At 41.1% G+C, this 104,087-nt stretch overlaps 2 protein-coding genes and 1 non-coding gene across 8 annotated transcripts; all 3 read right to left on the reverse strand.

The window, feature by feature from the left end:
* Positions 1 to 2,309: 2,309 nt before the first annotated feature.
* On the reverse strand, positions 2,310 to 4,819 carry TLR2 (toll like receptor 2). The gene is given in 16 exon segments (XM_033159893.1): positions 2,310 to 2,755; positions 2,757 to 3,503; positions 3,505 to 3,549; positions 3,551 to 3,675; positions 3,678 to 3,722; positions 3,725 to 3,839; positions 3,841 to 3,938; positions 3,941 to 4,082; positions 4,084 to 4,238; positions 4,241 to 4,309; positions 4,312 to 4,404; positions 4,407 to 4,445; positions 4,448 to 4,474; positions 4,477 to 4,566; positions 4,569 to 4,767; positions 4,769 to 4,819. Coding segments are annotated over 16 exon segments (2,298 nt in total). The 3' UTR covers positions 2,310 to 2,497.
* A 13,628-nt stretch (positions 4,820 to 18,447) lies between these two features.
* On the reverse strand, positions 18,448 to 88,398 carry TMEM131L (transmembrane 131 like). 6 transcript variants are annotated; one of them, XM_033161219.1, is made up of 35 exons: positions 88,253 to 88,398; positions 87,321 to 87,391; positions 78,632 to 78,675; positions 56,042 to 56,110; positions 55,062 to 55,185; positions 53,763 to 53,879; positions 50,403 to 50,513; positions 47,110 to 47,187; positions 45,233 to 45,386; positions 45,067 to 45,125; positions 44,547 to 44,655; positions 43,362 to 43,467; positions 41,317 to 41,470; positions 39,979 to 40,149; positions 39,315 to 39,384; positions 38,680 to 38,797; positions 36,852 to 36,990; positions 35,677 to 35,786; positions 34,859 to 34,931; positions 33,637 to 33,779; positions 33,143 to 33,285; positions 32,572 to 32,758; positions 30,462 to 30,647; positions 29,545 to 29,688; positions 28,434 to 29,050; positions 27,457 to 27,611; positions 25,762 to 25,886; positions 25,092 to 25,246; positions 24,192 to 24,377; positions 23,254 to 23,332; positions 22,707 to 22,792; positions 21,730 to 21,850; positions 21,511 to 21,602; positions 20,519 to 20,661; positions 18,448 to 18,868 (listed from the first exon to the last, which is right to left on the reverse strand). In XM_033161219.1, exons 1-35 carry the CDS (start codon positions 88,374 to 88,376, stop codon positions 18,590 to 18,592), a joined length of 4,842 nt encoding a protein of 1,613 aa, XP_033017110.1. In that variant the 5' UTR covers positions 88,377 to 88,398; the 3' UTR covers positions 18,448 to 18,589. The 6 variants fall into 6 exon arrangements, with proteins under 6 accessions (XP_033017110.1, XP_033017108.1, XP_033017107.1 ...); XM_033161217.1 differs by having other exon boundaries at positions 24,192 to 24,374; positions 29,539 to 29,688; XM_033161216.1 differs by having other exon boundaries at positions 22,707 to 22,789; positions 29,539 to 29,688.
* LOC117053539 lies at positions 48,062 to 48,198 on the reverse strand. Its single transcript, XR_004427410.1, has one exon. It is a non-coding gene; the product is annotated as a small nucleolar RNA SNORA66 (small nucleolar RNA).
* Positions 88,399 to 104,087: the final 15,689 nt, after the last annotated feature.

Raw genomic sequence — 104,087 nt, forward strand, 5'->3', positions numbered from 1 at the left:
TGTGTTTTTATTTATTTTAAAGGATATCTAGCCCCTGCTCTTGCTTAAAAAAACAATCATTTAAAAATATATTAAATTATCTCAAAATAACCCCAGTGCATCATACAATTTAAGAAGCGTAATCAAGCACACTATACAAACCAATAACAAGTTACATCACACACACATACACCCTGCAAGTTACATCAGTCCAGAAGCACAGCCTTCCCTATCTCTGCCAATAAACAAATCAATGACCTGGGCAAATGAATGCATTTTTAGCTGGCACCAGAAAACCAGAAGAGGCGACGCCAACTGGACCTGAGAAGTGAGGGCCTTCATAAACTTAGCGTCTCTTAAATGCCTCCCCTTGAAATGAAGGAGGCAGTGATGGCCACCAACCTGGATAACTTTAAAAAGATTAAGCACATTAATCATTTTATTATTATTAATGGAGATAATGACTGCAAGCCATGCTTTTCTGTTGGCTCCGCCCCCTTTTATTCACCTCCAGTGGACCTGAGTGAAGCCTGCTAACTCACTGGTTGCTCGGCTGGCCCACCTCCAACAATGCCACTGATTGGATTATTTGAACCGGGGTTTGGCGGGAACCCCCAACAACTGCAACATCAGGGAGGCGGGCCAGCACAGCCAGCTGGTAAGTCGCACATGGCTCAGGATGCTGCATGCGGTCTCGCAAAGGGCGCCCACAATCGGAGGAGTGAGCATTCATTATGGCTGCAACACTCTTCCTCCATGGTCTGATGCTCCTGTGTGCTTCTGAACAACAGTTGCTAGAAACCACAGGAGGGGAGAGGGCTCTTGGGTTTGAATTATCCAGACCAACTTCCTATAGGTATCTGGTTGGCTGATGAAAGTACAAGACGGACTAGATATATCTTCGGCCTGATCCAACAAGCTGTTACGTTCTTATGAATGGGAATAATTATAAACTTTGGCTGGATCTCTCCCACTTTCTTTCCCACAAGGAGCATGATCGAAAGGATTCATAGTGAAAATCACAATGCTATATGCACAACTCCCACCAACATAAATAGGTTTCAAGCTCCCCCAAGACTACATGGAGACATACGTACATACTATTTTAAAAAGCGTGCAAAGGATTGCAGCCTTCATCAATAAACATATCATAAGCCTCACCCGTCACTCTTGAGTGGAGCTAAATTAGCATCAATCCAAGGACTTTCATTTAACTGGGTTGTGAATCAGCTTCTGTGGGTATCAGTGCAGTTGAATGATTCATGGCCATATAGCCACAATGTGTTTGATAAGAATGTTTTATTGCAACGTTACAAAATGCAGGATTTTGCCATCAAAGACACCAGGTACACAGGAAACTATAATGGCATCAGTCAATGTGTGAAGTAGCAAACAGCAAGCTTGAAAGAGCATTCAGACCACGCAGCAAGTGCTTCCTGCCCTTCCAGTGTATAAATAGCAACCTGTACAAATGTGCTCTTGCAGAAGCTTCAAAGCACTGAGAGCACTGAGCGGGGCAGTCCCTCTTCACTATGCATCTTCAGGCAAGCCCAATGGGAAAGGGTGGTGAGAGAGCTATAAACCACCGCCATCTGGTGGGTCGCAGGTTCACCATCCTTGGCTTAGGACAGGCATAGGCAAACTCGGCCCTCCAGATGTTTTGGGACTACAACTCCCACCATCCCTAGCTAACAGGACCAGTGGTCAGGGATGATGGGAGTTGTAGTCCCAAAACATCTGGAGGGCCGAGTTTGCCTATGCCTGCCTTAGGAGCTTGTGCAGCTTGTTCCCATTGGCTGGTGCCATGCAAATATGAGCAGCTGAGGCACAAAAGGGAAAACTCCGAAAGAGCAACTGCTGCTGTCCAACCTGGAGAGGCATTACACTTTGCTAAATTTTTGGAAGCAGTGTGGAGGCCAAGTTGCATAAGGGGTTTATGCCTTAGGATTCAGCTGTCGTCTTGGGGGTCAGATGCTGGAATCCTGAGGATTAGGCTGGGTCTGGACTGCCAGCAAGGCAGCCAGGTTAAAAAAAAAATAAAGAGACTAGGACTCCTGCACCTTTAGTAGTTTTGAAGAAGAGAGAATTCCATCTTAAATCAGACTATTAAAGGTGCAAGAGTGCTATCCTCTTTTTTTATCTGCTCATCCCAACTACCAACTGCCTACCCTCTTACATGCTTCACATAGGAGTGGAGCACACAGCTCAGACCGAAAGGATCTCATACATCAGGGACAAGGAAGAAATTTGATCCAGTTCACATTTAAAGGCAAACTCATATAATTTGCACTTTCCAAAACACATAAAAATACATATACAATGTGCAAAACAGTTTTGCAGAAATGTGCATATGAAGGAAAAATTAGCTGAATTCTCATAAGGACTTTTTTTTTTTTTAAGTGCAACTGATGTAAAAATGTGGAAAACTTAAGGCTGGCAAAATGAGAAGCTGAGAGAAAAAGGGAACCCACAGATTCTCCCATCCCTACGTACCCTACAATCTCTGCTAGGATTTTACCTAGGATTTTATTGCCGTTTTCAGATTAAACCAAAATATTTGCTCTTGAACTTCATCCCTTGGCCACTCAAGGTAGGTTTTTGTATTCATTAGTTTCCTGAGCTTACAAAACCTTTTGGGGATGGTCTTCTCTGGAATGGGCTCCAGAAGGATCAGAATTGCTGCATCGTTGTTCTCATCAAAAAGCCGGAAGTGAGAGAAATCGAGTTCGTACTTGCACCACTCACTTTGTACAAAGTGCTCCGACAGCACGAACAGAGGTTTTAGAACTCTTCTCAATGGAGTCGATAATGTTGTCCACAATCCATTTGCCAGGCGTAAATCCCTTTTATGGAGGCAGAGTTAAATGGGGATTAGCTTGCTCCAGCTCCTGCACCATGACGTTTTCCACCCATTCAGAGTCCTGCTCACTGTAGGAAACAAAGGCATCATAGCAGGTTTCTTTCTTGTGGTTTCTCTGGGGCTTGCGTTTTGCTTGAAGCCACGCCCAGGTCATTTGCATATACCAGATGGCATGAAGCTTGTGGCAAAGAACAGCCGCCGCCACTACGATCAACAGCATCAGGATGCAGATTAAGGACACCATCAAAGTCAGGTGGCAGTCAGAGGGCCGAAACTGAACAGCTCCCACTTGCTTCCCTCTTACATGCTCCGGAGAGTCACAGATGTAGTTTTCTGGCCATGCAACAAAGACATTAGATGGTCCTTGTTGCGACTGCGTGAAGGATACAATTCACACGAGCAGCGGAAACTGTTTGTAACGTGCATCCAATTTGTCGATTTTTGCAAATTTGACAAGTTGCTGCTCATTGAAGTCAAATATTTGGTTTTGTCTAATATTTATGATTCTAACACTAGGAATTGAGGCAGCATCCGGTAGGGTTGTCAGTCTGTTGTCTTTGATGTAAAGCTCCTGCAGGTCAGGCAGGCTCAGTCTGAAGTCTTTGAGGTTATTATGGCTAACATCCAGTACTTCGAGACTTCGAGGAATGCAGTTTGTGAGCATGTTTTAATTTACAGCCAGATATATTTAAAAATTTCAGACTTCTGGCCAAACACACAGGCTGGCATTTCTTCAAAGTTATTTTGACTTATATCCAAGTTAATAAGATGCCGTCTAAGAGCTACACTTTCTGCTACTACTGAAAACTGCTTCAAAGAATTTCGACTGACATTTAAGTTTGTAATCTAGGCCAGGCATTCACACACAATGATTTTTTCAAATACGATCTAGCAACAAATTCCCACTGAAATCAAGATACACGATGGAATGGAAGTGCCTTGCAAGATCACAGGGCACCAGATAAACAAATGCATTCTCAAGTGTAAGTCTGGTAAAGTTTCCTCACAAGAGACGTCACAGAAGAAAGATCTGAAAAGGAATAAAACTTGGTAATTGTCAAATTTCTGACTGTTATCACTTGCAGGGAAGCTGGAGTACCTGGAACACCATCAAGTGCCCAGTACCTTCAAACTTGCAATCTACTATCTCTATCTCTTGCATTTGTTTCATATGGGCAAATATGGGTGCAATCTGAACGACAGACATATCCGAAAGTTCAACATTTCTAAGGATAACTTTCTGCACAGCTGTAAGCAGCACTGGGCCAGAATAGGAATGGGCGGCATATCAAGGATTTGTATATTCTCAGTTCAGACACACCCACAGAATCTGTAACATCATATATAATTGCAGCTAAAGTGGCATTGGGGGGAATATTCAACATAATGTGATTTATCAACTTAATTGTTTCAGAGTTCCTGCTACATATTGTTTGAGGTTGTGTCCTTCAATTTCCAGTTCTTCAAGAGTGAAATTCCTTCCAAGTCTTGTATCTGTAAAGCAGAGAAGTTGTCATTTCCAAAGTGCAGGTACCTCAGTTTTGACAATTCAGAAAACAGTGGAGCTTCCCGAGAATCTGGTAGCAGTTACCTATTAGGTTCACTTCTGTAAGGAAGAAAGGGGCCTGAACCAGAGGGCGACAAGTGAGACAGTTTGTTCTTTGATAAATCCAAGTATTCCAGCTTTACAAGGGAGCGGAAGGCCTTCCCATCAATTGTCCGAATCGGTTAGATTGGAGCAAAAGAGTTTTCAGACTGACGGAAAACTTCAGATCCTCTTCCCTGATGTGCTCTATACTGTTGGAGGACAAATCCAGTTTCACAATATCATCTGCTAGCCCAGAAGGAACTGCACGTAAAGCCCTTGAAGAATAGTTGCAAAAGAGAGTGGCATCGCAAAACGGGCTGATCTGCTGGGCAGAGAGACCGCACAGCTCCAAGAGCAGAGATGAACCACAGGTGCCAGACTTGCTCAAACATGACTGTCTAAATAGGTTTTGGGGGGGGGGGTGAAAAAGGAAGAAAGAAACAGAAACATAATTGTGTGAATTTGTTTTTAATTCACTATTAAAAGCATTTAATCACACAGTATTTTAACAACTTTTTATACAAAGTGCTATAAGAAGTTCACTGATAGATAGAGGCTTGACAAGAGGACCAATCAGGCAGTTGCCCCTTCCTTCAGCCCCTAATATACAAACACCTTTAGGCACCAAGCAAAAACGTTCCTTTTAACCAGGCCTTTGGTTGATCTGAATTACATCCTATGCCCTTTTAAAATGTATTTTTTGGGGGGTGGGGTGGGCTATTGGTTGTTGCTTTTATTTTTATTAGTTATTTTGTGGTTTATATCTTGATTTTATTTTGTGTACCACTCTGAGATCCCTGGGTATAGGGTGGTATATAAATTCAACAAACAAACAAAATAGCAGCAAGGGTGGCCTTCAACGAAGCTTTACTCATGAGTAGACCCACAGAAATTAGTGACCCTAACTTAATGCGCATCCATTTCAAACTGAGTCAAACATAGTTGAACCACAGGCTGTTTGGAGGGAATTGCTGCTGTGGGTATTTGCCAAAGCTGTTGCCACGGGCACTGCCACCTTGGAAGGCATCCTGCAGACATGTAGTAAAGCCAAGGTGGCCATTCCAGATGTTTGGCAGCATTAGCTGCACTACATGGGCAATAGCTGACCTATGCTACTATCTGATTGTCATTTTGGTGCTCATAAACTAAACTGTAGCACAGGACAGCTACTGTCCATGTAAACAGTGCTTTTAGTCTACATGGGCCAATTCTCACTCTCACAATTGTTGTAAAGCGACACAAGCCATCATTTTACAGACGGGGGAACCAAAGGAATCAACTGAAGGCTGCTCAACAAGTTGAGGGCTGGAGATAAATTTGAGCTCTGGTCTCTTGAAGACCAAACCAAACAGCAGTAATTTCTGAGCCGTTTTGAAGCAGCCAAACTTTCTTCCTGCACTTTCGGTTCAGTTCGCTGTCCTCCCAGCAACTTTTCCTTGGCTGGATCTTGTGCCAACAGAAGGGAAAGTCCCAATACTTCCCCCCTCCCAACACTGCCTGCACTTTCATATTCATGCAAGAAAGGCTGGTGACCTCGATTCATTCCAGATGCTTTTGCTGGGAATGTCCCAGGCACATTTATAACATAAACAACTACACAAACCTGAAAAAGCCTTGTCTTTCTCTCTCTCTCCCTCTCTAGTCTGCTATTGTCAAGTAGCAATTTGGAAACAACAAGCATTAGTTGGCAAAGGGGAACTTACAGGCTGTTACACACTTGCACCCAAGTTAATTGATCTACAGCACAATCCTAAACGTATCTACTCATAAGTAGGTCCTACTGAATTCAGTGGGGTTTGCTCTCAGGTAAATGAGGTTAGGACTACAGCCTTTAAGTAGTGTTTTAACAGATTATGGGCAAACAACCACCACCAAGTATATATGGATATATGTTGCACCCTTGCTTAGCTGATCCTACAAGTGCAAATGAGGTAGCTTCTCAAAAAAACTGGGTTCTGAAACACAGGATGGGCTCTCTCTGACACACTCAAGAGGATATAATGCATCCTGGGGGTGACTGAGAAATGAGGGGATCACCTACAGCAGTTTATATGCAAGGTGGTGCCGACCTTAGTGAACAAAGCAGAATGGAATTCATCTGACAAAAGAATGAAGAACAAGGGCAGAAGGGCACAGGAAACCTCCCCACACCAGGCCACACTATTTGTCCATCTGTGCCAACCTTCCAGTTGTTTTGGATTTCAATTCCCATTAGTCCCAGCCAGCATGCTGGCTGGAGGTGATCAGCGTTGTAGTTCACATACACACATGTAAATAAAGTGGGAGAGAAAGCATGCTGGCTGGGGCTGATGGGGCTTCTACTAGTCCAAAACACAGCTGGATAGCAACCAGGTTGGAGAAGGCTGTTTTCCTCTGGCCAGCAGTAGCTGCCAGGCAGAAACTTTCCTCACCACCTTTTAACTGGGGATGCCAAAAGCTGAAGCAGGGACTCCATGGAAGGAGAAGACAGAGGGCAGATGGGGTGTGTGTGCGCCAGCAAACCCTCCTTCTGCATGTTGTGCCCTAGCCCTGCTTTCCACATGATCATTTGTCACCACTGCATACAGTTTACTCACAACCAGTGTACATAACAAAAGGATGTAGTGTGACTCACATGCCGCTAACAGTAAGGGGCTGTGCCATAGCTTGTCCATCAGTTGCCAGTGACATTTCACATCCACTGGGTTTATTTCATCAGGGAGGCTAACTAGGACTAAAGGTAAAGGTAAAGGGACCCCTGACCATTAGGTCCAGTCGTGTCCGACTCTGGGGTTGCGGCGCTCATCTCGCTCTATAGGCCAAGGGAGCCGGCGTTTGTCCACAGACAGCTTCCGGGTCATGTGGCCAGCATGACTAAGCCGCTTTCTGGCGAACCAGAGCAGCGCACGGAAACGCCGTTTACCTTCCCGCCGGAGCGGTCCCTATTTATCTACTTGCACTTTGATGTGCTTTCGAACTGCTAGGTGGGAGGAGCTGGGACCGAACAACAGGAGCTCACTCCGTTGCAGGGATTCGAACCGCTGACCTTCTGATCAGCAAGCCCTCTGTGGTTTAACCCAGAGCACCACCTGGGTCCCTAACTAGGACTGGTACGCCCCTATATTTAGCATTCTGTTAGGTGTAGAATAAAATAGAAACTAAAATCACAGGTGCAGTACCAGCACTGAAAAATTAAACTTATGCTCCTTCATAATCCTTGCGGAAGAAAACGTATCAATGAAAATGCATCCATGACCAATGAAGGAGAGGGAAAGAAGTCCTATGGATTTTCTGTGCTGACAAGGGTTAGATATGTGAGAAGCAAAGAAATCTGTTTTCTAATCTCCAATACATAAACACCAGGAGGATGGGCTGTGCAGGCATCTTCTAAATAGCAAGGCAGAATAGCGTACTGAGCAAGAAACATACTTGAGTGGCCATGTCAAATCTTCTCTTGAGTATCCAGCACAATGAACTTCAAAAGCCATTCAAGAACCATGCTTTTGATCCATACTATTGCAAGTGTCCAACTAAGGGTTCAAGGCAGAATGACTCCGCCCAGAACGTAAGCTATGGAGCAAAACTAAACCACACTAGTTACTATTTCTTTTTGTAAGAGATTACTACACCCACAGGCGGGTTAAGTGGTTCAAACCAAATGGTGCTTCCACAGTGGGGCTGCTGGGGGGCAGGGTTGTCAGGGGCATCCTTTGAGGCAACTGCAGGCTGAATGAGCACTGGCAGCGGATTGCACAGGAGAAGGTGCATTGGAGGATACCCAATGGCAAGATCCCCATAAAAAGGGGGAGGGGGGAAGGATGCTTACTTCATGCATATCCAACTATGTATAAAACTTAGGAAGTTCTTAGGACCATTTTTACACACAGGCCTCTGAAAATACCTGTGAATCGTTTCACTTTCAGACCTATTTGTAAACGTGTGTTTAAAGTGGGAGAGAGAGCAGGAAAGGGCTCTCGAATGAGCATCGCCATCCAATGCATGTCAAAGTCAATGCAGCTGCTGTTGCATCCCCATGGCAGAGGGAAGCAAAGTGGAAAAACAAAAATTAAGCAGCGCGGCATGTTTCCTCAGAATCAAGCCCCGTGAACTTTTTTTTTCTGCGTAAACATGGAACTGCCCTGTCCGCAGCAGCACAACCATCGGCTTAAGATGCAATCTTATACCTACGAGTAAATGCCATGGAACCCAGCGGGACGGACTTGTGAGTGCGCGGGTGTGGGCTTGCTTCGAAAGAGTCGAGCCGCAGCAACAAGAAAACACATAAAAACACTAGAAAAATAAAATACCCACCGGCAGCGCATGCAGAGTCTCTTTCAAGGGGTTGGGGCTCCTCAGGCGCGCAAAGTCCGCGTCGTCCTGCAAGAGTTGAAGACGCCTCCGCCCCGCGCTCCCGGCTCCCTCCGCCGCCTCTCCGCGACTGGATTTCCCGGAGGGGAAGTGCCTGGCGGGCCTCCGAGGGTTTGCCTCGCCGACGCGGGCGAGGACGGAGCCACAAGGGGAGGAGCGCGGCGGGCGGGCAGCCGGCTACTCGCCGGGCGGGGGTGGGGGCGACCCGGCGCAGACGTTGCCGCCAGGCTTCAGGTGCCGGAGTTGCCGGGAGGGGGGGGGGCCGAACAGACGCCCCCGGGCCCTGAAGCGCGAGGACTCCCGCTGGGCGGAGGGGCCATCCGGCCTTGCCCCGCTGCCGAGTTAGCCGGAGACCACCGCGCGGGCCGCTCGCCTCCGGGGTAGCTTGTGGCGGGCTTCTTACCCCGGGGCAGTAAGCCCGTTGCTCCCGCAGCACAGTGAGTGGCAGCATCGAGAGCAAATAGTACAGAAGGGAAGCTTTATCCCACAGGTTAGGTTTCTGGGCCTGAGGGGCGACGAAGTTGGGATAAGGGCTGCTCTCACGTTAACGCACCATATTAAACGAACTTTTTTTTTGAAGGCATCCTTAGGTTGCAGCAGCAGCACCATAATTTTAAAGCACCTGGCTTACCCAAAGAATCCTGGGAAATGTAGAATCATAGAATCTTAGCCCTGGAAGGAGCTCAAGGACTATTCCAGTCCAATCCCCTGCAATGCAGGAATCTCAAGTGTTAGAGAGTGCTCTGGGGAGGCTGAACTACAGTTCCCAGGATTCTTTGTGGAGAGCTGGGTGCTTTACATGCATGATATAGTTATGGTTTTCTAGGTCTTGATGGAGGAAGTGCTGCCCCAAACACTTTGCTGCCTGAAGTGGAGCCCTTCTTGTGCATCCCTCCCCCACCCAGCACATTAAAAAGAGTTAGGATCCCTCCAAACTGGAGCAGAGTTCTTGGTGGGGTGGGGTGGGGGTGCGGATATATTTTGTGATATGTTATTGACACAACAATAATGCATTAGTGGAGGGTTTGTACAAGGCCACTGACATCAATCAGCTTGATCAGTTCTGCAATTTTCCCCAATGTTGCTGCATATCACCATCTACAAGGGAACACTTGTGCTATAGCACAATCAAAGCAGAACATACCGGTAAACAGCAACACAACATTTGTGGTATGAAAAGTTAACAGGAATTCAGCAGGAAGTTACAGGGCAAGCGATGATAGGAAACAAAGCACCCTGGCTTTGAGGATGGAGTCCTGTTGCCTGTGCTGATGTCAGATTAGACTGTCAGTGTGGTATGTAGAACAAGGAGAGGTGTCATCTTGTCCTTTGCCTCAGGCAGCAAAATGTCTTGGACCAGTCCTGGACAGCAACCCTGGAAGGTGAAGAGCTGCTCAGGACATGTTGAATCTTTGCCTACTTTTCCAGTGATTTTTTTACACCTTTTTAAAAAAATGGTGAACATTTTAAGTTGATCTCATCAGTGACTTTTAGCTATGATTACTAGGTTCCTCCTCCACTGTTCACTTCAACTGCACTTGACATGTTCAGCAAAGGAGAACATCCAGTCCTTCAGTTGGAAGAAAATATTGGACATTTTCCAGCCAATTCAAGGAAGGCTTTTACCACTGGAACAGGCACATTGTCCGTTGCCTGGAGTTGGTTGACCAGGGAGTTCTTTTTAAGAGCCTAAAAGTCCCCTTCTCTTAAATCGGTGCAACAGCAGCAAATTGTGTTAAATAGTTCTCACCTACAGGTGACCCTCTGCTAGCTGTTGTTTTTATGTTATTTTCAGCAAAGCCAGTACACAGAGAAGCAAGCCACTCCGTGTGTTATCCTGCAATACTGAAGTCATCTAAAGAACTTTGCAGTGTCAGCAAACCTATACAACAGGTCCAGTAGAACAACACATGAATCCTAGTAAATGACCCCCCCAAGAGATCAGCAGAGATTTCACTTCATGCTCAGTACCTGTTTGCACTGGCTCAGCCTCTTCTAGACTGAACACCTCTCCTTAAACATGCTCACATGTTTAAGGAGAAGAGGCATTCACCTTTTCTGAATGCCAGGACACGTGCACACCATCTGTTCTGAACAAGAGTGATAGTGCAAAGCTCTTCTCTGAACAAGCATGGTGGTGGCTGATGCAAGTGTGCGTTTCCCACACTGATGAGGTGCATGACCACATCATTTTGTGGTCCCCCTCTCTTTCTGTTCTTTCAGATATGGGAGCCATTTTGTGACTGCTGCCTGTGGCATATCTCACAATTGAAAGGTGCCTACAAAAAGGCTGGCAACCTCTGATTCAGAAATTATGCAACAGCTTTTAAAAAATCCTTTGTTTTTCTTCCTCGTAGACGATGTTCTTCAGGCTCTTCCATCATGTTCATGTCTGTGGTTTCCTGTTAATGTCATCAGTGGCTAAGTTAAATATATCCGTCTCATCAGCAGATTATCGGTCCCACGCAAGCCCTGATCTTCTGCCAAGGGCTTCTTCTTTTCCCCGCACTGTATGATGCAAGGGGTATTGGCTGGACAGTGCACCTCTTGCAGCTCAATACCTGTCAAGCAGAACCCACGCTAAGCTTTCAACCACAAGTCCCCAAAAAGGAAGGGCAAGCAAAAGTGGTAGCAGAAGCAACTGCTCTCATTGGAAGACAATAAGCAGCAGAAATAACACCAGCACCACACTGCCCATCATAATAAAACATCAAACATTAAAAAACCTCCTGATACAGGGCTGCCTTCAGATGTCTTCTAAAAGTTGTATAGTTATTTATCCATGACAGCTGATGGGAGGGCGTCACCACTGAGAAGTCTCTCTGTCTAGTTCCCTGTAACCTCACTCTCACAGTGAAGAAACTGACAGGAGGCCCTTGGAGCTGGACCTTAGTGTCCAGGCTGAACGATGGGGGTGGAGACGCTCCCTTCAGGTTATTGTTATTATAGTATTTATTTATTTCCCACTTTTCCTCCTGAAAGGGACACAAGGCAGCTTACATATAAAATAAGAACAGCTAAAAAGATTTTTTAAATCAGACACTGATAGAATTAAAACTATATTTATCTACTGTATATATCTTTATTGATTGAGGCATGCAGTGGAGCCTGCGTGGACCAGAATTTTCCTTCTCCTAGATGGGCTACCTTCCCAGGTTGATGAGTCCCATCGGCACACACACACCCTCCACTACAGCATTTGCAGAAACCGCCATCTTGACTGTTGGACTCACCATTCGTCTTGTCCGCTCAATCCGCCAGAGCACGCAGGGGATCCTGCAGGCTATGGCTAGTCTACCAGGATTACATCTAAAGCTTTTTTGTGTGTTTTGTTAGCACTTCTCAAACCCAAACCCAACATGTTTAAAACTAGTCTTGTTAAAGGCCATTCTTCAATTGTGAAGCAATTTGTGCCATTTCTGAATATGCAAATGCAGATCCCAATTTACTCTTATTCTCATACATACCCAGAGCCCATCAGTCCACCCATTTCCCCCTCCATTCTATGGAAAGAATTGTATTTTTCTTCTAGCTAGTAAGCTGCTCAGCTGCTAAATGCCTTTAAGTTTTTCTCCACCAAATTCTTCCTTGGAATTTCCAAGTGGAATGCCAGTGTGAAACAATTGTGCTTGTGAAGGTGTCAGGTGTTTAGATTGGAAGAAGGATCTCCTTCATCCACCCACACCGTTTCAGCTCTCAAGGAAAGTCCCAGGGTTTTATAAGTGCTAGTGAAATAGTTTTCATTGTATTTATGTGTATCCAGGGCCGGATTTAGGTTTGATGAGGCCCTAAGCTACTTAGGTCCTTTATATGTCCAGCTGTCCTTTGTCAACAACAAATTGTCTGTTTTTTGTGTTTAATATATGGCAATTTATGGACCTGATAGGTATCTAAAGCCATTTGCACATAACAAATAGGAGCCTACACAACACAAAACACTGTTGCTGTATGTAGGTGTTATTTTTTTATCTTATATTTTGGAAATGTACATCCAGTTTTTTTTCCTTTTATTTTTCTGAGGGCCCCCCAAGAGTGGGGCCCTAAGCTATAGCTTGTTTTGCTTATACGTAAATCCGGCACTGTGTGTATCCTCTTTAATGTTTGCTAAAGAAAACACTTGTTAAATGCTATGTAAACTTGTTTAGAAAACCACTTCTATGAGATATTGTGTAGGCAAAATAAAAATCATCATTTCAAAATATACTTTTGTCTAAAACAGGTAAGGAAACAGCAATGGGCATAGCCATAGATAGAGGATTGATGGCATTGGACTCCCAGTTCTCACCATTCCTGACCATTGATCATGCTGGCTGGGGCTGATGGGGAGTCCACAAATATTTGAAAGGCTACAGGTTTCGCTTTCCTAAGCAAGAAATATTGTCTCCTGGAATAGTTCCCACAGTAGCTGGCAGGGAAAATTATTGATATGCCACAAATTAATACTCTGATCAAAGTTCCCGTTTCCTGTTTATGCTCTGAAAAGCAAGGGGTCTTTAGGATAGAGCAAATAGCTGAAAGTGTTTTGAATTGACACGTACTTTGCAGTTACTTCCTCTGAAGTGCACAAAATAGACATTTACTCATTCAGCTATGGCAATTTCTTCTTAAAATAGGATAGCTCATGTTAACTCTATAAAACACAGAGATTGCAACAACAAGCTATTAAATGAATTATTGCTGTGGAATGTAGAATGACAATGAAGAGATGTCACCAGTTTCGTTCATTCTCATGATCTGGTGGGAGCCAGAGTGCAGTTTTGTGTTTTTGCATTTTTATGCCAGCTTACTGTTTTATAATCTTAACAAGTTTCCACATGCGTAAAATACAGTAAAATTAACCAAGCAAGAACAGATTATTTTGCACATTTTGATTCTGTGGAAATGGCAAAACTTTTGTCAGAGAGACGTTTCCAGGTAAGGTATTTTCTACAAATATGATTTATGTTTTAATCTATTACTCAGTTCTAAAAAGCTATGGTTTAACTTCCTGCAATTGGCAGTAGCAATTCCACACACACACCCCAAATATACTTTTGCTCACAACTGAGATTCTTCCTAGGACTGTAAACAGAAGTACTTCTGTAATCAATTAATATCCTGTACGTTTGTTCTGGGCATGAATGATGACTGAATCTAATTCCCCTCCTTTGTAAATACAGTTGTGAGAAACATGGTGTGGCACACTATTTCACCATTTTAACCCATTCCTCCTCAAGGAGCTCAAAGTGAAATGGAACACCCCATTCCATGCTCACGTGGGATAAAGGTTAGGCTGTGAGACTGTGTCTGTGCCCAACGTCGCCCAGTGAGCTTCGTGGCTGATTGGGGTCTGGAGCAGGTCTCCTTGGTGCAAGTTGGACACTAAGCATTGTACCACTCCAGCTCATTTCTGTATATGAAGGAGGCCATAAAGCCTCTGTTAACTCAGAACAAATGGTTTTTCTTAACCTATCACTTACAATAGGCCATAGTTCACAAGTAACAAGGTGGGGGAGATCATATTCATGGCTAAAGAGCTTTGCTTACCATTTTTTTGTGTCTATAGGTTGTAGCCAATGTGTCATATGTTCAATATGGTGGAACAGAACTTCAGTTTCCTATCCTTCCCCGCACCCTTAATATGCTCCAGGATGTATGGAAGGCTGGAGAGGACAGGAGAGAAAAAGGAAGTTTTGCTGCAAAGTCCATTGTTCCACATCCCTAAGCTTATCTCCACCTTGTTGAACAGACTAGCTGCATCACTTGGTGCAAACTGATGTGCATTCTCTCCCACAGCTCTGAGTCACTATGCATGACAACCAACAGTAGACTGGCCAATAGAGGAACAGAAACTTTGAAATCTACTGAAGCATACCCATCCATCTGCCTTGATGATCACTTTTTTAAAACTGCTCTTTTACTTCCTTGTTAGACCCGTCTTAAGGAGCTTTAAAACCATCTGATTCATTGAGAGTTACTAAGAGTGGTCAACTATATGGAAATAATACTTTAACTATAGAGAGTCTGTGGTTGTGGGTTTTTGTTTTGCTTTATAGAAGGTCTAGAAGAGGAGTGAGAAACCTCTGCGAAGGCCAGAAGCCACGACACTAAAGACCCAGTTCTTACATTGTGTGGAATTGACCTTCTCTGCAGAGCCCAGCAATCATGTGGATATGTAAGAGGTGAGATAATATTCAGGTAGGTACGCAACAGTGTTTTCCTCTAATGCAGTTCCCAAATGCAGTTCAGGCAAGTAGGACATATGTAGAACCAGGCCTGTAAATAAATGTATTCAACCTCCCATTAGCATTGCTTGCAAACTTTAGTTACTGTATAACAACATTGTTTCTAGAAAAGAAAGCTAAAGTTTGGAGTTTGGGGAGGGGTTGTGTTTTGGGAAATGATAGCAGGCTTCCTGTTTCCATAGAGGCAAGTGCGGATGTGTTAAGAAGCCACTTCTGCTTCAGCTACAAATTTCAATGACAAAGCAGAACCAGTGCTTTGCCAGTCAATGTTTGTGGTTCCACATAATCTCAAATATCTAAATAACCGTTGTTATATAAAAAAGTTATCACTTAAATAATAAAAAGCAGAAATTAATATTCAGGAAAATCTGGGATACAAGTGTAGTTATATAGATTTTGAAAGCAAAAAGGGAGAACTAGTGTTTCAAATATACGACTGCAACATCAGTACTATTTACCTAAAACTAGGATACTAGTGAGCAGCTTCCTCTAATTTCCATTACTTGGGACAACTTGACTTGCATTATTTCTTTACCCCATGTGTGCCTACTCAATCCTTTTTAAAGCCGTGTATCTTGTTAATGAAAGTTAATCATAAGTACTCAGTTTTTGAAACCACGTTTTGCTAGTAACAGATCAGACATAAAAATGTAGCCCTTCTTGAGCTACACATTTTTTAAACGATGAAACATTACATTAAAGGACCTAATTCCCTACAATGCACACACTTTATTGTTTGGCTTTTCTGTGTATTTCATCTATTCTTTCAGGTCAGCGAATTATTCAAGGAAGCAAAGCCATATGCCATAAGGGACTTAAAATTAATGAAATGGGTAACAGGAAACGTTCACTTCCAGATTCTTAAAATAAGAGTCACTCAAGAGGTTGTGTTCTCTTTTGGAACCTACACACACAACCATCGTGTCTGCTGCTTGGATGTTTGAAGCAGAAAATGGGAAAGGCTGGGTATGGTTTTAATTCAACTTAGCCTGCAAAGTTTCAGTTTCTGTTCCTCTATATTGGCCAGTCTACTGTTGGTTGTCATGCATAGTGACTCAGAGCTGCGGGAGAGAATGCACATCAGTTTGCACCAAGTGATGCAGCTAGTCTGTTCAACAAGGTGGAGATTCATTCTGTACTCACTCACTTGGAAAGTCCAATGAACTTTATTGAAGGAAATGTTATTTATTTATATAGACCAATCCTCCACATTACCCATAAGTAAACCCTGCTTTCTTCATCAAGACTTATGCCTGAGTAAGTGTGCATAGGACTGCAGCCTTGATAACAATGCAATCCTATATATGCCTGTGTAAGGTCCCACTGGAAATCCAGTGAATTCAGTAGCACTAGGATTGCAGTCTGTTAAAAAAAAGTAAAGCTGTGTTTGTGTGTGTACTCTCTAGTGTGAATCAGTTTGGGTTGCAAAATGGGATTTATTGCATAAAAAGTAGTTTTGAGGCTAACATATATTTTAAATGTATTTTAGAAGCAAACTTTGGAAGGACTAATTTAAAATCACTTACAATCTAGTAGCTGAACTCGAATCTATTTTGGTACCATTTTCTGGGCTACCAATTCTTGTCTCTGATATTAACAGCTGTGTCCACAATGGCCAATGGCCACATCCATAAAGTTCACACACAGAACCTGTGACAGCTAATGAGCAAAAGTTAAAACATATAAACTGCCTCATACAGAACTCGATAATTAGCTATGCACTGGCTGACCCTCAGGCAGCCTTTTGTAGGACTGCTGAGATCATCATTCCAACTGAAGGTGCCAGAAAAATGGACTAAATTTTGAGCCTACTGCATGCACGGCATGCTTTTTGCTGCTGAGCTACTTGCTCTCTTTTTCTGTTGTTACCGTTCTGGGTTTCTGGCAGTCTATCATTAGTATTTCAGAGTTGGAAAGGAAGAGGTCTAAGAAGTCTCTGTTCCATGTAGGATCTACACAAGATGCAGCTACAGCATCTCTTGACACACAAGTGCCCAGCCTTTGCTTAAGTATCTCTAGTGAATAAGAGTCCACCACCAAGGGAGACGGTTCTGTTGTTCAACAACTCTTACCATTACCATGATCTTCTCCTGTGTTCACCCATCAGTTCTGAACTTGCACTTCTGGAGCAATGGAACAAGTATGCAGCACCATCTTCTGTGTGACCGCCATTTAGAAATTTGAAGACTTCGATTTAGGATGACAATACCAAGACAGTTCTATAACAACAACAGAGTAATATGACTAACGGTGGTTGCAAAACTAGTTTCTCGACATACCGCTTTCAGAAAGAGTTCCTTATAAACAGAAAGAATGCAGAGCTCCAAAAACATTAGCAAATTTGCTACTTCCTTCTAGTAAACACTGCGTAGTTAATAATTACAAAATGTATGACAGTTCCTGATCTAGTGGTTGGGGGGGGGGAGAGAACCTGCACAATGATTCCTTTGAACAGGGTCACTCATACAGTCGGGAAGTTCTTCTGCAAGGTTTAGATGAAATTCCATTTCTTGTCATTTGGTTGATCTGTGCTCTACTCTGCTATAACATAATTTCTTATCAATGCTAAATATTTCCAGCTTCTTTTACCTTTCCTCAAAGGACTTGGTGGGCTATTCAATGAATGTTGCACATATGTGCAAGGACGTCTGCTTGTACAATGGGACTTCCCCCTCTTTCCTCTTCCCACATGTACCTGCACCGTCCCCAAATCTGCTCCAGAGGGTTGAGGAAATCCCTAGATTATGGGGGTACACAGGGGAACGAGAGGATGACTGTTGCCCAAGCAGAAATCCTTGCACTGATGAAACATTCACTTAGCACAACTTTTAAACCTACAACAGGCAAATGGAGAGTGGATTTAAGGGAAAAGAAAACAACATATGCTGAGGCAACCTTCTCATCATGGAAGTAAGGAGCTCTTCAGGGACTTTGTAGGGCCATGTCATCCATCTTAATGCAGGAAAAACTGGAGCATCTGCCAACAGGCAACTGTTCATACTCGGCCTGAAGTCTTCCAGCAGGGAGAACCCACCACATTTTTCCATTGTCAAACTGTTCTGTCAAGCATATCTTAAGATTCAACTCAAATCTGCCTTCTTGTAACTTCATTCTATTAGATCCTAGTCCTGCGCCTTGGGGAAAGAGGAGGACTAGGCGTCCTTTGGTGTCCCTTCCAACTCCAATTTCTATGATTCAAGGCTGCCAGGTTGCTCTTTTATTTAGTTTGGCTTTATTATTTAAGAGTTATCAGTGGTTGTGTTTTTTTGGGGGGGTTGTTGTTCATTTCTTAAAATATTTTTAGAGATTTATCTGTTTTGTTTTATGCTTGTTTTAATGAATATGCTGTTTGTTATTGTCGTAAGTTGCTTTGAGTTACTTTCATAAAAAGTGCTATTAGTAAGTATAATGAAAAACAACAATGAAAAGGAAGCGGAAAATCCAGAAACCTCAGTAAAAAAAAGTTTTAATTTTCCATACAAAAGTGCCAAAATATCCACCAACATTGAAGTCTAGTTCAACAACCAGCTTATTCTAGTAATCAAAACTGAAAGCATCTTTTATTTCACATTTTAAAAATAAAATTCCTTTTCACATGTTTCCACAGTAACCCGACTCCCTAGAAAGAGGGAAATTTGCATTCCGGTTGGTTGCTGAAGTCCATATGTCCAAGTTCATATAGGCACGGAATGGGTTAAATCTCGGGTAGCATTCCTGCTTGCAAAGAACTGCCTGGTTTTCCACCTGGGCTGAATGCTGAGCGGTGGCACTGATGGGCAACAGCTTTCTAGATGTCACTCTGAGGGGCCCAAAATGGAACCAAAGAGTCCAGACATGGGTGGACAAACTCCTGGTGCTTGAGAGGTAGGACTGGAAGAGAAAAAAAAACAGGCAACACAAAACATCGCTCATACATTACCACTAACCTTTATTAAATTTGTATACTGCCCTTCACCCAAAATCACAGGGTGACTCACAAAACACATAAAGCAAAAGCAAAGCAAACCATTAACCCTTTCCTAAAGACACATTTAAAAGGCCATAGAACGTTCATCATCCAAAAGCTTTGTTGAAGAGAAAAGTTTTCATGAACTGGGGTGTGCCATAAAACATACACATTTAGAAACGACTCAACAGATAACATTTGGAAAGAAGCTTAGGAGACAAAGAGACTCAACACCCCTGCAAAACTCCTTATTTAATTAGCTTAAGAGCAAATATTTAACAACATGAACTCTTAAAATCGTTTCCTGCGTGGCACTTACTTAAATGGCTTAAATGTGTTCGTTTGTGTGGACAAACAACAGTAGGCCAGACACGGGAATGGTGGGGCCTTAGAAAGCAAGAAAACAGTGTGATATGCCTGTTTTCTCACCCACTCCTTCAGTCAGTGGAAAAACACACCATCTAAGGCGATTACTGACGGAGCCAAGTCTTCTGCACCACAAGCAATGAAAGCGGAAGCAGCAGGGCCAGGAACAAGTCTGAGACAGGTGGCCTCCTCCTGTCAAAACTAGAGAACTTTAAGATCTGCTTTGAATCGTCTCACCAGCACCATTCACTTTATCAGAGTTTTTTAAAAACTTCTAAATAAGAGCACTACCCAAACAAAAAAACCTGAAGCACAGAATGCTCTGTGTCACTCCGGAAATAAAAGAGCAACAATTCAGTGTCCCTTTTTGGCTCTCCTTCACTTATTCAGATCCAGCATAACTCTGGAAAAACATAGCATTAAACTGATCGGCCTACAACAGGAACAAAAGCATATTCCAAAACAAACAAAAAATTCATCCTGGCAATTTCCTGACTATAATTCTGTTTCCTCTGCTATTTCACTAGGTCCCGTCCTACCCACCCACCCCCGCCCTGCTTTTTATATTTAAAGAATCCCATACTGATGTGCCTAGCAAGTTGAATACTATTAATATTTAAACTGCCGGCTTGCATTGTTGAAATCCGAACTATGTTTTCCATTCTTATGCTCAGGATAAAGTAAGTTTTCATGCGTTTTCCCACATGTTCTCAATGATTCCTGTAGAACAGTGTTTTTCACCACTGTTCCGTGGCACACTAGTGTGCCGCGAGATGTTGCCTGGTGTGCCGTGGGAAAAATTTGTTTATTTGATTCCTATTCAAGAGAATTACTTTATATATAGTCAATATAGGCACAGAGTTAATTTTTTAAACATTTTCTAATGGTAGTGTGCCTCGTGATTTTTTTTCATGAAACAAGTGTGCCTTTGCCCAAAAAGGTTGAAAACAACTGCTGTAGAAAATGTATTTTGGTACAAACTGAATGCATACTGCTAAAAAGAATTTTTTTATCAATTGCACCAAATTAGAATCAAATCTGGAGTAGAAAAAAAAGAATTGAAATCATCTGGGCTAAATCTTGAATAAGTATTTTTTTAAAGAGCTCACTAAAAGAAACAATCAACAAGAGGATGTAAGGGACAGTCACATATAACTAGATGGCCACTATGTTACTATATCATAGTATATAACACCCATTATACTCACTGTTGAATTGACATAATTGCTTGGCTCCCAAGTTGGAGGGATATTAGGTGGGCTGCTCCAAGTAGATTGGCAGCTGTGATCAATGAAGGCTGTACTCTGAACTTCCGCAGTGCATGGGAAGCCATTATGATAGTTCATATTTTCTATAGTTTGGGAGAAAGGGCAGATTTGTCAACCAACAATTAACTTAATACTGTAGGGTGGTTTTACATTTTTCTTAATTATTGAACAGTTGGATCCTATTAGCCTGCGTGTGTGTGTGTGTGTGTGTGTGTGTGTGTGTGTGTGTAGATCACTGGGAGGTAGGGTGTGGGAAGAGGAAGATACAGGCTGTGTTGAGGAAGAATATAGATAGGGTTAAAAGGTAAAGGTAAAGGTAAAGGTAAAGGGACCCCTGACCATTAGGTCAGTTGTAGATGACTCTGGGGTTGTGGCGCTCATCTTGCTTTACTGGCCAAGGGAGCCGGCATTCAGCTTCCGGGTCATGTGGCCAGCCTGACTAAGCCGCTTCTGGCGAACCAGAGCAGCAAACGGAAATGCTGTTTACCTTCCCGCCGGAGCAGTACCTATTTATCTACTTGTACTTTGACGTGCTTTCGAACTGCTAGGTTGGCAGGAGCAGAGACCGAGCAATGGGAGCTCACCCCATCCATCGCGGGGATTCAAACCGCCAACCTTCTGATCGGCAAGCCCTAGGCTCAGTGGTGTAACCCACAGCGCCACCCGCATCCCTATAGATAGGCCTACTGGACCACAAATCATCTCCCAACAGATGTCCAAGATGGACTTGAGCACCATAGTAACACAAGTCAGTGCAATGAGCTGGGAGTCAGATGGGGCACTGGGGAGACTGCAAGGTGTTCACAAGAGCTAAGATGAGACAGGGAAGCTGTCCTTTGATACCTGGGAACTGTTCACCAGAACCCTGAGCACCTGATGGGAAAGGACAAGTGCCTGTTCCTAAACCACTCATGGTTTGGTAGGAGACTTACCTTCTGGAAAAGCATTGTATTCATTCACTTCCACTGGGCAGTACACGCTGGTAAACTGACCATCACAGGAGGCATTCCAATCAATGAAGCTGCTAAAAGACGAAGCAAAACTTAGCATTACAGGAACAAAAGCAAAATACCCATGTATTAGCAGTTTACAAAATGATTATCATTGTTTTAGTAAATGTGTAACAGGAGGGGGGAGGGGAAGAAACCTGCCCATTGTGTAGTGAAGGGTTTTCCTGGATCATGCATGGGATGTTGTTCTCAAGGTTGTAGTTCACGCTATTTGGCAGGCACACGGGTTGAGGTGGCCACAGATCCCCCGTTGGATAAAGACCTAGGAGGACAAGTAAAATTGAAAGCATGATCTCTGAATTAAAGAACTGCCAAGCATCAGCGCCACCAAGCAATTCAATTCTGCCTTTTCCAGCTGCATCTGCACAATCTGCACAAGCAAGAGTGAAATACAGTGAGCCTTGCACGTGCACTTTCTCTTCCCCTCTCCCTTTACCTCCTCCCATATAGCCAGGAGGAAGGACTCAAAATCTTTTGGTTTAAGTATGGTTTGTCATGTTGTACAGACTGATAAAGTGTGGTTTTCACATTAACTATGGTTAAGTTTCAGAACAAGCCAACTTCAAAGCATAATTACTTAAACTGGCTTAGTTCAAACTAACTATGGTTTTTAATAATAATAATAATAATAATAATAATAATAATAATAATAATGGTAATAATAATTTTATTATTTATACCCCGGCCATCTGGCTGGGTTTCCCCAGCCACTCTGGGCGGCTTCCAACAGAATGTAAAATACAATAATCTATTAAACATTAAAAGCTTCCCTAAACAGGGCTGCTTTCAGATGTCTCCTAAAAGTCTAGTAGTTGGTTTTCTCTTTGACATCTGGTGGGAGGCTGTTCCACAGGGCGGGTGCCACTACCGAGAAGGGCCTCTGCCTGGTTCCCTGTAACTTGGCTAATCACGTTTCCAGGTCCAAAGAACACAACAAATTGCAATATTCTAATAATACTTAGCATTTTTGTGCACCTCTGTGTGTTTTAAAACATTTCATGCCTTAGTTTTGATTTTATTTCTATTGTGTATAATGCAATATTTACATACCATCCAGTAAACAAGGGTTTGTACCCAATGAAGTTGACCATTATCTAGTTTCATTTGGATGAACTAACCTTTATTTTTGTCTGGATCTACACTTATGTCAGGGAAGTTGGGGCATAGGTTTTCTGGATAGTGAGGGACGCCATTCACATCTCTGCTGAAGACAAGTGAAAACAAATTATTTTATATTTAGAAAAATCAACTATCCTTGTCTTAATACAAGGAAGCTATGTATGTCAAACAGATTTCCTGCATGCATGGGGTGGGTGGGAAATCTGTATGCATTTCAATTAACAAACCCAATTTATCGACACACAGAAAGACACACACTAAACAGATTCATACAAAAATAAATACATGTATAGACGTCTGTGTGTGCTGCACACATCATTTGCATGGTAGTGGTGGGCTAGTCATTTAATACCATTAGCAACAGTTACCAGCTATTAGAAGTTACCAGCTATTAGAAATAAAATATATTAGAGCATATCTGTTTTGCATAAAATAAGATATAATGCAAAAACACTACTGAGCATTAAAAATTTAGTTTAGTAGTATCCCCCCCTGCCCCAGTTCATTTGCTAATCACATTTGAATGTGATTATTAAAAGTATTTACCTGGTGTTGCAGATGTTGTGAGATGGGTTTAAAGAGATGGGTGTTTCAGCTGGAAAATCGCTGCATGAAATACTTTCCCCTATGCAAATGATGGAATAAAGCTGAACATGACATTTTGGTAAAATAATACAATACAGTTTTTTACATACTAGGACCGCATAGATAATCAAGTACAAACTTGTAACTAGCCAGAAGCTATGAACAAAATATTTATCAAGCATTCTTCTTCTAGAGATTTCTTTTTTTGTGTGGGGTAGAAAGTTTTAGTTTAGTTTCACAACAAAAAGTCCTGAACTGATATATAACAGCAGCAGCAGCAAAAGTAATAAAAAAATACATAAACATAAGTAAAAATGTAAGCATGGTTAAAAAATATCCCATCATGGCCCAAATGCCCAGAAAAAGTATTTGCCTGGTGCTGAAATGAGGAATACGTTGATGCCAAGCAGATTATTGGAGGAAGAGATTTCTGTTGATAATAGACAGGGCTGCAGAAAAGCTGTAGATTTATGCTGGTCTGCTTTATTTGCCTTACAAACCCCATACCAACTGCCAATGCTGAATGCAGTTTTAGATTTCTATAGCATAAACCACGGTAGAAGCAATTTGTAAAGTGATATGGCTTTTCTCTCTTTGGCTGTGTGTATTTGAATATATAATCTATACATTTATATTCACTTAATCCCACATTCAGTAATTCTACAATGGTTTTAAGGGAGATGGAGAATTAAATATACCGCTTTGATATATTTCTGTGATATGGCAGCATATAAATATTTTTCTAAATGAATTTAATGTTGCCCAGTTAAGGCTTTAAAAGACACTCTACTGAAAATATTCGGTAATAATTGAGTTATTGCAGCTTCTTCTTCTTTTGCAATTTTCAGACTCTGATGCCTCAAGAAATGCAGAATGCACACACTCTTAACAGCACTTACTAGAAGGAAGGAAGTGCCTGCTAGGAATAATTGGCTTCTTGTCGCCATCGGAACTGCTAGTGCTGCTCCAGCTCCCCCAGCTGCCTCGACTGGCACGAACACTCCCTGAAGAACTTCCGCAGTCTGAGCTTGAATCCGAGCAAAACCTTTCCAGGCACTTCTTCTTCGGCCACTGATAGAAACCTTCTAGGCAATTTGGAAAATTCGTAACAAAACAGAAGTTTATGACTCGCGAACTTATTCCAGCTAGCTGGCAAATATATGCAGTTGACAAGACACTGAACGTTCTTATCCATTCTATATTTTGTTAACTAGGAAAACTACTGAACAGGTTTCCTTGTTCCAAGTGGGTAAATGGATAGAATATGATGGGACCCATTTATAAATGTATTCTATGCCTGAGCTTCAGAAGCCTTCACAGATACATACTGATACTACAAAATGTCAAGAGGAACACTTTCCCCCATTTGTGGTGGCTCAGCTTCAGACCTTCCTATGCCGAGACCTTCCTGTGTTCCTGCCTTATCCACATTCCCAATCATGAAGAGGCTTCTAAGCACATTCACCCAAATGCCCTTAGGAAACCAAACCTTCCTACTCAACAATGAGGCTGGAACTTGCATTCTGGCATCTTTCTCTATAAGCCCCCACACCCAAAAAAATTAGGAACTGAAGGTTTTGTCAAGTGTATGTATTGCTGGCTTGAATTCCCCAATTCTTTCTCCTTGGCTGAGAATGTTCATACACAAAAGGGGATAAAGAACCAGAAGATTCATCACACCGTAGCACTGCTCTATCTTAAAGACAAAGTGCAATAGAAAAATAGGAGTGGAAACAAAAGCAAACTACTAAAAGTAGTTATGCACAGCATTTGGTTTTGAGTCACTTTGCATTACGTACCTGCTTCTCTCTGTGTGGGTAAGCCACCTCTCTCTTCTCCTTTACAAGTTTCTCCATTGCTCTGACCACACCAGTTTCTTATATTAACGTTAGTTCTAAGTTCAGGTCTTTCAAAACCATTACACACATGCTTCAACTCAGTCTGTTCAGGAACCCTATGAGCAACAACAACAAAAGAGGGGGGGGTTATCTTACATGTGTTACATCTGTTAATTAGTTAACTATGTGAACAATCTGTCTGCATGCTACTAAAGCAGAACAGTCCTGACACGGGTTCTCACATACAGTTTAGAACAGCCTTTTGCAACCCGGTGCCACCCAGATGTTTTTGGCAACAACTCCAATCAGCCTCAGTCAGTTGTAGCCAATGGTTAGGGATGATGAACATTGTGGTCCGAAACACCTGAGGAGCACCAGGTTAGGGAAGGATGGCCTAGAGGCTTGTTCAGTGGCTCTAATGCAATTCTTGATTGTTTGGCAGAAGGGTAGGATGAAAATTAAGAATAGCAAGGAGAAACTAAAAATTAACAAAAGTAAAAATTAACCAACCCCCCCCCCCGTTTTGTCAACAAAAATTAACAAGAAAAACAACAAGAAAAAGTAAGTGGTGGAATTACTGCTTGCATTCCTAAATTTAGAAATCTGAACATAAAGAAGCAGCCATACATACCGTACAGATAAATTAGCATGCTTCTTCTTATTCTTTCTGTTTGTCCTATTTCTGTTCCAGTTTGTATTTGGTACATGCCCTTCTCTTTTCTCTGGAGACCCATTTTTTCGGTGAGTATCTTCCTGCTGAAAGGTTAAAAAAAAGGACTTATTAAGACATATTACTTAGGATCACGAGTTTGTATCAATGGCTTCAAAATCTGGCAGACTACAATTGCACAGCATTTTAATCAAAAAATAATTATCATGCAAAATTGTCATTAATATTAATGCTAAAAAACTATAGTTTTGTGAAATGTGTTAGCATGCAATTTTCTTCTCCTCCACATTCCTTGATTCTTTCCTCAGCTAAATACCACAGCCATAAAGGGCTGAAACAATGGCCTATACAATTTTGCCTCGATTAAAACCAGAACCACCTGTCAGATTTATGACTAGCTCAGTTTTAAGCTTACCCTCCATAAATTCTTCCTTTCTTCACTTTTTTTTTACCTCATCTGTTCTGATTACATGAATTGCTATTTTATTAAGGGACAAACTTGCCTGAAAAGTTATTTCAAGCTTAGATTACACAGCTACAACTATCCCAAAGGAATGGGAACAGGGAATGCAAATTTCAACTGTAAGATTGTTTCTTCAAGAACACATATGTACTACAAATCTATATTGTTCAAATCAATGGGTATAAGGGGCCTCTCATAAGCTATACTGCAGCAAAAGTTAGCATGTACTCGGCCTCTAGATTTCTAAAACAGGTCTTGGAATTCTCTATTTATAGTACGATATAAATGAAGGCAGGCTAAGTTTACACCCCTATTTTTGAGGCTGAAGAAATGCCAGATTATATCCAATTATGTTGTCCCATTAGCTGCCTATACAATGGACCTTTGTCTACCTTTCCTTTCTCCATGCCCCCCACAATCTCTTCTGGGCTGAACATGGTGGAAGGTTTTTAGAAAGCAACACTCCCATTGCACAGGTGGAAGTCCTTGAACTAATGTGACATCTTTGTGGGACACAACCCAATATGTAGCCTATGCCAGGCATAGGCAAACTCACCCCTCCAGATGTTTTGAGACTACAACTCCCATCATCCCTAGCTAACAAGACCAGTGGTCAGGGATGATGGGAGTTGTAGTCCCAAAAACATACGGAGGGCCGAGTTTGCCTATGCCTAGCCTATGATATGTAAAAATGGCATAGCCATTCTTTCATCACATTTTTACTTGCAAAGTGATCACCAAGGTCATTGAATGAGCTAGAAACCCATGAAACAACAAGCTTGCATAGAAACTTCCTTCAATTTCTACATATGGAAATGCTTGGGTATACTTCCCACTATAAACATATTCTAATTTCATCATCAGTTCATTACAGTCAACAACCAGAAATGGAAACATACAAATTTTATTGTATTTTGCATTTTGGCATACTGTAACAGCATAGCAACAGCAAGTCAGATATATACAAAGCCAAAGAATAACCTCAGGTAAATGCCTGGAAATAATCCTTCAAGCTTCACATAATTAATTGGCTCCTTATTCTCACTGCCTGCGATAGAAATTTGGCCACTATCAATGACACTCATGGGACCTTATGTCCCAGAAATCCCAATTTTTATTTTTAGGTGTTTTTCTGAGATTGCATTTAAAATCCCAATTCCAAAATGTTTAAAGCAGCATGTAACAATTCAAACCTCAGCAGAAGAAACTTCCCGTTTTCCACAGCACTGCGATTCATCTTTAGGCCCTTTATTTACCGCCTTCTCTGCTGAGGGCTTTGTGTTCACCTGCTTTTTCGAAGAGTCACAGCTTTCTATTTCATTCCTGAGAGACACTTGCTGGCTATTCCCTTCAAAATAAAAACAAAAACGATACAGTATTTACCTCACCTTGTAAGAACATTTCAAGTGAAATTCACCTGTGTCAGGGAAGTGCTTACTCACACAATAACAACTGCACAAGGAACAGTATGTTGCCTAGTCACCATCCCAGTGTGCTATTTCCCTCCTTGTTTTCAGCCCTCCATGACTTGAGAGGACAAAGTTATGAATGGGCAGAGATCTTCTACTCATGTAGAGTCTCTGCAGAGGTGCTGGAGGGATTGGACCTTGGCATTCTCCTTCACAAAGTAGCAATTGTGTGAGTAAGATGAATGACTGAAGAGGGCTATAGGTGGGCTATGTATGTTTGCTTTTGTGTAATATTGGTAATCCACATACTGCTCAAAAAGAACTTTCCCTTTTTCTTTGCTATGGATGTTGGCGGTTTTTATTTTCTTCACCATTTCTCCCCAACTGGCAAAACCCACGATGTACTTCAGTTTGCAACTCTATTTGCAACACTGGGTCTTAATTAGAATTTAAATAAAACTAAAGCATTTAAACTTCTGCAAACGTATAAACTGACTACAGTACATGTGCTTAAAAGTAATGAAGTCTGTAAGTTTGATAAGAAATTACTGTATTCTTCCAGACGTATTTTTTTTCCTTTCGATGCCATTTCAAAAATGCCCCCCTCTAGTTCAGTAGTAGGCTATCTATCAGAAACTTGCCTGTGTGTTTCAAGTGTAAAGTCTGTCTTTCCCTGACCCCTGTTGTATGAATTGCCCCTCACATCTCTCAGTTCAGACTACTCAAAACCACCTTATTTCTGCATTAAAAAAAAATGTTACCGTTGTTTTTCCTAGAAACTTCTTGAAATTCTGGTTGTTGCTGAGGTGAATGTCTTGGGAAGCGACTTTCAGACAGCTTCTTTGATGACTTCAAAGGACACAGCTCAGGTTCTTTGAGCTCGGCTACATTTTCTGAAGTCTTAAGGTTCGTTTCCTTAGGAAACATACTTGTTCGAAGACCCTCCTTCAAATTGCACTCTGAAGAAGTATTTTTTATAGGCGTTGCATTTTTCAATGCACTCTCTTCTTTATCTAGAAAGTTCCCTGGGTGCGTCAAGTTCTTTTGCATGTTTACATTTATGCTATTGGCATATTTCAGGCTCAGCCAAGTCTCACTAACAGTGCAAATGTCCTCCTTTGCTGCTGGAGTTTGATTTTCAACAACTGGGTTCTGTTTCTCATCGGCTGTTAGAATAGTGGTGCTAGTTGCTGTGCTTGATTTTGGTTTACCATAGTATACAGAGCACTTGTGCTTCTTCTGAGAATGACTGTATGTTGCTGGACTCCGTTTGGCAGCATTCTGACTCCGGCTAGTCGCTGTGCCCACAGAAAGGGAGCCTTTTCCTTTCCCTTTATCAGAAGAACCGTAAGTATCCGTAAAGGTTTTGCAACTGCTCCTAGGTCAGAAATAAAGTGATTACATTTATTTATAGCACTGTTCATAAATCATTTTATCAAGACAAAATAAGGCATAATATTGAATACTACTTTTTTCCTGGAAGCCATCTTGATACCATTTTTATCCTGCTTTGCGAAAAGTATATTTCATTATTTTAGCAAGTGCACTGAAAATTAGCTTCAGATTAGTATCAAGAAGCACAATTGTCCCACGTTTCCTGCCCATCACCATCTCCATCATATATTGAAGGCAGGTTACATATTTCTCCCTTCCCACACAGAGGACACAACTTCTGTGATGTGTAATGAGCCGGTTTTTTATCAGCATCTGAACAGCAAGATCAATTGCCGCGAAGCAGCCACCTTTCTTGAGGAACTAGCTTTTCCAACTGCCACCTATCTATTCTCAGAATCAAACAGCAACACCATCATCACTTTAAAGAGATTTTCACATCAAGGCACCTAATAGAAAGTTAATATTTATTACTTGTACGTTTCAGAGCTGATGATGTCCACAGAACTGTTGTTTGGCAGTGCAGAAGGACTGGGATTCTGCCTCTGTCTTGACTTCAAGAATTCCGATAGGATGTACTGCGCTTGCTGGAAAGCTATCAGAATCACACCCAGAAGAGACAAACTGCAAAACAGACAGAAAGGGAATGATAAATGTTTTCAGCAAAACGTGTGTGTAGAAATAAAGCAAGATTTACATTCAGGAGGTTGGAACTAACATCAAATTGAATGGGTTAATTGTGTTCAGTGTTGAAGCTGTTACAGCCAGCATTTGTAAAGGTGGGATCAATGAGACTGGAAATATTTCCCTCTACATGGAACTTGGTAGTCTTCAGATAGTTTACCGAGCATGTTATATCTCCAGCTAAAGGGAGGGATTCCTTCTTCCCAATAGCACTGTATCGCCTGGAGCATCTCTTCTTCAGGTATAATACTTCTTAATCCTAACCTGTCTGGAATTGGCCACTGCTGCTCCCATCTTCTGTTTAACAGCCTGTCCTGTCTATGACATTCTGCCTGCTACATCATACTTCCTGGGTATGTTTTCAAGGCATATAAAAGGTATCCAACTTGTTCCCTAGATGCTGTAGCACTCCAACTCCCACCAGCCCCACCCACAACAAACAGCAAGGAATGCTGGGAGTTGTAGTCCAGTAACCTCTTGGTGCTCCATCTCTGTATTAGAGGGGCTTGCATTTAGGGGGGGAAATGTGCTTCCTGCTCAAGGAAAAACCAGACCTAATAAGACAGTGAGGAGGTGGCAAAGTTGCCTTTTCTTGATATCATCTTGCTGCTGCTTTAAAATCTAAGGTTTAGGTGTCTGAGACTGAAAATTTCCAGGCTTTATGCCACGAAGCAGTCTATAAATTTGTTAAGATGTACAAATAAATGCTTTACCTGACAAAGAGCACTGTAAGCCTCCAGAAGGACTCTTCCCAGCTGGGTCCTGGTACCACATCTGCACACAGTGGTAAAAGATGGTGAGGAAGAGTCACATTGAGAGTGAAGTGGAACTCGACACCACCAGCAGTCACCAGAGTCAGCTCACGGATAACCCATGAAGAAGTAAAATCTGGAGTAAACCTGCACACCAAAAAATTAAAAAGCCAGTGACATTTTGACGGGTTCTTTAGCTTTTATTGTTGCAGTCCTTTCTTTTGAGAATCAGGTCCCATGTAAGTCCTGTATTTTCATTCAACCTCAAACCCCCTGCTTCCTCCTACCACTCTCTGTGATTCACTGGTACCCCCTTTGATCACACAGAGGAGAATCCTTTAACACAGCACCTAATACACATGGCTGAAGCCTGCACATACCCATTACATACAATAACCTTTATTCTCATCTGTCTGAAAAGAATTCAAGTAGAAGTCCTAGATGTTATTGAAACTCCTTGAGCAAGAGGTGCCTTCAGCAGGACACACAACTGCACTGCATGTTCCTCTGTATGCTTTCAATCAACCACTGTGGTCAGCATCATGACTCTTCCTCTCAACAAGATTTATGGCCCAAAGCACTTTGCTTTAGTCGGGGTGGGTGAGGAACTTTTTTGGCCACCCACCTGATGGGGAAATGACATTACGCCTGTCAAAAGTTGACCCATGTGGGTACGGGGGGAAGAGCCTCCTTGAGCAATATTGAATTCACCACACATCATTCAGTTCTGCTTTCAAAATGGTTCAGGCACATCAGCAAGAGCAGGAACTTGCTGGTATATCCAAACCAAGGGATGCACAGCAAGTTCAGTCCTGCTTTCTGCAGTCACATCTCTACCTGCCCCACAACAGATGTCACATAGGACATCAGATGTGGGGCATGTGGTTTGGTTTGGGGGAACTGGCCTCACAGGCCAAATGCAAAGGCTTAGTGGGTCAAGTATGGTCCACAGGTCAGAGGTTGCCAACCCTAGCTCTGTATTCTTTCAACACCCTTCTGTCCGTGCTAGGCTCCCTGTGACTTGTATCGCAAACATCCCAGAGGTGTAACTTTTCTGTAGAAAAATCCTGTTCAGTGAAGCAACTCTTAATTAAATCTTGAGTAAAAGATGTTATAACAGTATGTGATGAAAGTATTTCCATCTCGTATAAGGGCTTAGAATCACCACCTTTATGGCACTGTATGGAGACCAAGTTAGAAATCCTGAATATTGCTAGATCATTGATTCCAACTGAGTAAGATGAAAAGTAACACATCAGCTGTCTAGTACCCAATCACATACCTTACCTAAAAGTCAGTCAGCTAGTTTGGCTTTGTTTGTAAATACACTGGGACAGACAGTCATCTAATGGACACATGCTGTCCCTGAAGAACTCCCAACCTCTGTTCTCAGGAGACTACAGCGGGGAAAGGCAGATTGGCAAAACCACCCCACCAGTATCAGCGAGAGCATCCCATTAGCAAGACTTCAAGTAAAGGCTGGATCCACAAAATTTAAGGTACAAATGGATCCTTCCTCTTTTGGGTTAATTAAGAAGAATTAATTATGATTCGTGTTGAATAATGTTCATTATAATGGAGGTAGACTTCTTGATATTAAATCAAGTTCCCACTGCAGCCTTTAACTGTGCTGCTCTGCCCTGCCCCATAACATGTTCCACAGTAGGATAAGTTATTTTTCCTTCAGCTCTGAAATTGCCCTCTCAAAGTTACAATGTTGTGGGGCATGACCCTAACTGGAAAATAAAGTGCTTGACACACACAACAGACTGTAAGCTCTGCAATCCTTATGGCAAAGTTAACACTTTAAAGAATGATGCTATAGAGTGCTTCCAAACAGTCATAGAAACAAGGATAGCCTCTTCTTGGAATTATTATTTTTTAAATATTAACTTTGTATGACACCTTGAGCTCCTTTGATGAAAGGTAGGATATAAGTGTAATAAAGAAATATGTAATAATAACAACAACAAAATGAAAACAGAGAAACATTTCAGGGAACTAGTGTGGTTGCTTTTAAACTCAATTCTAAAATAAGCCAGTTTGTCAATGGAAAGCGGCAAATGCTTACACAATGCTAATCTCCCGCGAAGAGTTCTGTGCCAGAAAAAAATCTTGGCAATTGAGTACTTCAAATCCATAACCCTGGCAGCTGTACCCATTAATCTTCATAGATGTTATAGTGATGGGAAGATGACCAACATTTTCAACCTTAAAGTTCTTTGTGATGGATAAAATTTGCTTGCCATCTTTCAGTTCTAAAGGAAACAAAACGCAAGTTACTTCAAGGTAATCATTGAAAGCCATGTAGAGGGCACTGCTAAGTGGCAGAAACTGTACTTTCCTACAACTATGTTACAATACATTCAAGTCTTCATCCTTATTGTGAAAGGGAGAGGGGAGTTGGAATGGTGACATGTAACTTTTCCTAAATCAGGGCACACCATCAATGTGATTATCGCACGTGTATGTTACCTTAAGTATGCACAGCAGCAACCATGGTTATGTATGTGAAAATAGGTGTTTATGTTATTCACACACAGCTGTGCCCATGGGACTGGCCACTTTATCCTCCAAACCATGCACATCTGTTTGGTTAGACTAATCTCACTTAGTCCTTTCCTTCTCAGATCGTCACTCACGTCTCCTGCAGTCCATAAGGGTTGATTCTGGAACCTTAAATCGAAGGGATCCTCCAGCCCCTGGCAACCTTCCCCCTACTTTCAACAGCTCTCTGGCTCCAATGCCTTCGACATAAACCACATCCAAAACAGTCAAATTATTCCTGCAATAAAGCAAGGATGCCTTTATAAATAAATCAAATTTTTTAAGAGAGAGAAAGAGAGAAAGAGACAGAGAGAGAGGAAAAAGAAAAGCAGTCTTCCCACCATCTTACAGGATGTGGGCATCTTTTGGAAAAATTCACTGCTATGCTTTGCCAAGACCAAATACAATTCCTGTGGATGCGAAATATTTCTATGATTTGCATATACAGTAAATCCAAGCTTTAGGGGGAAAGTACCAAAGACCAAATTTGGATGTAGCCCTGGGGCCTCCACTCACTGATGGAAATATGAAACAAACCTTTCTAAAACAGTGCCTCATCCGCCCCACAGAATCTCGAGAAGAGACGTACCTGACCAGTATAAGGGAGTTTACCCTTTTGTAATCAATAGGGGTGAAGACAACACCAACTCTCTTAGTTTCTAAAGGCTGCAATTTTAAATACAGCAGCTCCGAACTAGATCCAATGTAATCATGGTCTTCCTGTAGTTCATCCTGCAAAACAACATAAGCAAACCATTACTACAACATCCATGCTGCCGAGGAAAATCAGGAAGAGAGGGAAAGACTACAGTTCCACTTGCACTGCATACTTACGCCTGTCCTGCCTGACTGTCCCATTCCACTAATGAAGCGACAGAGTATTTATTTGCCCCATCTGCCCCAGTCATACCTCATCTTAATATTGGGGAAAGGGAAGGATGAGCATACCAGGAAACAGCAATTAACCGGGGGGGGGGGGGAGAGAGAGAAAATGTTTACAGCAATGTGTGTGAGGGGTGGGGATACAGACAATACAGGTGCCACCCACCCATGTCTACTGAGGTTTTCAGTGCTGCGGGTAGGAATAATAAAGCCCCATTTAACAGAGTTATTGAACCCTTTCTGGATTACAAGCGCTCTTGTTATCTGGCGTTTCCATTGAGGAGTGCAAAGTTAAGTTTTAAATGTTAGGTGTGTTTTGAAGATTTTTTTAAAAATCAGCAATAAATGCTGTTAACTCCAAATGTTTCAAAATGGTTTTCCATTTAATGGCTACACTAATGGTTCCCAACACTCCGCCTCCAATCACTTGAAAATTCTGATAGCCTTGGTGGATTACTTAATACTTTTTCTGCCTGTTACAGCAATTGGAATCCACCGAGTTAGATGCTGCATGTTTTTTAATTGTATTTTGTTGCATCTCTTATGTCTTGTATGTTTTGTATTGCAACTTGCATTCCCTAGTATTCAAAAAGGAATATACAATGTAAGAAACAATAGAAGCAATAAAAATACAATGACAATCAATTATGGCTATGCAATGCGTAGATGCTGCAGACTACCTGTATGAAGCTCGCAGACCACTGTTGGTCCACGGACCACAGTTTGGGAATTCCTGACCTAAGCAATCCAAAAATTAAATGCAGGTTAAGGTTATTTAAAAAATGGCCAACCCCTTACATGTTTCTGCATAAACCACAAACTCTCAGCTGCATGGTGGCTGTTTCTTTCTAATTCAATGCAAAGAGCACCTTAAGTTCCATTTCCGAGAGTGAAAAATATATATGAGAGTAACATGAGACACTGCTTACCCTGGGAGCACAATCTTCTGTCAATCTAAATTCAGTGGTTGTATAGTTAATAGACTGTACATTTGCACCAAACCTATATAAACCAAGAAAAGAATATACATGTATAAACCTTTAAAAAAAATTATAGAAAGTAAAGAACCATGAAAAGGCATTTTCAGATAGTTCTCCGTTATGAATGGAGGAAAAAGTAAGACAACTCCTCATGACCCTTCTATTAATTTGGGATATCTCAGTTGGTAGAGCATGTGAGTCTTAATCTGAGGGTCAGCCCCATGTTGGGCAAAAGATTCTTGCATTGCAGGGGGCTGGAGGAGATGGTCCCTTCCAATGCTGCAGGTCTATGGTTCTAACCCTTGATCTCCACATGTTAGTGGCTGGTACAGTGGAACCTCGGTTCCCAAACGCCTCCGTTGCCGTACATTTCGGTTCTCGAATGCCGAAAACCCAGAAGTTAATGCTTCCGTTTTCGAACGTTTTTCAGAACCTGAACGTGCGGCGCAGCTTCTACTGAGTGCAAGCAGCTCTTGCGACCAAAGGGAAGCCAGCCGCGCCTCTGTTTTCGAAGCCAAATGGGCTTCTGGAGCAGATTTCGTTCGAGAACCAAGGTACCACTTTATTGTGAAATAAGCCTAAATACAAGTGGGATCTTCCATGGCATTAGAAACTTTGTGCCTATACCATGAAGACCCTTTGCATGCACAGAACATTGACTGGTAGATGCAAGCTCGTTCCCCACCCACCCAAATACGTGGAGGGAAAGGAACTATTTTCACATTATACTATTTCTTAAATTACCACAAGAAACTATTTCTCATTACCATTTGCTGAGTAGAGTCAATGGAGCGCGAGGATCAGGATAAAAAGAAAGAGGCAGGAGTTGCAACATAACTGGGAAAGATGAAGGGTTTCTTAGTGTAAAATATTTTACCTAAAAAAATTGGGGGGAAACAACAATATTAATACTTAACGTTTTAGAATTCAAGCCTCTTCCCTACTCCCCAATTCTACTATTTTTGGTACAAAACGTGTTTTTTTTAAAATCTGGAGTGTTTTCTGAAATATTTACAAACGTACAGAAATATTGACACATCTTATTCATGTTGATAAAAATTGTGAAATCAGGGCTAGAAACAATTATGTCTATCCTTTTATTTTTTGTTTTCAAAATAAGAGTGGGTCTTGAAAAAGAAAGAGATAGATTTAAGGTTTAAAAAAATTCTTTAAAAAGTATTGAATGCATTATATGATGAGTAAAATGACAATATATACTATGGCGTAGTTTGAGTGTGATGCTAAGCCAAAGCATGGCTTAACAAGAATGAGCAAACACACAGCTTCCCAGAGAGAAGATCACAGCTACTTTCCCCCTCTTCTGCTGTTGCTACCACCATGCCTGAGAGGGTAAAGTATGAAAGCATGAGGCTTGGACAGGCTTGTTCCCATCATAAGACACCACACTTTATCTGAATATCTGAACATCTGAACACAGTCGGTGTGAAATTTCACATATCCACAGCTATCAGGTTTTAACAGACCCATAAAGTTTAAAAGAACCTGGTGATTACTGGCTTTAGCCTGCTTTTTCGATTTATATGTAAGACTCCAACAGGCCTGATAATGACATTAAGTACAGTCATACCTCGGAAGTCGAACAGAATCCGTTCCGGAAGTCTGTTCAACTTCCAATACGTTCGGAAACCAAGGCATGGCTTCCAATTGGCTGCAGGAAGCTCCTGCAGCCAACTGAAAGCTTGGTAAGCCACATCGGACATTCAGGTTCCAAAGAACGTTCACAAACCAGAACACTGACTTCCAGGTTTGCAGCATTCAGGAGCCAAAACGTTTGAGTTGCAAGGCATTCATCAACCAAGGTACGACTGTATAAGACAATGAGTATAAATATTTACAACTTTCTGTTTTCAAAACCAAAAATGGAACTAAGACAAGTGAGGAATCACGACAAAAAGTTTAATAAATCTAAAAATGGCATCACCATGCTATTCATTGGTGCAGCTGCACTGAAGTTCAATGTGAGACCAAGCTCTGTAACCAAGTGGGGTAAAGGTAATGCAAAGGATTCTTCTTTATGATCCTTCTGATGAGACGCTTGAACAAGTTCCCCAATATTTCTCCTGTTGAGTTAATAAGAACATAAATAAGAGAGGTTTCAAGACACCCCGTTTCAATTTACTAGCTATGTCAACATTAGTGATAAATCGATCTATCCTCCTCCCTCCCAATTTTAGTTTTGGACAGATATCCTTTGTTTAGTTTAATCTCTTCATTCAGTTGCTTATAACTGTTTTGCAGTGCTGTGAAATGGTTGTTATGCTTATTTCTTGGTGTGAGGTAGTGTATTGTTTTACATTTGGAAAATGTAAGGAAAAGTATCAAAAAAGAACAAGAAACTTTTGGCTTGCCATGTTATGACAGACCATCTCTTTCAGAGACAGAAATCTGCAAGAGCCCTCTAATTATGGCCTTGTGTTTGCAATATTTTAACATCTTCAGTTTAATCCTTTTACTTTTAAATCTCCTACTAGAGATTCTACAACACAATACCAAATCTTTTTTTAAAAAGTGTGAGAGAACTGTAAATTTTTAACAGGCACTTATTGAAAATTTGACAAGGGCCGATGCAAACACAATGCTTCAGATTCCTTCACTGCAGTTAAAGCATTAGAATCACACACATTTGTTCCCTTCTTCAATGCAAAACCCTTGTTGGTTTTAACTATGGTTCAAGCATATGCTTGCTCCAGTTTTAACCATAGTGAATGCTAACCAGGGTCCACTATTGCTAAGGAACTACCTGGTTTATAAACATTTGGTCAAAACCAATGCCGATGGTAAATGCCAAAGTTTTAGCAGCTCAGGTGGGCTGGCCACTGACACCAGTCTTGTGTCCCTCTTTCAGACTTTTCAGTAGTAGCAGAAGAAGAAGAGTTTGAACTTGATATACCGCCTTTCACTCCCCTTAAGAAGTCTCAAAGCAGCTAACTATCTCCTTTTCCTTCCTCCCCCACAACAAACACTCTGTGAGGTGAGTGAGGCTGATAGACTTCAAATAAGTGTGACTAGCCCAAGGTCACCCGGCAGCTGCATGTGGAGGAGCGGGGAATCGAACCCGGTTCACCAGATTACAAGTCCACCGCTCTTAACCAATACACCACACTGGCTCCCAGTACTGGTTTGTTATAGGAGGCAGCAGTAGCAGACCTCTTTGATGTGGTACCTTCCAGCCAAATCATTTCCTTTCCCCACTTGGGGCATTGTAGGGAATGGAGTACTGTGGCTAGAAGCAACTGAACGAGAGATATTTTCTGCTGCTGTCACTAGTGACAGTAGTGAAAATGAAAATTTCAGAAAACGAGAAGCAGTGGAAGGAAGTAATTGAAAGGTTGTGACCCCTGACTTCAGTGGTGGAGGCAAAGCATTTTTAAGAGCTGAAAGGGGGGCAGTTTGGAAAGAGAAAAGGTCCACATAGGAGGGGACACATTGCTAGGCACTATAAGGAGTCTCTCAATCTTGCAGCTATTTCTAGTGCATGTAAAAGTCTGAACCGTGGTTAAAGCTAGCAGGAGGTAGTATGGGGATTTAGGAGGACAGGAGGTACTGGAAGGAAGCAGAAGATTCATGGTCCAAGTCCTGTTCCATTAACCATGCTTAAGGAATCAGGAGTGCTATGTCTGCACCCTCTGTAATGCAGGCTGTGACTATTTAGTATTAGCCCCTATATCATGGATTTTAAGACGTTGACCGTAAGCATACCAAGATTTTACCACTCTAATGCTGAAATTAAGAACATTCTGTATACACACCTGCACATTTCATTGTGCTTAATTTTTTGCCATTTTTCATGGAGCTGATATGCAAGGTCAGAATCCACACTCCATGTAGAACTGTCCAGAGATAGGCTCCTTTCCCAAAGCAGATTTGCTAAAATAATAACATTCCGTTTCATTGATACATAATATTTGTGGATTGCTTTTGTTCCAAAATTTGATTTCAAGAAGTCATAAAAAGAACACATTTAGAAATAGTATGACCAATAGCTCTTAGACACCCCCCATATTTATGCACAAGACCACAAACTTCTATATATATTTTTTAAAATATGCCCCAATATTACAGTATTCTCTCCCTCTTGCACCATTTTCTGCCCCACCTTCCCTTTTAGGCTCTTGCAAAACCAGCACCCCTGCCATGCTCACAAATCTGCACTGCCCCTTTCCCCAGAACAAAAGCAGACTATCTAAAGCAGATTGATTTCACTATAAGATGTTCAACACAGCATGACCAGAAGGCTGCTAAAATCTACCAAGAAGTTAGGCATTCAGAAAGAAATAATGTTTACTTAAAAAAAAAACCACACATCTTATTTACACTGTTGCTAGTCCTTATACTTTATCCATTAGTATCATAGATGGGCACATCTTTCCTTTTCTGCTTTTACCTGTGTCTGACATTCGCAAGGAACAGTACATATCACGATGTGCTATGGCTTCAAAATGAAGATCTCCCTTCTGAAAAACATTGATTAAAGCACTAAATAAGTTGACAAATATTGCAGGGGGTCAGACTAGATGACACTTGGGGTCCCTTCCAACTCATCAATTCTATGACTGTATTTAAGCCAGCATGTAAAGAACAACTATGGTTTTCAATATTTCCCCACACCCAATGTTTTTAAAAATGCAAACAATTAAAGGGGGGAGAGAGAGAATCAAGCCACTTTGCACATTAGATGGAAGCGATGAAAAGTGCTTGCACTTTGAACAATCTCCACTAGCTTTCAGAATCATGTGCACTTTCAATTTCCACCACTTAAAATAATATGCAAAGTGTTCTATAGTATCCTGGTTTGACTTCTACACCCTATTCAATACAATGCAAAATGAATTCAGAAGGAATATTTGATGCTCCTGTGACTGCGTAAATTAAGACTTCATGCAAGCATTTCCCTAACTTGACATTTTCCTAACTTGAAATTTGGAGAAACCTCCCAAAAATCTAATACTCTGAAAAGATAGTATCCCTTCAAAAATTATTACTGTATGAACTATAAAACATGGAAGTCAGAATATGCTACTGTAAACATATGCAATTCAATATACTACCTGGGACAAAGCAGAATAAATTTGCAGCGGTATCTCGAATATCACTCCAATATTTGTGATCACAAAAATATTGGAATATAAACTTGTTACTGATTCTTTGATGTGGAGTTTCAAGGAAAACACATTCCAACATCCTGGAGGTAGAGTCAAAGGATCTGTGAAGTTCAGAACCTAATGGCGAAAAACATCAGATCAAACCAAGTGAATATAAAGTACATCTACATTTAAATCTTGTTCCGTTTGTTATCTTTTGCTTCTAATTATACAACGTAACTAAATGCTAATGCAGCAAGATGACTGTCACAATAAAAATAAAGGCAATAAGGTGGTCCAGTTCTCCACTGTTATCCCATCCCTTTTCTGCTGCCTCGCAACACGAGTATCCTCTCTTCCATGGGAAGCTCTCCTTATATCCTGAGCTGTGGTCACAGGAATGCGGCCCACATGCAATGACATGTACAGGGGAGTGGCAGATCGGGTCCCAGCTAAACAAATTTATCAAATTAATCATGTAGAAGCAGGGCGGCTTGCATTCCTTAACAGTTATGCTGTGCATGTGCGGAATTTGGTAATGGGTGAAAAAATCGGCACCCTGACAGCCTCAAGCCTGCCATGAGGAAAGATTTGAAAAATGTGCAGGCAATGCCTGCCAACATTTCAGAATACAGAAATGGGAAGATAAGCTATTATCTTCATCTGGTCAGCTTGGGACTTTTATGTCCTGAATAAACTCTTCCCAAATTCCACAACTAACAGACTAAAATAAATACAAAATAAGCAGTTTAATATAACTGTTCACAATTTATCAAACAGCAACACAATTTAAACTTTTCTTGGTCCTTCTGACGTGATTTTTTTTTTTTTTAGGGCTGAGTACACATGTGGGTGGCGCTGTGGTCTAAACCACAGAGCCTAGGGCTTGCCGATCAGAAGGTTGGCGGTTCGAATCCCCGCGACGGGGTGAGCTCCCGTTGCTCAGTCCCAGCTCCTGCCCACCTTGCAGTTTGAAAGGATGTCAAAGTGCAAGTAGATAAAGAGGTACTGCTCCGGCGGGAAGGTAAACGGCGTTTCCGTGCGCTGATTCACCAGAAGTGGCTTAGTCATGCTGGCCACATTACCCGGAATCTGTCTGCGGACAAATGCCGGCTCCCTTGGCCTATAGGGCGAGATGAGCGCCGCAACCCCAGAGTCATCCATGACTGGACCTAACAGTCAAGGGTACCTTTACCTTTACCTTTACCCTTTTACACATGCCCAATATATAAATGGAGATTTTAATGAATGGGATGCTGATATACATTGCTAATTGTTTAAGGAAAAGTACCAAGAAAAACTCACCTTTAAAATATCCTTTGTTTCTCTTGAAACATAGACCTCATTTAGCACAATGCTAAAATCAAAATTGTTGGTAAACCATATTAACCAAGATGCAGAAATACTGCGATGTGGTTCTATATAAAATACCGTTGCAAATGGATCGATTCCGACATACCTGTAGACAGAAAACAGTTCACTGCTAAATGTTATTTACTTGCAAAAAAAATCACTTCCTCCTTATGGTCTAACCAAGATCTTTAAAGCGTACCTTTTTATTATTGCTGTTTATCAAATAACAATTGATTATAATATTTCTGTATTGTTGCGTGTGCATGTACATACATTTTTCAGAATTATAAACCACCTGGTGAGAGTAGCATGCCCTGGAAGTTGCATTAGGAATTATTCAAATGGACGAAATCAAAGTAAACATAAGGGTAAGATCACAAATTAGATAGGGCTGCTTCACATCTGCATACATCATTTGCATCACAGGTGAATATGTGAACTGACTTCACTGAAAGCCTATTTGAAGGCAAGGAAGAAACTTCTATCCATGCTATTTGATTTGAACTATGTCTTCCACATGAGCCAGGACATCATGTGATGTTGTACTTACAAAGTGTGACTATGCATACTTCATAAGTAGAACATCTGAGAACATAGCCATGTAGTACACACCTGAGGTTCTTGTGTTTCTTTCCCTAGATCCACTACATTGGAAGTGTACCTCATACATATGTTGGCTTGGTCATGTACACAGAATGGAAGACGGCAGGATCCCCAAAGTGGGCTGCCTTCAGGCACCAGGCCTGCTGCCTGTCTGTGTCATGAGACAAAGGTTATTGAGAGCAGAAGAAGTAAGGCAATGCCTACAAGGCGTATACAATCATTCAAGCCTTCTAGCTGTTTAACTGTTAATAGCAAACTGCAGAGTCACTGTGACTCCTAACTCATCTTGAGTGTCCTACAAAAGTAGCCAGCCTCTCTATGGGCCTCATTCAGCCAGTGCCTGTGTGTCTCAGCAAGTTTGTGTATCTATATTGATTAAGGCAGACAGAGTGGCTCCAGCACTCCACTTAATCAGTAACTAAGACAATGCCTATGTGAAGAGTTAGATAGCTGCTATGAGCACTCTGTGTATGCTCTTTGACTATGCTGTTTATGAACAACTTTATTTTCTCAAGTTACAGGTAGGTAGCCGTGTTGGTCTGCCATAGTCAAAACAAAACAAAATAAAAAATTCCTTCCAGTAGCACCTTAGAGACCAACTAAGTTAGTTGTTGGTATGAGCTTTCGTGTGCATGCACACTTCTTCAGATGAAGAAGTCTGCATGCACACAAAAGCTCATACCAAGAACTAACTTAGTTGGTCTCTAAGGTGCTACTGGAAGGAATTTTTTTATTTTATTTTGTTTTGTTTTCTCAAGTAAAAGTTTTATTCTGTTTATAAAGAAGACTCTGTGAGATTAATTTACCGCTGCGCGACACTCTGTGTTACAAAGATGTCTGCAAATGTGACATGAAGGCTGGCAACATTAACCCTGCCATGTGGAAATCTCTTGCAGACAACCGCAGTGTCTGGAGACAGAAAGACAGGTCATGTATCCACAGCAGTGACCACTGGGAAAAGTGCAGAGAGAAGAAATGCCATGGTATATTACTAACAGTGAAACTGGACACCTTCACCTGCCCCAGCTGCTATGAAACAGGGATCCTCCTTATTAGTCTCTACAATCACCACTCCAACAGTTTGGCTTTACCCCCCAAAGGTGTACTCTTCCATTGTTTCTCGAGACAGACGACACTTCATAGCAATATCTATATGCCCTGAATATATAATGTGGAAGTGGGATTTGTAGAACTCCATGACATTTAAAGAAGCTCTGCGCGTCATTTGTGCTCTGCCACATGAACTAGCCCAGAGCTAGAACACCCATCTGTTTTCACACAAATTACTATGTAGAGCATTAACTTCAAAAAATGTTCTCAACATCTTTGCTTTGGTGTATGTTTAACAATTTAAAATGGCAGCATTAAATAAAAAACAAAAACAAAAACCTCACCCTTCCATTACAGGATGGGAATCACATGCTTTTGGCAAAGCTGTACTGTCTAACAGATTCGTCCTCTCATTAGCAATGTGATTGCTTCCAGGGCCACACAACGTACCTGTGCCAAGGAAAACAAAACATCTTATTGTAGCACACACTTTTAAATATATAGTCCGAGAATATTATTAGTCTAAGGAGACTAAATACAGTACACTTGAATCAGCCTTATCTACATTTTGACCTTTTATTGGGTGTTCAGAGAGTTCCATTTTCCCTGCACAGTTATTTATGCCAGTATCTCAGGATATATTACTGATTGGGGTGGAATGTGATACAAATCAAACAAATGTGGGTTCAGGATGACTAAATCTCTCTAGTTATATGAGATTTATTGCCTGAGCTTTTGCAGGTTAACTCCAGAAGCATGTTCCACTGACTTCAATGGGCCTTACTCACATCAGCCCTATTATATGCAATCATGCCATACTACTGAATTCCTCCTTCTGCTTCTGCATCACAATAATGTGAGACCATAGACTTCCATTTGTTTAGTACAATTTTAAGAGCTTCTTGCTCCAACTGATGAACACCAATGCATTGTTAGGTAATGTGGAGTGTCAGCAGACTGCAGTTTTATACCAAGTGCTGGAGGAGCAGAATTACAGACTGAAATGCAAAGTTGCACAGAGTGACTCAGAAATAAAATGGAATTATTATTTTTAATGATCAGATACAAGTCAAATCTTGAGATCTGTGCACACTCCTAAAGCATTTGTCCTTGTTTATGAATAAAACCAAGTACATAACATTGTGTTGTAGGTACGTTGCACTTAATATATTGACAGCACAGCACTAAGTGCCATCAACCTTTCTGCGAATTACCAGCAGGTAAGTGTGTAAGCTCAAGTTGACAAGAATGCAAGTGTTTCTGACAAGAATGCAATTATTTCATCTCCCCACACACCACTGCACAGAAAAATGTTTATTCCATGGTTTCAAGATGTCCCGAAATTTACATCTCTCTTTTTTGGGTGGCGGGGGGTGGGGGAAAGATGTGCTAGAAGTGGTCATGAAAATGGACACTTAATATATAATCTTCAGGAAGCGTATCTGTTACAGGCCATATCCTCTTTAATACACTTCGTCATATAATAGGGAAGGTATACATCAGACTATGTTGTATTGAATACACTGTACCTTTGCAAACAACAGAAGCAACTCTTGTGAAATTTGTGGTCAGTGATGGCAGCAATATTGGCTCAAACTGCACAGAAAATTTTCCTTCCTGTGACAAGTGTTTTACATCCTACAAAGAAATCACATTACCATTAGTATAATGCTGTAACTGCCTTAGCTGCTGTGAAGTTCATCTTCACGACAGTTTAAACTGCAATTTGTCAGATCAAATCTCAAATCATCTGCATTCACCCAAGGATAGATCTTAAGCTAATTGTAATACTCTTAACAATGGCAGGTTATCAGACGTGGATCCCTTTTGTGAATCTGATAAAAGCTAGACTCATTTCCCAGAAAAACGCACACAAACATATACCGGTACATACAACATTTTACATACAGTTTCATTTACAACACTGAGTGGGATAAATTGCACCCGGTTCAAGGAACCCCTGAAGCCATCCATGGACTCCCATGGGGTCCCTGGACCCAAAATTAAGAACCCCTGTACTAAATTATATATATTTTTTTAAAAGGTTACCTGCACATAAAGAAGGTTGCTCCCTGAATGCAACACATACAAGACTACTGGGGAATCATCTGTTCAAAAAAGAGTAACAGTCAAAAGGTCAAACCATTTTTTTGTCCATTGCTGCAAGAACATACTATATCAATGAAACATACATGCAGGCACATCTTGGACTTACCAGAGGTCTGTGTTTTGTCCATTGCTACATAAACTACAAAAAGGTTTTCCAGTAAGTACTGTCTAAGGTCCACAAATTCATGTTGCATATTTTCCATTTTGACCATTAAGCTTATTTCTAGCAGCATTAGGCCATCAGATGCAAAGCAGCAACTCTAATGTAAAATAGAAAGGGAAATCCAAAAAATTAATCACATCAGAATGTTTCGTTCAGAACTGCAAGACTTAACCTGCTATGGTCCCTTAAAAAAAAAATCCTGGCATGCCAAAAGAGGAGATGTTTTGCTGGGAATCTCAAGAGAAAAATCATACTAATTTAGGAAATAATGTTCTGCTACAAATGCACAGCAATGGGACAGCATGATAAACATTCTGGCTCTTTAGGATAAATACTGTTCCTCTGCACATTCTGTACTGGAAATCCTCTAGTTATACAGAGTTAAGGAAACAAAAATGATGGGTGGATACATAAGTGCAAAGAGACATGTACACACACTTATCTAACATGACCATTATATCTTTCTTCTAAAAGTTAGTTTAGCATCTTCAAAAGAGAATTAAAATCTAGAGTCATATATGGACAGTGGACAAGGCAGAACTGAAGTTCTTAACCCACAAAAATATATTCCACTGAGTCCTTTAAGTTAGGTACCAACTTGAATAAAATATGGAGGGGGGGGCAGGTAAGCCCCACCCCACATAACCGATCACAAGATGCAGTGCATGCATACCATTTGAATGGCAGTGCCCATCAACTTGAGGGTAGCCCTCTCAAATATTTTATTGGGGGGGGGGCGAAAACCATTCAGCCCCTAGGAGTTGGCTCCTATGAATGATAAGATGTGGAAACTGGTGACAAGAAACTTTGAGTTAATCTTTAGGCCACACTGATGACAAGTGAAGGACAGTCTGTCTTATACTGGACTTCTTTAAATATATGATCGATTGTATGTATATATCCATAAGCAAACAGGAAATCCCAGAATTTATCATCTAAAATAGGCAGGGTGATTTTCTAAGTTGTGTATGTTAGAGTTAAAGAGGCAGAATGTAAAGAGGAAGCAGTCATGCTGGAAGAAATTATTGTTACATTGTAACAGATACACTGAATTAAAGTCATTGTGTGCAGACAGAGCCTAGGCCAATACGGTAGTTGGTAATTTCCCATAGAGAAAAGATTTGGGAATAAGAAACATCTTCCTAAGGAAGACGACAATATTCAGGTTGGAACTGCATGGATTCATTGAGCCATTCACCATCTAGATTGGATCTACTTGATGGCATGCAACCATAAAAATGGCACAGCTAAGACATAGTCCTCAGAATGATGTTGTGCCTTTTTGCATGGTCAGCATCAGATTTGGCATAAGACATTCTTAACAGCCAAAGACAGGCTGCAATTCAAAAAGTGGATGATGCCAGCCAGATCCCAAAGAATTCAATGCACTGCATATGCCAGCGTACACAGGATGAAAGGGATCAGTGCTTTGAGGAGGCAATGCTCCAACTACAGAGTAATCTCAGCATACAAATATCACTTAAGCACCTACTTCCCAGTGCAGTGTCACATAGAATCACAGAATGGTAGAGTTGAAAGAGACCTCCGAGAGTCATCTAAGTCCAACCCCTTGCTCTGCAGGAATCTCAACCAAAGCATCCATGCCCTGGGTTAGCTGTTCCATGGAATAGACCTAAAGTTGTCACAGAAGCTAAAATATCCTGAATTAGCCTTAAGGATTCACCCTTGTTCATATACGTTGATGCCCCCAAAACAGTAAGTAAAGGCTACTTCAAGACCACAGCTGAGTCCAGCTCAACTAGGTTAGCTGTGTGTGGCTGGTGTCGTCTCTGATTTAGGAAGAAAAGTATACACTGTACCTTAAAATGCTGATACAATTTGTTAAGTAATCGGCACTCAAGACGAACTTTTAAGTGACTGACATTCCTAGTTTCTGCCTGGAAAAACAAACAAAAAAACCACAGTCTGAAAGAAGGTCAAACCAGTATGGTGTGTGGAAGTGTGCTGGAGTGCTGAGAATGTTAGACTTAGGACCCGGTTTCAGATCCCCACTTGGCCGTGATGCTCACTGGGTAATTTTGAACCAGTGCCTGTCAGTCTGCTAGGGTTATTGTGAGGATGGGAGGGGGGAAAGCAATGTACTCCATCTTGAGCTCCCTAGATAAAAGTGTTATAATAAATGTGATAACAAACTCTATAAATTTTTATTATCAGCATTTAAAAAAACCAACCGTGAAATTTACATAATTCTGACAACTTTTTATAGTTGCCTTCTGTGTTTTACGTGGTTGATTGCATTGCTACATACCTAAAATATTTTAGCAAATGCAACCATACGCCAAAAAATGGGTCTATTTTCAAACAAATATGGCAACTTATGGTACTAAATTTGGTCCTCAAGGATACTTAGAGCTTGTATACCCTATATAAATCAGGTATTTTTAAATTAAATTCACTAATGAACAGTACCATTGCCAAATTCAGCTTTCCATTATACCAATTTATTTTCTGGTTAAGAATCCTTTCCAATACCCATGAGGGGGAGCTATAGCACATCTAATCATACCATTATTTAACTGTTTAATTATTTGATGGGTTTTTTCCCCAGTTTCTTTTCCTAAAACCACCACATTTTGCAGCAATTCAAGGTCAAAAGATGGTAACAATAATTGGTTTTGTCAGTTATAGATACATGAGAACCACCAGAAACCTTCACATACAACATTCACAATGAACAGTCACTTATCCATGCAATAAGAATTGCAGAACATCTTCGGTGCCAACTCTTAAAGAACAGAGTATCTTCTATGTAGCTGTTATGGTACAGAATAAACTGCCTTAGTATTATTAACTCTAAAGCCAGTGCACTTCTGTTGCCACATTTAATATAGCAAACCTGTTCCCCTTGCTTCTGCCACAGCATGCAGAGCCAGTGATCGAGTTTGCAATAATTTTATAAAGCATTTAAAGTAGCTTTAAGGGATAAATAAATACAAATCCATCCCTTCCTCTGTGTGTGTTTTAAATACTTGCAAACAAAACTTTGTTCTGTGGAAAGCAGACACATAAAAAGTGGCTGAAACCAGCAGATTATGATAATCATTGCTGCTGCTGCTGCTGGACAAGCAGCAGAACAATTACACAGATGTTTCCCAACAAGGAAGACCCACAAGGATTGTTACACATTTCACTAACGGTAGGCATGTTTGTATTTGTGCTCATATAGCTTCTCCCTTTATAAACTGCATTTAATGCTTCCTGTCAAGTTTTCAAGTATAAACTCAGCAAGATGACATCTCAGCTGCCATTGGCCTAGCAACCACTTGAGAAAAACTAATCTTTAGTTGTAGGTTTCAAGATTATTTGACTTCAAAGATTCTAACAACAATATTTTAACACCAGATTTATTTATTTTATTTTTTAAAATGGACAAATGAGGAGCTGGGTCACAATATAAAAGAAACCTGCTGTGGCAAAGATTCAGGTAGCTAGCCATGTTGGTCTGACGCAGTCAAAATAAATTAAAAAATTAAAAAATTGTCCAGTGGCACCTTAAGAGACCAACTAAGTTTGTTCTGGGTATAAGCTTTCGTGTGCATGGTATGTGAAGAAGTGTGCATGCACACGAAAGATTATACCCAGAACAAACTTAGCTGGTCTTTCAGGTGCTACTAGACAAATTTATTTGCTGTGGCAAAGTTACGAAGGAGACTCTGAGCAACACTAATTTTGAATGCCAGGTCTTGCCCAGTAATGCTGGAAATAGTACTGGAACCTGGGGTCTCCAGTGTGACAACTCTGGACACAATGACACTGCGCAGGATGTGTCCTGGTGCTTGCAAGTCCTCGAGTTTCTCTCACTCACTCACTCACTCACTCACACTAGTCATGAGGTAGTTGAGGGTGGTTACCTATTCCCCTTGAGAAGTACATAGAACTAGGGGAGGAAACTGGTTTATCCGAGTCCCTTCCCCACTTCCTCTTTCACCTCTAGGTGCTTTTTAAAGCTCAGACTGCCACCCAAGCTGCTGATCTGAGCCTTGAAGAGGAAGTGGAGAGAATGTGTTGCTTTCTCTCTGTCTGTTTCTTTTTTCTTGGGCTAGGATTGATCCAGGGAGAAAACCAAGATGCCATGTAGTGGTGCAATTAAATACTCTATTCTCAAGAAGAGAAGAGTTTGGATTTGATATCCCGCTTTTCACTACCCGAAGGAGTCTCAAAGCGGCTAACATTCTCCTTTCCCTTCCTCCCCCACAACAAACACTCTGTGGGGTGAGTGGGGTTGAGAGACTTCAAAGAAGTGTGACTAGCCCAAGGTCACCCAGCAGCTGCATGTGGAGGAGCAGAGAAGCGAACCCGGTTCCCCAGATTAGGAGTCTACCGCACTTAACCACTACACCACACTGGCTCTCAAGGGTTTATCATAAGACATCGTGTGTGTGGCCATAGATTTGGAATACACAAGGGAGCTTATTCAAATCCTGGCCTCTTCTGATCTGCACAGATTGCCTGTTTGGTCCACATCAGGGTTTACCAACCTTTTGGGACTGGTGGGCCAGATTTGGGAGGTTTAGGTGTGTGTCATGGGCACGAAGAAGGAAGGTAACTTCCATACATATTGCCTGGTGTGTGTGTGTGTGTTGTTATACTTCCATTTGCCTACGAATTTATATATAATCAGCAACGAGAAGAAAGAAATATTGTTATTCCAAAGAGTAGCTACTTCTAGTGTACTGGAGAGCAGCAAAGGGCAACGCAAGAAATGAAACAAGGACAAGTGCGCATAGTACCTGGGGTTTCAGTGGACAGTTGCCAATTGTGCAATTCACAGGAATGATTATTATTCCTCCATTTGTACTGTTGCAGAGCGGGATACTGTCAACAATGCTTATTTAAGAAATATTTATACTATGTATTACCGTTTTATTATATTATTATTGTCAACAATGCTACTATTTCCCTCCCCCCCCCCCTACAGTATTCTCCGAAGAATCAACAATGACCCTTAAAACCCCCATGTTATCATTTCCTTTAACATTAAACAGAAAGCTGAGGTACAGTTCTTTTTGAAAAAACAAAGCAACCTTACATGGTCCCTAAAATATAACTTGTGTGTTGTTGTTTTTTTTTATTATTAAAAAAGTTACTATACCAGTGTCTGTGAGATCTGGATACTGTTGATATGTGGAAGCAGTAAATACGTATTTGCTAGCTGCTTTCTAGAGTCTTCTGAAGTGGTCCTTGAAGTTCCCGTTCCAAAGACCTGGTGTAAAACAGTACATTACATTCACTATTTTCAAACAAAAATAACATGCTTTAGCATGTTACATGCTAAAATAGCAGAATATATTGAAATTATTCAGTAACACAGCTGCACCAAATGTTCATATGCCTCCCCGCACAATGGTTTACAACCTTTCCCCCCTGTTTATTGCTTCTTCAGCAATATTTAAAAAATTGGGGGAAATGTTCTGCTTCACTAGGTGATTCCAGGCAATTGGGGATGACAGTCAATGTGATTATATTAATGCCATGCGGTCATTAATGGCATGTGGTGACATCACAATGTCAATTCAGAGTGAAGGCGATTTCTGTTTGAGCATGAACTAAAAAGAAATGCCCAGACCACAGCTACCATATTGAACCATTTTAGACAATTTTATATGCTATTCCTAAAAGTACAACTTTTCATCTACCTGGGCCAGGTCTGATAAAACATAAAAAGAGTAAGAACAAATCTAGGCATTTTATGCATCAAATAGCAAAAGATGCATTAAAATGTGAATAGGACTTTCACAATGAATAATGTGACAGAAGTCTCCAAATAGGCTGCTGAGGGGAAACTGAAAGACAAGTGTACTAACATTTGTTTCTGCTATTTAGATGGTTATATAGTATTTTACTTGGACAGTGGCTTTCTATATGAGATTTCTAAGGAAGAGTGAAGAAGACGATCTCCTAATAATTCTTGCTGAAGTAAGTGGTTCCGCAGTGCAAGTTATGAAACTGAAGCAAGGAGAGCAAAGACAGAACGGTCTTTTGAACAAATGACTGTAGTTCCATAAATCCACTTTTCTGACAAGTGTTACACAAAAATCCCCCTCTCCTGAGCTCTTATGAACTATATAGGACTTGGAGAAAGCAACAACAACAAAAATGTATATATATTTCTCTCTGCTTCTCTCTGAGACATTAATCCAAACCAAATGGACAATTTCCCCTTCCCTCACAGAAGCTGGACTGTTTGGTTCCTAAGTCAACTGAAGAGAATCAAGAGGAGTGAAGGCACCAGTGGCAGGAAATTTACTAGAGTAAATGAACATTCCAGAGTAGCCACAGTTGCTTAGTCAAGAAGAACCAGAGGCTTCGCCACCTCAGACACAATGCGAGAGAGATTACCATTTCACAAAAATTAACATGGCAAAGATTTTACAACTGTACGAACTCTTGAAGTCTAGAGTTCATTTGCCTTAGTGCATGAAAAAAAGGGAAATGGGCATAGCAGATGCAGTGTGGGTGGGTTGGTGGGTGCAGGAGAGGTGATCACAGGGGAACAGCAGACAAATGTGAAGGAACCTCCTCCAGTATTATTTGCATGACTTTCAGTGCATTTTTATTCAGAAGTGTTGGTGAGGCCGTGGGAAAGTATTTCTAGCACTTATTCATGAGATGGGTGCTATAAACAGACGAAGGGCCAAAAACCAGAAGAATTTATACTATATTTGGGGATGTTGGGTATTGCTGCCTGAACAATTCAAATTAATAACTACACCAGGTGCCACAAGAGCAACTGAGTATCAGCTGCGGTTTTCTAATACTTCAAACATCTGAAGCACTTCATTCAGCACATACAGTGGTACCTCATGTTACGAATGCTGTGTGTTGCGTTTGTCACGGGTTACAAACACTCCAAATCTGGGGTTCGGTGGTTCGCGCATGCGCAGACACACAAAATGATGTCACACGCATGCACAGAAGCGCCGAATTGCGTCGTGCACATGCACAGACGCAGCACTTCAGGATGCGGATCTGTTCGTAACCAGAGGTACCACTGTAGTTTTACATAAGAAAAAGGTGAAGGAAACTTTTGTATCAGATATGTAATTATTTAGAAACTTTTATGATGAAAGCCCAAGTTTTTAAAGCATATATTATATTATATTATATTATATTATATTATATTATATTATATTATATTATATTATATTATATTACACAAGTAAATATTATTTACTTCTTTTTCTTTTTAAAGCCCAGTTAAATGTTGCTGACCTTTCGTTTCTGTTATTTTAAAATTTACATTCACAAATTCTGCAGTAAACTGTTTTGTTTTTTAACTCCTTACAGATACCTTCCATTTATCAATGAATTCTGCTAGTCCCTTTGAAGTGAATGCAACTGAAGGGGGGTGTTTATTGGGTTGGTTTTATTTTTATTATGCATTTCATGTTTTTAAATTGTGATTTTATGTTGCAACCACCCTGAGACCTGCGGGCATAGGGCGGTATACAAATTTAATAAGTAAATAATGAACAAAGATCCCAAATCATCTTATGCACACATGCACGATGCAAACTGGTGTACAACACCACATTTTGCATGCAAAGTTTGAGATCATAGTGAATGCCAAGAGCCCTGCTGGTTCAAACCAAAGGTCCATCTAGTCACATTATGCCCTCTTACATGGCCAATAAAATGTATATGGGGAGTGTGCGAGAATGACACATGTGCAATAGCAGTCTCCTGCTTGTGCTGCTCAGCAACTGCCATTCAAATACAATGCAGCCCTTATTGCACAGGGACCATGAACAAAGGCACAGCCACACCCTGCCTCTCCTTCAACTGAGGAGTCTTTAACTCATCATGCTACGTCCAAGGTCTGGAAGGAGCAGGAAGGCTTTGTGTAGTACACTGCAGTCATCCTGGCTCCAGCAAGCGATATGTGCTGTAAGATCCAGATGTCACTGCATAGACGATGGCAACATAGCCTTAGTTCTCCAACCTACTGAGGTACAGCATAGGAAGACCTTCAGTTATAAAACTGAGGCATAATTCATTGTATAATCTGTATAACAAGGATTTTCTGGATATCTCTACACTTTTTTTCTGTAGGAGCAAATAAATCATGGCCAAGCAGGGCTACATATACTTTTAGAACTACTGTATTTAATTGTTTGTAATGCTTAACATGGAATACAAATCTATTTTTTTTTCTAGGTTAGAAAGGCTTCCTTGGAAATGTACCTACAGGATGGTTGTCTTCAACTACCAGAGGGGAAAGTCGCTCACTTGTATCTTCTTCAACACAAATATAGAAAAAAATTTAAGCCATTTGGGATCAGAGGAACAGACCCCTTAGAGCTTCAGTCCCTTGGAAATCATAATGCTCTCTGCAAGTATTATTTATTCATGACCAAGAACTGCTGGCAATGTTTCCTGGTTTTGCCCACTATTACGTCATTTGAAAAACAAATTACCTTCTAAATCTCAAGCTGATGAACAAAAAGATTACCTGATATGAAAATATTCCATGAGATGAGGTATTTATAAATAATGTACTTTCAAAACTGCCTTCTTCTAATGGAAGAAACAGTACTCTGAAACAATTTTTTCCCATTGCTGGAATCACCTACAGATAAAATAAAAGTATCTGGTGTTCAATAGAATTAATTGCATTAATTTTATTACAGACTTGCAAATTTTAAAAAAGTGGGTCACCACCCAACCCTTGCCCCACTAGTGACAGTGGTCCATAGCCGCCATGCTTCCTTTCACCTTCCTATATGAAGAGAAGTAAGAAACAAGGAGGGGCAGCTATCAAGAGACTGCATGCTAAGGCAGAGGCTGGCTTCAAATGCAGCACTAAAACATGACTTAGCATTATAATCAGCAACAACCAGGAGCCTCAGGCTCATATGCCCCCTCCTCCCTTTTCCTACACACCACAATGAGAAGCTTTCAATCATGGCTAGCAGCAAACCATAGGAGCTTGCCAATGCATCCAAACTTACATAACCACCGCTATTTAACTTAAACCAGGACTGCAAGTCACTTTACTTAACAGAGATCCAGTCTGGACCCAACACTAAATCATGGTTTAGCATGGTATGAATGAGCTTGGGTTTGCATGCTTCCCCTCAGCCCTCTCCTCCTCTGGCTCCAGAGCACAAGGAGGAAATTGGAAACATAAACTTTAAAGGAGCGTATCATTACATCCAAACTGGGAACTCTCATAAGTTTAAACGATTGTTTGTTGAAACAACCAGAGTTTGACCTTGGCTCGTTTCAACAAATCATAGTTTAAACAAGCTACATGTGTTAAAAAAAAATAGCCCACTGTTAGAAAATAAAATAAAAGCTAGTTCATTAAAAACAAGAAGCTTCTCATAGCAGAGGAGAGTAACAAGGAGGAAAGGGTCTTCTGAAGGAGTAAGAATCATTTGGATGGCGGAGAATGGTTGAGCTGGGGGGGAAGAAGAAAACTGACAAGCATGTATTGAGTTTTAAGTGTATTGGAATCCAAATGCAGGTGAAACCACAAGCAACAGGGGCTGAAAAAGCAACGAGCAACAGTGAAAATGAGATGCTTCCGAGGGACACAGAAAGCATTTAAAAAAAAAAAATTGGCACCGAAAAAGTATGAGAAAATGTTCAGCTCGCCCTAGTAGAAATAAATGGGAAGACCAAGAACAAGCTGATGGCTGGGAAAGTAGAAAAGAAAGACTAGTTAGCTAATGCTTTAGGGCCAAGGAAAGCATGAAACTCTGGCACTCTGCCCTAGCATAGTTTCCAAAAGTACATCAGCACTCACCCTGCTATGAACAGGAGACACATGAAAATGCCTAGTAGCTGTAAACATTGAATTCACTATAACATCTTTATCCTTACTAGGATTGTAAGCACATAGCATTTTAGCTTTAGGCAGTCCCAGCAACCTAAGGGAAAGAAGAAAGGCGAGTATTATTGGCAATGGAAAAAATGCAGTCATGTTTTCCACTCCACATACAAACATATAGTGTTAAAAAAACACCAAACCCCTGCAACTTGGGCCCATTGGAATTTAAACCAAAGATAACTTTGGGATACAGACACAATGTGGTTTGGCATGACATGAACAAATCCAAGCCAAAAGCCACCTCCTCCTCATCCAGAGTTCCTTTTTCATGAGAACCAGCAAAACATGGTTATAGCTTGCAGGTACTCCTGGGTCCAACATTGTCACTTGAGGCCCAGGAGGCCTTGATGGCTAGGAGTGCCTATTTCTAATTCCAACTGGTTCACCAGCTATAGCCCCTTTTGGACAGAGATAACTTGGCTATGGTACCCCATGCTCTGGTAATTTCCAGATTGGATTACTGCAACGTGCGCTACATAGGGCTGCCCTTGAAGATAACTCTGAATGCAGTGGTTCAAAATGCAGTGGCCAGATTGCTGATTAGGGCTGCCTTTAGAACTCTTACAACCCTCCCACAGAGATGCGTTTGCCACCTTCATCTTTCAGCAAATGCTGAAGACACCTTGCCCTTTGACACCTGAGATGGTTGTTTTCAGGACCCATCCTACTCCTGTGGCTGTAATTTGTTTTAACTGTTTTTAATTCAGAATTTTATATTGTAGCAACCAGCCCTGGAGCCCGCTGGTGAAGGGGAGGTGGTGCCAAGGAACCGGACACAGAAAAGGAGGGTGGAAACATTGTATGCAATGTCTTCAATGCAAAATGGAAGGGAATTAAAGACTCTTCTGGGGAAAGAATTTCCTGGGATACAGATTAAAAGTATGCAGAATACTCACTGCATTCCAAAATGGAGAATTGAAGGGTGAAAATGAAGGACCCTCCCATCTGACATTTTCGCAGAGAAGCTGAAAAAGAAGAGAACAGTAATTATAAAACCATACCCGTTTTCACAAGATCTCAGATTATATGTAGACTGTACTGGCATCGCTCGATTTTCCTTTAAGAATACAAAGGAAAATCAAGACCGTAACTGCAACGCCACAATTCAAAATTAACTCCGTCAAAAACTGTTACTGATTCACGCAGCTTCACTCTAAAATATTAAGAATACATATGCACAATTAATTATTCCTAGAAACCTGCAAGCACAAACCTGGAATACAGGCCTGACAACAGTCCTATTCAGGCATTCAGCTGAAGGTGTGAGAGCATTAGTACGTACAGGTGCACTGTCCTCAGTCCCAATGTCCCTGCCTGCTTCATCCTGTCCTTCCTACAGATGAAGTGGGCTGAGATGGTGCGTATATCACTTGCCTCTATTCCATTTATGGCATGTCTTTGGCTGAATGTCTGAAGAGGGCTAATATGCTTAGGCAAAAGGCTGTAACAACCAAATCAAATTAACAAGGGACAACATAAGCAACTGGGACAGGGGAAAGGGAGAAATCCAATTATAAGCAATAAAATACCATAAACTTGGTATACTCCTCATAACAGCTTAACATATTGATATGTACAAAATTACATCAGATTCTGAAAGTTGTACTCTCCTCCCGCCGCCATTTAGTATTCAAATTTTTATAAGGGATAGATCCAAAAATGTATTCTGAACAGAAAGCAGCACAACCCCCACCTTCCACAGAGAATAGAAAAAAATAAATAAATGATGTGGAAGAGATCCCACATCGACAGTCCTCAAATGCAACTCCCCTGGTTCATAAATAGCCTCATGACAACTGTGGATAACCATTGTGGGCATTGTTCAAAATCAAGAGGACGCTTATAGACACTCTCGGGTTAACAAGAAATGAACTCTGATAAAGGTGAAGTTCGCACATAACAGTAAGCTTGGCTCACTTAACCCACAGTGTGAAAAAGCATCATGCTAGTACACAATCTATTTGCTTCCATTTTGCTCCTCCCTTGGTGCAATGATGGGGAGAAACCCAGGAAATTAAAGCTCACAAAGCAAAACACGTCAGCAACAAACCAGGATTTTATTCCTGGAAAAATAATTATATATATTTGTTCGATCAGAGGAGAAACCAAAGCATAAAGTTTATCAATTGGCCTGTTAAGACTTAATTTAAAAGCCTTGTAATTAAAATCATCAGTGGAGCTTCAGAGGTTCACATAATTCAATATGCTCTCTTGACTTTCTACCTGGCCAACTTGGCACACCTTCCCAGACCATCTGCAAGTTTGTGTTCCTCCCTCTTTTGTTGCTCAAAGCTTTTATTCCTAATATGAATGATTGCAAAAGAGTTGAAATCTGTGGTCCTATGGAAACTTCCCTGGGGTAAGCCCTACTGTATATATGCATAGGGTTCCACTAGTTTCTAAAATAAGATTCTCACAAATATATGCATGCAGCAATTACATATGTTACCCCTCTACCAAACAATGTTATGGTTTAACAGGTTCTTTGTTTTCTAAAATGTTGATAAATAAAATCTTTTTTAAAAACAACAACAACCACCAAGGGACAATACACATATTTGTTTGCTTATTTTTATCTGCAGTGGGGAAATCTTTCTTGCCAAGTTCTCAGAGGTTTTACATTTCAGTTTTTTTTGTTTTTTTTTAAATGCACTTAAAAAAAGTACAGAGTTTACCCAAAAATTTACACAGGAGCTTGAACCTAGTTTTAATCATCAGAGGCACAATGCCAAAGAAAAGCACATGTTATTGCATGCCTAAGTTTGATTTTCCCAGTTCACTCCCATGAACACAAGGCCATACACACAAGCCTGCAGCTACATTGATTTCAATAGATGCCAAACAGCAATACTGCATGGAAACATGAATTCATTTTTAGTTAGTTAGTGTGTTTGTTAATGCATTTCTACTCCACTTTTTATCCAAGGAGCTCAAGGTGATGCACATGGTTCTCCCTTTCCCTAGCTTTTCCTCACAACAGCCCTGTGAGGTGGGTTAGACTGATTGACAGTGGCTGGCCCAAGGTCACCTAGTGAGCTTCATGGCAGAGTCGATAATCTCTCAAGTCTTAAGCCAGGCTTACTTAAACTCAGCCCTCCAGATGTTTTAAGACTACAATTCCCATCATCCCTGACCACTAGTCCTGCTAGCTAGGGATCATGGGAGTTGTAGGCCAAAACCATCTGGAGGGCAGAGTTTGAGGAAGCCTGTCTTAGGCCATTTGGATCACCCCCAAGAATATGAATTTATACCAGGACAATTATACAAAAATTTGGCTAGAGATTAGGAAAAACCTTGAAACCTGGAGTAAAGTTAACATTTCTGGGTAGGATTTCCATTATAAAGATGAATGTGCTTCCAAAATTAATATTTCTATTTCAAATGATTCCAATACTGGGTGAAGCAGGCTGCCTGAAGTTATGGCAAAGAGAAATTTCCAAATTTTAAAACACATTTCTATATGCACCACTGCTGATGGGCGTAAGTGCACAACTTCACACTCAAAGTGGCCTTGAAGGTCACAATGAACTCTTGCTGCAGCCAACCATCAAATATGCCTTCCTCCACTGGCGGAATAGTCTGCTCCATCTCACAGTCCAGTGACATCTTGCTGGCCAGCATCTCATGCTGTTGCTGCTACTCCCCCATCCCACACCAATATAGGTGCTCATCAGAAAAAGGCGAAACTGTGTTAAGATCAAAATTGAGCTAACAAAACCTCTGTTGTCTTGTCAAGTCATTGTTTGTTAAAAAAAACAAAACACTGAAAATATGGTTTTAGGAGCCATTTGTCCAGATCAAGAAAAATGGAATAGAGAACTAGTTCTTCCTGTGCTTATATTTCATGACATTTAAAGTGACAGGCACAGCTGCTTCCCATGTACCTCCTCTGGTAGTAGACCATTATATTCAGATATGGTAATGAACAAGAACCATTTAGTTTACTGCAAATCATGAAAAAGAACACGTTGCCTCTGCAAAAAACAAAAAAAACAAAAAAAAACACCCCAAAAGCCGACAGAAAGGCACTTTAGCTCCAATCTTCAAAGTAACCTTCACTGTTTTTCCAGGTGCCAAATAGTTCATTAGGGATAAGGCTTACTTATTCCTTTTCATGAGTGAACAGGAGAGCAAATACAGGAGATTTGCATGCATAAGATCTGGCAATTTCAACTGTACTGAGGGAGGGGAGCATCTTGAGTATTGAATAATGGGCAGCTTTTGTGAGTCTGAGGGCACATACCCATTTACTTTTATCTGCATATAGCACCTAATATACTTGACATATTTATGAACATTAGTTGATAATGAAATATAAACAACATATTGGTTAGCATAGCCTCTCGTAGTGCCAACATGTAGTAAGATCAGAATCTAACAAACTCACCCACATTCTGCAACCTCCCAAACAATTTGTGTGGTAGATGTCATGTTTTAACAGACTTACATGTACAGACCCAAGTTCCTGCAGTCTCAATCCATGCAATTTATACTGCCCTGCCCTGCTGTTAGATTTTATAACTAAATCTGTGTTAGCCTCCAATTTGTGCATGCAGACCTCTGTTCCAATATGTACATGTCAGTCGGAAGACATAACTCTGATTAGCCATTGTGCACAGGCACTATGTAGTCTAATATCAAACAGGGTGCTTCTGGGAGGGGATACCAAAGCTTTTGTTAATGCTGTGTATTAAGTGCTATCCCTGTGCTAGCACTTCCTCATCATCTGGAAGGTGGAAATAAGCCATGTGAGGGCTGGAGTCAAGTGAGGGGGACCATCTAAATGGGTGGGGGCACTAAAAGGATGTCAGATGTGGGGGTTGATTTTCTAAGATGCAGCAGGAGAGAAAGAGCTCCCCTGTCATGCAACTGAGCAAAATGGTCAGCGTCTATACAGGGAAGTCCCGTTCCTGTTCTGGACACACATGCCTGCTGAGCTGCCACTCCTACAACAGAACAGCAGCTGCCTAAGTTTCCTCCACGCTCCTGGCTCTAGGTATGCTTTATTGCCATGCCCATCCCTCCTTCTCAGACTCTCTCCCCTTGGCAGCATAAGCTGACAAGCAGGCAGGCAAAAGGAACTTGCAGATGTACTGTTCTGGGAGCAGGCAGCTGAGAGTGCTGCAGGGCTGAGGGGGAAGGGATCAAGCAGCTCTTTTCGCCTTCTCTCACAAGATCTGGGCACCACTTTCTTACTATCTGCAACACTGCTGCTGCTCTGCAGAAGATGCTTAAGAATAAAACCATATTATGCACTTACGCCCATCTGCAGTGGTGCATATAGAAATGTGTTTTAAAAAACAAGGTGGACAGGGCAGGTGAGATGACAGACACTTTTATCAGTTTTACTCATCGAAGAGTAGAGAGAGATGGTGATGAAGACATTGGCACAGAATTGCATTTTAAATGTAATAGTAAAGGTAAAGGGACCCCTGGCCGTTAGGTCCAGTCGCGGACGACTCTGGGGTTGCAGCGCTCATCTCGCTTTACTGGCCAAGGGAGCCAGTGTACAGCTTCCAGGTCATGTGTCCAGCATGACTAAGCCGCTTCTGGTGAACCAGAGCAGCGCATGGAGACACCGTTTACCTTCCCATCAGAGTGGTACCTATTTATCTACTTTGTTCGCCAAAAAACACACCAAGTGACCAAATAATGAATAAAGGGCTAATGTGGAAGCACTCCTTGTTTGTATTTTGAAGCACTATAGGCACAGTGAAAAAGAGCCAAAAAGTAATGTCAATAGGCGCCCATGAAAATATTTCCCTAGTTAATCATACTAGTAGTGAAATGAATACAAAGCCAAGTTACAAAAAACCAGAAGTGAGAATGACGAAAGACAGAAGAGTTAAAAATACATTGTGTTAGCATCACAGCATGCTGTTGGGTTTAGATTAATTAGGGTTTGTATTGACCTTAAGGCTTATTGTGCTTAAATATTTTCAGTAGTCCAAGCCAGGCAGGCCTTTCTGCCAATTCCATGCCAGAACTCTAATATTTCACCTTCTTGTATGTGTGTTTATTACAGCAGTGTGGTTTCTCCCAACAGAAACTGGGATACAGAAAGAAGTGCAATGTAATGGCAAGGGAATAGGAAGTTAACACACTTGATAAAAAGGCTATTACATCCAACCAGAAGTAGTTACCTCATTTCTCAACAGAAACTGGGAGGCTGAAAGGAAATGCTAGGTGGTTTCAAAGTAACAGGAAGTTAACACACTTGTTTAAAATGTCATTACATCCAGCTACCTGTTTTTGTGTGCATGTATCTACTGATGCTGTCCCTTTTTCAATCTTTTCAGAACCAATTTAAACTAGGCCATGAAACATTACATAGCCTAAGATATCTGGAAATGCAAAGTCAGCTAGGTCAGTTTAATTATTAATACCCACATTCTGATAATAACATGTCACTATAAACTCTCCTGTTGGTTGTATTTTGGATCTTTCAGTTTTCTTCATAAGTGAAATAATCCAGATTCAGGAAATAGTAGGATACAGCTATGACCTGATAGACCCTGAAGGATATGCAATGCTTTCCAGCGCGTGTGATATATGCTAGCATGAAGAAGTAAATTGCTTCCCTTCCCCCGATTCCATCCTAAAAAGGGGAAACAGCCAAATGGAAAGCTAAACAAAGCCTGAACAATGTAGAGCCAAGTCTTGTGAACTTGCAAAATTCTCATATGGTTTATACATTTCATTTGACATATCTCAGCTCCATCAGAAAACAGCATGCGACTTTGCATGTTATGCAAGAGTAAAAATTCAGTCACAACTTGATTTGTACAGAATAAAAAGAACAACATAAAATGTTACAGTTACAGGTAGGTAGCCGTGTTGGTCTGCCATAGTCAAAACAAAATAAAAAATTTAAAAAATTCCTTCCAGTAGCACCGTAGAGACCAACTAAGTTTGTTCTTGGTATTAGCTTTTGTGTGCATGCACACTTCTTCAGATTTTCTTCAGTTACGTTCAGGAGCAGTGTAATGATCTCAAAAGTCTTCAGCGTGAATCTTTTTTTTAAAAAAAACAGGAAATAAGAGTGATGCATGCGGTTGAGATTTGTGTGGGGGAGGGGGAATCAATGTTACAGATATCAAGTCAGCCATGAACAGAACATTGGGTGGCTTTAGGCTCTCATTCTCAGGATCCCATCCGGAGTGCAGCCTGGCCCTATTAGAAACCAGACTGAGCCATTCGTATTGGCTTTGAGACCTGGAAGACCTGCTCCCTTGCCTTGCATTTTTCCATCTGGCCTGGGAGGATGGGGGCCTGACTCCCAACTACAAAAGCTGAGGCTACTGAAGAAGCCAGAGATCATCATGGCTGCCTCTTAGTATAGATCCAGGTCACTGAGCCTGAGTTTCCGCAGCTGCCACCTGCCGTGAACCACCCTTGGCAGGATTGGTAGCGGTGGTAGCAGCAGCAGCAGCAGCAGCAGCAGCAGCAGCAATGTCCTATGCTTAAGATAATACTGCATTGTCTTGCTAATTATGCTGTTTTAAATGTGCATTTTACATTTGACTTCCTTTAGTAATGTTTTCTCTTGAAATGTTTAAGATTTTAAAAATGTGTTAACATTACATGTGCAATCTGTAGTTGGGTCTCCTTTCCAATGTTTTATTTTGGAATCTTTTAAGATAAGATTTTAGTTTCCTGTGCATTCTGTTGCTTTGAATGTATACATTATATTTGACTTTCTTCAGTAATGTTTTATTCTGGATTGTTTTATTTGATGTTTTAATGCAGGTTTGTAAATCACTTTGAGGTGCGTTTTTTAAAATTCAAAGTGGTATAGAAACGAAATGAATCATCATCATCAACTTAGTCACAGCAGAAAGAGTACATCACTATGGACTGGCTGGGTGGCTTCCACGCCACTCAAGCCTTTGCCACCAGCTACCTGGTGGGTGCTCCATGGCCAGGCCAGAACCCTACTGACTGGGCCGTGAAACACCTCAGGTGGCTTAATTACTCTTCAGATTGAAGTGGACCTGCTGCCAAACTTAAAAGAGTACAGTCATGACTAAGGTCAGGCAACAGAGGAAAGAAGCCTTATACAGGCCTCCCAGAAGACTCAACTGAACAAGCCTCATGATACTGTGCCACTGGGCTGGATGAAGTCTCGCGAAACTTGACAGTGGCTATAACAAGTGGTGGTGACACGGCCTGCCTCAAAAGCAGCAAAACTGCTTGGGCCAACCCCGTCTGGTATACAGGTACCTTACAGAGTTGTTTTAAGGACTATCAAGACAGCATGTGTGAAGAGCTACACAAATACAAAGGACCTGTTTTTCTTATTGATAACTAAACTGCCATACTACAAAAGTGACTATTTATCTTATTGGGCATATCTTAGCTGTTCATTAAGTCAGGTGACCATGGAACAGATTAAGTGTATTTACACAGCGATTTAGCAGAGCAAATGGCATGCAACACTACCTCTAAGAGAATTGCTTGTCAAATCATTGTTCACCTGATCCAGTGGCATTTTGCAACTCCCTGTATGTGTGTCATATTAATCACTATCTGGGGTGGTGGGGCTTGAGTGTACACAGAGAGCTTCACAATTAATTTCAATGGAGAGACAGTTCTGGGCATATTCTTTGTAAGCTGCTACCCTGAAGCAAAACTCTTCTTCTACAGGAGCTCCCATAGTAACACAAACATCCTAATACAAACACTGTTACAGGTGTTAATTAACCCAAGCAATGCTGAGGTGTTTGAGGTACCATTTCATGCAGTAGTCACAGTGCTAATTTTGCATCTATTTCAGCTTTAACATATTTATCATGTTTATTTTTTTACATTTCATTTCCATGTGTATTATACCTACCAACTGAAAATGACATTTCAGCCATATTATAAAGTAGGCTCTGGTCCACATGTCACAATAAATTTGTTATTTTGGAAGGTGCCACACTTCTCGTTTTTTTTAACACTGTTTTGAGCTGCAGCCTTTGTTCTTGCCACTACGAACTCGTATTTTACCTGCAACTTTACAAATCTATATTGCTACTTTGCATATCCTACCAAATGAAATTCTAATGGTTTCTATGGTGTAGTTGGCTTTTTTCCTTAAGCATAGGGTAGAAAAGGCCAACCATTTTTATGCTACAAAATGGAGATGAAAGACAAGATTTCTTTTGTGCTCCTACTGAAGTTGTTTGCAATGCATGTTTCATTATCAGTACTCCGCTTAGTGCTAAGATAAAGACAACATGAGTAGCACAACTTACTGCTAAAAGCAAGACAAAAACATTCCTCCAGCATTCTTATAGTCTACTCAAAGAACAGGTGAAATTGTTTGGTATTCAAAATCCTACTGCTGAAGTTATAAAAAGACACTAAAATAAAAAGAACACCTATCGGCTAAGCAAGTGACAGAATTGCTGTTAGGACAGATGCCACTGTCGATGTAGAAATCAGCACACTCTTACTCAACTTCTGGGACCTGTGCACTATTACTTTATGTGCCCACATTTCAACATCTTGGGCAATCACCCTACACAACAAATTCATCCAAGACAGTAAATAATATAAAATTCTGTAGTATTAAACCAAGCTGAAAACCTAAAAACATCTATGAACCCTTACGCTAAATATGAAAGTGTCTTTTTCATCTTGCGTGAAACATCTCCTCAACAACAACAACAACAACAAATCCCCTATAGGTTTTTTTCTCTACTTGTGCAAGCCTTGGGACTTTCCCCATGTTTATTCCTGGCACGGGTGGTACTGTTTTGGCTATATAATCAATGGCACTTACAAACTGAACGTTGGATATAGAGGGAATGATTATCAAAATGTCACGACAGAGCATCTTTCCCCCCACTGCTGGACCAGATCTTCAATTTCTGATAGATACCATTGTGGTTGCTGCTTTTTGAGGGGGTTCCCCCTAAATTTCTAATTTAGTAAATTGTAGACTTCAGCTAATATTTGGAGTACTAAGGGAAGATGCTAGGCACAGTATAAAAATACAGGCTGAGCCAGTTCTTCTGTTTAAGGAGATCAGCTGACAGAGGTGCCATCAAAGAACAAAGACAGGTGAGGGAAGGACCATTGCCTTGACAAAAGATACCAACATTCAATGTCAGTCAAAGGGGGGGGGGTCCTTCCCCCAGCTGTGTGTAAGCAAGAGATAATAGCAGAGTTGGGAGGGAGAAGTTGCCAGGGTTACGGAAGGTGTGTTGTCACCTTAGGAAAAAAGAATGCCCTTTTTACACACAGCTTGAGTTGCATTTGGAGCAGGATTTTGGGGGAGAATGAGGAAGGGGCCAGAACTCTATGCATGCAGGCTGGGAGCGGCTGCACTGAAAGTATGGGGAGCATGACAGGCTTTGCTCTGGGCACAAGCTTGCTGAAGCTATGAGGGGAGCAGCAAGAGACACTCATGGGGTTGTGATGTTCTGCACCCCCTCCACTGAAAACTCAGCTGTAAATATGTGTAAATAAACCATATTTCTTAAAGACACGACAGTGCCTGCTGTGCCTCATTCCAAAAGAACACAAAGTTAAGTGCCAAGACCCTGTAACAATGCACAACAACTTATAGGTAGCATCTAAACACAAAGGACATGCCCTAAGAAAACTAGCTACAGGGAGAGTTGAATGCTATGCAGTTGCTTCTAATGTTACTGGGCGATATCCAAGTAAGTGATGCTCAAGAGCAGACGCATTGAAATTAGTAGACAAATTGATTTCAAGGGTAATAGTCAATGACTTAACACTGAATATCACCTATTATCCACAGGAAGGGAGAACCTAATATCATCACAAACAACTTCATTATGGCCTAATCCAAACAGAAACAGCAACTGTAAACTGCTTTTCCTATACTAAGGTATAGGAGTACAGGTGCAGATTTTAGTGTGGTGGGGGCATATTCTTGACAAATCTGCCATAAAAAAACCACACACAGTGAATGCTAACAAAAAGAAAGCCTGGAACTCTATTACCTCGCTTCCAATCTTATCCTTTATTTTCAACTGTTTCCAGCTGTTCTTGCCTCTGTAGCCTGGTGAGAATCTGGGGCAGGCTACCCCCCCCCCCCCCCAATCAATAAACTAGAGTAAAATAGCCATGGGCATAGCCAAGGGAGGAAAGGGAGGGACAGCTGCCCCCATCAATAAAAATACATAGCAAACTGAGGTTCCCCCGCACTAACAAAAATCCTGGCTACGCCCATGAAAATAGCTGTTGGGTTGAGACAGTTAAAATATTCCATGATTAGCAAGCCAGCAAAAAAACGCATAGTTTGCTTCCAGAAAACAAACCATGGTGGGTTCAGTTACAGGTAGTGTTGGTCTGCGATAGGCAAAACAAAATAAAATTTTAAAAATCCTTCCAGTAGCACCTTAGAGACCAACTAAGTTTGTTCTTGGTATGAGCTTTCATGTGCATGCACACTTGGTGGGTTCAGACATTTAAACAAACCACAACTTGGCTAAATTAACCATGTCTTCACATTATGTTCCAACCAGGCCATTGTGAAATTGGGTAAACTGAGAGTGATTGGGCCAAAGTCACTCAAGTGAGCTTCATGACTTAAATAAACATAGATCTCATTGGGCCAAGTCCATTGCTCTATCCACACAACACCAAACAAATGCAGTTGCTCCATCTGCAGACTGAAGGTGGAACAGTTTTACCTCTTCATTTGATGTTCGTGTCTAACTGTCCGTAGAACTACTGTGACACACATCTTACTCATGGTCAGAGCTACAGTTTAAGAGGTGGATCTGACCGCAGGTGATTTTGCATGTCAGAGTGCTAGTATATTCTTTGGAAGCTATATTGTCAGAGGGAACTCAAAACCAGTAGCAGCTCTCATATTTGTAATCAGCACCACTAGATGGGAACACATGATAATAGCATTCTTAAAACTTCCACTGGGCCTGATATCATTCTGGGCACAATGTTAGTTACAAATTACAAATAAAATCAGAAACCTGAAAAAAACACTACCAGCAGACGACTTAAAAAATGTAAACACAAATGGGCAAATTCTCACTTAATGGTAAAATATAATTAATGGTTTTAACTCAGGGATGGCTCCTACTTTGCTCCTTCTCTGTAGCCCCTGAGAGCAACAAACCATGACCCTTAGGCTTAATGCTAGAGACACCAGATTGTTTCACTCAAGCAAGCAAAGATTGGGCTTCAGACCATGGTCTGTTTGGGGAGAGAGAGAAACCCACAATTCCAATGTAATACTAATCCAGGGATCGTTGTTTGTTGCTAATGCTGGGGTGGGTGTGGAAAGCAGGAGACATGCCTGCGTTCATGGGAAATTATTCACTATGGTTTACCATGACATGAAAATGCTACCTACAACTTATAGAACAATACTGAAACAACTTTCTGTCTAGTCGGGTTTTATTCCTATTTCCTAAATACTGAACACTATGTTGTGCAATTCATGGCAGTTTGTACGGGATACAAAGCAACTTTCTTAAGGGTGCACTGGAAATCAGATATTCCTTCAAATTTTCAAGTTTTTGGTTTGCAGTTGTGTCCACTTCTTAATCTCTTTTTGTCACACTTGTATTCTGCCCACTCTTCAAGGAACTCAGGGTATGTGGATATTATCCCACAGAACATAGGAAAAATTATGTGATAAGTGATTTGTTCAATGCCATCCAGTGAACCCTTTAGCAACCCAATGTCTGCAGCCAAAGACATTATAGGTCATTAACTGAGCAGTAATAAAAAGGTTCCAAACTCATCTTTGTGGTCATGCAGAAAAGGAGAGGGGGGCTTGAAGTTCACCTAGGTTTATTCATGTCACACTGAACGTTCTGCCATGACATCCAGATGTAGACACTATGACTCTCCTTGTATACACCCTAAGTTATCCTTAAAATGTACAGTACCTTCTTTCAGGACTTTGGAACAAAGCCAAGTAGTAATCTCAACCTTTTTAATTAGAATTCTAATTGACACTGCTAAGGCATATTTTTAAAAAGGAGAGAGAAGAGCAGTATAAATCAGCTGCACAAGGGTATACCTCTTTAAAAGACAAATATAAACACACATACACACTCCCAAACATGTTATCTTTAAAACAGAGTATAAAAACCAGATAATCTGAGCTGCACTTAGAAAGACTGCAATCTTAGAAATTCACCAATGCTGTAATACTGGCTAGCAGGACTTATTTACAATGGGAGGGGGAGGGGGAGTGACAGGATGGGGGATGGGACAAGAGACTCAAAGTGGAAACATTGCAACAGAAATCAAATTGGCACTGAAGAAAAGCAGTTAACAGCAACAACAAAGCATGTAAGTCATGGGTCAAGGAATTGGTCAAGTAGAAGAGCCCCTTCAGCTCCTGGCATTCTGTTGCTACTTGCCATGAACAAGGCTTTGAAAATGACATGCAGCAAGATATTGTGGAAGAGTCTTTCAACACAAACTAACCCCTCAGAAGGCAGCACATTTTCCATGTCGTTGCAAAAGGTTCTTTTTAAAAAACAAAAACAAAAAAGCATTGCTACACCAAAGTTTAGATAACACTTCACCTCTAAATATAAGTTTTGGCTAGGTCTACTCAACTGAGAAACCGCAGGGAAAATGAAACATCATTCAGTAAATTTACGATTTGCCCTCTCAAGCACAACAGATGGTTCAGAACATTTGAGTTGCCAACTGTATTTATTTGACTAGATCTCTCAGTCTGTTTTCTTTCATTTCACTTTAGTTATTTCATCTCTGAAGCATCCTATCCCAGTTAAGATTATATCCAGCATTTTTCTCAGATATATCACTGCTTCTAGTTAAAACATTTAATTTCTGGTTTTTCATACTCATTTTTTCAAAACTGAGAACTTGTCCATCACAATTCTTGGATTTATGAATGATAACAAGCTATGCTTTAGTCTCCCTCTCCTTACAAGAGCTGCAATATCAGCTGTGTTTGTTATGTCCAAACCCATACAAATTGTGTTTAGTCTCAACTCAAGGGAAACAAGCCAAGTGGTTTCTAATCTTGGCCTGCTTCCCAACCTGGTGTGCGTTCTCCAGATGTCTGACATCAACTCCCATCAACCCCACCCATCATATCCAATGGTCAAGGAACATGGAAGTTGTAGTCCAACACCCGTATGGCATCTCAATGGCTACTCCTGTCATTAACACAGCTTGTCCAGATTCAGGCATAGGAACAAACTGTGCTTAGTTGGGAAAAAGAAAGATAAAACATCTAATCTCTTCCTTGCAGGTACGGCCTGTGGCTTGATCACTTTACACTAAAGAATCGTTTAGCATTACTTTCAAACATAGCCAGCAAAACATTCTGATTTTAAACCTCTTACACTTCTCACAATTATATTAAGCTCCACTTTCTTGTTCCATCCTCTTGCAGCAAAAGTGGCAATTATGTCTGCCTGCATTTCTTTCATAAAATATTAACAAGGTATTTGTCTTTTAAGATTAATTTGAAATTGGAACTCCATTAAATACACACAAAAGAGAAACAACAGTCAGAAAAATAATTGAGAGAAGCATTAGCAATGGTAAAATGGTATGTATTAAATTACTTCAGTTCAGGATAGGAATCGAGGATTATTCTGACACTTGGCTGCCCTTTGACGAATACCCAGACAAAGCAACTGTCACAAGCTATAAAACTTAAGAGACTATGTTCTTTCTTTTGTCCTCAAATGCTATTTTCACCAGCTGCTGTTGGGATAATCTTGAGTAAAATGCACACCAGATAATTAATTTGAAGTAATTTCAGCTTCCTTCTCTCCTTGATAAAATTTTAATGCAACCTACAAAACTGATGCTTACTGTTATTTACAAGGTTCAAGAACTAAAATATGAAGGTAACAGAATCGCCATATGTACTTTAGCAAAACAAGAACAAAAAATTTACCACAAACAGGATAGCATATTGTTCTATAAATATATCAAGAAGTGGTACATTAGAATAGGTCAAACACATCAGTACAGATACAGGTAGGTGGCCGTGTTGGTCTGCCGTAGTCAAAACAAAATAATAAATAATAAAAATTCCTTCCAGTAGCACCTTAGAGACCAACTAAACTGGGTCTCTAAGGTGCTATTGGAAGAATTTTTTTGTTTTTTTATCTTGTTTTGACATCAGTACAGAGAAATAATTCCCTTATTGCTATAACAGAAATTATGAGATGGCGAAATTACTGTTTATGAGGATCTGTATTTTAGGCGCTTGATTACCCTTTTGGGGTCATAGTTTAAACAGAGCACAGCTTACAGAACCAGCGAACAGGCACAAGGAGCTAATGGCAAGAGGAGGCTACTACACCTCATCAGTCTAGCCAGAACAGGAGATCTAGGTAGTCAACAGGGCAGAGATGAGAACCCGTGGCCTTCCAGATGTTCCTAGACTCCTGGCCATTGGGCTTGCTGACTGATGTGAGCTGGAGTGTAACAACATCTAGAGGGCCACAGTTTCCCCAAGCCTACAATGAGGAGTGGCTTGGTTTGGAAAGCTTTTTATGCTAAAGGCAAAATTTAAGTACCGGTAGCTACAATTGTCCATTATCAGTATCTACATGGTGGTAATATTGCTCTCGTTATATAGAGTTGCTGCTCTAGAAAAGCCTGTACCGTAACTAGGACAGCCACCTTTTGGAGCTTGACCATCTGCCTGACGCAGTATACATCACTCTGGTCATTCCAATTGATGACCATACAGTATGAGTCCCTGAAACAGATCCATTTTGCTTTTTGTCTGTGCACGCACACACTGTTTTAATGTTTTGTTTTTATTATATTGTGCTCTGCTGTATCGTGTACAATATCATAATGAGATCCCACTGGGATCTAATTGCCTGGAGCAGCTTAGTGGGCTGGAGAAAGCAGTTTGGATTCGAAGTACTTCCTCCAAATGGAGCATTTTTCTCTCTGCAGAGAAAAAAAACTGTTCCGTTTGCAGGCAGCACTTTGAATACAAACCACTTCCCCAACATATGTAGGAAAAAATGGTACATCTTTAAACAGATCGTTTTTCCTTCTACAGAGGAAGGAGTTTGGGTTCCAAGTGATTGCTCCAAAAAGACTCTGAAGAAGTGCCCAGTAACTGCCAATGAGCTGATCAGCAGTTACAGGAAACCCCCTTGAAGGTGCATTCTCACTGCCAACCAGCTGATTGTCAATGGAAGTGCATTGTCACAAAGGAATGCACCTGTAAAGGAGATTGCTGTAACCACTGGCCAGCTGATCTGCGGTTACAATGATCTTTTAACTCTGACATGCGTCGTCCGCATGACATTAGAATATCAGGTGACTGGCAGGCAGGCAATTTCGCCCACCCGTCAAAGTTGTCCTACGGATACAGTGGGGGGATGAAGAATAGTGATCAAAGTTACCAACAGCATGGATGTCCAGCAACGTAGTTGCTCCTGAACAGACTCAATCCCAGCTCCTAAAAGAACCAGGTCTCTGTTTCTGCATATTCTGATCTCTACCCTATATAGAAACACTGTTTTAGTAGCACATAACATATATAACCTGATTTTCCAAGTCCAAAAATGTTTGATGGTTCAGTGCCAAGGAGACTGATGCTAGACAAACAACTGAACTTTAGATTAGATTTATAATGTAGATAGCATGTCTTGTGATTTTACTGCCGCTTCTGTGTTTATTTTGTAACTCTCCCCCTCTCCCAATCCTGACACAGAGCAGTCTTAACTGAAATATATATTAACTGTGCAACAGGGTGCATGTTTACTCAGTAGTAAATCCCACTGAGTTCAATAAGGTTTACTGCTTAGTAGACTTAATACTGGAATTACAGCTTTGACATACATAAAGGTATAGACATGTGCAGTACAGCAGTGTTTTTCAACCTTTTTTGGGCAAAGGCACACTTGTTTCATGAAAAAAATCACGAGGCACACCACCATTAGAAAATGTTTAAAAAATTAACTCTGTGCCTATATTGACTATATATAAAGTAATTTTTCAATTTTTCCCACGGCACACCAGGCAACATTTCACGGCACACTAGTGTGCCACGGAACAGTGGTTGAAAAACACTGCAGTACAGTACAAGAAATACATGTTACTGCCATATTGACTTTCATTTGTATTAACAAATAAACATTAACTCTCAGAAGAACATAAATACACTAGCAGTTTCCTGATTCTTATACTAAGTTATATTTTCCAAATAACTTTTAGAAACTCAAGGACCATTAACTTGAACCCATAATGGAAATCTTTTATAAACTCAAGGACCATAAAATATTTCAGACTTTAAAATGATTTGAAGAATGGTCAGATTAAGAATGATTATGTTGGTTTAAAGGCTCCTGGGGGGAGGGGGAACCCTCTTCAAATGTTAGGATTGTAAACAAGCTGAAAGCATTTATATGAGGCTTCACCAAAATGTTTCAAATGTCACAACTCTTGACATCCAAGAAAGCTGTTTTTAATCAATACAGGAATAACAAACACAAAGCTATTTTCCACATTCATGTTCTTCTATGCAATATTTTTGTTTTCCTTTTAAGTAAAATATCTTTTGACATGCCCTCCACCCTCAAAAGATAAAACTGTAGACTGTGCAACGTGCTGTGAAAAGTACCAGCAGCACAAACAGCACCACAATCCTGGCGTTCATGCAGCTGGAGAACCTTGATATATGATATATAATGTTAATAGATGCTTTGTAAGAATAATAAAAAGTAGTAACCACATCATGCTTATTCTGCTTGGCTTCCATACTAGCTTCCCCACCACCACCACCACTACCAAACAACTAGTAATTATCCATTAACAACAAATACATCACATATCTCTATAGATTCATGTAATTGCTTATATCCAAAGCAATCAACTTTGTGACTTACTGTACATTTTCCCAGGAGTACTAAGAACTAGAATGGAATTTGCCCACATGGAACTACCAATAGTGATGCATAAATACTAGATTCATTAAGACACGTCCCCTGATAGTTTCCTTGCACTCCCAGCTGCCTCCCTTCTGTGGTTGCAAAAGCATAATTTGCTGAGATTCCCATGTGGGGCTGAAGGACAACCTGTTCTGGCACAAAAACCAAATCTCATGCCAGCTCCTCAATGAGCAGACTGGTAAAGTGAAGGACCATCCTGGAAAGGACAACCCCTCCAATTTTAAATCTAACAATAAAAATAAGTTCGTTTCCCTAACATAGTCCCCATGACAGAAATTTTATGTAGGTCAATTGATTTATTAATGAATTTCATGTTGCACACCATTCTAACATGGTAAAATGCACTTGGAGGACAAGCAGAAAGGCTGGTTGCCTAGGGTTTAATAAATAGAAAAGTAGTGTCTCTGAAAAAGTTTAGCATAATCAGATACAGGCAGTCTGCCTGACCTATTTCAACTGGTTCACCTGGTGCAGGGAATTGCTTTCTCCACTAACATGTGAATCATGTAAACAATGTATTCAGTTTCAACCTTCCCACTGGATACTGGCATCAAAGCATGGCAGTGGGAGCTTGGCCTCAAGGGTCCATCTAAGAAGTCAGAATATGTATTTCAATCTACAGTACTGCTGGAACTTATTACCACCCCATTTCTAATGATTCTCTTCAACTCATAGTTTCCATCATCCCCAAAGGACCTGCCCATAATTTAGGAAGGAGCAGGTAGAACATTCAATGTCTCCTAGTTTGAGATGTTTGAGTTGGTTTCTTTATCAGCTAGATAAAGAAAGTAGATTCAATTAAAGCATTCACCTAGTAAATGGCTACATTACCTACACTAAACAAAATACCAACTACCCATAAAGACTAAGACCAATGAGAGACACATGAGCTAAAGTTTCCTTTTGGTTATGGGAAGCTAACAGTCCATTAGGTGACCAGCCTACAATGCTGCAAAGAGAAAGACTTCTTCAAAAATGTCTAGCATGATGGCATCTTGGACAATGACATTTATACATTCAGTTCTAACCCAAAGCAGACATTTGGATTTTGGATATAAAGAAAAAAGGTAATAGAATCATCATCTTATCTGCACATCATAGTAAATGACCTTATAGAGATATTCTGAGTTATGCACATACACACAGGAAGTCAGTTGTCTGTGCATCACCGATTATTTCTAAAATTAGACTAACAAGTTAAACAAGCTAATTAAAGAATACTACATTGCAGATCACTATCGTGTTCTGAGAGCTTAGTAGGGCTTAGTAGAGCTTTTTTAAAAAACAACAACAACAGATACTTGTATCAGCTTTCAGAAATTGTTATGCATTTAGCTTTTGGCCATTAATTTGTACCTGTTCTTTATAGAAATCTGGGGGGGGGGGGTTGGGAGTTGGTTGGATCTGGCCTGTGCTTACTTATATCCAAACATAGGAAAATAAATTCTTAAGAACAGTTGAAGATATATTCCAATTTATGGATTCTCTCTCCATGCTATTGGAATATTAAAGGAATGTTCCCACGAATAAGTGAAAGGAGCTAGATTTCTCAAAACAGAACAGGTCTTTCGTTCACCTGCTAAAGCAATTCCATGATCCAAGTTCATTGAATATATGAACAGAAGACAGATCACTGAGTAGGAGGAATGGGGAGTATATGCTTACATACATATCAGCTTATTAAATTTGTGAAAGCATATCTTCTGAGGAGGCTTCCGGCGGCTGACGCCATTATGGGTGGTCATGGGTTGCTTCGGCTGCGAAGCACCCAGTTCATTCCGGGGGTTAGGAGCCCTGCAGCCGCATAGCGGGGCTCCGGTTGGGGTGCGGGAAGAGCGTCCCGCACCCTGGGCTCCCCGGCTGTGCCCATTGTGGCTCCGAACCCTTCCCCCGCCCCCCCTGTAAAGGGGGAGTGGGGGTGAAGGGACGACGGAGCCGGGCTATAGGGGAGAAGCCCCAACCGGGATGGAAATGCGGCGGCAAAGCCTGTGATGAGCGTCTAAGTTCTACCTGTCATTAAGGAGCTGTTAAGAACCCAGAGGCTGTGAGTAATTGATTGACTCTTTGTATTCTTGGAACGATCTGGGGGAAAGAAGAAAGGCAGCCCGCCTCCCTCCCTTCGAGAGGTGAAAGAAATTAACCCTTTAAGTGACTGCTGCTACAACAATCAATAGAAAGTACTTGGAATTTGAAAACTGAGTCTGTTGAGATCTCCTTTCGGGGGTTAACTGGGGAAAAAATATCTCCGTTTGAAGTTTTGGTCTTTATACTCCGGCTTCGGAGAAATGGCGGCGACTTGGTGTGTCGTGGGAAAAAACTGAAACAAAGGAAGGAAGAGACAGGAACGGAAATCTGATACCCACCCTCTCTCTTAAAATGCTGGCCTTTGCGCTTGCACTGGTATCGAACCCTGATCTACAGGATGAGGAAAGGCTCACCGTTTTGCAGATGGAATTGCTTAATCGTAAACTACAAGTCTTGAGTGGAATTATTCATAAAAAGGATGTACTTTCCACAGAGGAGGCTTTTCAAAAGTTCTACACAATGGAATCAAGCCTTGGCAAAGAGCTGGGAGGGGCGTTTGAAGAATGGTCTGAAATGGTTGGGCAAATCCGGGGAAAGGAATCTGAAATGGGAAAATTTACAAGATCCAGTCTCCGAGGTGGCAGCTCGGGGGCATGGGACATGGAATTAAGATTTTTACAAGAAGAAGGAGAAAAGGAAACGGAGGAGCCCAGAATGCAGATGAGGAACGCCCTGAGGCTTGATGCTGGGTTTGCTGTGGATGATGCCTGGAACTGTGGACACTCAGAGGAAGGCAATTGGAGATTTGGTTTTGGAGAAAGACAGAAAAAGACAATGGACAGAAGGGGCGTGGGTTGAAGTATTAAATGTATAATCTAAATGGTCTGCCATGGTATCTGAAATCGGAGTGTGAAGTCTGTTAATTATAAGTATATTTTAAATAAGTAAGGAGATATGGAACTTTAAGTTAAAAGCAGCATGATAAAGGACAGAAGAAATAAGTTTAGCTATAAGAATATTTGGTAATGATTTAGGTTATAATGTTAAGATAGAGAAAAGTATGTTTTCTTTTTTGTTTTAAGTAAAGTTAAATCTTTTTATAGAGAAAAGTTGTTAAGGAAATAGTATATTGAATTAAAACCGAAGGTGAAAAGGCGGGGGAAGTCAAGCGTCAAGATTCGGAACTAGAAATTTTTTTTTGTTTGTAAGGTATATAAATAAGAAGAATCCTGACTTTATGTGTATTTGTATTTGTTTTTGTATTTGTAGGTGTGGGGTTGGGTTTTTGTTATATTATGAAAATGCTAATAAAATTTTGTTAAAAAAAAAAAAGAAAGCATATCTTCTGAGATAATCAAGAATAATGGGGAGCAATTTTAACCTGTGAAGTCTGGTGTAGGCATTAGGCAGCAGCTCACTTCAACCCAGTTTAAAAACCACTCATTTTTAAATGTCTCACATGCATACAACACATGTAGAAGACTACTGAGGGAGGTCAAAGCATCTCCTAACTCCTATCAGCCCCAGAAAACATGGCCAGTGGCCAGGGATTATGGGAGCTGTACTTCAACAACATTTGGAGAGTCTAAGGTTCCCCACACCTGCTCTATGAAGTATCCTTGAAGTCTAATAGTTTGAGAATGGGCCCAACTTTTTAATCTTTTTTTAGACTGAAAGAAAAAGTGCCATCAAAATTATGGAAGATGTACTCTATAGAGTACTAGTTGAATGTTGGACTTTGCTCTTAATTGGGTGTACCAAGTCATTCTGTTTTCACTTTAAGGTAAGCTACTCTTTGCTCCAGTCATTAATAATCATTAATAGCTGTACTAAAGAATTCCAGACAGAAAAACCAACACTGTCAACTTTGTTAAGGAAAAAAAAGTGTGAGAGATAGTTGATATAACCAGTTTTGTCTCTGTGTTGTTGTTTTTAACTCCACAAGGTGGGTAATAACCATAGGTTTGCTTGCAAGATGAAGCCATACCAAGATCTAAGTCTATACTACAATACCAGGAAAGGCCAGAGTGAGTTAAAAGACACCAAGCCCAGGACCAGGTGAGCCTCCCTGGAGAGAGCATTTTAGACTTGGGGTGTCTGCACTAAAACGTCCTATTCCTTATCACCTTACATCTGAAAGGAGACACACCCAGAGAGGACCTCGAATGAAGATCTGAATACTCATGGAGGTTATATCAGGAAAGGCAGTCTTTGATACCACTTTTAAAACTCTCTAGATGACTTGGGAGCAGGGTAAAGCCCCAAAGTGGACCATAAAGGAACTTGGTGTGCGTTTAAAACTGGTTACATGGGCTAGGATTCTGAAGCCTAAGTTAACCATCTAGCTGCTGTGCTTTGTTCCTGAACCATCTTCAAGGGCAGTACCACATACTGTGTTTCCCCGAAAATAAGACATACTCATAAAATAAGCCGTAGCAGGATTTCTAAGCATTTGCACGATATAAGCCATACCCCGAAAATAAGACTTAGTGATAGGCATGGCTATGTAGCCTACGGACGCGGAGCGGTTAAGAAGATGGCCAGCAACTGACGTAATAAAAATAAGACATCCCCTGAAAATAAGCCATAGTGTGTCCTCCTGAGGAAAAATAAATATAAGACAGGGTCTTATTTTCGAGGAAACACGGTACAATGCACTGTAGTAATCCAAATGGATTAGTGCTTTTATACAACTAGTTAATGCCATAAGGTTATTAAAAATATACCGTATGTACTAGCTAATGCTAGTCATGATATGGTATGAATACCCTTGAACAGGACAGCTGTTGGGAGAGAATGCAGCTGCAACAGGGGATACATTTACCTTACCAAAATGCCTGAAAATGCCAAGTTGTTCAATGCCAAGTAGATTTCACTTTTGCATTCAGAAAACTAAGTGGAGCAATACGCTTCTCAAAACAGCCTTCACTGGGGGGGAAAATCCTGTTTTTTCCTTGGCAAGAAAACAAGGAGCAGTGCAATTACCATCTGCTCTAGGCTTTAATCATTTGTTGGCAATAAGAAGGTAAAAGAAACCTGATCATACTCTTAGACAGTAAGACTGAATATGCACTAATAAGAAAACCTGAATTCAGTTTTAATTAAATGAAGCATCAACAAGGCACCCCCCCTCTTTCTTCTGCATTTTATTTCTGTTAGTATGGATTCTCTGGAAAAAGAAAATTTTATCTGAAGAGACCCTGGTACTTCAACATTTTTAAAAATTAAACTTATAATGCATGGGTAATGAATACTGCATGAGAAGCATATTTTATTTATTATTTATTAAAGCCTTGTTCATTGATTTATTGATAAATAAACCAGATTTCCATAGAAATATTTCCTTAGAAATATTGCAGGGCGACATACAACATAAAACCACAAAACTGACAAAAACAATAGGTTAAGCTGTTAATCTTCATCACTCAACTAAGAGAGCAAGCATAAATTAAATTATTCAAAGTAACTGACTTCACTATTACTATAGGGAATAATGCAAACATAGTTTATTGCTGTATAATGGAAGATGTTTATTTTTATCTTAACACTGCTTACCTCTGCTCTTGTGGATGTTCTTCCACATCCTCCTCTGATTCAGCCTAGTGGACAGAGAAAATACCATGAAATATAAGCAGCAAATATAAGTTTCCAGCATACATTTGTATTTTAGCAATCCCAGAGCTATTTAAGGGTCCTCAGTTCAGTGGGACCCCCTATACTGAATGATGTTTGAATCAGCTCACTTCATTTTGCTAAGCAGTGAGTTATCAGCGAACACCACAAATTTAAGAACCAGTTCAAATGAGTTCAATACAGCTGAGGAAGCTGCAGGGTCTGGTTTATCACATTTATCAGTTTAACAGTGGTCAATAATTTTAAGCAAACAAATAATACCTTATTCTAAATTAAATTCATCCATCTGTCCAGACTACATTTTTTTAATTAAAAAAGGTTAAGATGTGAGAGAATAGCAAGCATCTCTACTGAGATTAGTAAAAGCAGTCAGTATAATTTCAGAAGGTAGCATAAACAGCCAAGTACCGTATATCCAAATAGTCTTCAGAAAACCCCAAAAGTTGCTTATTACACTGATATGCACAGAAGCAGCATTTCCTAACCTTGCAACCTCCATAAATTGTTGGGACTATTTGCAGGCTGGAGGGCGACAAAAAATGTTTTGGTTTTTTTTCCCCAGTACAACCTTCCCTCAGAACTGGAATTTTTAAATACTGAGTCATTTTCATCCTTTCAGACAACAGTGCCTATCAGTCCTCACCACTGCTATGCTGTTTGGGACTGATGGGAACTTGAGTTCAACAGCATCTAGAAGAGCATACAAATTTGTGGAACCACTTCAGTACCTGTGAACATTCAGGTACAGTACTTGGTTCTAATGAAAAATATTTTGTTTTACTTGAGGTGCCTTAAGTGCCAGGATGAAACACATTTGTTGCTTGTTGCCCATCCAAAATACTAGTGTGCATTTAGACAAAAACAGATCATCCAGAGAAAAACAGATGTACAAGCCATAAAATGTACCCGTATAAGCTTTGCTCCTTCTGAGTTCATATAAAAACAAACCACCTCAAGTGACCAACATCCAAGCCTATCTAAGAAGAAAGGCCCAAGGATAAAATGATGCAACACTTCACAGGTCAAACATATGCATTTTAGTTGTTGTATTTTGTAAGGGTTGCCATATTTCAAAAGGTACAATTCCTGACACCCGCAAACTTTGTTGAGCTTTTTTGGGGAACCCCCCCAAGCTTTTTGGGGCTGTTTCCGCTGCTTTTTCCATCGCACTACCATAGATCCAGGTTTTCCCTGACTAAATTTCCCCAATGCCATTTTTACACCCGGAAACCAGGACATGTCAGGAATTTTCCTGACATGGCAAGCCTATAATATTTCCACCCCCACCTCACTCCTATGTGTCCTCAGATACAGGAACGGGCAGCAAGAATAACTCATGTTTAACAAGTAATGTGGGGAGGGGGCACCCAAAGGTTTACATGGCAGCAGGCCAATCTGCACTGCCAACTCTATTCTCATGGAAGTTTGACCAACACCAGCCTCCTTTGAACACATATGAATACATGCATTTGTAAATGTGTGTTCAGCAAGATTATTTCAGGCATCTTTTATTTAATGTTCAGCATCTTATTAACTCCACAAGCTAACTATACCATGATATCATTTCAGATAGCTAGTTTTTTGACATAGTGAAATCAAATGCTATCGTATTATTCACTGTATAAAATTTAGTTGAGCATAATATAATATGTGGATAGGATACCAATGAACAGTCACTGTCAAGATAAGGCTGGAAGAATCACTTACAAATTCATGCTCCCAACCTGCTCTGCAGTTACAGCCAACCAAACGCCAATAATAAAAGTACCATCCAGATTTTATTTTTATTTTTTTTAAAGTTGGGTAACAGCCTACATATCAGTAGAAAATTATAGCTGCTTGAAAACTCCTGGGAGAGTCCCGGAAACCACAGATTCATAAAAGATGGGAAGTGGCATTCCATTCATAAGCTCAGACTCTGGGAAAGCAATGTCCCCTAAGCCCATTGCTGGCAACCCAGTGACTCATGGCAAGTAGTGAATCCAGTGTCACACATTTCGGAATCTAGGTGGATATGCTCAAATTATATGTATACCTCCCAATTCTCTCTTGAAGAATCTCTGTCAATGGACATTGCTTCAGGCCCAGGATTCTAAATATTTACTAAAGTTGCAAAGGTTTTCCTGCTCTGCCTTTGAGTAAAATAGCAAGAAACGTTAATGTTGCATTTAAGACTATGAGAACATAGCTGCCACATTCAGAGCTTTCATCCACATTCCTATATGATACATTACTGATAAGACGAGAGAAGAATCCATTTTCCCCATGAAACCGCATGCAACCTCTGAAAGTTGCAACAGCTGCAACCATAGCTTTGTAATACAGGTGTGTATCTGCATATGTGTGTAAATAATACCCTTAAAATAGACAAAAGGGAGCATTCTCCTTACAGTTGGCTATATCCTTGCATGCAGGTTTGACGGCCAATGCCCTTAAGGATTTTGCTTTCCTCTTCAAAATGTTTCCAGGTTTGCTCAATTGAACTATATAGACAGCCCTAATAAAACATTTCGTGAATCCATTGGCTATGGGGAAATTTAGAACAAAGCACTTTTTAGCTCTGGGTCATGGCTTGTGGCATGTTATCAGGATAAAGTTAATCTGTAATGGAGTTTAATTGTGGTATAAATGTGATTTAACACAAAGACTAAAATGACCTTCAGACTCCTTGTTAGGCCTATAATTCTGTAACCAGATTCTCCTATGCAGATTCCATATTTAGAGTTATTTTAAACCATCAATAGTAGTTCTTCCTTTTTTTAACCAATCTCTCTCTCTCTCTTTGTGAAAGTTTGCAACAGTGTATTGTCAAAATACAGATTATTATGAAGGAAAGTTATTACCAGCAGTCCTACACAAGCTAGTGATTAACTTTATCTGGCTATAACTCTTCATGCAACAAGCAAAAACAAAGACAGGGCTCTAATCAGCTGGCACCCTCTGCACCAATTTCTTCATGTATCTGGGACAGTGTTCATATTTGGAGAAGCAGCAGCTGCTGCTTTAAGTTTCCAGACTTGGCTTTGTCCAGCTTAATTTTTCTTGGTTTCAATGTTTCCTTTTCTTTCGTTTCTCATTAGTTTCAAATTATAGCTGTATCATATATTTCATATCAGTCTGATTCCAAGAACTTTAGGAAATGCCCACGGTAGCTTAAGTAAAATAAATTTGGAAGCTTGCTGATAATTGAGACAAAACTGTATTTTTAACACCTTCACATTTTATTTAATCTTTGCCCACAAGTACCACCAAAATAAAATAAAAGAAATACCAGTCCTTTAAAAAACAAATTAACCAATGCTCCCACAAAGGAAAGTTCAAAAGAAACCTGCTATTTGTGGTTGCTTTTATATGCATTTTGATGGCTTATATTCACATACAGCAATCACTGTTGAAGTGATGTATAAATACAAATACAACTCAGGTTCGGCTCTCCTTGCGCACCATAAAGTGCAGTTAGAGGTTGGGGGCAGGGACAGCATCAGATATAGCCACTGCCACAAGGTCATTCCTACTTCCCTGAAAGTTAACTGGAAATCATTTCTTGAATGGGCTAGGACTCCCTGAACGCCCTCGTCATACAGCTGAGGGCACACAAGGAAATTTAGGTAACCACAGACACATATTTGTATATGCAACATTTCTGTGCAAATTCATAGTAGATAGGAGGGCTTGTTCTCACAGACATCATTGGGAGAATGGTCACTGCACAACTGCTTGGCAGAAAGCGAGGGTCATCTCCATGCAACCTGGTAAGCTTAAGCCGGTTATTTTATTTTATTTCCAATTTGCAAATGACTAAAAATAGGTATACTTTGGCACAATATTATTTCAGTAGAGCCATTATAGCACTGCCTCATCCCATATTACTTGACCACATTTGCACTGTATCATATGCACCCAAATGCACTGATATTTCCTTCAACTAGTGTTCGGGTAAGTTTTACACAGACCATTTATGCCTGGTCCATTCATTTCAATGGGTCTACTCTGAGTAAAACTTAGTTGCATACTACCTTTTACCTCTACATCAGTGTTTTTCAACCTTTTTTGGGCAAAGGCACACTTGTTTCATGAAAAAAATCACGAGGCACACCACCATTAGAAAATGTTAAAAAAATTAACTCTGTGCCTATATTGACTATATATAAAGTAATTCTCTTGAATTTTTCAATTTTTCCCACGGCACACCAGGCAACATCTCGCGGCACACTAGTGTGCCACGGAACAGTGGTTGAAAAACACTGCTCTACATATAGAAAAGGTCTCTTCTACCCTCCGATGGCATTCCAAAGCCATCCAACAATGACTAAAGTTCTGACAGAACTTAAAATAATAACTCTGGGGGCCGGGTATTTTCACAAACAAAAACTTAACCCTCAATTCACTCTTGGGCCTTTAAAAACATTTTGTTAATATATTTCCTGCATTGTAGAAGGTTGGACTAGAAGATCCTCGGGGGTACCAATTTCCACGATTCTATGATCTTGGCATCGGAATTACCGGTACATACAGGCTGAACAAAAATTTGCAAGCTATAGGGAGAAATAAAACAATATGCATCTAAAAACTAAATCCCTTCCTTGTAAGGCATTTTAAGAAGTAGTCAAACGAAGATCAAAACGGCCCTTCTGTTTGGCATTCAAAACGGCCCTTCTGTTTGGCATGCACTTCTCCTAGCAGCTATAGCAAAGAATGATGAAGATCTGTCAGCAATTCACTGCTGCTTTTTGGAACTGTCAGCAGTGAGATGTCTAAATGAGTTTGTCTCTATTTTGATACTAGTATGTCTGCCAATAAAAAAATAAAAAACGAGCAGGAATTCATCCCCTGAAAGTTTTCAAAGTGATGTAATACAATACACTAAGGAAATAAGAACTTTCCTTTTCTAATAGCTTGGAGAAGGTTCTTGGTAGAAAAGAAGAAAGACTATTTTATGTTGAAGTTGGAAGAATTATTTTCCCTATACTGGTGTACAAGAAACAATATTTACAGATATGCAAAAAATATATACAGTATATCAGCTCCATAATAATGAAATGCCACATTGCATCCACCACACAAATCTCAAATAAACCCCCAAAAGGGAAATGACGACCTGAGCATGCTCTGCTGATACAGAGACTCTTGTGGGGGGAACTGTATGAAGTGATGAGGGCCATGAGTAGAAGCACTTGACACTGTAACATTTTATTACAGGGTCCCACTTGCGTATATCTAATTGCCCAAGTGTTCCCACCAGGACTAAAACAATCCTAGAATAGGTCAAGGAATCACTAGCTGATCTCATCTATTAGGTCAATATGACTCTGAATTATTTAGGGAAGAATAATCTCAGTGGCACACCAAACCACCACTCTGCCAGGTCTCAATCTCTGTTCACCAAACTCCCCTCAATATTCGATACCAACTTTTAACAGCAGCTAGAAACAGAATTGTAGAGTTGGCAGGGGTTATGATAGCCAGCAAGTCCAACCTTCTGCAATGCAGGAATATTTTGCCCAATGTGGGGCTTGAACCTACAACCCTGAGATTAATAATCTTGTGCTCTACCAACTGAGACATCCCAGGTGTCTGGTAGGAAGACCCAAAACAATAAGATAGGGTACAATAAACTAGGATGGTCAGAATCCCTTTGGATCAGAACACACCAATGTTCAGATTTTATTTACAAAACACACAGAACAGGGAATTACAGCTAACCAAATAAGCAAAGAAAATGTTGGTTCTAAACTTCCCCTAACATGTGTGACAGCAGGTCATAACTTTCATGCAGCAGATGATACAAATTAAAAGGCAACAGTTACCAGGAAATCAAAAGATAGAAAACAGCAATCCTATCAATGTCAACTGAATACACTTGATTGTGCATTTGTAAGTATTTGCTTGCAGAACTGATGCAGTGGTCTGATTAGCTACCGGATACTGGGAAGGGGTGAACTAGAGGTCAACCAAGTTATAAGTAATACCAATTATGCACAATAAACAGTTGCATCCCTAACTTCCATGACAACCATAGTTCAGATCTACCTTGCCCAACCTTTTCCCCTCCAGAAAGGAGCTGATGAGAATTGTACTACAAACATCTGGCAGATACTAAGTTGGTGAGGACTCTTTTAAATTACTGTGAACAAACCACAGTGGGCCTTAAGTATGAATGTCCCCCTTTCCTCCACCTCATGTGAGCAGGTGTGAATCCTTCTGCTTCAAACTAGAATAAGCAGCAGTCATGTCATGTCTTGTGGAACTGTGGTTTGTTGTAACTGAAGTCAGTTAACAAATCAGAAAACCAAGCCACCTTCATTTCACTCCCTTGTTTACACTCTGCTTTTCCTTTCCAATGAATATTCAAATCAGCTATGTAAACTGCTACCACGATATCACTAAGAACAATAAAGCAAGAAATAACACTCCAGGAACATCCATAATTCATCTTTAAAAATATAGTAATTGGTATCTATGTCATATAAAAGAGTATTAACATATAAGAGTATTAACATCGGAATACTAATAAACATCCCTACACATGCATACCAAATCCAACATTATCCCATAAACATAGAAAAGATTCCTAACAGCTGTAAATTAAGTTATAAAAAAGTGCACAGTTAAAAAGAACTGCAGTAAGACAAAATAAGTAGTAAGTACTGGAGCAGCAAAAAGCTCATGCTTCATACAATTAACCCATCCCACCCTACCCACATATCAGAAGTCAAAGTCCAAAAATAAACTAAAAACATTGGGACACTGGATATGCAGCAGCCCCCGCCCTCATCCTGGGCCATCACCTTCTGTCTCTTGCAAGAGACTAAAACCCCATCATCCCTATTGACCACGCTAGCTGGAGCCGATGGGAGCTAGTAGCCAACAACACCTACAGAGCACCATGTTGACTACCATGGCCCTAACATAGCCTTCTCTCACAAGACATATCCAGGGGACTTGCATCAGAAAGGAGAAGAGCACCCTCACCTCTACAGGCTACATGAAGAGGCAATGTGCAAAAGGGGAAACCCGCCAGAGTCAACCCACCACCCGCTCATGTAATATACAGCCTCTCCACAGAAGCTGCAGCAGGATAATGCTCTTCAGCAGATGTATTGCTAGTTCAAATATAGTCTTCTGCACAGTTAGCAGAGATGGTTCCCAGGCTTGTATGCAGTGAAGGTGGCTTAGAGCAGGGTTTCCCTAGCTTGGGTCTCTAGTTGTTTTTGGACTACAATTCCCATCTTCCCTGACCACTGGTCACGCTAGGTAGGGGTGATGGGGTTTTTAGTCTCTGTAGATGTTGCTGAACTGCAACTCCTAGTAGTTCCAGCAGCATGACCAATAGCCAGGGTATTATGACTTATTGTTCAGAAACATCTGCAGGTTTAAAGGTTCCGCACACCTGCTTCACTAGACCAGTCTACTAACCATTTGACAAGGCTTTACTAGATCAATCTACTAATATCCTGACACTGCACTGGTGAATTGAGATTTCTGCAATGAACAATCATGCATTTCCCGAAAACTGCATTTACTAATGCTTCCCTGTGTACAGCTACAGACAAACGATTTTTAAAAAAGTTGCGGCTACTTGTTTTTGAATTTTCATCATATCTGTAACCAGAAATTGCAATTTCTTCCCACCCACATCCAGCCTACCAATTCGCTGCTTTAAATGTAGTATAAATGAACAAATTATTTCATCTGGGAACATTAAATATGTTAACAAAGTAAATAGGTCATTTGGTTTTTTTAATTGCATGCTGCAGGCATTTGTCTGCCGACAAGCTATTATCAGCTGCTTAAGAGAATTTTATTAGCCAGACACTTCAATAATTATTTTGTATGGTTTGAATTGTGTTAATGTACAATGCCCTGGTGTTTATGATATAATAGTATATACATACTTCTATGAATAAAAATAAATTCCTTTCAATAAAATATTGACTTAAATTGAGAATAACCTGTTCACTATGCATAAAAATTATAAAACACTCCTTTAAGTTGCTGTATTTTCTCACTTTACTATGGTTGGCATTTAAGGGGAAAATGAAAGATGCTGTACTGTAAAGGGAAGGGGGAAATAAGTGTTACAGTTTAATAACTGATGCAGTCTTGAAAAGCACTAAACCAACAGAAGAGAAAAGCAGAACTGAATTTAGCAAGACTTACTCCCTGCAGAAATAATGCTGCGATGCTGCATTAATTGGGTTTGTCTTACAAATACTGTATCAGTTGCAGCCAGAGATCAGCGCGCCTCCCAACAGCATCACATGTTACTTGATGCCTACCCAATTTCCTTTTCAGAAACATAATGAAATCATAACTGCGTCTGCTGCCAAAATCCTGGCAAGGTGAGGCGGAAGCGCCACTTCCGGTACTGACCGGGTCTCACCATCTCCGAATGCAAAGCCACCGTAACTTGCAAAATCATGCACAGGAGGCAAGGTTGAAAAAAAGGGCAAGCAGACTGAGCTGCAGGCAGCATCGTCGAGGAGGGCAAACTCCCTTTGCGCAGAGTTAAAGGCAGCAGAACTTCCCACCACACCACCGCCTCCTTCCTGCGCCTGAGCAATACGCCGCGCGCGCCCCTCCCCGCGCGCCCCGCCCCTCATTTCCTTACCTGAGCAGGCAGCAGGAGCTCCCCTTCCTCCGCTTGCCACAACTCCACCACGTTGGGGATGGGGTCCATAGCTGGGCGAAAACAAAACAGAAAGCTCCTTTCAATTTCCACCAGGAATAAGAGAGGAGGACATGCAGAGGCCTGGCTTCGACCCACACGCACACGGCGCGAGCTGGGAGAGAGTCTCCTCTAGGCTCGCGGGCCTTTCACAGCCAGAGCGCTGCATGCAGCAGCAGAAGGAGGAGGAGGAGGCTGGGCTTTGTTTTGTTTCGTCCCCGAGACGCTTCCATATTAAAACGCTCCTGCTGCAGCAGCAACGTGCGAAACGCAGGCAGACCCGGCGCACAAAAGGGGCGTCGGAAGCCAGGGTTGGTTTTTTTGGGAGGGGGGGGGGGGAGTTGACGAAAGTATCAGCTTGGGGCCGAGTCCAAACAAGGGCCTCCTCTTCCTCCAAGCGGTGACCCGCGAAGGCTGCAGACAGGGCGGCATCGCCGACGCCGCCTAAGCAGCAACAGCAGCAGCGCGAGCCCGTGCAGCGGCAGCGCGCCAGGGAAGGAAGGAGTCCCGCATTGTGGGCCGACGTCGCCCGCTTTCTTTCCCGCCGCCTGTCACAAGGTCGCGGCGGCCCTTCGCAGCCCAAACAAAGCGAATAAACAAATAAAAAGCGAAACGGCAGGGCGAACGAAGCTCCGCGGACGAGGCAGGAAGAGGAACTCCGGGCAGAGCCCATCGCCTCTGCGGGGCTGGGAACCATTAAGGCGGCAGCGCAGAGCCTCTGCACAAAGGCAGGATGAGGAGGGCGGCTCGTGGGGGCCCGTGTGGGGTCTCCCTTCACGAAGCGACGTTCCAGCCCCGTTTCACCTCAGCACTGCCTTGCAAAAAGCCCCCTCTCCATTCCAAGCTGGCCGCCTCTTCCAGCCATTCATTCTTACCTTGGCCCTGCGCTTCTCCCGGGCGAAAGCAGGGCAAGAGGACCTGAAAGACGCCGAGCAGGAGGTTCATGGCCGTGGCCGCGCGGCAGTAGCTGCTTTGCGGCGGGTAGCGCAGCCCCGCCATGCTGCCTGACTTGCTACCTGCCTGCCTGCCTAGTCTCGGCTGGCTCGCTCGCTCGCTCGGCTCGGCTCGGCTCGCCTCTGCTCTGTGCTCAGGCTCGGAGCTGGCTGGCCGAGCTACAGCTGTTGCTGCGGTGGCGGCCGCCGCCTCCCTCCGCTGCGCGCGCGTGTGCGACACAGATAGGGAGGAAGAGAGCACGGCGAGGCGCGGGGTGGGACATGGTCAATGAGAAGGCAGCTTTCCCCTCCTCGCGCTGGGCTCCGCCCCGCGGGGGGGGGGAGGAGGAGGAGGAGGCGCTGGTGCTGCTCTTTCCCCAGAGCACATGGGAAAGCGAGCCAGGCCGATGCGCACGAGGGGAAAACAGAAGAGAGCGGGGAAGAAGGCCCTCGGCAGACGGAGCGGGACGCAGCTTGAAGCCCCTGCTCTGCGCCAGAAGAACGGAAGCCCCTCCAGAGCAGTCACCCCACCCCCCAACAGGGCCGGGAGGAAATTCCCGCCAGTCATTATGACTGCAGAACCATAACCAAGTTATTTGACCCCAGAAGCATTTACGATTGTTTATTTATTGTCCTCTCAGGACCTCTGGATGGCTTGACGTGGTAAGCCTTGTTCTCCACCCCTGCCAACCATTTTATAAGCACAATCATCCAATGAAATATGCGTTTGAAAAACTGTTCTGAGACCAGAGCGAGTTCCCATGGCTGAGGGTTAGGCTGCATGCATGCCATACATTTCACACACACACACACACACACACACACACACAAAAATGGGGGCTACAATTCCCAGTGCCCTGAAACTAGAGTTCCCATGCGGGGGATGGGATGGTAAATGTGCTTTAATTGTATGGTGTGCATGCAGTGTGAATCCCATGAGACACATAGCTGGAAACTCTGATTCTAGATGAGAAGGACTTTCCAGATTGATTTCACGACGAGGGTCCCCCTTTACATTCTGATGTTGGAACACAACACGATAGAGGGTCTTGTTGCAGCTTAAAAGACTACACTGTGCATCCCATCCACAAAAGTGTCTGCCTTCTTGAGGTACCACAAGACACACTGTTATATTTTTGCTGCAATACCCAAACACAAAACAATGTACTGTATCTGAATCTTAACTGGCTCCAGATAATATGTTGCTACATCTTTAATCTCTACCTACAAAGGGCCCATAAGGGCACAGGAAGAGTTTTTTGAGAACATTATGAGTGTAAAGAAACATTTTCCCTAGCTGATAAATCATCTACCCACACACAGGCCAATATTATACAAATTTAAAACAAAGTCTGCTGAGTTCAGAGAGACTTAATTGGCTGTTTAACATAACAGCCTAGAATGCAAATACCAAGTGCAAACAACACATTAGAGGCATTGCTCAGTGACAGCAGTTCTGCAGCAAACATTTGCCTGGCTGTGCATTATTCCGTTTCATAGGTGATCAAAACTCACACCAATAAAATAATAATAGGAATATTATAATGGCTCCTACAAATTCAGCTCACAAATTTTAGAACTTTCAAAACCTGAAAAACAAAAACCCTATGTCAGCAAAGATGCTGCACTCATTCGGAAACAACAGCAGCAAAGAGGTGGCATTTCAGTAGGTTAGGCTTTGATAGCACTCAGGTGTCAAGTACAAATGGAATATTATTTAAAAGGGGGGCTCTTCTGTCTTCTGGTTGTTCCATCTTCATACCAAATTTGTGGTCAAAGCAGAATTAAAACTAGAGGGGGGAATATTAATGGGACATTTTAATTAAACATGTTGTGCTTCATTCCTCCCCCCCAAAAAAAAGAATAAGCCTATTTACTCCTAGTCTGAGACTTGCTTTTCTCCTAGCAGTCTTGCAGATGGATGGAATTGTCCCTTTATCCCATGGGTAGGCAAACTAAGGCCCGGGGGCAAGATCCGGCCCAATTGCCTTCTAAATCTGGCCCACAGATGGTCTGGGAATCAGCGTGTTTTTACATAAATAGAATGTGTGCTTTTATTTAGAATGCATCTCTGGGTTATTTGTGGGGTATATGAATTCGTTCATTCCCCCCCCCAAAAAAAATATAGTCCAGCCCCCCACAAGGTCTGAGGGACAGTGGACCGGCCCCCTGCTGAAAAATTTTGCTGACCCATGCTTTATCCCTTTCCATCTCCTCACATAATCTCTTATTCATCCAAGACTATTGTAGGGATTTATTTTTTTCCAGCTTCAGGGCTGCATTCCCTCAAGGGGGAATTTCTGGGCTGACCCCACCCTACCTGCATGTCAGGTAAGGCCAGAGGCAAAAATGGGCTACATTCCAGCTTTATCAAAGGCAGTGTTTACACACACAAACACCTCCATCCAGACAAGCAAGAGACATTGTCCCTGTTCAAGGCCACATTCTAGCCAGGCAGAAGCACTTGAGGAGGGTGTGGGAGCAGGGCCAGTGATGGATATGGCCTAGGGAAGAGTCTCCAAGGTCAGACAGGGAGGCCTAGGGAGCCCCACCCTTGAAGTTCTCAACCCCTGATCCATGAACTACACAATATTAAAGCCAGAAACAAGCTTTGAAATGCAGAGGTAGGTGAGCAAGCTCCCAACACGAAGTTCCACTTGCCCTCTTCAGCAAACAGTGAGCCCCACCCTTTCTTAGATCACAGATAATTGCTGGTTCACAGTTGCTTAAATTCAGCATTCAAAAACTTTAACTAATTTCTGTTCACTTAAAAAGGCACGCCCTGCGTACGTGCAAAGAGATAAAGGGGTGCTTAGTTTTCCCTTTCTGTTTTTTTTTTTAAAGCAGAAGAATACTTCATCAGAAAGCAGCCCCAAAAGATGCAGAGAGAAACGATTCTTTCTTTTTTAAGTAATTATTGTTTCTTCTGCCAAGATATATTAGAATTGTAGTTTCTTTTCTACACACTTCATAATTACGTAGTATTTTTACATATTTCTTAAGACTCTTTTTGTTACATATATGTGTATCAAAGCTTTGCAGAAAGTAGTTCATATGATTCTACGTGTGTGTGCAATTGCCATTTTTAAAATGCAAAGGGTAGAAAGAAACAGAGGGGCAGTCATACAATTAGGTGTTTAGATTTTTTTTTAAAAAAATAATAATTTGCTTTTCCTTAGAAAAGCGTATATAAAAGATCTATTTCTCTTCTTTAAATGCACCCATTATTTGACAAAAGAAATGGTTTGTGCTGTGTATTGTGAACATTCTGTATATTTTAAAATATAGTTTTGCTTCAGGGTTTAGTCAGGGAGCACAGGGAGCAAGCACCTTGCTTTCTGCAGAGTAGAAATTGTTTCCATCCAGTATCGGGGATTCCCCTGACTGATTGTGGAGACTTAACTTAATCAAGCAAGGCACAGCCTGCAGGCTAATCACTTTCCCCCAGCCTAAAACAGTGTCTCAATTTGTATGCACCTGCAGCAACGCAAGAGTCACTTCCCCATTACATAACTCCACATCTCTCTGAGAGCCTAACTACATGTTACTTTAACAATCTGATTAGCAATCATGGCCTGGGTGTTTTGAAATGAAATACTTAAGCATGGGGACCCCCAAGGGATCACCATCTGCTATACTGGTACCACCAACACCCCAGAGTGGCAATTAGAATAGAGGGGGGGGGGCTCACAATGACATAATTTTTCCTGGTGCTAACTGCCATGGGGGATTTTTTTTTTTTACTGAGATTCACAGCAGAAGAGGGGAGGCTCAAACCACACCTCTCTATGCACTGCAGTACCAATGGCAGCCACTTACACCTACTATTAAATTTCAAAACACCCGGGACATGATTTCAGAGTGTGATGGAAGCACTCACATAGGTTGGGGTGGGGCCAGACCTCTAATTATGTGGTATACTCACGTGACTGTCTACTGGCCATTAGTGTATTTATGTTTACTGAAAGGCATATACCCCATGTTTGCATTCAATTTACATCACATTCCAAAACAACAACAACAAAATTGGCTGACGTGCCACACAAAGAGACATGCAGTCAGTAACACCACAGGAAAGCAACTAAAACAATTGGCAACACCCCCCCCCCAAAGTATTTGGGAGAAATAACAGTTTTCACTTGAAGACTTAGGAGTAAGAAAGTTCTGATTTGCAGAAGACATTGAGAATTTGGGTGGGGAGCCCATGGAGTGAAGATGCTTTCAATGGGGATGGGAACCCACTGTCCACGTTAATGCAACAGCGGCACTAAGCGAACGTGTGGAGGGCTTTCTACAAGAGGGTTGGTTTAACTGAGAAGGCTCTGTTCCTGGTTCCACAGCCCTCAAATACCCATTTAGGATTTTAAAGGCTAAATCCAGAACTCGGAATTGTGCCAGTGGAGGCTGGTCCATTAGAGTAAATGGGGCACAATCCCACTAGCCTAAGTCTGTCATTAGCTGGTCACCACCTGCATGCCTTCTTACTTACTTACAATCTAGGAGGCGACCCTGCTTGCTGTCCACTTCTCTTGTTTTGCCCTTGTTAAGCTCAAAGGGAAGAGGATGTCCTTGACTCTGGCACCAAGGGTTGTTCCCCTCCGTGCTTTCCACCCTACTGGTCCCAGAAGACACCCAGCCATCACTGGCGCCAAGGAAGAAACAAAAAGCCTGTGATCAACACTGTGGAGACATGATTGGTGCAGCACAACCTAGTTAGTACCAGGGTGCTGTATCCTAGAAACAGTTGCTTTTCATAGGACGGTCCATATATAATGTGTGGCAGTAATTAGATAATCCCAAGGCATGTGCGGCTGTGACCTCTTTGCTCTATTTTATTTATATTATTGTTATTTTCTTTATAAAAAACACCAATTGATAAATAAAATATTGAAGCTGTACACGACAACTGTACATAAAAACCATACAACTTTTTGAAAGTAGAATACTGTTCAACAGCTAAGAATGAATTCGCTGCAATTTTATAATCTTTGTAGATTCAGACCATATTATCTTGCTTTGGTACACGCACACGCATTGAGGGCTGCCTACTCACTGTAGGCACTGGAAAAAATGATGCCTTCTGCTTGCAAAAAGTTATCTGCTTGCCTATTGCCTCCTGCAAAGCATACAGCATTGGGCGAGCCTTTAAGAACTCAGGTGTGACTTCCTGTTGAATTACAAGATGAACTTTCCACCCCTTAAGTAACCCCTAGTTCACTAACCACTGAGTCATGTTTTATACACAATGCTTACATGGCATCTGACAATGCCCGGAAAGCTGACCAGTCCAACTGGAAATATTTGAGTCAGCCATGCTCTTAAAGAGCCTGGCCATCCCTGAAATCGACAATTAAAGCTTGCTCTTTTCATCCTGCGGTAAATGTCTGCTTGAAGTTTCCCTAATAATTGCACCATGTGCCAGGTATGAAAAAGCAAGGGGGTATATATTGTTGAGCATAATAACAGGTGAAACTTAAAGCCTATAATACTCCTGTGATACCACTCTTCATTTAACAACACACATACTGAAACCCCTTTAATATCCAGTATGGTGATATCGCTGGTGCTCCTACCAACTCATGCAAGGCCACTGTTCAGCGCCAAGGAAGATAAAACTGTCCTGTTCGCTGTGGAGTTGTCCTTGTTGTGTACCACTCCTTTTGACGTTCCCAGGTTAGGTGTTCCCTTTCTCTATAGTTGCTGCTAACACATTTGAGAAAACAGCAGCAAAAAATTACTGATAAAGCATAATTTAATTATTAAAAGAAAATGCTGATATGAACACACCATGTGTTTTTCTTTCTGCTCAATCCACATTGTTCAGCATAAGTAGTCCTCTACTTAAGTACCACAGATACTTATCCAAAGCATAATTTTGGAGTCCCCTCCTGCGTTATAACAGCGTTCCAAGCTTTGTAAGCTTCATTGAGTTTTGGGAAGCCTGTTTGAGCATTGTCCGTGCTTAAAAAGGCATTTAAAACTGAATGCAAAGCTTTGAAATCTTGCAAGACAATGAAGCTGGATGGATTCCCTGAAGTCATAAATGATCTCACAGCACTTTTAAATACAGCAATAAGCATGGAACTGAACTGAACCCTGTAGGTCCAAAAAGACTCTCAAGAACTGACAGGTAAGAATGGATAAAGTTTCTTGCTGAATTAAGAGTTCTGTTTTTGCTAAGAAATTAAACAAATCCAAGCTTGAATTACCTTTAAAAAAATCTAGATGAGGTGCTAGATTGTTGCAAAGTGTCCTGTGGCAGCTTGAAGACTGAATAACGTATTGTGAAATGAGCTTTTATGAGATGCAGTCATAGAATCATAGAGTTGGAAGTGACCCCAAGGGTCATTTAGTCCAACCCCCTGCAATGCAGGAATCTCACTAGATCTGGCATGGAAGATATATGAATGCATCCTCAATAGCTTAAGAAGGGGCAAACAACATAGGGGTGCAATATGCATTGGGGAATTAGTGTAGAAGAAAACGATTAGACCCACTCCCAATGCCATAGTCCCTATTCAAATAACAGAGCTGCTCTTAGCAACACACAGAGATGTTGGAAGATGCATTCAAGTGTCTTCAACATCATGCCAAGTTTGGCCCATGTGTACATTAGTGGAGAAACCTTTCCAGCACTGCATATAAAAATCTTTCTTTCACTGTATCTAAAAACTTACCAAGATTCATAATGGATGAAACTGAAGTAATGTGCAAAGGTTCATGGTACCGTAACTCAGTAATCCTATCCAGGTTTAGTCAGAAATATATACCACAATACTAAACGAGGCTTACTCTCAGGTAAGTACGCATAGGATTGTAGCCTAACTTTGTCCCTGTCTTATTTCTATTCCACCATTCCTCCAAATTCCTCCTTTTACCTTTACAGTAATTCTGTAAATAATTCTGGTTGGCCAAGGGATAAGGACCAGTCAGGGTGACCTGCTGAGTGGTGTTATGATCTTGCATCAGACCTTCCTGGTACAAGGAAATCTCACACTTGAGCTCACTAACCACATTGGCTTGGCGACTGCAGCCATAACAAAGATAAGGGAGAAGGACTGTTTCCAAGTTTTTACTGAGGCTGAACAGGCCAGCTTGCCTATTTCACTGACGAACAAGGACAGTAAAAAATACTGTAAATAAGAAGATTTTGCTTGTCATCTAGTTAAGAATTCCAACTTTTCCTCACTCCTATGGATTTACGTGTATGGGAAAACATATTCTTTCACAAGCATTTCAAAACAAACAAGCTTGTAATTTTAAATAATCTAAGCAGGAGGTCTTCAAATGTGTATGACTTTTCTAATACATTGCATTCTTATTTTCCGTTCCCTTTCATTTCAACCATTTTGCAGTTATATGCACATTAGCACAGGCCCAGAACTTCTGAGCCTATTCACTTGGTCTTCAGCATTTCTTGTCGACAGTTGAAAACCAGCAGCTGGGACAGAAACAGTCGATCTTTAACACAGCGCTGGAGGATTAGACATGCAGCTTCTGTTCCTAAAAAGAGCCATGTTCATAATGCTTAGCATGCCACACGGACATTTTATTCAACGGGGAGTCTGGAAATCAAAACCATTGTTTGTTTTTAATGTTCTTCTATAAAACCAGAAGTGCAAGAGCAACAGTTGTGATATTGCTATAAATGCTGCAGTGTTTAAAGAGTTCCATTAAAAAGACAGTAAGGTTTGGAAACCTTACTGGTTGCCATGTCTGCCCTGACCTGAAAATCTATTTGTTGTTGTTACAAACCATTAGTTTAATTCTTGTGTGTGTGTGTGTTTTAATGAAACAAACAAGCAAAACCCCCACTAACACCTCTGTGCAGGTACTCTGGCATAATGTCTCAGCAAACATTAAGAAGGTAAGATAGAAAATACCAGTACCTATTCTTCTTTCTTTTTTGCAACCGAACTGTATATTTCTCTAACTGTATGCAGGAATGTTACTGCTCTTTTTGCCCTGGACAAATATTGGATGCCACGACTAAGCACATAAAGGTGGAACCAATGGATACTGGATACTGGATCCAGACAACACAGAGTTGATGCTGGTCTGAGAACTTAAGAGATAAATATGTCTGTCACAGAACGGGCTAAAGTATCTCTATTGAAGAAGTCTGAAGTCAAGGGTTTCTCTCCTAGATCAGGGGTAGGGGTATCATTTTCAATCTGAAGGCCCACATTGCCTTGTGGGATCATGAAAAACAGTTATCACAGTTATCCTTGCAGTATTTAAATTCAGATCAGGCTCTACTGTGTGTGTGCTCCCAATACATTTGATTAGAATATCTACCACCAGGACCATAGATTTTAAAATAATTCTCCCAAAGGTTACATAACTAGTATTCCCCACTGTGATGGGAGGCTGTTTGCATATTTTAATAAGGTTGTAAGTCTTTCTTTTTTCTTTGGTGAGTCTGCTTAATTTTGCCCGCCTGCATACTGAATTTGGTTCAATTTGTTGATCCTTGCTGCCTGATGTTCCAGCTTATCATTTTATTACATTTTGTATTTATTTTATGTATGTAAGCAACTCCTTTGAGTAAGTTGCATAACAGTTCAATTAAGCAGTATGATTTTACAACTTTGGAGCTATTCTCTGTAGAGGCAAAAAACAAACAAACCCCAAAACACACAAACAAACAAAAACAGGGTTGTCTAACCTCATTGCAAAATTATATTGGAAGAAACAGAATGATGGAGCGGTTAGAATGTTGGACTAACGTAAGAAGATAAAGAGTATGCTGGATCAGGCCAGTGGCCCATCTAATCCAATATCCTGTCCTCGCAGTGACCAACCAGATGCCCGAGGAACCCAGTGTTACAGGAAAATGAGTGAATTAGTTCATTACCCCCATTCAGGAACATGTTCCAAACCCAGATATTAATTCACCCCCAGAATCCATATGCCACAGTAGATACTAAATACATCAATGGAATGTGCAGCTATGTATTCCTTGTTGGTTCAAGGTGCAGACAGTTGCCAACAAACTCCTTGTATAGAATGAGAGTTGTGGTAGGGGGTGCTATATCTCAAGGGAATTGCACATGTTTTGAATGGAAAGGATCCCTGTTTCAATCCGCAGAAATTTTAGTTAAAAATGGACCTAGGATAACAGAACTGGGAAATACCTCTGACAATCAGCACTGTACTCAGCTAAAAGGACCAAGGGTTTGATTCAGTGTGTGGCAGGCTCATATTATCTCTATACAGGACCAGTTTCATAGTATATTGGACACTGGGCCATTAGCAGCATACAGTACAGTATATAAAACCTGGTGCTGACTAGGAACTTAGGAAAATGCCTCACAATCAATCATACTTGCTCAGTGTAGTCAACTGAACTGGCAGCAACACTCTAGGAATTTAGGCATGCTTCGTTTCTGGAGATGCTGCAGGATTTAACCCAGAATCTTATGCATGCAAGGAATGTGCTCTACCACTGAGCTCACGCAAACTAATTAACCACACACCATTTTTAAAAAAGAATTTTTTTTTTAGTTTTAAATGAATACTACCAATAAACTTGTAAGCTTTATTATGCATGTATGCATTTTGCATATCCTCCTTATATATTCATAAATAATTGATTGAAGGGAAATGTAGCATCTGTTCTCTATCTGTTAACCTTCAGATACACATTTAAGCATATTTATAAAAATCTAACACCTACTCTTTCCATACACAATCCCACCTTTTTATATTAACTTTTGGAATTAAAATCAGCATTATAGGTGATTCTGACCACATCCTTGGACCTAAACATTTGCTGCTTTTTTGCTTGCTAGAGCAAATAATTTTGCTCTGGCCTCATTTTGTCTGTGAGTTATGTTGTAGTATGCGTCAATATTTTCCCAGTGTCTCATAAAATGCATATTTTCAAATTGATATTCACTTCAGCAAATAATTGTGAACACTACTTTCCTTCCTCTGCTTTGTTAGGTACAATTGACAGATAAGAAGTTTGTCTATCCCCAAATATAAAAATGCACTGCAGGTTTAATGTGCTTAAGCTTTTCTGACTAATTGTAGCCACCTCTCTCTTACTGGTTACATACACAGCAATTCATTTTTAATTAGATATATTTATATCTTTACCCTGATGCCAGAATTTCTTATAAATTGATTGTTAGAGGAGGTAGGTAAGCTTCAGTGGAAAACATAATACAGCTGCAAGCATTCCCTTGCTGCTGATTCAAGACATATGTTCTTTTTTCATACAGCAGACTGCAATTCCTGCTAATGGGGCACAGCTACTTCTCCAGGCATTGTATGAAAATAATCAAGTAGTGAGTGAACTACAGATTAAACCTTTGTGAGCCTTTTATCACAATTTAGCCTCAAACCTAGAATTCAGAACCTGTAGGTATACCAACACAGACATTGTAGAGTTCCTCACTACTTTGTTTGAAATGTGTATCTTCTCCTCTGAAATAAATATTTCTCAAGACAATCAATGGTCTTTAAATTTTATGAATACTGTAACTAAATCCAGGCTTTTGGGCGGTGGCGGGAGGGTTAGGGAAACAGGAGGGGCACATGCCCAGGGCTCAAACATGCAGAGAGAAACATCAGCACTGACAAAAGGTACATTTTAACAGAAGAAAAGGACAGGGAAGAGTCAAATGGACAGAACAGGGGCAGCCACAGAAAGCTCTGCTCCAAGTTACAGTATTATGGAGTAGACCTGAACTTTTGGGGACTTTAAGGAGAAACTCTTCGGCAGAACACAGTGACATACTGAGTATATAAAGGATAAGACAGTCTCTCAAGTAACCTAGTCCTGAGGTGTATAGGGCCTATGATTATGATTATGATTATTTTGAATTTATATACCATCCTATACCTACAGGCCTCAGGGCGGTTTACAGAATAAAATCATATGTCAGTTCCAAAACCTTGAATTTGATTTCATAGAAGATTGGTAGGCAGTGGAAGTCCCACAAACAAAGTGTTATGTGCTAGGAGTAGTTTACCCTCTCAGGCAACCTAGCAGCCATGTTCTGCACCAGCAGCAACCTCCAGACCAACCTCAAAGGTTGTCATTGCAGCGGCCTAGTTGATATGCTCTATATTAGGGGTAGGGGACCTGAGGCCCTCCAGGACTCCCTTCAGGCCAGCTCCCTCACCAGCCTCACTCTGCATCCTCTTCATGTGCTTCTGCCTGACTGAACGGTGATCGGTCCATTTGTTTGCTTTAAATCCATTACCAAACTACTTAACAGATTAAAATATTGAACAATAAACAGTACAATAAAAACAAAAATACAGTACACAGTATTATGCGAACGGGGGGTGTTCCCAAAAATCTCTTGCTTGCCTGGATGGAGAGATGTGGGTGCAGAAATCTCTGGCTTTTATACAAACCAAATGTAACCTACTGTGCAAAGTTCAGATTCATAGCTCCACCAATGTTTGCCTGTGGTACCACCCACAACTGGAAGGTTCCTCACATGGAATACAGTGGTACCTCTGGTTACGAACTTAATTCGTTCTGGAGGTCCGTTCTTAATCTGAAACCGTTCTTAACCTGAGGTACCACTTTAGCTAATGGGGCCTCCCGCTGCCACTGCACGGTTTTTGTTCTCATCCTGGGGCAAAGTTCTTAACCTGAGGTATTACTTCCAGGTTAGTGGAGTCTGTAATTCGAAGTCCTTGTAACCCGAGGTGTTTGTAATCCGAGGTACCACTGTAAAAGGGTTTCCCAGCCCTGCTTTATGTTCCCAAACTTCTCTCTTTCTTGCCATCCTTGAACTGTTTCTTCTTCAGACCACAGTTCCTGGCTTTGCAACTTCAGTATGGAAGGCATGCTTGCTCCCTGACAACCAACTAGAAAGCGTTACTCTCTTCTATCAACTATGTTGAAAGAGAAGGGTGCTCATCAAATTTATGCTTAAAACTGGAGAAAGAATCCAGCATGCACACTTCCAGAATGAGATTAAAGCTGGTGCAGACGTCACGTCTTTATAATAAATAGAACTACACACATAAATACATCTATATAAACACACACATATGCAAACATACGCACAAACACCAAAGGTATGGCAAGGGAACTACTATATTCTCTAGACAGCTGTAGAAATGTTATGACTGAGTTACTGGGGTTGCCATGATATTGGTAACCTTCTTTTGGGTAAGGTCAGACAGCAGTCTGACTTCGAGGCTTGACACAAGACTAAGCACATTACATCCAGTCGTCATCAAAGCCCCACAGGCCTAGTGCTATGCTAAATAAGTCAAATCAAGATCATGACCAAAATACCAGCTGTAACGTGCCTGGACTTGTTGGGAGTTAAGAGCACTGACATTGCAGTCTGAGAGGAAAGATTGACAGGGTTGGTGAGGCCTTTGTTTTTATTCCTCCCCCTGCCCCACCCTGTCCTGGGAGGAATCCGAAGCCCAACTATAATGTTGAGAGAAACTCCAAGGAGCCGTTTCAGAGACATGGTGCTCTAAGGCCAGTGTACTTGTGTAGAAATATACAGCTGAAATTACATGGCCTCAGAATTCTTCGGCCTGAAATATATTTCAAAGCCTTTCTGCAAGCAAGAAAACAAGCCTTCAAAAGGTACTTTAAAAACTTATCATCCCTGTGGACGATGGGGAACAGTAAGCGAGAAGACCTCAGCCTAGCAGCACAGAGGGAAATAATTAGCGAAACTGAAACAAAAACATACAGAGGCCGGGATCCAAAGAGCTACTTGAAAGCATGCCCAGCAAGAGGCTTTTCTCCTCCTTTGAACAGTAGATCCCAAACATTATCTGATAAAACTGCTTTTGAAAGCCCTCTCAGAGTTAGAGGGACATTGATAGTGTACTGCACTCCTTGGATGTCCTACTTTCCTAGCCTAGGGCGAGTCCAATAATTAAATTTTACTGCCCAAAGTGAAGGATAAGACAGCACCCCACACTCTGTGTTCACCCCCCAGTTAGACTTTGAAACACTGGTGAGGAGACCATTTCCCATCACATCTGAGAGCAGCAAACTACCTTAGCAGGCACAGGGCAAACTGCATGGCAAACACAGCTCCAACAACTCACTGCTGCTCGCTACCCAGCATCCACTACTTCAGATCATCACCTCACTGTGCCTGACCCAGACTGCTTTAGACAGGAAAGGAAGCAGGCATATCATGGACGACCCAGCCCATCACTCAGAGATTAGTAAAGCTTGATACAGAAGAATTTGGGTTGTCCATAATGGAAACCCACAACAGCGGGGGAAATTGTGAGGGTGAATGTTGTCTGCAGCAGCAGAGGCCCTAGTGATAGGGAAGAAACTTGGTTCAGTTTGCAATTTCATGTGTGCCTACCTAATCTGCATGTACCAAAACAGGACATGCAGTGAAGTCAACTTTAGAAATACACACTTCCCTGAATTTTGTGATGCTGCTCTGTGAGGTCAAAAAGGGGTCTCCAAACAACTCTCAGCAACTGTAAGAAACAACTGCGACCTGGGTTTGTTGGCTGTTTAAAGTGGCATACCACCACTTTAAATCTATAGTGCAAATAGGGTCAAGATGGAATAAATGGGGAAGCGGACAGGACTGACAGATATAGTACTGTACTGCCACTTCCAACAGCAGTGAGCTGCTTGGGAGAAAAAAGAAAGGGGCACTCATTGGCAAAGTGCAGATACGGCTCAGATAGCAATGGAGCGCCAGGCAACAACTTACTCTGAAGAAGGATTCCTTGAGATGTTTGGCAATATCTTATAATGGAAAAGACAGCCTTTTAAAGTAAAATAGCAAAAAAAGAGAGAGGCCCAAACAGAAACTGTGTAATAATGTCTTCTTTTCCCCATTTTTCTCTCTGCCTAGTGATTGGGGGGGAGGGGAGAGAGTTTACAGCCAAAACCAATTCCTTGCCATATTATGTAACAAAACCTGTAGTTTTCCTATTCAAAATGTGGCATTTTTGCCTATTAGCATCAGCCTTCTGCCATGGAGCCAAATAATCTATTTTTGTGTTGTTGTTGTTTTAAAAAAATACTGCTTAAAAATGTAATCACCTGTATACACATATATTCACCATCCTTGCAATTATGGAAAATCAGGAAATAATGAAATGCTTTAATGAGTAATAGTTATTCAACTGACAGATACAACTGTCAAGTACACAGCCATGTATTTTAAGATTAGGGGACAATTTCCCAGTAAGCATTATTTATAGCAAGAGAATGTACCATATTTCATGTTTAAAAATAAGGATTAGGGTTTATTGCCCACACCGATGCAGGATTCATGGCTCACACAAAGAAAGAGTGCTAAATCTGTAAACCACGACTGGGAATAATCTTTTTAGCAATTTACTATGTTTAGGCTTAATTTTGTTAAATGATGTCTGTGCTTTCTTAACATACAGAGAAGAAACAAAAAGAGCTTAATGTTTTATGGAAATATTTAAGTTAAACATATGTAATTTAGGGAGCAAGAGGGCAACCTCTAATCAAACATTTGATACTTGGGACATTTGGACACAGTTAAGGACTGTAACCTTGATGTGGGGAACACATATGGAGCTAAGTTGTAAGGAACTTCTTAAGGCTCCAATAAACTCTCACTCATGACTTACTAGTGGGATTTCTCTATTTTCAAGATGCTGACTGGAGGAGGGGCAACATCCATTTGATCCCCATAAACAGTCCTCTATCCATCATTAGTCAGATTTTTCCAACCAAGAACTGGTCAAATGAAAGAGCGTTAATTAGTGTTTCATAACACTAGTCAAGGGGTTAAGAGAAAAGAAAGGGATTTTGGTGAAACCTGAGGTAGATGAAGCAGACAGGAATTCTAGTGTGCCCTAAAGACACTGAAATCTGTGAGATTAAATTCTTGTATGTTTGCGTATATGTACAGGTATATGAGGGTTTTGTTTTTGGGTTGTTATTTTTTGGTGTATGTGTGTGTGTAGATATCCAGTCGGGGGAGGGGGGAGAAAGTACACCCTCTCTGAATTCTGTGGTTTTATATATCAGGACATAATAGCAATCATCTGTTCCTTAGCAGGTCTTAAAATTAGGTAAATACAACCTCAGATGAACAAGAACACATGACATATTACACAGTTTAAAAAATAAAATGTTAAAACATTGCAAACGTCATCCTAGTAATCTTATACAGTGGTGCCCCGCAAGACGAATGCCTCGCTAGATGAAAAACTCGCTAGACGAAGGCATTCGTCTTGCGGAAGGCTGCCCCGCTAGACGAAAAAGTCTATGGGGCTGCCTCGCAAGACGAAAATTTTTTGTCTTTTTTTTACTTTCGTTTAGCGGAGCGCGGCTGTCATTGCCGCTTCGCTAGACGAAAAAACCGCTAGACGAAAATTTTCGCAGAACGAATTATTTTCGTCTAGCAGGGCACCACTGTATCTGGTTTGTACTTCTACAAACTTAACGTTGGCACATTAAGAACAGCATGTTAAAAGAATTTGTGAGAACACTCATGTTTTGAAGTTTACATCAGTTTTACTGATGTTTATAAATGGACTAATTTATAATTAAGATATGTGCTGCTTATAGTACTTGACAAAATGTATTTTTAAAAGACCAGTATTTGCAACATAGTAGCTGTTTCTGAACTTATTGCTTCAACTGCAATGTAACTCCATCAACTGAAGAACCTATTAAAAGTCAATAAGAATCTGATTCTAGTGATTTGACCAACTCCAAACAGGTGTGAAAGTATCTGATGATTTTCCACATCCACGCTTAATCTCCATGTGAAGTACTCTTGCATCAGGAATATAATTTTTTATGGATAACATTATG

This window comes from Lacerta agilis, chromosome 9 (assembly GCF_009819535.1).
Source record: "Lacerta agilis isolate rLacAgi1 chromosome 9, rLacAgi1.pri, whole genome shotgun sequence".
In the NCBI taxonomy this organism is placed as follows: Eukaryota; Metazoa; Chordata; class Lepidosauria; order Squamata; family Lacertidae; genus Lacerta; species Lacerta agilis.

Coding starts and splice junctions, on each gene's coding strand:
- TMEM131L (XM_033161215.1), bottom strand. CDS start 88,376: ATGGCGGGGCTGCGCTACCCGCCGCAAAGCAGCTACTGCCGCGCGGCC. Junction 33,780..34,858: donor CAGAAGATTGTGCTCCCAGG/GTAAGCAGTGTC, acceptor GTTGTTTTGCAG/GATGAACTACAGGAAGACCA. Junction 25,887..27,456: donor GGGAAGTTTCTTCTGCTGAG/GTTTGAATTGTT, acceptor TTAACCTTTCAG/CAGGAAGATACTCACCGAAA.